Below are 128,350 nucleotides of genomic sequence, written 5' to 3'. Positions count from 1 at the left end.
ACCAGAATTCATACTTCAGCACTGTGCTTGACCAGTATCTAATAAGGTGAATTTAAGTCTGAGATATTCAGGTCTCAGTTTTATAAAACAGTTGTGTGTTTGTCTAATTTCATGTATCTTCAGTGGGACAGAATCGTGTATTTAGTAGAGACTGAGAGACGCCAAGTTGAAAGGCAGCTGGTTTATTGCCATGCAAACAGCAGCCTTTTCATATTGACTGTAACACTCACTTGCATCTGTGGTTTGATCATGTCACTTACTTCTCTACCACAGTTGTTTCATCTGAGAAGTCAGATTGCTAGGGTCCGACTTTTTGACAGGTGGTGTAGGAGGATTAATTAATGAGTGTGCATCCTGGACTTCATAGAAGTCTTTCAGTATGAAAAACTATAATTAAGAATTGTTTGTCCTGCACTTGGAAACATTTAAACAACAGCTTTATCCTCAGCACAGCTGACTGTAGCTGACTCTTTGTCACTACTGCTCAAAGCAGTAAAGGTTGAATGTGCTCAGCAGGATAAGAATCAGACTGAAAATTTAAGACAGCCATCAAAAATCCAGAGTTTTGGAAGAACATAAAGTTTGGGAAGAACAGCAATCTTTTAGAACCAAGGAGGACTCCAAAGGCCAAGTGATAGCTTTCCATCAACTCCAGAAGGCTTTGCACCAAGCTTGTATCTCCCCCAACTGTCTCTGATAGTTATAACTTCATCTCAATGTATATGTCTTCATCTGATTCTTTCAGAAAACAGGAATTCAGCAAGCTCTTCAAGCCAGGAGGCAAATCTTTCTGACATCAAGGAAAGGGAAGAAAAACAGCATGTTACTTTTGCAACAGCTGTCAAAAATCTAGCATCTTAATTTGAAAATATAAATGAAAAAGAATTGTGAAGGATTGGAACGCATACTTGTGGGAGGGAGTGGATTTTTCCCTTGGCCTAAATTTGGACTTGGATTTGACCTTGAGATAGCAATGAAGTTGTAAAGCTGGTTTGATGGAGTTGTAAAAAGTCAGTATGATGCTGAAGGGGAAAAAAAATCAAGCTTTCAAAAACAAAATAGAAGGATTTTTGGATTTGAGGGAGAAAGGAGCAGAACTACTTTTCACCTGTAGATGTTGGATCTGTATGGAGATGGTCCACCAGTGCCCTCATTTTTTCAGATAAAACCTGCTGTGCAGGTGGTTGGATCTCCATGTTGGAGCATTGTATTATTTATTTCATGCCTCCTCCATTCCTGGTGAGGATTTCTGGGAAGTAAGGGGAAGAAAAGAGGCAGCTGCTGTACAGCCTGCTATCTTAGCTTTTAGTACCGTTCTCTGAATGCAGAGGAAGATGTATGGAAATGGTGAAAACTAATGCTGAGGGCTATATCACAGAAGTAGGGAGGAGACGTTTTATTCATTGCTGATGGAAAAGTAAGGCTGAGGTGAAGGGTGGGGAAACAAAGGTGATAGCAGCAATTCATTTTGGGGATAAAGTGTAGGAAGAAAGCTCATACAGGAGATGATGCTTCTTGGCTAAAGCATTCTGTTTACCCGGGGTGGGCCTGGCTAGATATGGCATTTAGCACAACTTCCAGATGATAGGAAGGAACAAGACGGGAATGGATGGGAACTTCCTACAGCTTTCCTGCTGCTTCAAGTAAAGTTCAATGTCGAGTCTGTGTGCCTATCTGTGTGCCTATGAGGGTAAGGTGGGAATGTACAGTTAGGTGGGGAAAGAGCAGCGATAAGAAGATAAATGATTGCTGAGAAAGTAGGAGATGTATAGCAGTGAGGCTGTGACTCTTCTCTGAGGAGGCAGCAGCAGTATATAGCAGGAGGGCCAGGGGACTGATTGATAGCTCCTGTGTTGAGGTCTGGGTTTGGGTGCTGTAGGTGGCCACGGCTGTAAGGACCAAGAGGCAGGGTTGATTGTGAGGAACTGGGATGGTACACGGGAGGTTAGAAACTTAGAGGATGAATGCTGAGACTGACATTTAAGGAGGGAAAAGAGAGAGAAGAGTTTGAAAGGAGGTCTGGGGTCCTTCTTTGAATAGTGGCAAGAAACTGTAGGAGATTTACACAAAAAGAGAGGACAGGAGTCTTCCCCTGGTTGCCCACTTTCTACCTCAGCTTCAGTGGGTAGTGGCAGGGGAAAAATCCCTGTCACCTAATGCAAAGCTATGCCTCCCTCCTTATTCTGTCCTCGCAGGCATGTCAGGGCTCTTGCTCCTCTAGGGCTTTCCATCTCTTCAACTGACCCTTCAAAGCTGATGTTATACCAGGAACCTGTGCAGCTGCCTTGTGTGGCAGACTACCCCAGGAAACCTGCTACAGAAGGAGGAAATACCATCTACCCTCACACATGGTGGTCCAGCCCTTTGCGCTGCAAGCCATGATTGTTACCATGGTGCTGCACCAGGAGAGTGGCTGTCTCTGGTGTCATGCTCCAGCCAGACACATGATACCTCCAGCTCAAGTGTTTTTTGGCTTTAGCTCCTATTCTCAGCTGTGGGAACGAACGGTGTTCTCCTTTGTTTAGAAAATCTTCCAAGACACCTGCCTGCAGAGACCTTCCACTTGCAACCAAAGTCGGTATTGATCTGTTCACATAGGCTGGGTTTGCTCTGTCCCAGTGCAATTAGCCTAATTGTCATCATTTTACCTTGTACTCATCATTTGTGACTGATGCATAGTCATTGCCTGGGGAGGAACATGGATGTATCTGACTGTTTCCAGCTGTTTGTGGTCAACAACCATTTCAGTTTCGTTTAAGCAGAGGAAGCAGATCTTGTTAGTATTTTTCTTCCCCTTTTGGCTGAAGCATTTCAGGCAGTGTCTGCTGTATGAATGTGCCTGAGTTGCAGGCCATAACGATCTCATTTTGGGGAGGACAGTGGAATGATGTGCCTTACATTTGCCTGAGTTGTTGCATGTCAGTGCAGCCATAATTGTAGCTGCAATTGTCCTCCTTTACCTTGTAAAAAGCTGCTATTTGCCCTAACAAAATAAAAAGCCGTTGAATCAGTCTTCCCTTCCTCCCACCTCTCATGGGTTTCGTTTCTGGTGTGCAGTCTCAGATCAGTCCAAACCATCTATAGCTGGAGAAAGAAGACACATGAAAAGGGGGAAACCATACAGGACTTTACAGAAGGATGCCAGTGTCTAAGGAAGCCAAAACCATAAAGCCACAGTATCTTGGCTTGAAATGTATGTTTCCCTTGATCATAGCATACCATACAGTTGCAGTACTTGGCATCTACTTTTAGAGGCCAGACCAGAATGATTTAGGTAATGCTAGCTAAGGTTTCCCTAGAAAGCATAACAGTCTGTGGAATCACATATGTTACTTAGGAAGGGGAAAGACCACCTGGAGTGTTTGTGTTCTACACAACTACAGCGTGCTTTCCTCACCTGTGTGATTAGTGCACTTTTGAACACTTCTGCTGATGTTCATGCAAAACACTCTTTCTTCTTGTGGTTGTCAGTCTAGAATGGCTTCAAGGCAAGGACAGCAGAGGAGTCACTGACTCTAGGGCAGATGGGGCTCTAAGAGGAAGATTACTAAGAGTAACCATGCTTAGGCAGAAGTTTTGCAGGCTTATTTTGAATGAGCTTTGATTGATCAATCCGATTCATCAAAGCACTGTTGACTTAATGAACATATGGCTGGGTGCTTCAGTCTGAGAGATGATGGTCTTTTCCCTTGTATTATTACTTTGCTTTTCTGCTAGGCACTGTATCCTCTGGCACAGCTGGGGAGCTGTGCATGTTAGATTGACTTGTGGGGCTGGTGATGCATGCTGTGTGCTAGAAGGCAGTGGAAAAGCCCCTTCCCTCATATCCTCCTAAAGATCAAATTCCCTCTTGCCATATGGATGACATTGCAAATAAACCACCCTGTGATTCCCTCCTTTACCCTTTATGTGTCAAGTTGGGGGAAGGGAAGGAATGTTGGTGATTTGATCACTAAAAACCTTCCCCGTTAGCACAGATCTAGCCATAGAAATAACACTGAGTTCCTGGAAAGCTGCTTAAGTTTTATTTTCCCTGTTAGTTTTCCTCTTGCTGGAGCCTACTGGACTCCTAGACCTGGCCTCTTGAATCCATGTCAGAAGCAGGCTTACCCCCACCCAGAAAAGATGGTTGGGTTGCACCCTTAGTGCTGGGGACTAGCAGGAGCAGCACAGTAGTAACCAACTACTTCTCTGTCACTTTTGGAGGTGCTTGGGAAATACATGGCCAACTCAACCTGGCTATGAACCTTTCTTTGGGTTCTTCACTCTGGAGAACTTTTAGTAGGGCCCTTAGGTGACAACCATGAATGCTGCACAGGGCTGCCATTTCTGGAGGTTTTCTGTAAGGAAAAGATTTAGTGACTTGTCCCTGCTGTGGACTCATCAGTCCTGCTCAATCTCCAAGAAGCTGAGTCTGTTTGCTGGTAAGGGGATGGTGCTCTTGGCTGTCACTGGTGGCTTGCTCAGAAGCTGCAGACTTACTGCAGATGGGCATATTTCAGGACCCTTCCAAAGAGAAAGCCAGAAAGAGAGATTTACTAGAGATGAGGAAGGACAAAGGTTAAATTTAAGAAAGAAGGTGACAGCAGAGACCTGGGATGTCAAATGACCATACCAAATCAGGAAAATTTAACAGGGTTTTCTGTGTCCTTCAGTTTTTCTTGGGCTAATAAGGAGATTTCTAGAGACTTGCCCAGCAGAGGAGGTACCTGTTCTGTGAAGTGCCTATGTTTTTTGAGATAAATGTCAAATCGGGGGTCCCTGAAGTCTAATGGGTAGCATAACAGACCTCTGACATTTCCCATCAAATGCTCTTATTTTGGCCAGTTATAGGGCTCCCAAAGCAGGGAATGTTGGTCATTTCCTTTCTTCCAAAGGAACATGTCAGATGGAGGAAGCTGAAGTGAAATCTCTGGAGACAAGAGATGGAGGGTTTGGAAAAATTATGTTTCCTGGAGTCCTGGGCATGGCAAGACTCTAGAGAATGGAGGAGGGAGCAAGACAAGAGTCAGTTAACCCCTACAAGGAGGGAGATTTGGGAGTGAGCCCAATGCAGCCTGACAACCCGTGACGACAGATCTGCATGAAGGACTGTGATACTCGTACAGGTTGCAGCATACCCCTGCTCACAGCAATGCCAGCTAACTAGCCTGTGTGTGTACTAACCCATTCCCTGCCATGGCTGTCACACTGGGCATTATTATAATGATTTATTATCTGACTCTTCCTAAGAAATAACAGAAAGGTTAACCTGCACCTTACTGCTAAATCTACTGTCCCCCTTGTGCAGTTGCAACTACTTTTCCACCCTTAATTCAGAAAGGGTTGTGATGGTGACTCTGTTTTTCTGAGTAAAATTAGAAATAAAGTGTCTTCCCAGCTGTGTCCAGGAAAATCCAGATGCACAGAGGAAAATCTAATAAGTTATTAACTCAGTCTTTCCATCTGCAGATAATGGTGTTTCTAGTTGGGTTTTTTTATTATTTATTTTTTATTGCTAGCCTTCCTCTCCCTCATGGAAAGAAAGATTCTCTATTTGATTTGAAATGCAATGTCCTGAGCAATTTAATGGTGAGTACCTGGGTGATGGCTTACATCTGGTTCTCTGCCTTTTGAACGAGGAGAAATAATTTGGGAGTGAGCTTCCTGTACGCTTCTCATCTGCCTGTGAAAGGAGAATAATGAGAAAGAAAGCACCTTTATGGGGAAAAGATTACAGAGTTTATGCACTGATTATTCTTTACAGACCACTGATTGAAATATACCTTTTTTTTTTTTTCCCTGAGGGTGTGAGAGAAAGTATTTTCAGCCGTGAATTTTTGACTCAGTTGATTAATGTTTGTCTTAGGGAGTGCTGCGAAGAGGCTGGTGCCAGCTGCCTGGAAGAGGCACTGACCCAGCAATGCTGCAATGCTCTATCCAGGTGCTGCCCTGCTGGTGCTGGAAAGCACCCTGTGGCCCCACGTTGTAACCAGAGGCAGGTTTGATCCATGTGGTATGGTCAGAAAGATGTGTTTGTTTTCCTGCCCTGCTTACACTTTGATGATCAAGTGTGGGGCTGTTTGACTGCTACTCCTCCGCAGCCCCTTGACATTGCACAACTTACCCATTTTCTGATTTTATGGCCTCCTGTTTTCCACACAAGATTCCTTGCAAAGAAGTGATGTACCATAACTACATTTTTGCCTTGGGTCCCAGTTATGCTACATGGCTTACCCAAACCTTTTATTTGCAATACCATTACCTAGACAACCTCAGCAGAGAGGATTACCAGAGCACACAAGGCTCTGCTCCCCAACATATCCTGAGCAACTGCCTGTGCAGTCTGGCCACTTCTCACACAACTCCCCCTTAACCAAGCTGTGAGATCCATACATCCCTTGTGGTGTTTTCACACTGCCATCTGCTGCAGCCAGCAGTTTCTGATGCTGCCTCTGGTTTCCCCATGCCCTGTTTACCTAGCTGAACCACAGCCCAGACCACAGCCCAGCTGCCTGCCTGGTATTGGCTCCCTGCTTCCCATCACTGGCCTTGGCTGGGGGATCTGCAGCAGCTTAGCCACTGAACCAGGGTGGACATTCCTGCGGAGCTGACTGTTTGCCATCTTCACAGAGGTTGACCAATGGGTGTCCGCCTCTGTCTTCTTTTTTTTTTTGGCTCTGCATTAGGCTGTGTCAAAATACATGCCATATGCTAAAAATTACATCCTTAAGCAATTCGTAGCACTCTGTAGATGCAACAAGCCCTCATAACTACTTAGCAAACTGCCAGTTTTTGTGGCAGCTTTTGCTGCAATCATTTGTTTGATATAAGTAACCAGAAACTTAAATCACACCTTTGGACAAAAAATACGAATTTCCTTCATAAATGCAATAAAACCACTCCATTTCCCTGCCGATTGCCTGTTCATGGTAATGTTTTGGGATTTAATATGGCCCTTGAGCAGAAAGCAATGATCCATGGTGTAAGAAAGACTGCCTTTCCTTGTGAAAATCTCAGGACAAGTGGTGCCAAACCCCATCACCCTCCATAGCAATGAAGAAAACCAACAGCTAGATGCCAGTGTGGCAGAGGCTTGCAGGATCATCCTCCCCAGGCTAGCAAATGCTCTTCTTTCCCATTTTGATGGCACAGAGCATATTCCCAGCAGCCTAAATGTCTAGATGACTTAGGCCAGATGCCTGGATCGGAGAGAAATGGTCAAATTTGCCTCAACTGAACACAAACGGGGGAAAAAAAAAACCAACTGGAGCTCAGCGGGCGCAGGTACCTCCTAGGTGCCCAAGGCCTTGCAAGCCCTCATCTCAAACCCATCTTTTGTGCCCAGCTGCCTCCTGGTTTGCAGCAGCATTACCTCAGCCCTACCAGGGAGGAGGGAGGCAAAGCACATCAACTCCTCAGAGACCCAGGCGCTGGGTGGTTTCTTTTTCCACTGCGTTAGCCAGCTCAGATGTGGCACAGATGGGGAAATTGCAGCTTGTGTCGCTGCACTGGCTCCCAGGGCCTCAGAGGTGCTTGAAACAGATGGGACAAAGCCCTAATGGGGCCAAAACACGCTTGGCATCTCAGCAGTATGAAGCTTTCCAGCACATCACCCTTCCCTGCTCGGGCACTGGAAACCAAGGCATGTGTTGGGTCCATGGGCTGCACCACAGAGACATGTTGCTGCTGTGGGTGCCAGCACCAGCCCTGGCACATGGGGCAGAGATGGACAAGATGGTGCCTGTGGACCTGTGCAGGGACCTCTGTGAGGCCCGTGGCAGATATTTTGGGTGATGGAAAGTCAGATTTTCATTCATTTGTTCCTGGAGGACAGAAAAGACTGGAATAGAGGGTTGCTGAGCATGGCAGGAGGCAAATCCTGTGCTGCTCCTGGGATGCATGGTTAAGCATGGTGCCGGGCAGCTGGCAGGAGGTTGGAATGGGCAGAGGGCAAGCTGTAGAGAAGCAGAATGCCTTCTGAGAGCCAGGGTACACCTGGCCTGAGGCACACAGGTGATGGAGACAGTGCAGTCTTCTGCAGGGAGGCACTGGCAGAAAGCAGGAGCAGTACTGCTACAGTATAGAGCTGTAGGTGGTGAGAAGGGGGGAGTTCAGGTTAGGAGGAGCAGCATGAGCTCTGCATGATACGGCCTCTTAGGAGGAGCACGGGGAGCTGGATGGAGCCTCCAGATGAGCTGGAAAAGTGGAAGGATGGTGCTGCCAACCCATCTCACAGCTAAACAGGTAAAGCCCCAGGTAAAGGTGCATTGTGCCTTACCTTTACCCTGTCAGAAATGGATAATTTTTTAATTTTTTTTTTTATTCTTTTTGGTGCTGGGATTGAAAGGCTGAGGTCACTCTGTGCGGAGAGGGAGCGCGGCTCTTGCAGCGAGCTGGGAGGCAGATGGGGAACAAGACAGGGCTGTTCTTTCTCCTCAGGGTGTGTCACGCTCACCGCAGTCAGTGACTTCACGGTGATGCACGGCTACCACCAGCACTGCCCAAAGCCTTCCCTAACAGGACAACTGCTGGAACAACCTCGCCTTCCACATAACACACAGCTTTGTTTTCCAGAGGAAGGAGGAGAGGTCTTCTTCCAAGCTCCACATTACTCCAGAAAGCTCGTCCTCATTTAGAGGAGTTAAAAACCCCCAAACCTCTTTGCTATTGAACAAAATGCAAATACGCTGAAACTGCAGAAACGAACACCCTTCTTTCTCCAGCCTGTCAGGTACTCGTGCAGCCAACTCTTGCAGCCGGGGCACGAGATTTGGGGGTATTTTCTAAAGCAAAAGCTCCGCTTTCACCGAAAAGGACAATTCGTAGAGTTCTCAGTTAGAGAAAGTAGGATGTTGTGCCTGCACGTCCGGGAGCCTGAGGATGCGGGAGAGCTTCCAGCGAACGGTGAAAAGCATAAAAACGAAAAATCGGCTCCGGACGCTCGGTTTGAAGCCGGGCAGGGCAGCGGAGCCCCGGCGCTGGAAAAGGGGCCGCTGCTTCCCCCCCATCCCTCGCGATCCGAGCTGCGGGCAGGCAGCCCGGCCCGTGTTTTTCACTCCGCCGCTTTCGCTAATCCTGAAATAATTATTCCCTCTCTGGTTTTTTTTTTTTTCCTCCCCGATCTGTTTGAGGAGCACGTGGCGCCCCCGTTCGCCTTCGCCCCGCCCCGCGCCGGGGCCGCCGCTGCCCGGCTCGGCCGCGCTGGGACCGGCGGGAGCGCGGCCATGGGCGATGGACGGCGCTGGGGTAAGGCGGGCGCCCCTACCCCCTGCTGCCCTTCGCCCCCCTGCTGCCCTTCGCCCCCCTCTTCTCTTTTCCCCCTTCCCCCACTTTTCCTTCTCCCCCTTTTCTCCCTCTCCCCCTTTTGCCCCTATTCCCCTTCTTTTCCCCTTCCCCCTTCTTTTCCCCTTCTCCCCTTTTCCCCTTCCCCCCTTTTTTCCCTTCTGCTTTCCTTTTCCCTTTCAATTTATTTTTTCTTATCTCGTTTTTTTTATTTTTGTTTTTCCATATTTTTTATTTCCATTTTCTTTTGGGGGTTCTTTTTTTTTGTTTTCTGTCTCCTCTTTTCCCTCTTCCTTCTCCTCTCTTTTCCCTCTTCCTTCTCCTCTCTTTTCCCTCTTCCTCCTCCTCTCTTTCCTCTCTTCCTTTTTCTGTATTTCTGCTCTTCCTGCTCCTCTTTCCCTTCTTCCAGCTCCTCTTTTCCCTCTTCCTTCTTCCCTTTTTACTCTTTTTTTTTTCTCCATTTTTTTCCTCCTTCCTTTTTTTTCCTCCTTCTTTTCAGACTTTTCACACAGGGAAAAAATCCCACTGATGTGCTCATTACTGCTGGATCCCCAGGGACACCAGCTGCACCAAGGAGGCTGCATTGGGACACCCCCATCCCAGCGCTGGGACTCCCAGCGTGCATCCTGTATGGTTGGTTTTCTGTCTCCATGTAAACTTGTCTGTGTAACAAATCAGCACTGTTGCTGCACTGACAAGCTTGCTTAATTCTCTCTACCAAACTCTTGAACTGAGATATGAAAAACCTAGTGGCTGAGTAGTAGTGTTGTGCTTTCTGAGGAGGAGTGGGGTTGAGATGAATTCTTCAAAGGTGTCGTTTTAGAACATTAAACATAGACAGGGATGGTTCTGTGCAACTGTGATGCTAGCTTCATGCTTGCTACAAGGGATTGGAGCTGCACTTCTCGGTGGGAACATAAACATGGAATTGTAAATAAGCCTGAACTTCACATAAACTCATTGAAGATGCTAACTTCCCATACAGATGCAGTATTTCCGTGCCATAACCAACAATTACCTGGCTTGCACACGGTGCCAGTAAGTACTTTGTCAGGCAGAGCAACTGCAATTACTGGTGCTTTTGCAGCTTCAGTCACAGTTTAATTCAGTCTGTGCGTAGGGCCATTAGAACAGAAAGTCAAATGCAAGATCTCTAATGAAACTGGTGCGTGTGTACACAGTGTTTGAAGCAATTGTAATAGGCTGTTGAGAACCATCTAAGCCTTTCTGGTTTAGCTAATAGAAAGAAACCTTTTTCTACTCCAAATGCATTCTCATCAGTAATATCCTTAGTTGATGTGTTTCTGCCGATGTTACCAGTTTAACACTAGCAATGAGTGACCTAATGTCAGATTCGTACTGACTGAGAGTTTGGCTATAGAGACATTGGGTTTGGGGTATGCCTTTCGTGGGAGGGAAGGTGAGGTTAAACCACGTAGGAGTCCCTGTGCAAATGATTCCCTTCAGTCACAGCCTTGGTTCATGGCAGAAAAAGAATATAAGAAAATCCTTTGTGGTAGTGGTGATGTTAAAACAATTCTGGTAAACTAATGCGCTGTGCTCTTCAAAACTTGATACAACAAGAGCTAGAACTTCTAGGTACCTAAAAAAAATTCTTATCCAACTTACCTGTGTGAGAAGGGTCCTCTTGTGCTGTTAGGGCTTGAGCAGTTTATCTGATTTACTATTGCCATTTCCATGCCATCAAACTGAGAAGGAAAAGAGCAGTATGAATCCTAATGAACTTGGTAGTGTTCTGTTTGTTTTGTGAGAATTTCTTCACTGTTGTCAGGCTCATAGCTGAAAGACTTGGATGCCATTTCAAGTATTTCCCCTCTTTGCCTCTCCTGCAAAATGGTCCTTGCCCATCTTACCAGGAAAGTTTGGCATTTGGTTTGGTACCTTTGATTTAAAGAGGTGGTTTCGGGTTTGATTCCTGTGAAAAAAAAAGAGGCAGCTTGTCCGTGAGAGCCAGGGACCAGTGCTACAGAGCATCTCTGCAGACAACTTGCTGTTTCCATGAGCATGCTCTGAGCCAAGTGCTGGGAGCTTCAAAATTGGGTCTGGCGGTCAAGGCAGCACAATGCACACCCTGCACACGGCCATCAGTGCGTAGGAAAGATGCTTTAGTCATGGCTGATAAAGTGTCCTTGTGCATGCAGCACAGCGCATTGCTTGAAACAATTCATGCTCCTTGGAGAGATGGGCTGGCAGATCTTGGAGCCGAGGTGATTTTTTCTGAGGCATTGCATATGATACTTTGTGGAGTTCCTCTGTTTGGTTGCAAGGGTCTTGAGAGACAGCAAGAGCCTGAGATAGTGCTGGTTGAAAGATAAAGTAGAGGTAGCACTGTGTAGTGGCTTAGGGAAGGGAGCACAAGGAAGGGAGGGAGGGAATAGCATCTGGAGAGTAAGATTAAGCAGGTCCCCAGAGTACCAGAGAGCCATCTGCCAAGCTGCTGTGCTTCAGCTGAGGTTGGGCAAATGTGTGAACTGCTGCCAAAAGTCAAAGGTCAGGGCAGTCAGCATCAGCCAGTGTATCCCGCTCTGTGTCAGCTCTGCAGTGCAAGCACTGGGCATCCCCGTGGTGTGGCAACTGGTAGAGCTGATCAGTCTAAGGTTTGTAGGCTTGGCAAGAAGACGTGGGAGTGACATTCCTGGGCTCATCAATGTGCGCCACCCCTTCTCATGAAGGGGTGTTTCCTTGCAGCTGGGTCCTCATGGAAAGCAGCATCTGGCTTCTAACAGAGTGAAGATTTAATAGTCTGGCTCTCCCACCCAGACACGCTCCATGGCCCAGCAGCGTGGTCGCATCCCTGTGGGCTGTAAAACTTCAGCCTTCAGTGTGGGTCCTTCGCTTTGGAATTTTGGCTGAGAGGGGAGATGTGTAATAAAGGGCTCCTCCAGATTGTTGCCATGTGGAACAGTGGGGCCACAGATGGATGAATTTAAGTCTTGAGCAATTTGTATCTTAAACGTAAATATCTGAATCACTTTCTGAAGGGATTCCTGCCCTCTGGCACCCATGTTAACAGAGGCTGTTCCAGGACCTTTTTTGCCTGTTTGCACTGAGAGGAGGGGTGTAGGGGCACAAGTGGTACGCTTCCATGGGATGAAAAAGCTATTTGAGGTCAGCTCTAAGTGTCTGCCTGGCATTTTCAGTCTGGCTGTAAGTGTTCTGTCCCCTTCAGGAATGGCACTGTTTGAAGCACACTTCTTCAGTGTATCTCTATGTGCTTTTTCTGAGCACAGCCCCTTCTTGCTCTGAGATGCCTCATGCTGTTTTCCCAACTCCTGTCTGAGGCTACAGGCTCCTGGGATGCTAACGCACCTAAGCATTTATTCTCTGCATTACAGAGGTGAGCAATATGGGTTGTGGATGAGGCTTACAAGCAGCGTAGGGTGAGGGCTAGCCCTCCAGGTGCAGTCTAGGTTGCTACAGGGTTGAATCAGGAGTCAGAGGAGTACTTGAAGCTCGAATTGCTCCTGAATTGACTTCCTGGATGCTGTAAGCAAACAAACCTGTCAGGACACGGGATGAAGTTGTTCTTAAGGCATCAAGCTGTCCATCAGAATGAAAGCTCTGCATTTCCACCTCTGCTGAGCATCTCAGCTGCCAGCTCTGGCTGCGGAAAGTGCATGGCAGTTGCTGTGGCTTGCTTTGTTAAATGTACAAAAAGATTTCCAGTGCTGCGACTGCTAGGCTAAGCCAGCTAGGCAGGAGCTGGCCTGTGAGAGTGGGCTTCCGAGGTGGAAGCACACTGGTTACTTGCCGAGGGCTTCACATCGCAGCCTCAGCAATTTTTTTGACACCTGGTAAAAGGACTGAACAAGAGGACATCGTCTTGAGTCTTTGTGCAGTAGTTCAGGAGCAGCAAGAAAACAACTCTAATGGCATAGACTGCAGTGAAAGCCGCCTTTTTTTTTCAGGAGTGATGAATGGGACTTGCTGCTCAGTGCGAAATGGCCCAGTGGAAAAGATGGCTTATTTCCAAAGTGTACTCATTATTTTTCTACAACAGTTTTCAAACAGGCAGTGTCATTGGGGTAATAACCACATCTTCCAGGCTGAACAAATGCCAAGTGTGATGGCAGAATGCACTAAAGCCTGGGATATGGCTGCATTTCAACTGGAGAACAACCCTTACCAGGAAAGCTCTTTTCTCAACACCCCTCATGCCCTGCCCCAATTCTAGTACCAGTGAATTCTGGTTTTCATCAGCTTTCTTGTCTGTAGACTTGCTGTGGCCTGATGAGGAAAAAAAGTAGAAGTATTAACTTACTTACCAGTGGGATGGTAGTGCCAGCTGGCCTCCTTTGTGCTTCTTGTGGGGTGTGTATTGCCTTTGATGTCTTCTGCCTTCTTGCCACAGCTGAAACTGCCTGGCGGTTCCTGACTGTGTGGGGCACAGCTGCCCGAGGATGCTGGTGCTATCACTCCTCAACTCACATTTTCTTACCAAGCAAACAGTCTGCTCTTTCAACAGCATTTTTCCAGTCCCCCAGCACTCGCACAGCAGGAGGCTTATGTGACATTTGTTGGTGTGATTTCTAGCTTCTGCCTCATTTCTGCTAGGAAGAAGATGGCTCAGGTCAAACTTTAGTCAAATTTCTGATCTGAAAAACTTCTGTTAAATCCAATTAAGACTTGGAAAGAACAATTTAAGTGAAAGCTGTAGAATTACCTTAAATACTTGATAAAAAAGAGCCATGAAGGGTCGATGAGCTATGTCTAGGTTAGAGTGAGACATGTCTTTTTTGTGTGCTCTGTTGCTGTGTTGTAGCAAAGCAGTTTGCCCTTGCCACAGAGGAAATGCAGGTTTTTACACCTTTGCAAATGTAAATTCTTCAATTGCTTTTTTGTAGAGTGGTTTGGGGGTTTGAGTGTGTTAGGTTTTTTTGGCGTTTTTTTTTTTTTTTCCCCCTGTTCACTGAAATTGAGGTGTGAATAATATTTTAATCCCTTTGGGATAGTATATTAAACCATGTTTGTGATATTGATTTGAAAAAGGAATATGAGCACTCCCGATGCCTTGTTCTTCTTTACTTCCATCCACAGAAGTGGCGCTTATTTAGCCAGTCGTAGAGGATATATGGCACATGGGAAAGGGTGTGCCCTGCAAGTTCTCAGGGCCCAGCAGATGTTGGCTTGGATTTTTGAAAAAATTTAGTTTCTTAAAGATACAGGGGTAACTTCTGGAAGGTTTATGAGACACTCAGGGCACATCCAAATTTTAGCTTCCATGGAGTTGAAATCCATGTGAGGCAGCCTGTCTAAACATTATTGTGCCATCTTAGGTACCTAAAGATGATGGAAGTACACTACCTGCTGAAAAGAAGCAGCCTGTCACTTGGCTAAGTATACTTGGAACAAATTGAAGAAGAAAATTGAATGCAAGATGTCTACTACTATTTCTGCACCATTGAATTATCTGAATAGAAGATACTGTCTTTGTGCAATTTTTTTTAAATAAAGCCACCATCCCAATGCTGTTTGACATAACTCAGGAAAAATACTACCACTGTGGCTTTTATTTAAAGTTTTGGATCTTTTTTAACTATCTTTACATTTTATATCTAAGAACATGATTCATGTAGTGAGCAAAAGCCTGCCTCTCGATGGGCCTGCTTTAATTCTTGCGTGTATCTTAGAAATAATGCATAGACATCCAGAGGTCTGTGCAGCACAGATCAAAAATCAGTGACTTGGCAAATAGAAAATGCTGAGTGACCCTTAGTGGTAAAGTGTAATCTTTGAATTAATTTGCTGATCACATTCATGCATTTGCAGAAATGACAATGTCAGCCTTTGCATAATAAAAAGCATTTAGTTCAGTATAACAGCTGACTGCTTCCTAACAACTTCAGCTGAACAACAAAGCAAACATTTCTTTAAGGGGAGAAAAACTCAAGTGCAGGTGTAAAATAAGACTAGCAGGTTGAAAACAAATTTTACCTGCAGCTGCTTGATACTTATACCAAGGTATATGGGGAATATGTGTGTGAGGAAAGTAAAAGCATAGTATATGAGGTCACATGGAAGTAGAAACTACAAAACTTGCTAGTGGTCTTTTCGTGAGCACCAGTACTCTGTCTGCTCTTTCTGTGCTGTCGATACACTAGCTTTCACCAGCTAGGAAATTTCTTTCCAGCTTTCTGCATTTCATCCTGTTACTTAGGAAAGTAACTTAAGAAAAGCACAACAGAAATAGTCTTTTCAGAACAATTAGTACGACCTGTCAAAAGCAGTGAGGCTTGCTAAGCTCACGCCCACAAAGGAATGATAACTGTGCTTAAAAACAAGGACTGGCCACTAGTTATGCCAGGCTGTTGGGGAATTAGTCCATCCATGAAAGCAGGGGCAGAGCTCGCAATGCATGACTTGGTAAAGACTTGACCATGGCATTGCAGCTTTAGTCACGTGGTCTTTTTGCTCTCCTGGGAACTTGCTGGAGGATGTTGTAAATCTATGGAAACCTTCTATCCATCATTCCCCTCTTTCTTTTATTTTTTTTTTTTTTTTGGTAGTGGCTCTATTACCAGTTACTGTATTTCTGTTAGTCTGAGAGAACTGGGGCACAAAAAACAAGAGGAAGGTACCAGTTTAAACTCCTCATGAGAGCATCAGGGTATGAGATAGGCTGCTGAGAGGCATTTGGCTTTTTTTGCTGCTAGAGGTGTTGGTGAAGCAATGAGAATGGAACAAGCACAGTCTGGTATTAGAAATGGTCCAGGTGTGGCTGTTTTCCTCCATAGTTGGCTGTGCTTTACAGGCATCCTGCAGAGGCTTTTTCTTGCTTCCTTGCAGCAGCACTGACTGCTCTGTGGTGGCCACTGCAGCATCTCCTCACTACCCTCTCTGAAACCACCACAAAGTGCTGCGCCACAGATGCAAGGGCCATTTTTCAGTAGCAGGGAGCTGGCACACATTAGTTGTGTATTGAAGGAGGAAGGTGGTCAGCTCTGGGAAAAGGAGCTCTGCACATGCAAAACTGGGGCTCCCCTGAGATTGCCTCGTGGTATCGCTTAGCTGTGGAGAGCCCACCCCAGCCCCAGTTCCCCCAAGCTTTCCAGTAAGCCTAGAAGAACTGCAGTAACATTACTTTTCGGGGGTAGAGTGGCTGAGTTTTATTAAGAAAGCTTACAAGGGTCTGCCTGAGGTTGCTTTGACCTCTCTGTCACAGCTCGCAGCCTTTCATGAAAGGTCCTTAGACCCCTTCCTAATTATGTTTTTCCTTTAGCATGGCTGATCTCCTGTGTCCAACATTTCGGCTGACTCTTGCTCCCTGAAGGCTCAAGCTTGGGCACCCATCCCATTTTGTTTTTTCCCAAGCACCATTTTCCCAGGCCTCCTTTGAGGAGTTAGTCTGTCTAACAGTATCTGTCCTCTCATGGGGTCTGAGAAATTCCAGACTGACATTTGCCAGTTAATTATCTTTGAAAACTTCCTCCTTATTAGACCTTCTCAAAGAAAACACATGACCTTAAGTGTGAATGCTTCGGGATGCATGGGTTTACACTGGCTGTTTGTGCTCATACTGGCCCATTCGTTGTTGCAGCAGCTGTGGATAATGTCATCTGCTTCCACTGAGACCTACAGAGATGAAGCCCAGCTCTGCTGTTGGCTCATCTGTAAATGGTGGTGAGAGAACAAGACTTGGATATTCCTCAATTAATATTCTCTGGGATGTAGGTATTTAAAAAAAAAAACCCAACCAAAACAGCTAAACAACAAACATCAAAAAGAAAAGAGTCTGTCCTAGAAAAGGTCACAACCAGAACCTCAGTTAAATTCGAAAGAGGATGTTTCAGTACTTTCCTTTCATGGAGAAAGGAGAAGCATTTTCTTCGGGCTTGGATGACTCACCATGCCTGTCTAAAAACCACTGTGATTTTTGAGGGGCAGTTTGAGGGGGACTCATGACTGGAGTCAAAATCAAATTAATCCAGAGAGAGACATCGTGCTCTGGGATAGGCAGCAGCCAACTTTTGTCATGGGCCTGCCTAATGCCACCTCTTGGGTGAATTGTGACAATGGTTTCTTCTAGCAGCTACTGACCCTCTGCTCAGGTTTAAATGTTCAGACAGCAGAGCCGAGTGGAGGCAATGTGAGTGCTTCATGCTGGGCTGACTTATCTGTCCTTGGCAGCTTCTGCTGGAGAAGCAGGATCCCTGAAGCCTTACCATCCTAAGGCTGTTCAGTTCAGTGCTAAGACATGGATTCAGCAGTTTCACTTTCCATGCCAGCCTGAAACCACCATGGGCACATCCCAAACAATCTCTGGTCCCTCAGCAAGTGACTCAAGCCCAGTGAGGTGGGACCTCTTGGCCTGTGCCAATGCCTTGTGCAAGGTCAACAGAAACTGGTCCAGTGTGTTGGCAGGAGGTCTGAGGGATGAGGACTGCCACGTCCAAGCTAATGCTACTTCATGAATGTTATAGGAAATTCACTCAAGAGACGAATGCAGCCTCCCCAGTTCGCAACCAAGAACCATGACCCAGAGAAACAGACTTGATCAAACATGTTCAAAGAGGCAGATAACACTGCAAGAGTGGTGAATGAAAGGGCAAGAGCTCACCACCACTCTGTCTGGCATGTAATCAGACTGAAAAAACAGTGTGTGTGTGGCTCATGAGAAACGTATGTACAGCTGGACTGATTTAAGATGATTGGTGCTCTCAGCAAGTGTCACCCTCTCCAGCAGTGACAAACACCAGAGTATCAAAAGCCCTCTGAGGGAAGCACTTATGAAATGAGTTGACCCGGAAGCAGATTTCTTTGCCTTTGGACTGAGGGAGAAGGCTTAAGCAGGAGTTTTACATCCCTTCCAATCTTGCATGTATTTAATCCTTGCTAATACTGCTTAGAAAGTGCTGTGAATGTTTGTCTGGCCCTTCTCTGGGCTCTGAGTTTTGGGGCGTGATAACTTCTGCAAGGCTTGAGTGAGTGGCAGTTTGAAAGAAGAAAAGGATGTTCTGTGTTTGAGGTTTTTTTAGTTTTTATTTTCTCTTGTTCTGTGTCTAAGGAAGGACAACAGTAAAGCAATAGTTTTAAAAGCAGGCTCTGACTGCATAGCATCTTCATTCTCTCCCTCTCTTGCTTTCCATTTTCATATCCATTGTTTGGATAACGTATCATAAACTTACCCTTAAGCCTGGATCTGGAGGCTCTGAACTGCTCTACCTTTACACATCCTAATAGTGCTCTAACAGCCTCAATAGATGTTAGGTTCAGCTGTTCCCAAGCACAAGCCAGTACCTGCAATTCTTGTCAATGGTGCTGAGCACTTCTGAAAATCAAGTTATCCCTTTCGATGCCAAGACAAAGGTCTTGCCGTCTCCATTTAGACACCAAACTGATAAACGCTGCCCTGTACACTGAACCAATATTAATTTAACCATTAATTTCTGCTTGCCATTGGGTGATACAGAGGGTGCTGTGAACTGGACTCTTTCATTGCTTTACAGTAAGAAACGAGGAAATATAGACCCTTGGAGAATGTGTTTGCTCAGAGTAGCAGATGTCTATGAAGCCTTGAAGAGCCAGTCTGAGGGATGGACATGCTGTATCGCAGAGGTGTGTAGATCAGAAATACCTGACTGTTCAAGAACGGGATTGCTCTGTCCACTTCATTTTTCATTTCATTCATCTGTGAGTGCAATGTGGCACCAGCTGATTATTCAGCTGTCCCATGCCTTCAGATCCATCTGGGTAGGCTGAATTTTTGTCTGACTCTGTAAGCTGCTCCTGTTCAGGCTGTTGCTGACTGAGAGCCTCCTCCTGTGTGCGCTGGGTCCTGCAGTTCTTTTTCTAGCCCTTCCTGTGGATGCAGCTGTGTGAAAGCAGGGGGAAACATGAAGGCTTCTTCCAATCTTGTTTTATCATGCTTGAGATAGTCATCTTTGTGCTAGAAAGCCCTTCATCTGTTTCATCATATTTTTCCCTAAGTATTTGTTAAGCTAGTGTTAGCAGGTCCATCAAAGTACCCGTTGAACTGCAGGTGGTGAATAGTGGGGCCAGTGAGTGATAAATAAATATATCCAAGACCCCTGCATAAGATCTACTGCCCACTTATTACAGAGGTGTGCTGGACTATATCCTGCAGAACCTGTGCGATTCAGAAGGGTGGGAGAAGAAATGGGTATAAAAAGCCAGAAAAACCTGGAGCAAAACAGTTCTAGAGCATGGGGCAAGATAGTGATTTGTAAATATTTTCTTGGAAGAAAATGTAGTTGTTGGAGAGCTGGCCTTGGAGGAAATGTATGTATTTGTGACACTGTCCATCTCTGATCAAAGAGCCTTGGCCATGTGTTAATATGAATGATGTGTCACCTGTACTTTGATTTGCTTGTAGCTGACGCTTATCCTAAGGTATGTGGTGGATGCATATAAAAGTTATTGTCCTGGGGGGCAGAATGTTCCATCTGGCTTCTTTTTCTTTGGAGTGTTCTTGCAAGCTAAGGCCTTTGCAAATGTGAACCATGGGATGACTTGCTATACTGTAACAATTGGATGCCTCAAACATAATGTATGAATATAAAGGTCACTGCAGAATTTAAAGAGTCAATGTTTTATTTCATCTGTCACTTTAGACAGAATAATTACAGGCTTCATCTTGCCCAGCCTGGAAGAAACTTAATGCCGACTGCAGACAGGTTTTGCACTACAGTTTAGTGCTGGCGTGTGCTTTATCTTGGACATACAATTTGTCCACATCTGTTTAGAAAACTAATTTTAATCTTAGTCTTGCAACCTTTCTCTCTGAGAAACTGGACTTCTAGTGTGTTAAACTGCTTCTTGTGAGTAGGAAGCAGTGGGAAAGTGCTGTGGCACCAGGTCTGGGTGGCACTGGGATGGTTGATCCATCCATCCATCCATCCATCCATCCGCCCGCCCACCTGTCCCCCAGTGTTTCTCCTGCTAGCTGGGAAGACCGCTCTGTGCCCCTTCTCTGCTTCCTGACCATGGAAGCAGGTTTGATTTGTGTGGTATCATCATGAAAACCAGGTTAAGCGCTTGTCCTGATCAAGATGGTGGTGGTTAGGTGTGGGCTGCCCAACAGAGACCCTCTGAGAGCACCTGCCATACCTTAGTATCCTTTTCCCCATTTTTGTAGGGGAATCAACAATAATGCTTGTTGCAGCCCTTGCTCCTCCCTTTCTGTGCCCCAGCCTCCTCCCAAACAGCCTCCCCCGTTTATAGTTTTCCCATAGGTCTCAGTTTTGTTACATCCATACTCAATTTTGCTATATTTGATACTATTCTCTAGCCATTTTTAACCCTAACTGGTATTACTGAGATGATTGTCCAGTGCTGCTGGCCTTTCAGTGTGTAAGCCAGCTAAAGATCTGGGGGGATTGGGTGCTGTAACATCACTGCTTAATACTGAAATGCTTGGGTTTGAAAACAGAGGGGCGAGCTCTTCAGAAGCACCCTGAGTTTACCCATGTCAGCTCCAGTTGATCTTGGTGGTGATAGAGTTAAACAAAACACTTTGAAAATCCTACCTGACAGCCCACCTAAAGGGATTTCATGTTCCTGCTGCTGTTTTTTCACTAGAAGATAGATAAGCTTTGTTTATTTTGACTTTACAGGCAGAAGCACTTGTGTGGGATAATGATGTGTTGTCTCATGCCCAGACTGTTGCTAAGGCCAAGTATGAATTTTTATTTGGCTTAGAAGAAGAGAAACCTTCAGAACTAGGTAAGTGTTGTTTATTACTATTGTGTGAAAAAAAAATAAAAAAAAAAATCTCTTAAGCTAGTCAGGAAAGTTTTGCAGGAGCTGCTCCCTAATGAACCCATGAAGTCTCACTCACTGTACCTTGCTGCCCCTTCTCGGACCACAGTGCAAGTACCAGAACAAAGGAGCCTGCTGGTTTGGCCCCAGAAAATGACAGTGGTTTTCTGTCTTACATCCCCAACTTTCTCTTTGGCTCACCTGGGCTACCTTGATGTGACAGCGGGGACTTGTGTGCCAGAGACACGTTGGCAGAGGGAGTCCCAACACTTCTCTACAGCAGAGTTGTTTCAACCACACGTTCTTCAATTACACATGTCGAAACACAGCCATCTCTGCCTGAAGGTCCTTCGAGGAATGCCCTTCATTGTCTGCATGCTGCTTTTCTTACAGCTAGAGGTAGATAAGATTTTAATTTAGATACTTACGGTGGTACCTGAACTGCTTCATCCTCTGTAGTTAGTAATTCCAGAAATCCAGGTGCAGTATTTAATATTACGCCTAAGGATCAGCCTTGTTTCTGTTCTTTTCCTGTAAATACATGGCGTTTTCTATCTTTTTGCAGGCCAAGCTTAGAAGGAAAGATGTAGTTACTCGACCTATTTCTCTTACCTCATTGTAATTATCAACAATCCCTGCCCTCTTTGCAAAAGCAGTTCCTCAGGCTATTCTCTTTGCATCTTGATCCTTTCTAATTGCAAACTTTCTGGAATGTCACTTTTAATTAAACAAGACTCCCTTCTTGCCAGAGAAGGGCAGCACCCCCAGAACTGGTGTCTGGAAAGTGACTAAACTGTTCCTCCCTGGATTTTCTAAAGGTTGGTGTTCCATGTGGAAGGTCTTCATTGCAGAGTGGAGGGGAAAAAAACCCTAAATCAACCAAAATGTCCTCATTTAGGAATTTCAGAAACATGTATTGGATTATTACATGAATCATGATGACTTCATTTCTTGTTTGGAGAGACACTGTGTGAGAGCACTGTCAGCAGGCGTTAGTACATTTCCTGAGACTGGCATTAAATAAAGTATGCTGTGTCTAACAAATCCAAGTGAATCTATTATTGTTACTAACCAAAACAACTATCAGATGTTATGGGTATTCTGAACTGGGTGAATACTGAGCCCTACAATAAAGGCTGGCAAAGAATAAGGCAGATATATTGTCATATGTGTGTGCTTTTCTCTATTTTTCCTGTGCTGCTTCTTGCCTTGTTTCTGAATCTCCTTCTGTTCCTTTATCACTCAGAAACTACCATTAGTGGCTAACAATTAGTGAAATGGAATTTACTTCAAGGAGAGTTTCCAAATATTTAATGATACTTAACTATTACATTTGTGAGTTGTGCCCAGAGACTGGGTGACATTGTCCCTGCCCAGAGTGGCTTCATGCTGTCACAGACAAATGCATCTGCATCCTCCTCCTGTTCTTCCAGGAAGGTGTTTGAACACAGTGGATAAGTGAGGGTGGTGCTGCCTCTTCCACTTTTTTTTTGTTAAAGCAAGCAGGTCTTAACTGCTTATTAGCTGGAGATAATGAGGATAGGGCAACCGAGGGCACCGTAGCACACACTGTGCACCTAATCCTGGCTTCCTTTGATTTGGCATATGTTTAGTATATCATTACATGTATGTTTTGGAAGGAAGCAGGTGTGCCTGAAAGTCTTTCTGTCCTTCTCTCAATTACACAGGGAGGTAAAAAACACCACCAAAGGTCCAAACAAACCTGATACTAAGAAGACATGGGTTTTGTGGGTCCAGGTATGAAAAATTTCAAGCAAATGAGTGATACGTGTAGGGCCGGGAGAATTACTGATGTTTAAACTTAATTAAGAGAACACCGTGAATAGTAAAACTGAACTTTAGTTTATCTAACCCAAAGCAGTTCACCCGTGCTTTGACTGGCTTCAGAAACCAAGAATGTAATGTGTAAGCTCCTGAATGGCTTAATTACTTCCGCCTCCCAGTTTATCCTTTCCCTTTTGGCCAGAACCATATTACCGAAGCCCTGCTGGATGTTGTTGTGGATATAAATTTTTAATTTATACTTTTTAATTAAGTACTAAAATACTTGCTTTGATCAAGCCGATTCACAAAGAAGCAACAATAATTGGGGTGACTGAGGCAAATTTCTGTTTGCCTAAACAGGGAACAGCAGACTTTGCTAAGAAGCTGCTTGCTGAGTTTGAAGCTTGTGGTCATTTCATGTGTGAGAGGAGGGTGGGGAAAAAAGGTAAATGTCTGTAGAAGAGGTGCTTTGTTGATGATATTCTAACGTTAATAAAGCTGCCACATTAAAAACAATTCCTCCTTATTTCTTACCTTTGTTGCCTTTGTCTGGTTTTATCTGGAATATTTGAGATCTCTGATGTACTCATGTCTTCTTGTCTGTAGTGCGTGGTGCCTCTTGCCTGGCTTCTCTCCTCTCTTCTCTGTTGCCTATCCTCCTGGCCTGTATGCGTCACTTGGAGCAGCAGCAGGGCCAGGTCCTCGGGACCCTCATTGTATCGTGGGAGTGCTTGGGGCCACAGATTCTCCCTGCAGACCCTTGTTCATGAGGCTGCTCTTCGCCGCTGCGGGAGTGGGGAGGATGCACCATGCACAGCCACACACCCCTGCACTGACTGCTTTCCCTGGGGAAACTCCAGACTTCTGCCTTCCAGCAAATGAAAATGTTTTTTAAAAAGTGAATTTGGCTGATTGGACAATACATCTCAGCCTTGTTGACATAAAGGGTGCTTGTGTTATATGGAAACATACCCTCCTCTGGAACCGGCTAGAAACAGCAATCTCTATTGAGCAGCCTTATCTTTTGAATTCGACCAGCTACAGATTACTGATTTTCATGACTTAGCAGTGAATGCATTTTAATACCAAAAAGAAAAAAGTCCTGACAACATGACTTAGTCCTAAAAAATGCTTCCTTGGGGAAAGAAGAAGGGGACAGTACAATATAAATGATTAAGTAAACATGAAAGCCAAGTACCCTCTAATTCCTGTTATATGTGAAAAAAATTCCAGGACAGTTGTTAGGAAGAAAGTAGCATCTTAAGACTTATAACAGTCTTTTTTTTTTTTTTTCTAATGCTTTTAGGAGAAAGCTTTTAACCCTCCTGTGTGACAGAGGGTTTAATCTCATCCTTTGCAAAAAAACTCTGTACAAATAGTCTCCGGGTTGCTATGCAAGTCTTTCCCAACAGCTGCTGGAAGAAACTTGTTTTTGAATTCCTAGTGAAACAAATAGCTTTTTGGAAAGCCTGTCACTTGCTGTTTTGTGTGCAGTGAAGTGTCATGAGGCGACTGAGCTCATTTAACAGCTTGCTTCTGCCAAAAGAGATGGTCCCAGCCACACGCTGCTGGAAATTACCTCATGCTTGTTATTGTGCTCATCTGTTTTCTTAGCAAGCTCAAGCCAGCAAAAACTAAGTAATGAAAACCCCCCAAACAATGCCAAAACCCGAATTCTAATAAAAAGGTTTACTTTCTCCTGGCAATGTGTGCTGACTCACCTCTGCAAGGAGTAAAACAGTGCCAGAGCTGACACATGAAAGAAAATTAAATGCATACTTTTAACTCATGCAACATACCTATTCCTGAACTTCAATCATGAAAATTATTGCTTTTGCTGTAGAATTCAGGAGGAAAGGAAGCACCCAGTGGGTGCTTTTTTTTTGTACAAGCAAAGCATTTTCACGGTACTATGACGCTGATTTAAATAGCCTTAAGAAAATTACCCTGGTAACTTTCTGTAAAATGAGTATGGCCAGCTTACGAGGTTGTCCTTTGCATCTCTGCCTCGCTTGCTTTCTCTGTGGCACTTAAATTCATGTGTCTGTCACACATACTGTGTCTAGTTCTGGGCTCCCCAGTTCAAAAAAGAAAAGGAACTACTGGAGAGCGAGTCCAGTGGAGGGCCACAAAGATGATCAGGGAACTGGAGCATTGCTCATACAAGGAGAGGCTGAGAGAACTGGGTCTGTTTAGCCTGGAGAAGAGAAGACTGAGAGGGGACCTTATCGACATTTATAAATATCTAAAGGATGAGTGTCAAGAGGATCAGGGAAAACTCTTTCCAGTGGTGCCCAGCAACAGGACAATGGGCAACAGGCACAAATGGGAACACAGGAAATTCCATCGGAACAAAAGGAAGAACTTCTTTGCTATGAGGGAGATGGAGCACTGGAACAGGCTGCCCAAAGAGGCTGTTGAACCTCCTTTTCTGAAGATATTCAAAACTTGACTGGACGTGTTCCTGTGCAACCTGCTCTAGGTGAACCTGCTTTAGGAGGAGGTTGTCCAAGATGATCTACAAAGGTCCCTTCCACTCCTACCGTTCTGAGATTCTGTATGATTCTGTGTCCAGCTCTGCTGCATCCTCCTTGGACAGGTGTGGCATCTTCCTGATCCTCACTCTAAAAACTGCCTTTAGATCACACATTGAATCTTTCTCATGTTGTCTTGCATTGCTGACTGTAGTCTTGCCCTGTGCTTCAACCGTATTGCTTTCCATATCAATGCACCAGTCTTACTCATGTTTTCATCTCTTGCTCTTTCCTTCTCTAGGCAATCCTGAAAGTCTAGGCTTCCTGGTCTTCCTTTGCAGCTCTGCTTTCCTGGAAGGGTACAAAACTGCATTTTCTGAGGGTTGAAGGACTGCCTGATTTTCACATTCTTGTTGCTTAATTATGGTGAACAGAGCTTGTGAGGATAGGAATGTCAGCTGTGTATTTAAAAGTATGTCCTGCAACTTTTACCAGGGACATATGCGAGGCTGGAATCCAGAAAGGTCAGACCTGTGGTGCCCGCCTTGCCCGCTTAATTAAAATTCCATTACCCTGTTGTGCATCTTTGACTCTGAGCAGCTTTTTTGTTGCTGGTTCTAATATCTCCATATCTCCCTACATTTTCTGACACACTGAAGACCAACAGGAGTTTTTAAATAGTAGTGTGTAATCGGTACGTTTTCTCATAGATATCCCTGATGTTTGGTGTTGCTGGTTGGCAGTGATACAAAGAGAAGGTTAACCTTCTCTTTGTAGAAGTCCAGAGGTACTGCATTAAAAGGTAGTTTTCTAGTGGAGTTTGTGTACTCCAAGAAGTGATTACCTCTCTGGCACCAGCACATTCACTGGTCATGCTGAGTGCTCCTCTTTCACTCCAATGCAGAGTAAAACAGGTGAGCTTGGATGCTCTGAGGAACAGCAAGTTCAGAAGAGTGCCGTCAGAAGACGACGTCTGACTGTGCATATGAAAAAATTAATGCTGGTAAAGGAGAACAGGTTGCAGTGTGCTGTGCATCTCAGCTGTGTGAAGGGGAGCCATCTTGCTGTCTCTCCATTAGAATTTCTGAGTCCTGCTTCCCAGAGCTGGGTGAAGCTGGGACGCACTCCAGAGCTGTCAGGTGTGGTGTGATGAATGTCTGGATTTCCAGTCTCAGGGAAAGGAAAATTCGAGGGGTGTAAGGCATTATGCTAAATCCCTTGCTCTGCAGGAGGAAATTGGATGTCTTGTGACCTGCACTTGAAAGCTGGATAGTTCAAGTTATCATAACCTACAGCTGCAGGGAGGAGATTACCACATCTTTGACTTGGGAAACAACAGAGTTGTTTGAAGGCCAAGGATTTAGTACAAATAATTGTTAAAACGCGAGCAGTTTGTTTATTGTTTTCTGAAGGTGCAGAATTAAGCACTCAGAAGTTAGGAAATGCCCAAGTTAAAGCAATAATTGCCTCCCTGTCTGTGGGCTGTCGGGCTGAAGCTGAGAGCTGTGCTGATGTGAGTGCACAAGTATTTGGGGGCCTGGTGATGCTGGCGGCCCTTTGGTGGTGTCTGGCTGCTTCAGATGCTCTGCACACATGGCACAGGCTGAGCCCGGCTGAAGCTGGCAGGGCTCAGAAACGCTTGCCTGGAGGTGGTCAAACCCTTACCTTCTGTCAGGCAGATGGAAAATGATGCATCCAGGTCAGTGGGCACAACAGGAGAAGCTCAGCCAGCTGACTTCACTGGCTGTAGGTGGGTAAAGTGGGGCACAGCTGCATTTTTGCTTATTGCACTGAAGGCTTCTCTTCTTGGCTTCAGCTAATGAGATAGGCAGCACACCAAGAGAAGCACTCCACTGGGCTGTAGCCTCCATTCATCTCTGAAGCTTTCTGAAGGAACAGATACATATTACCCTGTTACTGGAGACGCCTGATAATGAACATGGAGAAAGAAGGTGTTTAATTAAAATTATGTGGGTAGGTGCAGTGCTGGCCTGGTACCATGCTGAACAAGCATAACACAGGGTACAGCAAGTATTTTTCCTTTTTGCATTTCACCACTTATGCAACTGCCTTCTGCTTGTGAACCCCAGAGTTGCTTATTTAACTCTGTCCAGCTTCCTGGGGCACAGAATCTCATTCACTGGGTGAGCCTGCTGAAAAGTTACCATGCAACGTCCAGCTTTACCTTTAGCTGCAGATACTTAGTGCCTGAGAGACACGCATGTCCCTCTGTGCCCTATTTTTGTTATTGCTGGGTGTGTAACTCAATATCCAGCTCCTTGGGTGCTTTGAGGACTGCTTAGCAAGTTTTCTCTTAGCCTGGCTAATTGGTCCTGAATTCCGAAGTGCAGTAAAGGACATCCTTTTTCTGCAGATGTGCCTAGTTTCTGCGGCAGCTGCTGCAAAGATTTCTGAGTTTCTAAGATGTATAACTAGTAGTGTCATTTTTTTTTAAGCCATTATTGCTTGCTCGAAGTCTGACAATGTATTTTTTATCTGAAGATATCTTTCTGTTTGGATTTTTTGAGGGTTTTAAGAGGATTTTAGAAAGACAATATTTTAAACATGTAACATTAAGTACAAGTGAATTCAGAGAGGCTGTAAAGTCTTTGTTGATGCTGCAAGTGTCAAAGCAGCTGTGAATTGTCACTGCTCCAGAAGTTTGCTCTTTCAGCTGAAGGCTCTTAGGGAACTCTTGAAGTACTTTTTGCTATCACTATGTGTGTGTACACTTAGCTGCTTCCTTTCTAAATCACAGCAATGGAAAAATTGGAAAATTTCAGATTCTTTTCGGATCTGTCTTTTGATTTTGAGTTTAAGACTTCTCCAAACGTAAGCCGTAAACCAAAACTTGAGATTCTCACAACCACATCACTCCAGGGGTTGGGTCTTTAAAGAAGAAAAGTGCGTTAAATGTAAGATTAACCTGCACTTTTAAATCAGGATAAGGAGCCCAGATACTCCTTTTGTATTCTCTCCTGTCTCCAGTCATGCTAGCAGCTGTTTTGCTCTCCCTTTTACTTTCCAGGGTAATGACTCTTGGGACCGAGTTATCTCACTGACCATCTGTGGCCCATGCAGCAATTTGTAGTGGATAATCCCTCACACTAAACCCTCCCAGCACGTGCTGCATGTTAGTTTTGGACTTTGTCCTGCACTGAGCTCACTGTAGGCCTGTGAGCTGCTGTGGCAAGTTGCCATCCTTCCTGCAGCAAGGGGACAGGTGCAGGACTCCCTGGAAGACTCTTGGTCCGGTGTGGTTGGGGTTATGCGTGTGCTCCAAAACCCTGTGTGTCACTGGGGACGGGGGGAAGCAACCGAGTCACAGCATTGCTTTCCATCAGAAACTGGGTTAGAAGGTTTGTAATTGCTGATTCGACCCTCCACCCCCGCAAACTGACTCACAGTGACCTGGATATTTTGCTGGCTGTTTTGAGCGTTGCTTTGTTAATGGACACGATTTACATTCTTAGCCTAGGAAATTTTCTCACTGTCTGTTCTTCAAGCTGTGACAACTGGGGCATCGTATCACCGCCCAACTCTGTGTGCTGGGACATGGCTGGCTCAGAGATTCCTGATGAATTTACATGTTGTGAGCATGATTGTCCTGCGGGAGACTGAAGGTTTGCCTAACACAGCCTCTGGGGTTGCTCAGCCCCCCCCAGAATTTAGGGAACTGTGAAGAGCAGCAGCAAGCAGTACTTCACTGATTACCCTTCCATTGTTCACCAGGCCTTGGGTGCAGGATTTCCTGAGCGACATGGTGCCCTTGAGGTCCTTGCTGGGACATTATTTGCTTCCCTGAACTGGTCAGGTTAATTTCTGTGTCACTCTGAGCCCCCTGCTGCCACGCTGCTGCCAGCTCTTAAAGCACAGCGAGTGCACGGTGCACGCTGCCTGTGCAAGCTATTGGGTTTGTGTCAAACCCCCCACTGACAGGAGCAGGGCCCTGTCCAGTCATCTCTTTTTGGGGTGAGGGATGTCAGCCAATATGGTCACTTTTGCTGCATAGGCTCTGCCGTATCTCTGGTCCACTCCAGCTTTCCCTGCGTGTTTGCTAAGGCAGCAGAGGCATTTAACCAGGGCTTATTTTCTAGGCAACTCTCCCCTCTCTCTTCCCTTTGCTCTCCCTCCCACAGCCTTCACTCAGCTTCCCTGTTTCCACCAACTTCTTATTTTTACATAATGCTGTAATTTTGCACGGATGAAGGCCTGGCTCCACTTCCCTGCGCAAGCAAAATGCCTAAAAGCCTGAAGTGACTGCTAGCTGTAGAACACCCTGCATCCGGTCTGATGTGGATGTTTGCAGTCCAGTTACAAAAGCATAGAGCTTGCATTATGCTAATCCCTCAGCTTTGGCTAACGAAGGACCTCCACTGGCCAGGCAGGACCTATTACGGCCTCGGGAATGACATCATTTGGAAAACGGGCTGCTGTGCAAAGCTGCCAGTGATTGTGCAGCATCCCTCCCTTCTGACGGGGGGAGGATGCTCTTATATCAGGCACTGCATTTATAAATCAGAATGGTTTCAGTTACCACAGAAGCAGTAAATGGAGGGAATGCAGGACAGGGAGACATGTGTGACACTCCACCCCACCCCCCGGCAAGCTGCTATAGTGATATAATGCCATAAATACTTCGATCTGTCACCTAGAGATTCATTCCTTCTTAACGCATGCATTGTTTTTACTTGCTCTAATTTGCCTTTTACAAATAATGGCAAGAAATGCCAGTACCAAGAAAGCATAACTGGTGTGATGCTGCATGCAGGCTCACCCATTTGCTGCTTGTGCTCGGCGCAAGATGCTGCAGAGAAATAAAATGCAAGATTACTGGGATGATTTGTGAAACCTTCCAGCTCAGTAATGCTAAAACGTCATCAGGCGCCCCACGCTCTGAAACCAGCACACGACTCTCAGCCTTGCCATTCTGCCCATTTCTTTCCTTATGGACGTGGTTATAATAAACGGCAGCTAAGTACAGACGTCTCCCTGGCATACCGTCAGGCAGTCTTGTTGGAGGAATTCCCCCCCCGCTGCAAGCTGCCAAGGTGGACTCCTTAGCTCCTGCGATAGACTGAATGAGACTGCAGTTCCCCCATCAGTTTCATAATACTCAGAAAGCATCCATTTACATCATTGTGTGCACTGCAGGGCAGCAGCTGCCAGGAAATTTGAAACTATTTTGATTCCAGTTGACTAGAACAGCAGCAATTGAATTAGCTGATATCGCTGTAGATAAATTGATGATCTGTGCATTTTATTTCTTTGACCAATGGGTAACTGCTGGAGCTACAGTAACCTCTGTGAGTAAGGAGACTGTTGAAGCAAATATATCTACTTTCTCGAGCTAGCTTATATATATGTATACTGAATAGACAGAGACACTCACACCATTCTTTTGTAAAATGTATCTGTAAACGAAATGTCTGTCTATGCTTGTAATTTGTGTTTTGCTTCCTAGAATTTCCTTTTATTATGCTGTAGACAAGCTTGCTTGACATGGAATGGTTATTTACCTATGAAATATCATATCTATGTCTGATTTAAGTAATGAATTCTTTCAATGTCTAATCATCAGAAAGGCTGCCAACTGCTTTTAGGTTATATTTGCCCGGTCTCAATTTTCTAGCCACTCACCCCCTTTCTATTTTCCTTTTTCTCTCTCCATTTAATTATTTTTATTTCCTTTTTTTTGCTTTATTGAAAGAAGCCACCTTCAATGCAAAGTAGAAATTGGTGTTACCTGAGAGTGTGTCCCCTTTCTTTGTTTGTTTGGTGATGGGTAATTTTTTGTCCTGCTCATCTTCAGTGCGGTCCTTAAATTTTGTTGTTGCCTTTCTAGCCTTGTTTGTAATGCAGTCATATTGGGGGATGGGGTTGGACAGGATATGCCAGTAGATGCAGCAAGACATGATGCTGTAGTGGTGGATGGGAATAAGGGAGGAGTTTCCCTTAAAGAGCTCAAACTCCTGTAAGCTCTGTATACTGAAATAACTCTGAGCAAAGGGGAAAGCTTTCCATCTTTTTGGGTGCAGGGTGGGGCGGATGGCAACTGATGGTTGTTTACCACAAGGAGTGGAGACCTCGGCAGTCATGTGCATGGTGATACCTAACGTAATGAGGACAGACTGCTGCTTTGGTGCCATATGTGAACTTTTCTTAATCAAGCAGTCAGTTAGGCAGCGTTCCTGCAGGATGCCATGGAGGCAAGGATCCCGTTGACTTGTGCTCGCATATGACAGCAGCATCAGCAGGCCTTCCAGAACAGGGCTTCTGGCACCTCGCTGTAGAAAAGGCCTTAAGTTTAAACTGTGACGGTGCTCCTCTCTTGCCCTGTTGAAACGTGACTTGCAAGCTTGGCAGAGTACCTGTTTGCATGCCACCTCCCTCTGGATGTTTCTCTGTGCCCGTACATATGTGTATGTCTGCTGTATATCTACGTTTTCTGGAGTCTGCTGGGCTTACCAGAGGGTGAGGTTTGCATGGAATGAAGTTCAGGAGGAGAAGTAAATCAGAAACTTGCTTGAAATGGTTTACGACTGTCAGCAGTGGCTGTTGATGGCAGATGGGGATGAGCAGCAGTGCATTTAGCATTCACTAGCAGAAATAAGGCCGTCTCTGTTTCCTTCATGTCGGTTCAGAAGCTAAAATAGCAATTAGTAGAGAAGAGCATGGCCCCTTGGCAGGGTCTGTTTGTGGTGTGTTGTCAGGGCTTGGCATCCAGGCGGTGATCCAGGCTTCCTTCCAACAAGGCGGGGTGCATCAGTTGCAGGGAGGTATGGGGGGGTCGCAGCTCCTGGGGCACTATATATTACCTTCCTTCAAGATGCAGCCAGTGTGCAGCCCAGGTAGTGGCATGGCCAAGCACAGCCCTGCAGCATTGGGGAGCATGAGGTGATCCCAGCTGGGGCACCTCCTGCTTGCAGGTCTGCAAGCTGAGAGTTGCTGTAGGTGGAACTGTGTCCACTGAGAAGGGTTTACGTTAGAATCTGTAGTGATGGGCTCCCTGTTGGCATGTCTTCTCTCTTAATCTCATCTTAAAAAACGTTCTGAGAAAGCAGCAAGCACTAATGCGACTGCATTAAAGCAGGCCAGAGCTGCAAGCTGAGGAGCCAGGGTCTTTTGATGTCTCTGGCTGGTCCCAGTGCAGGTAGGGAAGTCACAGCCACACTGTTCTCATCTGTGAGTTTGTCCTGGTGGGAGTGTGTCCTAAAGGCAGCGTGGCACCCATGTCATGAAGTGGGTGGCCTTGGGACGCACCCAAGCCCTGTGTGGCTGAGTTGTATGCAAAGCAGGCTGTTTATCTTGGTCTGTGGACACTTAGAAGAAGCACTGTGCCTGGAAATGCTCTCATGGGAAGAAGGACCTCACTCTCTTCTTGAGACTCTGCCAGTGCATCCATGCCTTTGTGTTGGAAACCCTGCCATGAAGGCAGACTGCTGATGCCGAAGTGGACAAGGCATCCCATGCTCCTCACAGGTCCCTGGGACCTTGCAGCAGAGAAAAGATCCCTCCTTTGTCTAGGTGTTATCCTCAACAGCAACCGAGTCATCTATGTGAACCGTGACCCACTGAAGTTTTATTATGGAGTGATTAAATCAACAGCATAGACATATATGGAGAACCCAGTGGGGAAGAGACTGTGGCTTTGCACGATCTGAGCCTGTCACTTTGATCAGACTGTCATTAACCACAGGTTCATGGCTTCCTTCTTAGAAATGGCTTGTGGTCAGCCTGCTTGTAGCAGAGGTGGATACTGGTTTGCAACACTTGCACCTCGAGTGGTGCAAAGCATCCAAATGCAAATTGGTGTCCAGATTCAGAGCTGTCACCTCCTGACATTTGTCAGAGTAGGTGTTTGGATCTGACACCCATTGTTTGTTTTAAAGCACTTTTATACTCCAGGCCATTTTTTTTTTTTTTTCAGAAGGATGCAGTGAATGCAGCTGTTGCTGCTTGGTTTTTTTTGGGGTTTTTTTTTTTTTTTCAAAAGCTCAAATAGTGGCCAAATATGTGAAATTGTGTCATCCTTGAGGTTCCTCTGAGGACAACTGGTTCTCTGTTACCCCACAACAATGGGAGCCACTGGGTGCTCGGTGCTTGGAAAATGGGACCATCCATTTTTGCTTCTGCTTTGTTTACATCAGTTGGGAAAGCAGCGTGTGAAGGGGAGGGGTAGTAGTGGTGAATTTGCTGCAGCAGAAAATGTGAACTGCTCGATATGTGAACATCACTGCAACCTTCAGTTACCTGAGTCGTTAATGGAAGAGGGTAGTGCTGGCACAAAGTTGAATTGCTCATTAATTGCTTTGTAATTTTGCTAATTGGTTTTGTCAAGGCTGTGGAATAGATGGGGTGTGGCTGATTATCTTCCCAATGTTTCATCATTACAAGTGAAAATGACCTAAAAACATTTTTCTTAAACAGAACCAAAATGTATGGCTTACGCTGTGGATGGATGTCAGACTTCTGAATATCTGCTTTCTTCAGGTGCTGCGCCTAACCTGTGGCCTCAGACTGTTCATGGGCCATTGGGACCCTTTCTGAAGTGAAGCAGACATTTCTGGCATTCCTTCCTCAGCAGTGCACACTCCCAACATAGTGCTGCCCCAAAACTCCTCTGTAGAAGGACTAGCTCTGGAAAACTGCAGTGTGAGAGTGTGCAGAAATGAGTTAAACCAAACAGTGTTTTCCCTGCAGGGAAGAGCATAGTTACTGTGTTAGGAGAGAGCTAGGAAGGGAGGTCAGGCTTTCTGCTTATGCACACATTAGATAAACCCACACTGTCTTTTTTTTTGCTTTGCAGGTAGTGGCCATGGAAGCAGCACTTTACTCCCTCATACCATCATCAATGAATTTCCAGAGTATGGCACTGTAGAACCAACTGGAGATGCACCGAAGGCTTCATTGTCACACCAGGCAGAGCCTGTGACATGCAGTCCGGAAGGATGGGACGGTCACCACCGGGTACCTAGCAGGCCCCTTCCTCAGCATGCGGCTCCTGCATGCAATTCAAGACTTGATGCTGGGGCAGTGCAGCTGTGCACCCCTGAAGAAGGTTTGCAACCTGCGGGTAACCTGCCAGAGATCAGGCAAATCTCTCGACAGCTGGAAGCACTAAAGGTGCAAGAGAGTGCAAGTACACTTCTGGATTCAGAAATGCAAATGGATAAAAAGAGTGTTACTGGCAGCCAAAATGTGCAGGCAGCCGGAGAACCAGTTCCAGCAGGCCAAGAAAAACCCCAAGACATGCCTCTTCCACCTGAACGAACAGCTGAGGAAAAAATGCATTTGATTGTAGAAAAAGATCTGGCTGCAGTATGGACTGGGGAAAAGCAGTCCGAGTCCTTGCAAGCCATCAGTAGTAAAGCCGAGGAGGTCCATGCAGTGCGGGAGACAAGCTGTCATAGACCATCTGTGACAAACCTGGAAGCAGACAGCAGAGTGGAGGGGTGGGCGCGTTTTGAGAAGTCTTCAGCACACAATCAAGGCAAAATGCAAATGGGTCCTGAGAGGAGGCTGTCTAAAGAGGCAGCTGTGAGCAAACATGTAGAATTTCAAGGGCTGGAGATTTTATGGCTGGAAAAATCTGAGGAGCAGAGAAGAAAGAAGCACTTGCTGCTGGAGACTGTGTCTGTGGAGAGAAAGATGTTCCCCAAAATGTCTAGCCACCCTGAGCCACCGAATGTCTCCTCGGGTTTGGCCTCCTCACCAGACAGCGCTTGGAGTGAGGTCTGTGAGAACCCGAGGCTAGGACCTGCTGCCTCTGGAGCCACTCCTCCAGTGCAACTCGTTGAAAGTAGGGAGGATGAAGATTTTGTGAAGGACAAGAAGAATCACAGCAAGGAGGAGGTGTCTGTTCTAGAGAAAGACCAGAGCAGGTGAGATGGGGCCTGGGGGTGCACAGCAGGCAGGCAGTGTTACTGTCATGCCAAGCACATGGCTTGTGCCTACCCCTTTAAAAGGATTAATGACAACAGTGAATGCTTGGTGCCTGCGGTGTGGTGGTGGTGGTAGCAGTTTGTGCCCGGTGGTGGCTAGTGCATGTAATTGGGGCTGAACCATGTCCACACCACCATGCTGATGTTTGAAGTCCATGTTAGGTTTGAAAACCTCAAGATGTCTCTTGCTTTTTGCACAATAATGACTGCGAGATGAAGCATCTTTAGCAGGTGTAGTTGGGATCTGGACATGGCATATAATCAAATATAGGCAGGATGCAGGCCTGGCTGTATGTGCCTGGCCATTTTTTCTGGTTTGGGGCAGAGCTTGTGCAAGAATGGATCAAAAACCTCTGAGAGCTCACATAATAAGGATGTTTTACTCAGGGTCTTGTATGCTATAAGAGGGTGAATGTTGTCACATACTTGCTCTATTATTCATCTGTCTCTGTTCTTTGTATAATTTTAGCAAAATTTACATTGCAGAAATTACATTGCACTGCTTTTTACAAGAACATCCCAATTTTCTCACTTTTCTCTCCTGATGCACAGCTGTAGCAAAGCAAAGGGTCCCATTGATGTGCTCTCAGCAAACCACACCTGCTCTGACCTCAGCATCCACAGAGTTTTGCCTTGGCAAATGTGTGAAGTTGCTTGGGCAGACAGCCCTGGTGCCTGGCAAGTGCTGTCAGAAGCCCTGCGGCATTTAGTGCAGCAGAGAAGAAAACTCTCCGCAAGTGAATTTTACACCATTCTCTGTGCATCCCACAAGCAGACCAAATCTTCTTCCTGTAAATATGGTTCTCTCAGCTCCAGGCTTCTAATTGCATTTACTTCCCTTTGCATTTTGGAGATATTTCCTCCAAACTTTTGCCAAAGACCCCAGCCCTATGACTGCAGAACCAGCAAACCGTCCCTAGGGGCAAAGGTCCTATCTGGGCGCACTTCTCCAACCTGTGCAGCCTCTGGCATGACAGTGATGCTCACAGAGACCTTATGCATTTGTGAGTGCAGTTCTCCTTTGCACATAAGCGGCTGATGTTACTTGTTAGGCAACATTAGGCTTTTGCTGGCTCCTCTCTTTACACAGAAGATTGTTTCGTGTCCCCAGAGAGTGAGATGGTGCCAGTCATGAGCAGGGGTCATGCAAGGGGAAACTAGCATTTTACCTGCAGTGTCCTCTCCTGCATGAAGCCACATTCACCTTTCTATTTCCAAAGGTGGAAGGTGAGGTGGTTTGCCCAGAGGACTAAACCTTGCCCCCAGACTGAAATGAGCTGTTTTTGATTAATTTCCAGGATGATGAAAGAGGGGGAAGCTGCCATAGGAGGATATGAAGATGTCCTTGGTCAGAGGCACTCTGACATCTCCACTGATCTGTACAGCTCACAGTTCGAAAACATCCTAGACAATGCATCTTTATACTACAGTGCGGAGTCACTGGAGACATTGTACTCGGAGCCTGATAGCTACTTCAGCTTTGAGATGCCACTCACTCCCATGATCCAGCAGCGCATGAAGGAGGGTGGCCAGTTTTTAGATCGGACTTCAGCCTCTGGACAGCCGGATGTCCTGCAGCTTTCTGCTGATGAAGAGGTGAAGGGCTGTAGTGAAGGCGTCACCAATGGCTTAAGGAGTGTAAGTGAAACGCTCTTCAGGGGAGACATCACGGAAGTCCCTCGTTTGGAAAGGTAAAAGCAGTGGGTGAGCTTTCTGTGTGCCTGCTGATTTTTCCCTGATGTCTGTTTACTTCAGTGAACTGTCACAGAATGTATTTTTGCCTCTTTCAACACTGCATGTTTTCTACACAGGATGATATCCAGTGTAACATAGTGAGCTGTAGGGGAGAAGTGAGCCATGCAAACCTGCCATTCATTAGGAAAGTGCAACTTTACTTCACAAGGGTTTTGTAGGTGATACTTAGGTTGATAAAAGTTTGGATGGTACTGTTGCATCTCTGGGACCTGTCTGTGGAGGATTTACTTACTAGTTACAGATGAACCTTGGTCAGCATCAGTTATACCTGAATTTGTCAGCAGCAATTTTAGGAACAATAACACCCTGTGCACACAGATGAGTTGCCCAAGTGCCATTTGTGATTCGGATGTTAGAGGTGTGTCTCTGGGCATAGCTTTTCCTCACTTGAGTTCAGCAGGACTTTTGCTGGTTACTTCAGCTGGGACAAGGTTTTGCTCCCACCACATTCATAGGTTTAGAGACTTTTGTCTGCTTCTTTCGTTTGTGTACTAGTTACTGATTGAGAGAAGAGAGTGTTCTAAAGATGTTAATAATTTCTGTTTAGGCAGAGGGAGAGAGAAGATAACGTATTAAGAGAAGAGTCATGTGAGAAGCAAAACCCAAGCTATGTGGTCAGAAAATACGGTTTCCTTTAAGAAACTCACTCTGTGAGCAAACTTTCCTCATCGTGTGTTGTCAAGGAATGAAAAGCAGCTACAGGCAAGGTCGGGCGGTTAAGCCAGAAGCAGTAATCATCAGAAGGGTGATGGACCTTGTGAGTGATAAAGATGCCTCAGGTCTCTATCCTTCAGGGACAGGACATTATTTAAGAGTCCTTGGACTCTTCCTTTGGATGGGACTAGTCTACTTACTCTGAACTTTCCTGTGAGTCAGTGATGGCAGGTCTTCCAACTGGTTTATTTCTTTTGTGCTTTGAGCATAAATAGTTTTGCTAACCTTATAGATTAAGGTACAGTTCGGCCTTAAAGGAAAAGGCAGAAGGACTTAGCAGTCTAGAATGTTTTTTCTGTCAGTCCTACTGGAATAAAGGTATGTAAATCTTGTACCCTGAGCTTCTTGGTGCCAGTAGGCAACAAGTGACTGCTAATCTACCTGACAAGAGTACAGAGCCAGCAACTGAGGTCAGTCATGACACTGGCAGCTCCTTAGGTGTACTGAGATCAAAGATTACCTTAAGACTGGGCAGTGAAGGACAAGCAGCACACACAGACCTTGATTGCATTACTCGGTAGCTGCAGTATCTAGTATCTAAAAAGTTTTGTCAAATAAGGCCCACATCGGCTCATCAAGACAGAAGTAGTCATGAAGACAAAGTGGGCTATAATAATGTTTAGAGACACATTAAGTGCCTGCTTAGTGCGGATTTCATTAGGAATTAAGTTCATTTTTAGTTTAGTTTTTCAGCCAAAGTGATAAAGCAGCAGAGAATTTTTAAATTCTTTTTTTCCCCTTAATAAAAAAAGAAGGAAGAAGTGTCCCAAATAACAAGTTTGCTGAGAAGACTACACTGCTGTTATTATCTGCAGGGCTCTGTTAGGGACAAGCTCTAAGGGCTCACTCTTTTAAGGTAGAGGTTGATAAGAGGGTAGCTGCAGTACTACAGCTAGTCACAGACATGTTCAACAGGGCAATCATCTGGCCAGTAACCTTATTAACTAGTCCCCCACCATGATATTCTGATATCATTTTGTATTGCAGCAGGGTACAGGTGACTGACAGACCGCATGTGCGTTTAAGCCAGTGATGAATCATGGTGTTACAGTGAGTGGGTGAGGAGCAGTGTGTGCATGCTGGAGCTGCATGGGATTTATCGCAGAGGGGTCACGATAGCGTGTCACTGATGCTCAGGTGAAACAGAAATGATGGTGTGAGCCTTAAGTACTACTCTAAGAGCTTGCAGACATGGTTGTGTTGTCTGAAGCAATCCCAGACTTGTTTTTTCAACTGAAAGTCTACATACATGATGCATGTGGGGTAAGCCACTGCAGCACCTTTGTGCTTTCTGCCGCATGTTGCTGTGAACCTGCATTGCCTTAAGGCTGGGGTTCTGATGTTGTGTAGCGCCTGCCTGGTACTGCAGAGCATCAAGAGACACTCTCTGAAGGGGTCCAGCTCTCCCGGAGCTGGAGGTGGGGAAGGCAGATCCAGGCAGCGCTCCGCAGCCCTGCATCCCACAGCCACCGGTAGGAGTTCGCAGGCAGCAGCTTGCGATGTACGGCAGAGCCACCGGAGGTCTCTGTGCCTTCTTGTGGAGCTGCTGGCTTTCCCTGGATCCAGGAGCTCATGGAGCTGTGGTGTGGAGTCACTGGAGTTGGTGCAGGCAGGGGGGCGGCTGGAGGAGCCCTTCCTGTACGGGTGGTGGCAGGTGTGGGATCCCAGCGGGAGTAGTGGCAAGTTCAAAGTGAAGTGAGGGAATTCTGGATGAGGGGGGCTTGGGAGCAAAGCAGTGCAGCATTTCAGTGCAGCACAAGAAGAAGCATTGCCCCACACTCCCACCCCTTTTCCACAAACTACACTAGCAAACAAAAACTGAAACCAAAACCACAGCAGCTCCCTGTGCTCTGGTATTTCATGACATACAAAAATTCATGGGAAAGTGCATGGTGAGACAGTACACTTCTAAGTACCAGCACTAATTTATAGGGGAATGGAGTGTTAAATACTGGCAGTTCTTCACAGTCAGTACAGAACAGGGAGGGTGGATGTGAGACCAAAGAGTTAATGGTTTACACCTGGAAACTGAAGTGTGCCAATTAGGAAAGGAGCAGGTGCTCCCTCTCTTAGGGCCATGCCCTCCTGATAGCAGGTAGCTGAGCATCTCTAAAGGGGATAAGCGTAGCTGACATGCGGACCCTAGATGGCGTGAGGTTTTAATGCATAACGGCAAAGAAACCTAGTCTTGTAATGAATAAGCGGGCGGGTAACATCCTTCTCTGCTCTTAGGAAATCGCTGGCTCTGGGAGGGGTCAGCTCTGGTATGTGAAGGCCGGTCACATGTTTTCAGATCTGAAAAAAAAAAAAAGGAGGGGGAAAGAAATGATTAGAGGCTTGTGGGCTGTGAGTTTCTGTGGGCTCCTGAGTGTCTGGATGTTTCGTCCCTGCTGTCCTCCCCATCAGCTGCTGGCCGTGGTTAAACACAGTAAGTTCTGGTGAGAGCTGTATGATGTGCCTGTGCTGACGGCCACCTGCCATGCTTCCGTAGGACGGGGTGATATCAGCTGGCCCCTGAGTTTTCCTGCAGGACATGTCGGATTGGTTTTGCAAGTAGTTCTTTCCTGGCTCAGCTTAGGTGCCCTTTGTGTCTCACCAGTGAAGGAGGAATGCTTCTGGAGAAGGGCGTGCAGCTTGCCTTCCTTTGGGAATGGTTCCAGCCTCTGGTGTCTTTTGGGGAGTTTATTTTGTTTCCTGCTTACGTTATAATCATCCCTCTGGGGGAGAAACAAGTTTCTGCGGCTGAAGTAGCCTTAAGTTTCCCCAGGTGTGGGTTGGAGAACTTGGGAAGGTGTGTGCAAGGTTTCGGCGGTGAGGGACAGTCTCTGTGTATATCAGGCAGCCTTGGGGTCCACATGAAACAGGTTGCCAGTGTAATGAAGCTTTGCAATACCAATAAAGATAGTGCCTTTGGGCTGTGTTTGGTCCCTTTCTTTCTATATTATCCTGCAGAGGTGTGCAGTGCCCACTGTTGCACCTGCTCCCCGGGTACTGCACTGGTCCCTTCTTATGCCAGTAAGACAGAGTGAGGCACAGCCTTGGTATGTGAGACTTCTTATTCACAGAGGTAATAGGGAAGGCTGATTGCAAAGTGCTACCCAGACATTTGAACCTAGGCTTGCATCACCTGAACTAGGTGTAATGATTTTCACCAAATCAGAGTGGAAGGGATGCATTTCCAAAGCAGTAAGATAGACTTGAGGTAAAAGTGAGTTATATTTGTTATGTATACAGTGAGCAAGAGACCATTGGCGTGTCTAAAAGTAAAGTATAAAGTTCTCTTAGTGATGATCCCTATCTTTCTTTTCTACTTTCAGACTTTAGAGACAGAGTTTCTTTTAATCTTTGTTTATTCTGCATTCTTCATAGCAGATTTCCTATTCCCTCTTTCCTTGTATGCTACAGTCAGAACAGAAAGTTAAAAAACAAACATACAAAAATCTTCTGTGATTTCTTTTCCTGAATTGTTTTGGAAGGTGTGGCCTCTGGTAGGATGTCACCCAAGATTTTGCAAATCTGGAGAGAAAAGAAAAAAAGCTGTGTTGCAGCTTCTGATTCTCAAAAAGGCTAAATATTTACCACATGCTGTCATCTTCAATGAATTGCTAATGCTCAGCAAATTCTGCAAATCTTATTTTATTTTGGTTTTCTTACAGATGCAAACACAAATTTAGTCACGCGTATTCTTCTGTAATTTAAGGGGGGAAGGAAAAATACCTCCCTAAAACAGTCTAGTGGTTCTTGTAATAAATGCACAAGAACATAGACTGTAGCTTCCAATGGCTGCCAGATATTCTTAATAGTTTGGGCCTCAAATAGTAGTTCCCATAGTTTCCTTCTGTGTATAAGCCATTACCAGCATTTTCTTTCAGTTGATGCTCTGCTTATTCTTTCTTTGAGACAATAAACTTTGCTGACAGATAAACCCAGTTTTGATACATTTCTCCAAGTCTCTTAAGAGTTTCCTCCCAGTTTCGGTACGCTGTATGCCAGTTATACCTCTGGTTTTCAGTTCATGCTCAGATATTTTTGTCCAAGGTAGCTTGTATTTGATTTTCAGTGTAGATATGAGACTTAGCACTTGTATATCTAATACATAACCTTTATTAATTCATTTTATTAGTCTGTAAAACAGCAGTCTGGTAGAACTTTTCCCGTTTGAAGGCTCACCTTGTGACTTTGTTGATTTTTTTTTTGTTTAGTGTGAAATCTGCAAAGATCCATGTGTTCCTAAGCGGACGTTTCTTGGCTTTTGGAAATGCCTCAGCTCATGAAAAACTGTGGGACCTAGGAGAGCCAGCAGAAGGTGGCACTTCATACTTGCTGCCCTCTGTACACCTAGGATAAGGAAAGTTGTTTAGAGGAATGCCACTGGTTGTTGTCCTAGAAGACTGAATGCATCGAATGCGTCTGCAGCCAGTGAGCAAGCAAACTGCATCTGTCATTTGTTGAGCTAGCAATAAGCACAATATGCTGGCACGGGTATGTTAAGTCTAGGTAAAGATCAAGTGGCACAATCTGCAGAAATAAATTTCTGAAACCAGTGGCATTTTGGCAGCTGAGGATTTGCCCGTTTAGCACACAGGTTTCTTCAAAAATGTTAAACCACGTTGATAACCTTGGTATTCTCTGCAGGAAGACATCACTTCATCAAGTCTGTGAAAATACAGCGTGCAAGTTTGCCTTTGCCCTGGCTAATGTGGTGCTTGCAACATTAGTTTAGTGAGAGTTTGTAAAACTGCTTTTAGTGCCTAAATAAACTATTGTTTTAAAGAAAAAGGGGCTGCTGACTTTTCGCCTCTTCAGTTCCCAGACTCCTCTGAAAATAAAACAAACAAAACAAAAATGCAGGAGCTGACAGAGACAGAAAAGAAAACAAAAAAAAAAATAAAGAAAGAAAAAGTGGAGCAGCTGATCAGTTTGCTGCACAAGCGCCTCAGTATAAAGCTGTCAGCAGCTGGGCTTCTAAGCTGGCATCTGTTGGTGTATCTTCATTAAAGTTTGAGCCATGTAGGTTCATCCACTGAAACCGAGGCATCTCTGCCAGCTCCAAGGCAGTCAAAAAGTACAGCCTTCCATTGCATCTTTTAACCACGACTGGCTGGCAGTGAAGTCCCAGCCATGTCCTTGCTAGTAAAAATCTCTTCTTCTTCCCTCTCTTTGTCTGTTCTGATATAGAGAGGCAGAGCCTGATGGCTGACAGAGTGGTGTAGAGGCACGTATTTGTTTGGATGTGATGCGGAAGCTACAGTGGAGAAGAAAGAACAGGGCACATGGTGTGCAGACTCCTTGCTAGCACAGCTGGGTGAGCTGTGGGTTGATTGGTAGTTGTTCTTCCTTTATTGTGGAGATCTATCTTTTACTATTATTATTAATGATTCTTTTTTGAGGACAGGCAATTCATTTCACTGCATGGTTGCAATGTAAAGCTCCCGAGTGATACTGCTGTTAGCACTGAAATGCTCCATCCGCATATCTGCAGGGGAGTCTCAACCAAAAGGTGTAAACACCCATGTTATTATGCACGTGGTTTGCTCCTTGCCAGGGAGGACCAGCTGGACCAGCTGTCCTGTTGATGTACACTCCGCGGGCCAGTGTGCAAGCAGTTAAACTAAGCCTGACTGAGGGGGAAGTACTCAACTGGCTTCCCGGTTTTGCTTCTGTCCCAGAGGACCCTGCAGGAAACTCGTGGGGAAATGTCATGGTGGTGCTGAGCTCTGGCACAGCTCTTGGCACCTGCAGCGGGTGGGGGTGAGGCCTCAGGGGAGAGACCCTGAAGCCTCACAAAATGCTCAAGACCCAAGTATTTTCTAAGCAAGGTTATGTGTGTGCAGTGCATTCTTTGGGGCTGTTTTTTGCTCATGACTTGAGGCAGATGGGCCAGATCCTGGGTGTGGGACTATCCTGATATATCCAATTGACTGGTCTACATGGCAGTGCATCTGCCACGTGGCAGTCAAAAATATCAATTGTAAGGGGAGGCCTTGGACACCCTCTGTGGCGGCGGCCGGGTTTTCATTTTCTAGGCATGGGGGCATTGATGTGGCAAGAGTCCCTTTGCGATGGATAACCCCTGCCACAGCAGTGCAAGAGGCCTGCGGTCAAAGAGGATCAAACCTGAAATATTTTTAGTAAAACATTTGTACTTCAGGTGGCAGTGGGCCAGTGTGTCTCTGTAATAAAGGACATGCTGTCTCTTGGAAGGACTGCAATCCTGTCCCTGCATGTGGCAAGACTTCTTGTCCTAATGCTGTGATTCTGTAATGATAGTATTTGAATTTGCTGTAATGCAAGCCTTCCAGAAATGGCATTTTCTGAGTGCTTTAGCTGTTAGCTCCCTACTTACAATTGGTGGGAATTCTTTTAATCAAAGAAAAAGGCAGATGATTACAGGGAGCAAGAGGTTATTTTTAAGCACCAGCGTGAATTTCAGCCTCTGAAATTGACTTTGCATATCTTATTGATAACCAATCGAATATTACAGGACTTATTTGTTTATTTTTTTTTTACTTTACTCCTCTTTGTGTGACCTGACAAGGCTGAGGTACTTTTTAAAGTATCTTCTGTTGGTACTCTGGGTTGTAGAAGCCATCCTCCTTTCTTGTGTGGTGGCTGATGCTGTGCTCTTGAGACATCCACTGAATTGAATTGCAGTAAAGTGCAGCTGTGTCAGTTCTCAAAGAGGGATTTACTTCAAAGCATGTCTTTGAAGACAGTGCATACATAGGACTTCAAAGCTGATTAAACCATTTGGAGTAAAATAGCACAGTGAGTCATCTGCTAGGAGACGGTATTTTTTATTTTTATTTTTATTTTTATTTTTATTTTTATTTTTATTTTTATTTTTATTTTTATTTTTATTTTTATTTTTATTATTTTTCTCCCCTTCCTACAGTTGTATCTTGGAAGAGCCATGGAGCTGAAGGTAACTGGCAAGGTAAATCATTGCTTAATCTGATTTTGTGCTCACTCTCTCCTGACTCTGAAGAAGCCAGTTCAGAGCTGCAGCAAAGCTGCAGCAGAGCCATTCCCCGCCCTTCCTTGTGGTTGGTCATTTGTAGCTGGAACTAACTCATCACGTCCCGCTGCTGCCAGCATTTCTTGGCTTTCTCCATTGAGGCTACTCTTTTCAGAGCTAGACTGTTCAAACACAGCTTTTCAGCTCCCTTGAAACAAAATTCATCCTGTGCCACGTATTGTGTCTGGTCAGCTCTGAAATGCAATAGGGTATCGCTACCTGAGCATCCACATCTCTCTGAAGGGTTGTAGGGCAGGACTTTCCCAGAGGGAAGTCTACTTCCCCACATGGTCCAAGGTGGTGTTAGGGTTAAACAGTTGCTTCTGCCTTTCTGATGTCCCTGCCACACAAATGGGAAATAGAGCACCTTATTCACAGCCGGAGTTGATGGTTATGGTTGAGGGGATGGTGTCCTTCATTTCAGAACCAGGGGGAGAAGGCTTGGAGTGAAGGCATTTAAAACAACAGGGCCAGCGCTGTGCTGCTGAGGGTGATCAACAGCCCCACTGTGGCTCACTGGTGATGCTGTACCCCTGCTGAAAACAACATTTGTTTTGGCCCTGGCTTCAGTGTGCCAGAATGTCTTTCCACCCTTCCTTGTTTTTAATTATTCCTGTGTTTTGCTCTGATGGAGTTTACTGGCAAATGCCTGACTTGGCTCTCTTGAAGTAGAGTTGATGTTAAAGGCTTGCAGATTTACTTGAGAGAAAAAGTTGGTTTTCCTCCTGTTTCGTCCTCTCTTTCCAAAAAGACTTGGGAAGGTCCCAGCCCTGTCTTATCCAAGCTCCCCCCCCCGAAACTGGTGCATCCAGTGCACTAGTCCAGATGTGCACACCAGATGGATTAGCATTCCTTGGGGAAGGGGCCCCTGTGCATCCAGGAGAGACTGTGTGCTGTGGAACGTATGCTATGCTTTGATCCAGGAAGAGCTGCAGGCAGTGGCAAGCTGCAATCGCTCTCGTGGCTAGGCTGAGGACAGCTTTTTGGTTGAGTTGTCACACCCTGCAACTTAGTGTGAACTCCAAACATCATCTCCTTGTTAGTGGCTGGGGCAGTTGCTCTGGACTGGATCTGAGCTCTTCTAAAAGCAAAACGCTAACATGCTTTTCTTCGTTAAGACAAAACAGATTTTTTTTTTCGCATGGATGTATTAAAATGTGAAGAGCACGCCAAGGTTTAAGGCACCTGACCCTACAGGTATACATGCTAAGATTTCCAGTTGCAGACTAGTAGACTGAAAGAGTGGATGAACAAGATACGAGATGCCTGTGTCCTTACCACTATGTTAATGGTCTTGCTCTGGTTTTGTCTGGAAATTGCAGCTATTCGCCAACCGTATATTGCTGTGGAGGGTTTCAATTTTGGTGAAACCCAGGATGGCAGAGGTGGGGCAGTAAGTGAAATTAGAATATTGTTTAACAGATCAAGTGTGCTAAGTGCTGAGCAGGACCTTGGCACTGGGAGTTAAGTCACTGTAAGGTAATTGATAATGGAATAGCTGAAGAAAACAGTATAAAATATTTCAGACTCTGAGCTTTTATGGAGTGTTATGGGGAAAACAGCTTTAGAGATGTTATAGTCTCCCTGTGTTTCATCTGTGAAGATGGAAAGGTGGCTGCTGCTGTTGGAAGGTATTGAATTTACCATAGTAGCTTTTTATTGAATTGGTGTAATTTCTGCTGGATATGTTCGTCACAGCTTCTGTATTTAGGGATACTTTGACAGACGGTGGGAAGATTGTGTCAGGGGTGTGTTGCTGGGGACAGAAATAAAGACTGAGGACCTGATCACTGGCCACAGGCCATGCACTGTGAGACTAAAGGGGTCTGGATTTTTGTTGCTTCCATTTTCTGATAGCAGAAATTAATGTTAGAGTCTCTGGATGAAAATCAGCAGCTGTTGCTGTATGGACAATTACCAGTACTATCATTACAGTCCCATTTGGCCTTGAATCCAGGATTAAGGGGAATATAATCTGTTACATTTTCAGCATAGTCTTGTCAGTGGAGGTTTCTCTTTTTTGTGTGATAAAGATTAAAACTGTCAGAGAAATCCCTGTCTAGCCTTGCTCTGCATCACAAAACCTTTTAATGGTTCTGTTTAGCTGGTAATGCTGCTGTGGACTCTTTACATGTAGAAACTAGAGGGCAGAAGACAGGCCTGTTTGCAGCCTTGGTAGCTCCTAGCCCTTGATTAGAGTCCATTACAAGCACTTCACAGGGAAGCAAGTATTACTATCTGTGTTCAGCAGCTGTGGAAACTGAGGGATGGAAGGAAAATGGTGCACCCTGAGACACTTGCAGGTAAGAAAAGACATCAGCCTCTCCTCTCAGTAATACTCTGGACCCTGCTAAAATGACATGTCCGGAAGGCAGTTTGGTTGTGCACAGGGTATCTTTTTCCTAAGCTTTCAGTGATGTAGGCGCTGTGTCTTCTCACCACCTAAAAAAACATGAGAACTGAAATCTCACATTAATGTTAACAATCTGGCATTTTCGTTGAACAAGAGGCTTAAGTTACAACTTATATTGTTGATTTGATTACCTTCTTCTACTTACTACTTAATCAGCTAATTGACTGTCAGAATAACTGAAGGAAGCATCCTTATACTTTGACTCGATATATGTACAGGGACCCCTTGTCAGGATGAAGTTTTAAATCAGGGAGACTGGAAGATAAAGTTTCTTATGCAGTCCTGTTGGCTAGTTTTGGTGAGCAGGGGAAAGAGCACACTCTCCTCCTTGCTGGGTGTTCCTCCTTCACATCCCAGCTGCTACTCCAAGAGGCAAAACAGAAGCTGGGAGCTGCCATAATGTTTATTTCACTAAGTGGCAGATGCCGGCACTTCCTTTCTCTATAAACTTATGGTGGTTTGCGGTAACATTGACTCTTGTAGTGCACTGGTTTCTTGCAGGGTGCAGATGTTTCTTGTCAGCTTTGGCCATCTTTCAGGGCTATAAATACTGCCTTTAATAAAGAGCAGTGGTGAAACTGGGCTGTGATATATGAGCGGGGCTCTGCAAGTTGGCATGGCTTTTGAAGCAGCGTTTTTATGTGGAAGGCTCCATAGATGTGTTATCTCACCTGGTTAGCCTTTACTCTTGTCAATTGTTAAAGCTGGCAGTTTGAAACCAGTTGTGCCTGATTTGAATGGTCCGGAGGTTTCTTGACGCAAATGTCGGAGGACTCTGGAATTTGCTTTCTTCACACATTTGGAGCAAACCAAATTTAGAGAATTTTGGACATTGGCTAGTGCTTTTGGAAAGGGCTGAGGAGGCATTTCCCGCAACAGTGGTATCAGGAGGGGCTTTTTTGTTTTCTAGAACTGCAGGTAGTCAGTGACATTAATGCTGTAAGAATTTACGGTATTAATTCCGTACAAGAGCAGTGAGACTGGACCTCTTTTGTTATAGCACCTTATTATTTATACAGAAATAAATGCAGAATCAAATCCCCAATATTTGGAGGAACAAATTAGATGTCTGTTTTCTCCAGATACTTGATAAAAAAAGTTGGACCCGCAGTGCGGATGTGTGATACTTTTGATGTCCTAGCAGTGCTGGGAGGATGGAAACAGGTGAAATGGGCAACGCTCCTTCCTGTGGGAGCACCGCACACCTTCTGTTAAACTATTCCTGGGAAGAGAGAAAGGGCACAGGTGATGATTTGTGTGGAATGAGGCATGTATAATAGCAAAGATTTTTATTTTAAGTTCATATTATATGAAAATGTCATCTTTAAAGGGTTAATAAGTGGCTAGCAGACTTTTCAGTAAATGGCAAGATAATTGTTACTGGAGTGCAGCAGTCGGTTGTTCTAACCATAGCTTGTCAAGCCCAAAGATTACAGTAGTGTATGAAACTCTAGTATGTTGAAGTGTTGTGTTTAAAGTTATCTTTAACTCATTCCACTCATAACTGCCCTGCACATGACCTCTGCTGATCGTTTATTAGCCCTGTGTAAACAAGGATTTGATGGAAAGAATTTCTGTATAGGTTTTATTTTAAATAGAAATACTGTCACACACACATGCGCACACACACACAGAGCTGTGATTTTGTTAGATTTTTTTATACCAGTGTCAGAGAAAAGCTTTTCCAAAGTTAAAAGCCTGCCTGTGTGCAGGGATGTATATCTGGGGGTGTGCTTTATGGATCTTGCTTCTTTGAGAGGAGAAGCAAAGCAGGCATAAAACTCAGCCAGAGCTTCCTACTGTAGTAGCAGTGGGAGGAATCTATAAATGCATGATTTATGTAAAGTACCCTGAGATTGCCATGCTGAACATCCTGACTTTGAGCAGCCAGTGAAGGGAATGATTGCTGCCACGAGGGAGCCCAAGGGAAGCGAGCGATTTTCCAGGCTGGCCTGGATGACTAGTGTCTCTCTCCCATTTCCCCAAACCGGGTTCCTTGCTCTGAGTCTTGCTTTCTCTAGCATTCCCTCCCCATGGGATGCCTGCTGTTTGTGGGTGGCATGGAAGCCATTGAGACTTCTGCAGATGTTATTTTAGATTTAGGGAGTTGTATTGTTTCCAGGACAACTAGGGAAGAAAGAGGAAGGGACTTGTGCCGAGTCAGCTTACAGCTACTGAACACCCTGGCTTGCGTGATGCATTTTCCTCTGGAACATGGCTAATGGCCTATTTTTACAGGGATCCCTTCAAGTGAAGCAAGCAACTGAGTTAAAAAATAGTAGTGCAAGAAGCAAATGAAGAGGCAGTGTTGTCAGGTGCAATTGTAGACTGATAATAGCAAGCAGCTCTCTGTGAAGTGAGCGTAAGTTGTGGACACTCGGCATGCTTAGAAAGTGAGTGCAGAGCAGAGTGTGTTTCTGGCCTGGAAAGCCCGTATTTGGGTCTCCATGTTTAAGTCTCTTAACCTCTGATGACTGCTAAATAAACATCCCTGTTCTACACAGCTCCTTCAATTAAGTGGAATTTGCTGTATTGTGTAATCTTGCCTCTGTACCATTAATTGTCTTCTATTCTAAGAAGAATTAAATCCTTCTTGCAACTGTAATGTCATCTTATTTTTCTTCTTTCCATATTCTTTCTGTCTCATAGCAATGCTGAACTGCAGAATATGGTGTTAGACTCCAGTGCTGCCATGGGGAACAATGAACTTCAGGAGAAAGATGCCACTGGGGCTTTTGGCCATGAACTCAGCAATGGCAGCAGCAGCAATTTGGAAGCAGCCAGGCGCCTGGCTAAGCGCCTCTACCATCTGGACAGATTCAAACGCTCTGATGTGGCAAAGCATTTGGGTAAAAAGTATGTGACCATATGAGGTCTTTGCCCACATTGTTCTTCTTGCTGGTTCTGGAGGGATTTACTGTCAAATCCTAACCTTTATTTATTTATTTGTTTGTTTAAAGCAATGAATTCAGCAAGCTTGTGGCCGAAGAATATCTTAAGTTTTTTGACTTCACAGGCATGACACTGGACTGCTCGCTCAGGTACATACGCATTTGCAGACCTTATGTTCATGTTTTAGAACTGATGCTCTTTGCTGTGTTGTCCTGATTGAAGCAGTTGCCCTGTGAGAACTTCAAAGGATGAAGAAAGGGATGTGATGCGTTTTTGGGATGGAGCTTTTCTCTTCTGTTTGGCTTGGCATGCTGTTGTACTCTAGAGTGCTATTGGATTAGTGGTGTTTCCTGGAGAGGGAAGTCTTTTTGGGTGGACCTGCTTAGAGATGCTCCTTGTTGTGGAGAAGGTGAAGAAAAACAGTCACTCACTAAACAAGGGACTTGTAGTATGCCAGGTGCTGCTAGGAATGAAGATGTTGCTCACAGTGAAGCTGCACAGAATTTTTGGCTGATGCCTTTTGAAGCTTGCTCTTCTCAGCTGCAGTGCACAAAGCCAGGGCCAGGGTTTGATGTGGTTCAGCAGCCTCCCTCACTGTGTCCTTCTGAGGGACCCAAAAATGTACAGAACCGCAAAAGCTTCCGTATGGAAAATGCCATTGAGAGTCTGGTAGCTGCCAGCATCTGTGTTTGGAAACTCAGCCCTTGAATTTTGCTTCAGTCCCTGGAATCAGGCCTCAACAAAGTTTGTTTTCAGTGTATTTTTTCCTAGGACGCAAAACACCATATTTCTGTAGCGGTGGCCTGTTAGTATAGTTACAGGTGTTCTGGTATTTAAAGGGATTTAAGGTGAATTTAAATTATCTAGCTGAGGTTACTCAAGTGGGTTGTTGCTTTATTTTGATGATGCAAAACCAGGAGGTCCACAGGCACTTGATTGCAAGTGCATTTCCAGAGGGCTTACTCCAGGAGACTGTGACCGGCCAGAGTCCTACCTGATGAAGGTGCTGGAAAGGAAACATGCCTGTGAAGAGTGAACCGCTTTTTTCCTTGGCAGGGAGACTGGAGTTGAGCTGGAGTGCCCGCTCAGCACAGAGTGGGAGCAGCTGGGGCCGTGGGAGGTCTGGAGCTCATTCTGGGTTTTAGCAGCCCTGAAGTACGATGCTAAATATACACATCTTTTAAATTGTGAAATCCAACACCTAATTGCTTTGTGCACATATTTAGGAGGTCTCTGCTCCCAGTAGGTCTCCCATTAATATTAATAGTCGTGACCTTCTCTAAAATATGCCCTGACTCATGTGGGACTTAGACACTCCAGGATTGTGCTGAGGTTTCAGAAGTAGCCGCAGTGACTGCCGGCTGCATGCCCTGAGTGTGTGGCAGAGGCTGGGGACAGAGCATCATCCTGAAGCCTGGCAGAGCTGAGGCAAGCTGCCTCATGCTTGCAAAGAGTGAGACGTAACCGCCCTGTTGCTTTTGGCTCAGTGACAAGCTGTGGTTTGTTAAGCATTTTGGAGCCTGTGGCAGGAGCCCAGACCCATCCTACTCCCAGGCTCTGGGAGGCCATTGTGCAGTTTATACCACTGTTGGTGGCAAGTCTGGAACATGGGGAAGGTTGTTCCTTCATTGTCCTGCTGTGCTTCCACACCCTGGACCCATGTTGACCAGGTATCTCCTGAGTGCATCTCACTTGTGAGCTCTGCAGGACTGCAGGAAGGAAGAGGAAATGGGACCACTGCTCCAGCCCCTCTCAGAGTCCATCCTGGTCTTCCTGGTGGGCAGAAACTTGCCACCCATGACCCTCAGCCACAGCGTTGTGCACTGAGAGCAAGGAATCAGCCTTACTTTTTTACCAAATGGTGTTTCATCAGTTGCCTTTCGGAGGTGGCTTCCAGGAGAGTAAAGGTGCTGAAGATGAGCTGAGAGTGTTAGGTCAGTGGTGCCTGCTGCAGGCAGGGGGTGTCGCTGGAAGAGGAGCTGGAGCTGGAAGAGGAGAAAAATTGGCTACTTGTCTAAATGTCCTATAGGAAAATAAGGTAGGGAGGGAAGGTAAACCCTACAAAGAGCTGCATCTGCTTGCAAATTGGGTTAGTTGCAATACATTATATGTGAAATTAAGTTATTACTAGGCAGATCACACTCTGTATGAGTACAAGATTGTTGCCAATACAGCCTGCCTCTGACCTGACCTCAAAGAGAAGAAATTAACATTTATTCTTCCTGGCTAGGTAGATGTTAATGTTCCAGCAACATAGTCCACACCTCTCAGATCTGGTGTTAAGTTTCAGTCTCATGGGGTGCTTAAAAATTGTCTGTTAGGCAGTCATTGCTTTGAACTCAGGTTTGCTTTCAGGCTTTTCTTAGAAGCATCCTAACAAATGAGCATATATTGATACCGCTGAGGTCATCTCTTCGCCTCAGGATGTGGGGATTTTGGAAAGTGCAGAAGTTCTTTGGCTTCAACGCAAGTTGTTCTAGCCGAAAGAAGAGCAGAGTGGCTAAGAGGAGGGATGGTTGTGTCAGATGAAGAGTGGTAGATTTGTGTCCCACCTTTTTGCATAAGCTTGCTGACTGTCTCTGAGAAGTGTGCCCAGCCATGCACCCTGGACTGTCCTGAGCAGGAACTCAAGAGGGTTAGGTTGCTCCTTCCACTTTTGAAGCTCAGCTGGGCGATGTTGCAACTCTTCTGTTGCCATCCCCAGATGTTTTCTGCAGAACAGGTAGTCACGCTGTCCTCTGCAAGGCAGCTAATGTGGTCCTGGCTGTTCTGATAGCTGACGCTCCAGACACAGGATGGCACATTTGGCACATAGGCTCTTGAGTCTGCAGTGCACTTCCTTGGCCTCACTGCCTGGAATTGCTCCTCTGATTTGGATGGGAATACTAATGAGTCTAAAGTTAAAAGATGCAGAGGTGATGGACAGTTAGAATAGGACAGAGAACACCCTGGATGCCTGTCATGCATGAAAAACACCTGCTGCATTTCTTTCCTCAAAGAAAAGAAAAGAAAAATACTAAAAATAAGAAAAATATTAAAAATAAGAACAGCAAATATACCTGATGAATTTGGTGGCCTCCTATGATGGGACTGCAGCATTTCTAGATCAGGGAAGAGTAACTGACATCATCTACCTGAACTTATCCGAAGCATTCAACATTGACCCACACAACATTCTTGTCTCTGAATTGGAGAGACATGGATTTGACGGATGGACCTGTTGGTAGATAAGAAATTGCCTGGAGGGTTGTGCGGAAAGAGTTGTGGTCAATGTGTCAGTGTCCAAGTGGAGATCAGTGATGAGTGGCATTCATTAAGGATTGGTATTGAGACCTGTGTTGTTTTACGTCTTTGTCAGAGACACGGATAGTGGAATTGAGTACACCCTCAGCAAGTTTGCTGACAATACCAAGCTGTGTGGCATTGTCAACACACTGGAGGGAGGGACCTTTACAGGCTTGAGAGGTGGGCCTGTGCAAGCCTCATGAAGTTCAGCAAGGCCAAGTGCAGGGTTCTGCACCTGGGTCAGGGAACAAATATAGGCTGGATGGAGAGCAGATTGAGAGTAGCCCTGCAGAGAAGGACTTAGGAGTGCTGGTGGATGAGAAGCTCAACATGAGCTGGTACTGTGTGCTTGCAGCCCAGAAGCCAACTGTATCCTGGGCTGCATCAGAAGAAGGATGACGACCAGGTCGAGGAAGGTGATTCTACCCCCTGCTCTGCTCTCATGAGACCTCACCTGGAGTACTGCATTCAGTTCTGGAGTCCAGCACAGGAAGAATGTGGATCTGTTAGAGCAAGTCCACAGGAGGGCCACAAAAATGATCAGAAGGCTGGAGCACCTCCTGTATGAGGACAGGCTGGGAGAGTTGGGATTGTTCAGCTTAGAGAAGAGAAGGCTCTGTGGAGACCTACAGCAGCCTTCCGGTACTTAAAGGACGTCTGCAAAACAGATGAGGAGGGACTCTTTATCAGAGAATGTAGTGAGAAGATGAATGTTAACAGTTTTAAGGTGAAGGAGAGTAGATTTAGGTTAGATATTAGAAAGAAAGTTTTTAATGTGAGGATAGTGAGGCACTGGCACAGGTTACCCAGAGAAGTTGTGGATGCCCCATCCCTTGAGGTGTTCAAGGCCAGGCTGGTTGAGGCTTTGAGCAACCTTTCGTAGTGGAAGGTGTCCGTGCCCATCGCCAGGGCTTGGAATTGGATGATCTTTCAGGTCGCTTTTGACTCAAACCATTCTATGATTCTATGGTTCTTTCAAATGATGTAATTGCTTATTAGTGTGTATGTTCTGTGGCTGAGACTGGTGGTAATTTAACTTCTCCTTCATTTACTGTACTGCTGGGATTAACTATAGATGGAATAATAGCCCATTTTCCTAGAAAGGCTTCTTGGAACCAAATGATGGTGTACACATAGATACGTATTGCTGTGATTTGTGCTTTGCTGTGTGCACTCTGTAAGGCAAAAAGAGATTTAGTACTTTACTTTCATTTTTTTCTTCTTTTGTTTTAGAAATTTCTTTAAAGCTTTTTCACTTATCGGAGAAACTCAGGAACGAGAGAGAGTTTTAATCCACTTCTCCTGCAGATATTACCAGTGCAACCCAAACACCATTTCTTCTCAAGGTAACTTTGTCTGATACAAAGGTCTTTTATTGTTGCCCTCTTAATTCTCACCTTCCATAGCTTGTATGGTCCGTGCCTGTGAACTGAAGGTGTGTAGATGCTGTGCCATGCTTTTAGAGACTGCCTGTGGTAAGCATTGAAACCCTCCACGTTCTCTACACATAAATGTAGTAAGGCGGTGAAAAATCTGTATTTATTCCCAGTCAGGAAAGGTATTTAGGCTTGCTTAGTTGTAGCTTCTCCAGATTTAAATATCTTCTGTTGTAATTTCTGATCTTACTGACTTCCAGTGTCTGTGGGTACATGCATGTGGACAAGAATAGGTCCCATCTCAGGTGGAAGAGAAGCTATTTGCTTTCAGTGCTCCATTCAATGCTAGCATCTCTGCATGCACTGGCAGAAAGCATGCCAATTCTGCCAATTGAGGGGGTGAATTTCATGTGCTGTATCCAGTCCCTGGCATGGTTTCATCTTGACTAGCTAACGTCAGTCAAAGTGCTGCCTTCTTGCCAATGTTTTCAGTCATTTTTGGAAATGGATGGAGAAAACAGACAATCACATGGATAAAACCTGAGAAAGTTGGCACTGGAGATGGGGACTAACTGTCCGCTGGCATAGCTGCAGCCTTCAGCTAGCAATGCTTGCAGAAATATGTGGCCCTGTGCTTCCAGCACTGGTCATACACTGAGAAAGGGAGAAAGGAGAAAAAGAAAATAAGCGTGGACTAAGCTGTGCCTTTAGTCTCATGTGTAAGTGAGAAAGAGCTGCTACTCTTGGAGGTACTGCCATACTTCCTTACTTCTTCCTTTGTTACCTGCTCCTATTGCAGTGAGGTGATGTTTGTCCACTTTGCGCCTGTTGACTTTACTGGCTGGTGTGCTGCGGAAGGTAGTAGGTAGCAATACGACTGGATCTGCTGCCATGCTCTCACCATCTTCTTCCTAATGCTTTTCTTGTTTTAAGACACTGCTGGCAGTCATGTAGAATAGGTGTGTCATGTTCATACTGAAATAATGGCTTCCTCACTGATGTGGCAACCAGGGTGCAGGAAGGACATTGCCACTTTGAGTCTGAGTAAGCGTTCAGATTAAAGTGAGTCCTGCAGACTTTGCCCAGAATTCTACATAATTTTGATGCTGTATTATATACTGCCAGTAGTTGAGTGCTACCCTATGAAAATATGGTGGTAGTTCTTTTTCATGCAAGTCCAGGCTTGCATTTGCCTTTCTCTTTGCCCCTTTTCCATTCTCTGGTTGCGTTTGCAGTTTTGAAATGAGAGGCTCTGGATAAATGCATAGACATAAACTGGAGCACCACAGCCCCAAGTTCAAGCTGCTTTAGACTTAGTACTGCTAGTGATACTGGTTCTTCTCTCATTTCATGCTCTGCTACAGTTCAGCCTCATTGCTTGAGTGCTGCAGCCTGAAAAAAACAGGTATGAAAACATGGTCTTTACCTTGATGAACATCTTTTTGTGATAGCTTCATCTTGCACAGCTTTAAGCCTGTAATAGTCACACTGAGTGAGAGACACATCCATCATCATCCTCTGTTCCTCTTCCTTCACAGCACAGCGGGACCAGTGCATGGTCCATTATCTAGACTCAGTTATGAAGGTTTTTCTTTGCGTTTCCCTGCAGCATGTGCATGTCTAAAAAATGATTCTGTGTCTTTATGACATCCCTGTGAGAGAAGAGAAGGTGGCACCATGTGTTTATGAACAAAAGAATGGAGAAAATCTTTTTCTTAATGTGTTCCTAATGTTTGGAAACTGGTTAGATACATTTGAGTTTTCAGAGTCGATAAATGGCACCATGGGCACTGTCACCTTTGTCTGGATTTGTGCACAGCCAATACATTTTTCATTTTGAAAGGGGTGCCTGGAAAATGAAGAATATAGAATTGGTGTCCAGTTCTGCAAATACCAGTCCACACTCACTTTCCCACGTTGCCACAGTGACTTCAGAGATGGAGCCAGGGATACAGTCTGTTTCTTCTGGCTCATTGTTGAGGGCCTTTGCTGCAGGACCACCTTAGAAATTGCTTGAGCACTGTCTATGCAATATGGAGCCAAGGCAGCGTAAATAGCTGACTGAATTTCTCCAAAATTCAGCCTAATTGAGCTGTGAATGGGAAGGGTACCAGAGAGGGAGGAGCACAGGATACTGTGTTGTATCCACTCTGCAAGAATGAGTGTGTTTTACTCTTCCCTTTTTGCCCTGAAATAAATTAAGAAAAGGGAGCTGATTCAGGCTGTGTTATTGGTATTAGCAAGGAAAGGGTGACAGCATGGTTTCCTGTCCAGTTCGCCTCATCCATGGGAGCTGCAAGACAGTTTTGACAGTCATTAAAAGATGAAAGAAAGGCTCTTCTGGCTTGCAGCTGCAGGGTGACCTCACTGTTAAATTATTTTATTATGTGATTTTCTTGATAAAAAGATTCTTATTAAGGAAACGGACTCAATTAGGCTATAAGGTTCAATTTTAGCTGTTGTTAAAGTTACAGTTGTGGGTTTGAATGTGATTCTGGTTATGTCTCCTGTAGATGGAGTTCACTGTCTCACGTGTGCTATGATGCTGCTGAACACAGACCTGCATGGACATGTGAGTATGCACAGCTTTGTGTAGACTGTTCCCATGGACACGGTACTTGGCGGGGGTGGACTTCTGGCAGCAGAGTTGCCTGGCTGCTGACCTGCTCCTAAAGCACCACTCAGACAGCAGACTGAGAAGGCTGCACTCACAGGCTGTTGTCCCAGGCAGGGCTTTCCAGTGTGCCCAGATCAGTCATATGTGAGCCTGGTATTGTGCCTGGTTTTGCCATAATGTGTGAGAATGCTCCTTGTCCTCAGGCCTATGTCTTTCATGTGTGTCTCCCCTCCTCCCCTCTTTAGAATTGCAGGCCCTGGCCAGGAAGTGTGGTTGGATTTGGCTTCCCCTTTCCAGTATGTAAAAACATTTGGGAAGGCAGAAGAAAGAAGGGAGGTTAAGAGGTGCTAGGAAGGTTAAAAGAGGAGAGTGATGTTTGCAGGCACCCAATTGCCAGGGGTAGATCTGGTGGAACCAGGGTAGTGACAGGTGAGCTCAGAGCAAAGAAAGCATAGGGGATGCATGGGCATCCTGAGTTGGGAGCACTGTGTTCTCCCACTGCACATCTCTCCCCACTTACTGCCTAGGTGAAATAGTATTCCAGTTTGAGTCCTGTTAGTGACACTGGTGTAGGGTGCCAGGAGCTCCAGGACATGCATTTCAGCACCCATGGTGCAATACAACTGCTATGCATGGTATTCCCATGCTGATAGGACACTTCCTCCCTCCTAGAGTCAGGATGGAGATAGAAAAAGACTGGGAGTGTGTCGTGACATCAGGCAGGAATTGTGACTTCAACTACATGGCTCTGGGGCTTCTTTCTGGCTCAGACCCTTCACTGCACCATTAAGGGCTCTCCCAGGAGGGCCTCACTTGGAACCTCTTATGCAGCAAGGGTTGTAGGTTGGGCAGCGGGAGATGGAGACACCCTGCTCAACACTTGTGGGTGCCACTGTGTGGTGGGTGCAGGTAATGAAGGCTTGTGTGTGCATGCCCAAGGTTCTTGACACCCACCTCCGATTAACTGAATGCCTTTATCTGAAAATTGTAGAAGTGGGAGTGAGTTGTGAAGAATTTCTTTTCTCTGAAGGCTGAGCCTTCCCTAACTCAGGAGTGCATCAGTCACACAGAAGGGTGAGCAAAGTCCAGGAACATGCCCCAGTGTGCCTCTTAGCATATACCACTTCTTTTGAGCTCACCTAAGTCTGCCTGCACAGCTATCCCGCTCCTCAGACTGATGAGCTGCCTGGCCTTGTAGTCCAGTGAGGGAGACTAAATGGTTGTGTGACAGCCTGTTGGCATTTCCTGTTTGCTCCCTGTGATACTTCAGTGGGCTCTACTGTCTTCATTAGGTACTGGAGTAAATGGTCTGCCTCTGATCCATTATTGCTGTTGATGATTTGCAGCTGGAGCTAGAATGACTCTGGCTGTTGCAGCATGCAGCTTTGGAGGCTTATCCTACTGGCAGTCTTTAGTGTGTTGTTTCGCGTACACGGTTGTAATGTTTGCCAGACTCCTGCATGTCTCCCCTCTCCCCTTTCTCTGATTTCCTGTATTTTTATTCTTCCTCTTATTACTTTGCGTTTTTTCCGCATAGGTGGTAAGTTTGGTATTTTTTAATTGGAATGCAACCCCTTGCAGATATGCACTGATTGTCTTTTTACTAACAAAAATAATGCTCTAATGCATCTTTACCATGATTCTGCTAGAGCAGAAAGCAAATGAGCCATAGAGCTTGTCTACGATGAGCTCCATTTGTTGCTGACCTACTGATTGTAAGTGCAGACACTTTTAATAATAAGCTCGACCGCTTGTAAGCCTGTAGTGCAGTTTCTCTGCGTTTGGCTCACATTTTCTTTTAACTCTTGTAGACAAACTCTTACTTATGCCTTTATTTATCCCTGTCTTGCCGCATTTCATTCTTTTTGTAACTAAATCATTTTTGATAGCTGTATCTTGGAGGTGCATGCTTTCTTCTCTGCAGGGAGGTCATCACCTAGGCTGTGATGCTAGAAACTTCTAAAGTATCTCTAAGACTGCCAGGCATGTCTTCTGGAACCTGTGTGGCATTGTGTAGAGATGTTAGCTTTGGTCTTGGAGCAAAACAGCCATTTCCCTGCAATGCCATTTATCTTTCTGGATGAAATGAGCCATGCTGCTATTGGTTTTCGTCGGTGTGGGGAAGCTGCAAACTGCCACATGGAGGAAACAAACAGAAGCAGTTTGAAGTCTGTTGCAGGGAGGAAGGAGAGCATTTGCAAGTCTACTAGAGCAGCTTCAGCCTGCACCCAAAGACTGCACTCAAATACCCAAAGTATGAGCTGTGTTCTGCAAGCTTAGCAACAAGAGAGCCAGGGTAACAGCTAGACTGTGTTGTCAGGAGCATTCCTATTGTGGGAAGCAGTGCACTGTTCCAGTGTTCCTGCCTTCCTTCTTTCTGCTGGTCCGTGCTGGTCACAGGCTGTGAGACCTTCCTTAGTGACTGATGGCCAAGGTTTGCTGTCTTTCCATCTTCCCCTGATCATTCATTATGGAAGGGAAGTAGAGAGTGTACAATCCAAGCTGTCAAGTAACTGTAACGTTCAATGACCTGTGTTACTGACTGGTGCCCTTCTATGGGCACCATTCCTGTGTTAATCTGGGCTCTTGCTCCTAACCCAAGTCACTGTCTACACACAAAGCTCTTCCGCTGAATTTCTACAGCCAAAGCCTACTCTGACCATGGAGAAGTCATCTTCACCCCCTTCTCCTGAGTGGCAGCAGTGACATTGCCAAAGATACTGCGATCGTCACAGAGTCCTGTTTTTCCTCAGCCTTTACCATGTTTCACAGCTCATCCCAGGATGCTTCCCTTTTCTCAGATCTCTCTGGGTTCCTTTTTCACCAAGTCAGTCTTGTCACTGCTGCTTGCTCACAAAGCTCCCCACATGCCAAGCATGGGACTTCTAGCACTGAGGGGACTGAGTATGGACACCTTCTATGAGAGATGAAGGAGACTGAGATCCAAGAGCAGTCTAGGGCAACCTCAGACTTCCAAATGGAGAAGTTTGGGTCCTACATAAATGTAGCTGTTCCTTTCCTGTTTGTGTCTCAGTTGGGGAACTTTCAGCCTGAGAATTAGACAGAAAGAGAGAAAAGAGAGCAATTCTATGGAAATATCAAGACAGCCTCAGCCTGTTAATCAGAAAAGGTAACAGCTGCTTCTGGGAATCTTATTCCAACTCAGGGCAGTTCCTATTGGAAAGGAGAATTAGAAACGTTAAGAGAAAGGTCTGGAATGGGCCTCAGTTGTCTGTTTCCTTATGATCAAGTAGAGTTTTTCCGTCAGAGGCTGGTAGAGTCTCTGGAGGCATGGAGGTGTAAGGCACCATGCAGATACCAGACAGCTTCATCATCAGCCTCTTCATTACAGTCCAGTATTTAGCTGGTGGTTTTTTTTTTTTTTTCAAATGGGTCTGTGGGACTTGTGGCTGAAATGCATCTTCTCTTTTCCAACAATACTGGCACAAGGATGCTTGACTGTGAGTGATCTTGGGAATGCTTTCTTAGTGCTGCCTGCCTTGGGCTTAAATGAGAGCAGGGAGGTGAAATTCACCTGGTGTTGCTTATTTACATCATTTTGGAAAGCAGCATGCATATGATGCTGTGTCTTTCTGCCATCCCTTCCAGAACATTGGGAAAAAGATGACCTGCCAAGAGTTCATTGCTAACCTCCAGGGGATGGATGATGGCAAAGACTTCCCAAAAGGGCTGTTGAAGGTAAGGAATGAACAGACCATTGGTTTTATTTTTAGTGAGAGATGGTTCAAACTGGAATGCCCTGCTTGCATTATCTGAATCCTAATAGTCAAATGGGACAAGTGATGGAAAGATTTCTGCTCCCAGACTGTATATAATATATACTGTGTTTATTCTGTTGTTGTCCGTCTTTCACTGACTTGATTGTGATTGTGACTGTGTGCAGTGTGGAGAGAGGAGACTGAACTTCAGTAGTGCTAGCTTCTGTGTGTCTTGTAAGCTCATGCTGTCTCAGAGTGCTGTCTCCTAATTAATGCGGACAGAAGCAGAACGTTGGTTCTGACTATTGAATACTTAAGGGCTAATCCTGAGTTCTGTGTATCTGGAAGGTGTGTGTGTTATTTCATCAAAGGGTGCTTTGAGGTTTTTGCATTAGAGCAGGAGATGTAATTTCAGATTAGAATGTGTTGTCACATTCAGATTAGAATGTGCTGCTTTGCTTCAGGTTTTGTTCATTAAGTTTGTGCCAGGAGTTAAATTGGAAGAACAGGGAAAGGGGCTAAGCAGGACGACTCTTGTTTCATTGTCAACAATAATAAGAATGTTTCGCTTCTCTATTTGTCTTATGAAAAAGCAGCCTGTTTGACTCAAGAAAGGAGTGCATACATTAGAGTTCATAACTTTTTTTTAGTAATAGAAATAAAAATGCGTTTGAGAGCGCCTACCAAAAGCCTACCAAAGAAATTCAAAAGAATTGCCATCTCCTCTGTGGATTTTGTGTCAGGCCCATTGTGAAATGCAGATGACCTTGCATACAAGGTCTGACACAAATAAAATGAGACTGTGCCTCTCTTTATTTAACAAATTAAGAAAATAAACTATGATCAACTTTGAAATAGTTCCCTTATGAGATGACACACAACTATACATAATGGGCCAATGTTCAAAGCAATTCTGCAGATAATTTTCTGAGAGGCTGTTGAAGATCAGAAACGGTGTGGCCCCCAAGGCCAGGGAAGTGATTCTGCCCCTGTACTCCGCACTGATATGGCTGTACCTCGAATACTGTGTTCAGTTTTAGGCTCCTCACTATAAGAAAGACATTGAGCTCCTGAAGTGCATCCAGAGAAGAGCCCTGAAAGCATTAGAATCATAGAATCATAGAATCACTAGGTTGGAAGGGACCCACTGGGTCATCGAGTCCAACCATTCCTAACAATCCCTAAATCATGCCCCTCAGTACCTCATCCACCCGTCCCTAAAACACTTTTAGGGAAGGTGATTCAACCACCTCCCTGGGCAGCCTATTCCAGTGCTCAGTGACCCTCTCCGTGAAAATTTTTTTCCCTGATGTCCAGCCCGAACCTCCCCTGGCGGAACTTGAGGCCATTCCCTCTTGTCTTGTCCCCTGTCACTTGGGAGGAGAGGCCAGCTCCCTCCTCTCTACAACCTCCTTTTAGGTAGTTGTAGAGAGCAATAAGGTCTCCCTTCAGCCTCCTCTTTTCCAGGCTAAACAACCCCAGCTCTCTCAGCCACTCCTCGTAAGACTTGTTCTTCATCCCCCTCACCAGCTTTGTTGCTCTTCTCTGGACACGCTCCAGAGCCTCAACATCCTTCTTGTGGTGAGGGGCCCAGAACTGAACACAGTACTCAAGGTGTGGTCTCACCAATGCCAAGTACAGAGGGAGAATAACCTTTGTGGTTAGTGTGTTGTCTTAATGTTAACTTGCTGTTCACTCTTGCACACCAATGTTTTTCCAGCCAAGGATACAAAAAGTCTGTATTTGGTCACACGTCCACTTGTACTGAGTGAAGCGATTGAGTTGAGCCTTATCTCATTGTGACAGGTTAGAACATGTTCTATAACTGTCATCTCTTCATCTGTCCCCTCCCACTCTTGGTTCCCAATCTATAAGCTTAGTCTTGGGGTATTTTTGTGTCAGACCTCATAGTTAGACGTGGCGGACTTTGTTTTCCAGTATTAGTAGTTTCTTCAGTTCATCTGGCCTCTTTGGGGAGATTTTTGTTGGGCCCTTCTGCCTCAGTTCTTACCAAGGAGTTGGGAATATAAAACCAGTCCTCTTGATTTTAGATTTAATATCATTATTTTTTAAATCTGGATACAGAGTATTCATCTGTCAACAGCAACACTAACATCTCTTTTTCCAAGGAATCTCATTTCTTAGTCTGCTATAAAGAGATGTGTTGAGATTAATTTGCAGGCTAATTACAGCCTTATTGAATAAATAGGTCTCTAGACTGTGTTTAAATAACCTTCTGAGTGTACTGAGGAGACTTCCCCTAGTGCTTACCTGCTGTTTATTTTCCTGCTGACAGAATTACACAGTTAGGGCTGTATCTTGGTGTTTTGCACTGACCTGCTAATGCTAAGACTGCCTGGCTCTTCGCCAGCCCACCCAAAGCAAGCTTCAGGGCTTGAGATTTTTGGGGTGTTGCAGGATCAAAGAAACACGGTGTCAGTGTTCTGCCTCGCTTGAGGCTTTCTGCCCTTTTCTGCATGCTGCAATAATGTCTTGGTGACAGAGGTGGCACCCACCCTCAGTCTTCCACCTGGCTTGTCTGAAAATTTGCTGATTATCTGCCCCTTGTTGGCTTAATTGATTGGTGGAGGGTAGTGGAGTGGAGTGAGTGGCAGTAATTGTGCATTTCAGTAGCTGCTTCATTGTCTCCACAGCTGCCACCCTGCCACTAGATATTTGATTACTAAGACTTAGCAGAAATTAAATTTGCATTAGTCTCAATAAATTAAATTCAGAGTCCTGCTTCAGCACAGTGCCAAAGTGCGTGCGGCTTGACTGTGCATTAGCAGTGAGGCTGATGAGAATTGTGAGGCTGCGAGCCATCTCCCAGCATCCTTCCGCCCCTGCCTGGGAGAGGAAAGACAGTTTCCACAGGGTGGCAGTGTGCCCCTGTGGGAGTGAGGTCCTCAGCACCCACTGGTGAGCCTCGGAGACCCATGGGGAAGTAAGTGGGCTTTCCTGCCTCGCCGGCCTTTCTGTATTTCCCTCGTGGCTCTGCTGTACTCCTGTATGAAGCTCCCCAGAGTTAAGCTGAGTGGAGCTGGAGGGCAAAGATGAAGGGAGAGATGTTAGCAAGTGCTTACTTACATCTTTGCAGGTAGCATTCACCTATGGCTTGAGAAAGCTCTCTGCAGTGTTTTCTGTGGACCCAGTTCACAGAGTCAGGGGTGCAAATGCTTGGTGTGCTATCCAGAGCGATCAGCTGACAGGCAGAAATCAAAGGCTGCCTTCAATCAATCCCATTACCCTTAGTGCTGCTGAGCACAGAGTGTAGCCCTGAGCATTTGTTTTGTCTGGGCAGGAAAATAGCTCTTCAAGGGGCAGACGTCAACAGGTGAGGAGGGATATTTCTGTCTTACGTATGATCTGCCTCAGAAAACTTCTTATGTACTATCTGATTGCTTCTTCCCACTCCCATGAGGAACCCATGTCTTAATTTTATTAAGTTTTTTCCCCAGCAATAGGGGTGCTTTTGTAAACACTGTAAGGGCTTCAGAATGTATTTCCAAAGTGTTACTGATACTGATTTGAAAACAGAGATTTTGCTTTAGCTAGGCATGGAAATGGGAAATGCTATTATGATATTGTTCACCTTGTGTCTTTCTGTCCATTCATTAACATTGTAAGAAGTTTCACTATTGTACACCCATCTGCACAAAGACTTATCTCTTCTTTTTCTTCCTCATTCCTTTTGTCACATCTGAGGTTGCTTTTTAAGTTGAGACCCATAAAGGCAAATATGCCAAACTGTGGTTAAAAGCATGGTTCTTCCCACACAATCTGCTTTCAGTGTTCGTATTTCAGTACTTTGCCAGGCAGGCAGATATAAGTACCTTCATTTTCATTCCATCTTAGCTCCAGTTTGACTGTCTGTCTCACATCCTATTAATCTGCTGTTGGCTGCTAGAAAAGGCTAGTCATGGAGACAGTAGCCTGATTTTCAGTTAAGTACTACTGTCAGTGCTTGCTGACCTGAGAGTGAAATTTATGCTTACTGCAGGGTTCCTGCATGCTTTAAAACTGGGGCAAAGTCCTTGTGTGTGAGAATCAGTGTACCGGGCTGTGGTCCTTTTCTCTGGTGTAAATTAGAAGTATCTATCCCTGTGGGTCTGGCTGATGTAGAAGGTAAGCTAGGTCTGTTAAAACCAGGCAGATTAGGGTTGTTGAAAGTGAAATTTTCCAAAAGCAAGAAAACTTCTTGAAACTCTCGTCCTTTGATTCTGAGCTGTCACATTTCAAGCAGACAAATAATTTTGTATTGTATCAAGCAAGCTGTGATCAGTCAGGAAAGGTGATTCTGAATTTCAGCCTTAAATCCTTTCCTATAGCAAAAGATCCTTTGCCCTCGTGACTTGAAGCCCTGGAAGTAGTGCTGAATAGCAAGAGTTGTGACACCTATGTTCTAGTTAGTGCAGCAGTACTCTGCTGAGGGTGGGCTCAGTGCTCCCTCCTAAGGCTAATGATGAATCACACAGTTACCAGCAGTTACAAGTGGGGACAAGTGACAAAGGGACACAGCTGCTGCACTCATGTCCTCAGAGCAGGTGTACCTGACATCCTGGATTAGATTCATAGGTGCTCCTGGGGATGGTAAGGGAAGCAAGAGGAGAGATGCAGCGCCACCATGAGTGAGAAAGCGCAGAACACAACAGAAACAGTTAAAACAGCTAAGTCTAATATGTGGGTTGTTAACCTAAGAGGATCATGACCAGACCATTATTCATTTATTCCTGTAGAAAGGGAGGCCAAGGCTAGGGTCTCCCTACTTGGAAGGAAACCGATATCAGTCTGGGGCAATTTCAGGAACCTCATGACTACAGCGTAGTAGTTCTGGTTCCTTCCTCCTGTGCTTACACCAGCTTTCATCTGGTGCAGTAATGCCATCTTCATTGTTGATGATCTGGGTTTGCATAATGTGATCATAGTCTTCCTCAGAGCTAGGCTTCATGAGATTTTTCTGGGATGAGAAGAGGAAAAGACTGGCTTGGAAAGAGCCAGATTTTGGCCATGCATACTTGCTTCATTTCCTGCAGGCAGGGCAGTCCCCAGGAGTGAAGTGCTGCTGGTGCAGTGCTGACAACTGTATCTCCCTTGTCATGTGGTGGCAAGGTGTGTGAGACTTCACTCCAGCGAGACGGCAGTGACAAGGCCTTTCTCATGCAAGGAGAGAAAATATCTGGCCCACAGAGAGCCTGCCAGGAGTTACCTCTGAGGAAATGGATCCCTGCTTTTGTTAGGCAGCACCCTGGGAAGGGTACTCTGTCTTTAAGCTGTGCACTAAGTACCACCTGCCCATATAAATAAATATCCTCTGCATCTGCAGTGTCCGGGTAACCTTATCTGTGGAGTCAAGGGCATCACCCAACCCCTGGTGTGGGTTGACTCTGGTTGATGGGCTGCACCATGACATCAACACTGGATGTGAGGGGCTCGCAACTAGCTGTGCATCTCCTAGTGGGAGGTAGTAGCTCTTAATTGACCCATTGTACTGTCATGGTCTCTCTCCATCCTGCTAAGGGACCGGGGATGTGCTGTAGGGACTTGGTTAGAGCTACCCTAGCAGGGCTGCTGATCGAGTTAAGACACCTGTCCTGTGTAAAAGATCTGCTTTTTCTCAAATCTTTTTTTTTTGGGGGGGGCTAAGCCTTGTCTCCTGAAGAAGCACTGTAAAAAAGTGAACAAATTAAGTGTGAGTTGTTGGTGCTGAACTCTTCTGAAGAACCAGTCTTTCTTAATTTCCTAAATGATCTGAATTTTTGATCAGGATTGCTGGGGTACACAATTTCCTTTAGAAGCTGCAAGGTAGGGTTTATCTCATTTTGCTGTCAGTTCCCTGCACTTTAATTAAATACTTGATTTTTTTTTTGCAACTGTCTTTCTGCCTCCTTTCTCTGGTTTTTTTTTTTCTTTCTTCTTTCTTTCATATAAAAGCTCTCCAAAGCAAACACTCAATTTAAAGAGAATTACTTGGATCTTGCTTCATCCATTCCAATAATTTTAGGTGTTTAGCAGAAAAAAGGAAGTAAGCATCAGATGGCTGACTCCCCTGCTCCCTAGTTTATGCAGAGGAAATCACTCTGATCAGACTGCTGTGTACACCCTAATTTCTCTCATCTGCAGTCTCTGCACTTCTTCCATTTCATGGTTGAAACTCCTTGGTGAGGAGTTCCCACTTTCCTGCTCCTGCTGAATGGAAATGGGAGCATGAAACAGTGTGCCAGAAGGGCCCTGCGAGGACAGCGGTAACTGCTGGAATACCCTGGAGTGGACCAGAGGTGACCAAGTGTCTCTGCTCCACTGAAGAATCTGAAGTTCAGTTAGAGAGCTTGCCTCCTTCTTTCTCCCCTAAAATGAAGTTTTTCCTGTTAAAAATATTTCTGTTGGGATAATGTTTTTGGGGCAGCCATTTCTTATCTGTTTGAAATGAAAGATCTGTTGCTAAAGGCTGCTTTCAGCTGCTAGGAGACAAGAGAGTCTAATCTGGCAGTATGAAAGTCAGGGAATGCAGGATAAAACCATTAATCCTTGTCTTAAGCAATTGTTTGTGAAGGCATACTTTTCTTTCACTCTCTAAAGAGCCACAGAGCCCTAGTGACTGAAAAGGGCTGTCTTTGCTTCCCTCCGTCCTCAGGTGAAGACCTTCCTGCTGTGATAACCTTTGTTCCCTTGGCTTGCAATTTTTCAGGTCATGTTGTTTGTCCTGTCTAAAAGTAATAAGCAGTGAAAAAAAACCCCATGTAATGATGGTGGTGTGCATTACTTTGGGTCTCATGAATAACAGAGATCCCAACACCCCTCTTGCCCTGTTGAAATGCAAATGTATTTTCTTTTTGCGTTCCAGGAATTGCTTCAATGCATATGAAGAGAAAAATATGACATCCATGCTCTTCTCTCAAGACAAATAAGCCCAGGTGTGGTGTTGAGGAAAGCAGCATAAGATAATAGCAAAAGCCTAATGCTTTATACCAGCTCGCTTTTCCTGAGCAGGGAAGCAGGACTTTTAAAACACAAGTTTGTAATAGTAGTATTAGGGATTGCTTATCTTGCTAAGAAGCAGGGATTTCAGGATGGGCTTGTTTTTGCTTTCATCATGTGCATTTCTCTGAATTGTTTTTGCTCCTCCAACATTCCATCTCTTTATTTTCCGATTGTCATTCAAAAGATCTTATCTACTCCACCAGCTTTCATGCCAGCAAGGACTGAAACCCAAGCAGAGTCAGCTAAGAATTTCCATTACTACTGGCTGCAATTACATGGTTCAATACTAGGCTACTAATGAATGTTTGGGAGGTTAATTTTCATCTGTGGAGGCAAGGTCTTCATAGTGTCTTGTCCAGAATGATCAGGCAAGTGAGTCATTTGATGTTTAGCTTCTCCAGTCTGTCAGGTAGCCAAGGCTGTCGCTTGTCCCCAGTTGAACTGAAATGCTTAGCAGCTCCCAAGGCTGAATGTCACTGTTCACAGCTTTCCATTTCTTGTGCTGCCAGTGTGGAGTGTACAGACTGGTAATCTCCAGAAATGAATGATGTGCTCTGCCACTTTAAAGGAGGAATTTTGGGCTCTTTTTGAACTGGGAAATCTCTAATACAATGTCACACATACATTTTGGTCCCTATGACATATTACTCCCACCTCCATGTAGGTAGAAAACAAATTCTGAAAAACATTCTTTGATCTTCCACCCACTGATCTGCTTGAAATTTAAGTTCTGTGCTGCAACTCGAGGGAAGGAGGAGTGGGAATATAATTTATACCATATTTAAAAAAAAAAAAGAGAGAAAGCGAAAAGGAGAAAACATTACTTCTACCAGTTTTAGAATTATTGCTGTATAAATCTTTGGTATTCCTACCTTCTATTAGTCACCATACTTTTCAAATGACATTGGAATATTCTCTCTGACCCAGTTACACTGTTTCCTTTCAAGCAGGAGAGCTAGGTTGCTCTTTCCATTTATAAAGGCTTATCCCCCATCCTTTCTTGTGGTGTTAAATGGAACATTTAGTTTCCTTCTGAGGTCATGCATCCTTGGGTGATGAAGTGTTCTTATTATTCTGATATAAACATGGGGCATATCCAAGCCACCCATTTTCTGCCTTGCTGAGAGATTGTAGTATCATGGTATCGTAGTATCATAGTATCGTTAGGATTGGAAGGGACCTAAAAGATAATCTAGTTCCAACCCCCTTGCCATAAGCAGGGACATCCCACTAAATCAAGCTGCCCAAGGCCCCATCCAACCTGGCCTTGAACACCTCCAGGTACGGGGCATCCACAACCTCCCTGGGTAACCTGTGCCAGTGCCTCACCACTCCCATGGAGATGGGTTCTGGCAGGAGTCGTGAAGGTTAGGAAGGATTTCTCCTGCTTTTGGGGCAAGATAGCTGGACAGCACTCCATAGGTACCTGCATTTGTGGAGATGTCAAAGCTTAAGACTGTTTTCCCTGCTGGAGCTGCTTCTTCCCTTTTGTAATGCCTGTGGTTCTTAGAGTATGTGGTTCTTAGAGTGGCCTTGATCTTCCTCCTCCACCCTTTTCCTTTTCGCTGTTGTGTTTGCTGTCTGTATCGGAGGGAAGCATTGAACGATGGTTGTTTTTCTTTTTTCATGTGAATCTTTAGGGCAGTGCTTCGTAGTTTATTTTGGTGGTGCTTACTGCAGGGACAGCGGGCACTTTTTGCATGCACCTAATCTGAGAGAGTTGATAGGCTTTGCACTAGTGCTTGGTTCATCTCCAAGTTTTTGTCACAGCTGTGGAGAATTTCAGGTTTTCGGTGCTCTTATTGATTTGTTCAAGGTGCTGCGTTTTTACGCTTGGCAGCTTTAACTGAAGGAATTTGGTGGTCTGTGTTAGTTGGTGCCAGCTTGCTTAATTTCTGTCAGCTCTGTTGACAGCGGATGATATTTCCTAACAGGATGAATGCAAGAGGTGAAACTTTTTCCCGTGGAGACGATAGTGCTTTGTCAGGAAACACAACAGCTAGTCTGTGACACAGAACTGTTTTCAGATACGGTACAAGGAGATTGAAGATGGTTAATGGCATCTCTTCACTTGCAGTGCTAGTCAGAATAAAGGAGGAATGATTTCTTTGCATCCCTGTCATTATCAAAGAGCATGTTTTCATTAAACCTGTAGTCTCAGTAGGGCACTTGATCTTAGGAGTGACTTCTTTTGGCTCTAGATGCAGCATGGATCTCAGAGAGGTATAGTGATAGCAGAGTTGATGTGGTCTTCCACTAGCCACTATGATGTCATTCTGCTCACTTTTAACAGCTTACCAAGGTAAAAAGGCAGTAATAAAGCAAAACTTGTGTCTGTGACCACAAGGCAGCTGGTTTGAATGTACTTTCAGCCTGCTTCACTTGTTAAGTAAAATGTATAGACTTGGGTTGCCCTTGTGGGGTCATAGGAACACTGTTTGTGTTTTCTGGGTGCTATAAGTTGGTTTGCTTTGCTTCATGATTGAGGTTATCTAAAAGCACATGTGTGTGCAGGTGTGATAGCCTAGTTGACATGGAATAGCTCTTTGGGCTGTAGTAGTTTGACTGCTTACCGTTGTAAGGATTACTTTCCATGTTGTAAGAGAAATCAGAGCTGTCCCCAGTGATTCCTTCAGAGCTTATAGCACATGGTTATACCATAAGAAAATGAAAGATTCTTTCTTGAGGACATCATCAGATGTTTTTTGCTAATAAATTTGGAATGGGATAAAACCTGGCATCTCTGTAAATGTCTAGTAATAACCTACTGTTGTTGGTGGAGAGTAGGAGTCTCTCACTGGATATCTAGGTGGATAATTTTTGGTTAATAACTTTGAAATTTTATGTCAAAATTTTCATTCTTCCACCATGCCTACTGTTACCCTGTTAGGGTTCCTGTTGACTTGGTTGCTAATGTGTGTGGAAATGAAATGGCCGCTCTAGTATTTCTGTTGTTTTCAGGGGTAGCAGTTGGAGGCATTTAGATTTAATCTTGATTGTCAGCTCCTTTTGGTCAGCAGACCTCAGAAATCATTACTTAATATCACAAGTATGTCAGTTTAATACTTACTGTTGATCAGTTGTTGAGCTCTAGTTCTACAGCCATCATGTATGTGTAGGTTATCCAACAGAATGAACTTTCCCCACCCTGTCTCTTTCGTGGAGAAGAAAAAAACAAGGATGAAGGAAGAAGGAAAACAATCTTACAAAATATTGAATGTTGTGTTTTTAACAAAGAGTATTTAATACTGCTGCTTTTCTGTGCTACACAAATATGTTACTGGCTCTTGAGAGTATATTTTAGGTAATTAAAATGTGCATGTTTATGTGTTTTGTTGGCTTTTATTGTCGGTATTTTTGTCACTGGATCAGACCTAATTGGTGCTAATGGATTCTTGTGGGTTTATGTGAGGGCCTTAAGAGTTCTTCAGACACAGTAATGGGGTTCTTGGGTTTGGTCCCTAAAAGCTAGTATTGAATTTCACTTCGAATTCCACAGCTTTTCTTCTTGTGTTGTTGATTAACTGAATGACATTGGAAGGACCAAGCAAGGGCTGGATAAATTTGGCCTCCCAGGGAAATTTGGCTGGTAGGAGGCAGAGAAGGGGCTTATTGTGCAGTAAGGAGCTTATTGTGCAGTAAGTTGGAATAGCTGTCTGTTTCCTTGATGGCTTATGTAGTCTGCTGTAGTGCCTGTGGCAGGTGAAAAGCTTTTGGGTGGGCTTAGAAGGGTGAGATGGAAGGAACAGTAGAGACGCTAGTTTCTCCTGCTGCATTATGGTTTAGTCCTTATAGATGCTGGTACAGAAGGTCCTTAAATACTGTCACCATCCTGTCAGTCACTTCAGTGGTGTCACTGGACTGTTCAGACTAAATACTGACTGAATATGTACATTCTCCACCTCTTTCGCTGGCCTCTGAGCAAGGAGAAGAACATGGCTTCTCAGAACACCTGGAGAGTCCTGTGGGCATGGTCGACTTTGATTTTTTTGGTATTGCACAGCCATATCAGCCTCTCTTTAGAAAAATTCCTTCTATCCCTCTGTTTATAACAATCTACTTCTCCCTCAGAAATCCCTGTTGCTCAGTTACAGACAGAAAACAATCCTGTGTGCATGCTAATTTCTAAAATGGTGGGGCTTGGCTAATATTGAAGAATAGTCTTTTCCCAGAAGCAGACATTTGCTGTGTACACAGGACTGCTGGCTCAGTCAGGAGTACAAGATTGTATTATCACTTGCAGATGAAAATCAGGGGCACTGATGAAAACTGAGCTGAGCCCCTGAGCTGAAGACATTTAATGCTTCAGTAGCGTGATCTCAGGAGGCTTTCTGTTTCAGAGAGTGTGAGCTGAGCAGTGTTTTCCATACTCCATTAGAGAGGAAAAAAAAATATGGAACAAAATGCAGCCTGTCGCCCTTGGTGTTTTGGACTACTGCTTGGCTACAGCTGAACCAGACATGTTCCCTTGTGAAGTAGGATTCCTGTCCTGCCTGAGAATCTGCTAACCTCAGCTCAGAGGATCCTAGGTGGAGAACTGCTGCACTTAGGCAGTGGCAGTGATGCTGTGCTGTGGGCAATAGAAGAGAAATGTTGCTGTGATTCAGTCTAGCTTGTGTTTAATAATGAAATTGCTCTCTGTAATTCACATTGGCCTAGGTCTGCGCGTGATATGTAGGGAATATAATTATTTCAGATGTGTTGAGTGTGCTTGGAGGGGCAGCCTTATAAATCCAAGAGCAGGAATAATCTGCTAGGCAGGGTGCTGCTAGGATAGGGAGTTATTTGTGGCCATTTACGTAGCACCTGTTGGGACCTGCTGCTTAGCTCATCTGGAGCTATTTGATTGTGGTGAAAATTTCCTCTAAGAAGAGATTTTCTTTGAAAGGCCTTTCCATGAGCAGCAGATAATTTCAGACAGGTTAAGTAATGCAAAACCGTTTCTGGGAAGTGGCACAAGTGACTTAGAGCATGGAGTTACTTGTTGCCAGAGAAAATGGGTCCTCTCTTCCTTCATGTACCCCCTAGCATTGACAAGTTTGTGGGAATAAGGCTGAAACGCATCTAGGATTTGATCTTAATACATGAGGTGGTGTTGGGCTTGCTAGACCTGACTCCCGTAGAAATGAAAAAGCATTTTTCTTGTTTGCTAGGTGGGAAGAGGTCCATATCTCAGGCAGGACAGAGGCAGGATCTGTGGGGAACCAGAAGTTTCTCACCCCATGGACAGTTTTCATATTGATATTTAGGTTCCCCTTCCACTGACCATTGTCCTTCAGCATGGTCCACACCTATTGTGACCTGTAGGAAGGATTTGCACCTGTAGCATCCTTTATGGTAACATAAGTAAATAAAGGGCTGCTGTGTACTGGGGAGGCAGCAGTGTCTTTTATGAGCAGACTGTACCTACGACCATAATGTGGCTGTCTAGCCATTTGTCCACTAGGGGAGTAAATCCCTGAGTGCAAGAGACTGGGAAGATGTAATCAAGGAAAAAGCCTACTTAATTAAACTGCCTCTTGTCTGCTCCTGGGTGCTGTTGTGCATGTAACATAGGGTGAGTGAACTCTTGCTCTGCCTTAATGTGGCTCGACTGACACAATGCAGTGAGGGCATGTATAGGGGCTGGAGCCTTTTCACCCAGCTTTTGGCTGCTTGATGTGTTTCACTGCAGGATGTTCACATTGGTGTGTGAGGGCAGTGAACCCTTGCACTGACTGTATGTTCACACTTGCAGTTCCCTGTGTGCCATGATGGGAGTGGGCCAAGAGGCTCTGATGTCCTTGCAGACTGGAGCCACACTGCTGCTGCCCTTGCTCTATCTGGTGGGCTAGTGGCCCACTTGATGTTGCTGAACTTGATGTTAGCCTGTGGTGAGGTCCCCATGCGGTGCAGTCTTCCAGCTCCTCATACTCCCTTTGCACTAACTACCTCTTCCGAGTTTGGGATGATGTCCCCATTGTCCACTTCTGCCTTGGGTCTTGCACAAGCTGCTCCACCTGCCCCAGTATGTGCTGGCAGCTGCCATGACCCTATGCTGAGAGATCTCTCCCTTATTGGAGCAGGTTGCCATGGCAATGCACAGTCTGCTGTGCTCTGGGTCTCTAGGAGCCTGAAATTATGGTGCTTTTGCAACACTGAGGCAAACATCTCTGTGTTCCTTTATACAGAGGATCCAGTGCTGGTAAGAGCGTCATCTGCCATTGGCACCATACTCCCTTTTCCCCCTGTGTGGGAGAGCGGCTCCAGGTGCCAGCAGCGTACCTGACCCATGGAGCTGGGCTCCTGTGGGTTGGAGAAGTGTCTTCATTGTGTGTTGCTTGTGGTAGAGGCCCTCCTGTTGCTAGTGGTGTGGGTTTCCTGCAGGGCCCACTCGTGAATCGTGGGTTTCCTGCAGTGGCACCCGTGAATAGGGTGCCACTCACGAGTAACATTGCTTGTGGGGTCAGCTTCCAAAGAGTGTGGTTTGCTCACAGAGGTGTACGGCGACGGCTCTCCTGGATGCTGTGGGGGAAGATATGTCTCCAGTTGCCTGCTAATGGCTCTGCCACTGGTTTGCACTGGTCACCTTGGTAAAGTCATCTCTTTTCCCCTAAGGCCCTCTGAAGTGTGAAAGTGGTCTTAGTCTCCTCTGCCCCTTGGGAAGGCACCCTAAAGACTCTGACTAACTAGTGCAAATGCTCAGAGTTTGGAAATTTGCTGGGGCATCTGCCTGGGGCTTGTCAGAACTTTAATGGTGCTTTCACTTGTTTCTGCAGTGCTTTGGGAATCCGTCAGTATATCTCACATCCAGAAGCCTGTAGCTGGCAGGTGACTGAAGATTCTTTTTACAGTGTCACTTGTTATTGCAGGCAGCATTGAGCATGTCAGGCTGTTGCAGGCAGGGAAGTGTGGCCGTGTGAACTGAAAATGACTCTCTTGCTTGATCTGCTGGCATTTGTTCCAGCATCTTTCTCTCCACCTCTCTCCCTCTTGCTGTTGGTATGTGTATGAAGGGGGAGTTGATGCTGGAGAGGGGAGTGGAGCATGGGAGGAGTTTCTATCAGCCTCTTCGTTTTATTTTTTTTTCCCTGTCCAGTGACGTGAGCAATGCCTGGAACAATCAGGCTGGCTCCAAACAGTGTGCCTGAAGATGCTGGAGAAAACAGCCTAGTGCGGTTTAAGCAAACACTGATTGCTTGAGCCTGGGCTCTCCAGACATAACCTTTTCCAATTCCTCTGCAGAGGATTGGGAAGTGCCATTGGCTTTCTTCTTCCCCATCCCGTACTCTCACTTTTGGAAATGATTGGAGTTAATAGTGTTCAGAGCACCAGCAAAGTCCGGGTGAGAGCCACAGGTTCGGTGAAATACTCCCGAGAAGAATCTCTCTGGCGGCAGTCCCATCGGTCGAAATCTATGAAAATCTCCAACTCCTCTGAGTTTTCTACTAAAGAAAGCAAGGTAAATAGCTAAATATGCATAGTGTCTCTCTTTGCTAGGAGAGCAGGTGGTGGTGTTGAAAAGGTTACGCTCTGCAGGAGTTAAGGGCTCTGAATGATCTGCAGTGATCACTGTGTTGCTGTTAAGTCAGAAAAAAAAAGCCTCTGGGTTTGAGAAGAGACTTGAAGGTAAAAAACGTCTGGTGCGTGCTAATGATCGGGTCACAGAGGAATGCTGTGTCCCTGAGCTTGGTGCAATAGTAAACAGTGAAAACTTGCTAGTGAGAATGCTTATCAGACCGCTGCTCTCAGAAAAGCTGCTGGAGTTGGTAAGTGGTGTCCTTGGGATTATCTGTGTAATGGGAGTGGTCGTTTTCTATAGAAAAATAGTTTTTGCTCCTTCTCTACAGCTCTGTGGTTTAGTATGTATGAGTACTGGGCAAAACTATCATCTCACTTGCATACATGATTAACTATTGCCATCAAGTATTGAATAGGAAAGCTTCCCTTGTGCGTTTATAGGAATATATTAGTATATTGTAGTGGTTGGTAACACAGTCTGTGCCCAGCTGCTACGATGGCTGTTCCCAGCCCAGCCCAGTTGTTCAGTTCCTAGGCAAACAACCTCCACTCCATGCAGTATCTCTTCTTTCCTTATTCCTTGCTCCTGCTCAATAACTGAGAGGCAACAAGGAACCCCTAGCAAGACCCTCCCAAAAGTGTTCTGTGTCTCCAGGGGTTGGATAAACTTTATGCAGTGACTTAATATGCCTCTAGTTTTGTTCTTGCTACAGACTTATTTTGCCTTGAGGTTAGAAGATATAACCATTTGCAAAGGTGTGTTGAATAAGGCTGAAATATTTCAGAGCATCAGCCAAAGGCATTTAACCATGTCTTGTGTCTGTGTGCATGCAAACAAGCAGGTATACGCATGGATCTTCCTGTACAATCTCTTCCCTAAAACCTGTATCTGCCCTGGGAGAAGCTTCCTCTCTTATGGTGAAAAGATCCCAGTGATGCATAGTAGTTCCTAGCAGATCACTCTGTGCTGGCTTGTATGGTATTTCAGATCCTCAGCAGTAGAGCTTTAATCACAGAGTAGCGTAAATAGAAATAAATGAAGTATTTTATTCAATCTGATTCCAGGAACCTCTGTTTTGGGGTCTTCATTAATCATAACTAAGAAACAGTGTACTGCTAAGGTTGTACAGAGAAATAGCATGGCCATCATTTTCAGGCTGATCCTGATGCAGTATTTGCTAATCCAGCAAATGCCAAAGTAAAGTCTGCATCTTGCAGGTGTTCAGGGACCGTGCTTGTGATCACTTTCACTCTGGGCATTGGAATGATAGTATTCAGTGGGAGGATTTATGTACAAAAAGTCTCTGCCTATGGTGGAGACTCTGCTCTTTTGACACTGGGTGAATCATTTAGTCTTTTTACCTCTCTTCCCTCTTCCAGGCTTTGTGTCCACTGTGTATATATGGTCTGATGTCCTCAGGGCAGGGACTGTCTCCCAAGGATGGTGTCTGACACAGTTAGCTACTGCAGTAATCAATGCTCTGTGTTCATCCCTCCTAGGGATTCACATTTCTGCCTCCTGAATGCTGTAGGTGGTTATGTGAGAAATATCCACTTCTTCTCCTGCCTAGCTCAGTAAGTTGAGAAGCATACTGCAGCTTTGTATTTGTTTGTAGTGCTGTTTTCTTATTTCATAAAAAGGTATTTGTATCTGTGGAGCAAATAAGACCTGTAAAAACTATGTTACAGAGGGCTGAGAAGATCCCTGCATGCCCATCAGTGATGCCTGCCCAGTTCACAAGATGACAGGCAGCTCTGCCAGTGATTGAGCTTGTGATTTTGGGCAGCCCTGTTCTTTCCATATCGCCCTTTTTGTTCTTTGGCTGCCCATCTGTTTTGCTGAGATGTCACTGATGTAGAGAACTGATTCATATTTGAGCTTTGCCTCTTCTGTACTGTTGTGTTAGTGGTAGAGACGTGAAGTTGTTGCCAATGCAACATGTCAAAGAAGGTCTTTTTATCAGTGTAAGTCTGTGTGTGTGTACTTGTACATCACCTCCATGAAACGTATTCAGTTCTAGGCTGGTCTTTCTGGACAGTTTTTCCATGTAAATCCCCTCAGTCTCCAGCAGGACCTGATTTGTGGACTTGTCCTCTTCCATATTTCTGTGGGTGTGTTTCCCCCTTTGTATCTGGACTGCTTTGTATTTTATCTGCTCCCCATACAAAGTAATTACGATGCTCAAGACCTGTTTCTGTGACTGGTTCAACTGACTTAGGGCAGGAGACAGGCGCGTTTGTGCCTAAGAAACATACCTCTCTGATCCTTTGCACTTACATGGCTCAGTCTGTTTTGCTGAGCTAGGAAGTATTATATATCCTTATGCTCTAGGCAATATGAACAAAGCACCGACATGGTGCCTGCATATGAAGTCTGCCTGCCGCCAGTGTTAGAGAAGCTTGGTAGCCCAAGGACCTATCATCTACTTGAAAAACATCAGGTAGTGCTTCTGTGCACACATATGTACCCACATGCATCTGTACCTATACAGGCTCCACTACGTGATGCATGTGGCTGTGTATTATATGCAGGTATAACACCCGCAGGCCAGCAGGGGAACCTGCGAAAAGGATACTGTGAATTCATGTACCGTGGCTCTCTGGAGAATAGACTCAAACCCAGGCTGCATGCAAAGTGAGTTAGAGAACCTTAGGACTGTCTGTCTGACCCAGCGTGCTCAGCAGTCTCTCCTCCTGATGACTCTTTTTTTCCCTCAGCTATGGACTAAATTGCAGAGTGTTTATACCCGTCCTGCCTTCGAAGGCACAGGGCCAATAAAACGATTCCTGAAACAGGCTGTGTAGGTGCTCCACTATCAAGAAACACTTCTCTAGCCTTTTCTCTGTTCACCCTTAATGATACGGTATGCTGCTTTTACCAGTAACACTGATGAAACACTCCAGCAAATACAGAACAAATCTTTCCTAGCACCCCCCTTTGTATCAACTCTACAGAGGACGCATTTCTTGTGTGGCATTAATTTCTTGGCTCTTAGGAGCTGCCGCTAACCATCCTTTTCTGGTTTATGATGGTACATCTGGCACAATCTTTCTTTTTCTCTTTTCTTTCTCTCCCTCACCCTGCTTCTTCATACAAACCAGATTTTTAACAGAGGAGTTTCTCTTAGAAATGCTGTCCTCCAGTTGGTGACGCACTTGAAATTCCCTGGGTGAAATGATCTCCTTTCCTTCCCCCTAAAACATTCCATCAACCCTATCTCCACCCACACTAAACAACATTCATCGGTTCCATATGCTGCTGAACAGCTCTGTGCTGTTTTATGAATAATGTATGCTGGCTTGTTGGAAGAATGTTTGTTATACAGACCAGTGGAATTTGAAATTGAGGGCGATATCAGCAGCAGACATGCCATGCCGTGCAGTAACCCATGGGCTTCTTGCTGCATCCTCGTCAAAAGGGGAAAATGCGTGAGACCTGAGGACATGTAGGCTTTGAGCCTGGTGAGGAGCTACAGTCATTCAGTGATCAGAGGGTTGTGCTACTTTTGGGGTTTTTTTCCTCCCTCCAGTAAACTCCATATGGTGGGAATCAGGTCTAGAGCCTGTCTGACTACTGTGGTCCCAGGGGCAAAGCCAATGGAGAAGCACTGAGTGACTGGGGGAGATGCTGAACTTCTGACTGAGCACTTCTGACTGCAAAGACTCAGCATATCATTGCTCGGAGGTGTCACTGGGCCTTCCTTGGCTGCCTGGGATCAACTGTGCTGCTGCCAGCTGGAAGCAAAGAAGAAATGTCCCTAGGTAGGGCTTCTTCTGACAGTGGCTGCAAGGGAGGGTGTCAGAGGCCTGAGTTAAAGAGCACAAGTGCATCCCTGTCCTTGGGCCTGCAAAAGACACCTAGGGTATCCTGTAATGGTCAGGTGGTCATTCGCCTAACAACAACTCCACAAATCAGGGTGAAACTGCGTTCTCAGCGATCCTGAGAAACAAAAACTGGAGAAGACAATCTGGGTCATCCCTGCTGGCTTTCTCAACTCTTCTTCGATTTTGCATGTTTACCTGCTCATGGCAGGCATTTCTGGCTCCTTCTCATTTGTGTACAGAGAGGTATAAGAAATACGTGTGTTGAATTCCTTTCCCTTTTGGCAGCCTTTTCCAGATGTGCTAATGTGTACAGAAAGTCAGTACTCTGCTTCAAGAACCAGCCCTATATTGCCTTTCAAGGGCAGGGCTTGCATAGTGCCCCAGGACCTCTTCAACATTTCATACCCTGCTGGCCAGGCTTAGGGGTCACTGTGCCTGCTTGTTACTGAAATGCTTTACTGAGATGAGTATTTGGGTAATTCGTTACTGCTTTGTCCTGGTGTGCACACCTGCTTGTTCCTTTATTTTGTTCACTGCTTCTGCATGCAGAGGCTGACTCACAGCGTAGCTCGCAGTTGGCAGGTGCCGAGAGCAGCGTGTTTAAATGGGTCCCCAGTGGTTCCTGCATGTGAGTGGTATTGAGGGAGGTGAGGATGGCCAGTGACCTTTTTTTCTTGGCAGCTTTGTAAAATAAACATGAGTTTTCAGAAGCACTCCCTGCATGGTTTTTCCTCTCTTTCCAACTACAATGAAAGTACCAACTGGTGAGAGCTGTGAAAATCTGGATTTTCAGTTGACCAACCTGCTTCCCAAAGGGAGAATGGGAGTGGAATTCAGTAGCTTCTTTACAGAGTTACAGTCTTGCACTAAAAAAGGAAGTGTAAGTTTCTTGCCTATTTTATAAACAAATACAAACAAATCCCACAAACACAGAACAAATCCCTTTGGTTTTTTTGCGCTGCAGTCTACTGAGAGTCAAATTGGAGCTACAGGGAACAGCATTTGGAGTTAATTTCTTTTATTCTCCCTTCAAAACTGCATTTGCTTTTTCAGGGAGCTTAAAGCAGTGTTGGGCCTCAGGTGTGGTGGACCCAAAGATCAGCAGTTCTCAGAAAGGAGAAAGCAGTAAAGAGTAGGGTTTTGCAATCTGGATAGTAAAGCCTAAGAGTTGAAACAGGGAAGTCAGATACTACTGAGTAGTCAGTAGCTAGGGGTTTGGATCCTGCCTACAGTAGCCTTGGGTGCCAAAAGAGATGGAATGTCTCTCATCTTTCCAAGTGGTATCAGTCCAGCTTGATGGAGAGGCCTGTGCAGTATTTGTTCTGGCATTCCCTGCTGTGGTCCAACCTCCGGTTTTCTGGCTTAGATAGCAAATTTGCCAAACACTTCCAAGGCTATCAGGTAAGAAGCTGTGATTGTTGTCAAACTGTGAGTGCTTTAAATCAAGGGGTTTTTTTTTTTTTTTTTTCATTACCTAGAAAGAAAACTTGAGCTAATAAAATCTGTCCTGGAAGCTAGTTAAGTGTGGTCAAAGTCATGTCCCTGTCATAATCTCTGATCAGCTTTGTTGCAATTTGATGAAGCATTTAAGTGCTTGTCTGCAGGTTTGTTTGATTTTATCATACTCTGGAGAAACATCTGCTGAAAAAGAGCTGCTGTCTGAATCAGGGCCTTGGGAAACAGCCATGAAATAAATGATGAAGCAGGTGCTGGGCTGTCCACGTCTGCTACTGGTTGCAAAACATGGGAGAAGGAAAGTTTTCTTCTCCAGATCATATGAGAGCCCAGCAGACACCAGGAAGATGCTAAAGCTTAAATTGCTTTGGAGAAGGAATGTAAAGCAGCTCTAAAAGGCTGGTGAGTCTGGCGAAAAACGCAACCTGGCAGCAGTCTTTGCCAGAGAGGTGGGTTGTGGGGCAGGCATGAGGACTCATCCCTTGACAGGTCTACTCAGTGAGGACTCGCTGAACATACTTGGTAGACACACTGAACATGCCCTACATACAGCTCCTTGGGCTGTGGAAAACCCTGTTGCTAGGGTTTTCTTTCATTTTTTTAAATAGCAGAGACTTTCTGAGAGGCTGTATTTGATACTCTATGGGGGACAGTGTGTCCTTCATCAGATGTGTGCCATATGACTGGGCTGGTGTCTGTTACTTCCTAAAGAAGGAGGATAGAGTCTGGCTTATTAGTCAAGATCAGGACAAACACATGTCACTTTCCACAAAGCAAAAGCCTGGGGCATTTGTTGTTCCCACACCAATCTGGAGTGCTGCTTTTGTGTGTCCTGCTCTTTGGCTGTAGTGATCCCTGGAGTCAATCTTAGCAGCAAAATACCATAAAAAGCAGTGCTGCACAGGGCAGGTGTTCATTTTCAGAGGTCATGACCTAATCTTGTAGGCATTTGGGCCACAGAGTGTTGCTGATATGCCATGCCAGGTTATTGCATGAGCTTTTGAAACATAGCAATCAACGGGGAAAAATAAAGCTGCTTTTGAAAAATGGGGAGGCAGCTGTGGAAAAATGCAGCCTCTTTGTCTTGTGTTTGAAGTAGTTTTCTGGCTGAAATGTAAGGCAATATTTTAATCATAGGAGGATGAAAAGGACAAGACAAACGCTAAGAGGGGGGCTTTGGCCAAATCATTAGAAACATAGTGGCTTCCAATACCAAATGTTCAATAACCCTAGGGAGTCAGTGTCAGCGTCAGTCTGTGCAGAAAAAAGGAGGTGTCTAATTCTGCTGGACTGCTGGCTGTGTAGTAGGAAAGTATGTCCTTTTTTTTCTTTCTTCCTTCAGGGTGGTCTTAAAAATCTCTTGATAGCTCTCACTTGAAAATTAAACAAAGTGCCTACAAATTGCCATCAGTGACCTTTCCTTTACCTTTGGCTGTTTGCCTTTGGATCAGAGCTTCTTATATGGTAGGATATGTAGAAATAGACAGTGAAATCTCCAAAGTTGGAAATATTTCATCATATTGCTGTGAGGAGCACAGCAAAGCCATGTTAGCCCTGAGGACCTCTCTCTGCTAGCTCAAGTGTAAGTAGCATATGGGATGATTCTTTTGGTGGTCGTATCTGTTCTGTTGCTTTGACATACCTAGTGTTGTGGTACACTGTGACTAAAAGTTGCTGCGTGTGTAGCATCATTGTGAGGCAAGTTCTACCAGTATGTTTGATCTGCTTGTGTATGTATAGTTAAATCAATGTGGAGTTTCACAGAGCTGAATATTAAGGATCTTCAAATAGACTGTGCAAGATTCAGAAAGGCGCCCGTGAATCACAGAATGAGCAGTGGAGTATGGTCATGAGATTCTCGTTGCAATTTCTGCTGTGGCATATGCACATAGCTAGTTTTGGTTTTCCAAATTATTTTTATTTTGGGTCAGAGTTAAGGCTATTTAAAGGCTCATGTTTCTGTTAAGCGTGTCATAGCTGTAATAGTATGTGATTTTCAGGCTTGTTCATACTTGATGTGCTACTTTTTGGTAGTCATGTGCATCAGCAGTTCTTCTACACGTTAACATATTTTGAGGCTGTGTAGGAGTTATGTGCCAAAGGGAGTAAATCTAGCTATGTATATAAGGTAAATTACAAATGTGGATTATAAGTGTGAGAATCAGAGACATTCCATACCAAAATAATTCACTTGAGTCAAGTGGCCTATTTGAAGAATTCCATTAGCTTGTAGTAATAGCAGGCATTTATTCTTTGTATGCATCATCTGCTGAAGGGCTAAAATCAGACACACTTAGCCAAGTGCTTACTCCATTTCAAAAGAAATCCATCCCAACTGTCTGATATCCACCCAGGCTTAAGTCAGCCTTCAGACCCTTTTCTTTGCAGGCTGGTGTCAACAGCAGAATTGTGATCTTCGGTGTCAAATCTGCTGGCATCTTTCCTATGGATTGGAAGAGTAACAATGCTATCAGGCAGCAGTCCAAGACATTGATCTTCAAGCATGAAAGCTGCTTGTAGTTCCTTTTCTGGTTTGCAATTAGAAAGGAAACTTGTTTGTGTTTGGGTGTGTGACTAGGAAAGCATTCAGGTGTCTGTGAGGCTCAGGGGCTTTATCATAGTTTTTACAGGAAAGCCCATATGGTAAAATCTTGGCCCCATTAAAGTCGGTGATAAGAAGATCTCACTGACTATCAGGAATTAAATTGGACCTTGAATTTTAAGGCTGTAGTCTTGGTGGTTTCACAAATTTAACAGGGTTATTAAAAAAAAACCAAAAATACAAATCACAAAACTCAAAAGCCTGCTTGAGAAAATGGCTGCAATCTCAAACCCCTCATTCTGATATTTTTGCCTTAGATGAGGTTTCTGCTCAAGACTTTTGTGTTGCCATGAGCAGATATGGTACTTCCTTCATCGGAATCAGCTTGCTTTTTGCTATTAGTGAGGTATTTTTCCTCAGCATGTTATTGTGTGTGTAGCAAGGGTCAAACAATAATCCCATCTCATTTATCTTCCCTTGCAGGCCCTCTACAATTCAATCAAGAATGAGAAGCTGGAATGGGCAGTGTAAGTATGCTGCATAGAAATTAGAAGTTTAAAAATAGTACCTGTGTAGTAATCTTTTTTATACATCCAGAGTCACCATCTGAGTGGGCTTCAAAGCCTGTAGAAGATAGCCAGTGTACATAATGAGTTTGCTTTTCTGTTAATGAGTGACCTGGTAATAATGTCTCATCTGTTTCTCCAGCAAGGGGAGTTGTTAATGATAGAGGCCACCTGCATTTCTAAGGAAAGAGGACGTTTCGTTTAGTTGGAAACTTCAGCCTCAAAAGAGAGAAATTTAATCCTCTATTGTTCTATGACTGCATAAATAAAACAGAAGTTGACTTCTCCCTTTATCTTTTGGTACATTGTGTCAGAACCAATGAATAGAAATGAAAGTTTTGGATTGAGTTTCCTGCTGTTGGGTTATTGTCTTGGTTTGTCTCCTGATTAACTATGGATAACTAGACAACAGCCTAATGTGAAAGATGATAAATTGGACAAAGTTTGATATCCCCTCATCCTTAGTTGCTTTTGACAGGCTAACACTTCTTAATTATGGAAATACTGCAGATAAGAAAGAACGTCGTTTTCTGATTGTGTTGAAGTGACATTCCTCTGTGCTTAGGTATCATGTGGTCTAGATATGCCAGCAAAGGGTAGAAGAGTCTGCTTTAGGTTTTCCTTCTTGCAGAACAGTGGGTTTGGGTGTACACTTAAAGAATGATGCCTTTTATCTATTTTGGCTGTACAGGATGTTACCTGTGTGGATTTACATATCTGAAACCTCACCTTCTCGAGAACAATGTCTTTCTGGGGTGCGTGCTCCTGCACCTTGTCTGCTAGGTGTTCCAACAACTGCCATGGGTCTTGCAGTCCCATTGGCTTCTGATCTTCCTTTGTTTAAGTTCATCCTCTGCAAATGAATTTCTTGTCAGGGTGTGCAGCTTCACTTCACTGCGATTGCCGCTGCTGTTCAGAAGTGTGTTAGATAATGTCACAGTAGTGAGGAAGGTGTGCTGCTAAGGGGAGTCACCAAGATATGCCGTTTCTGATGAGCTTCATAAAAAGCATGGTGAGAGACACTTGCCCAGACTGTGTCTTGGACCTGAAACACGCTGTGTGAATCTTACATGTCACAACACCAGAGCTGTTTGCAAGATGCTCTCTCACAAAAACTTTAGACCCAGTAGAATCCATTATATAACTTTCTTGATGTCAAGATTTTCCTGCAGTTCTTGCCAAGAGACAGTACTGCGTCTAATAAACTTGGGCAGCCTTCAGGTGGGAACTGGCTCATGCCTGGCTCTGTTCCTGTGAGCTTCAGTCAAGGTGATGTATGAGATAGTATAGGTAGTGACTGTTTCAGCATTTACATAGTCCAGTCCATGTCCCTTGATAATGAATTGTTAGGGAAAAAGTTGTAAGCGGGCTGGAAGAAGGAGAAATCTGATTCCTTCTTTCATGAGGCTTTGGTGTGTGGGTGTGTAACCACCTCCTCCCAGCAGGATGGTCAAAGTGGCCAACTGTCCATTCCAATCTGAAACTCAGACAGATAACTGGGACTGATGCGACAGTTACTTTCCATGCTGAGAAGCAGCTCATACTGGAGGAGTCAAAGAAGTTGTGCCTTTACCTTTAGGGTTGAGAGTGCTGGCTGGAAAGAAGGGGTGTGGATATGTCTCTCCTCTTTTATAGAGATGTGTGATTTGTATAATCACCCCAAGGAGGCTTGGGACTGCCTGAGTTAGCCAGGGAGACACATTGCTCTGTTGCTCTGCTTTTGTGGTCTGCAGAGAGGAGTGGATAGGAAGGTGATGTGGTTGATTTTGCTGTGATGGGCCTGAGGGAAATACTCTCTCCTTTTCAAAGAGTATCTTCTTGTTTCCCTGATGCAGTTGGCAGGCAAAGATGGGGATGGTAAGGGAAAGGTAGAAATAGGGCTGCAAAAACCCACATAAGCTCCCTTGTGGTGTTGCCATATTGAAGTAATGCTTTTCCTCCAGGAACTGAGATTTTCTCATAGGCTACACAGCTTTTTAAGAGCTGCTTTGGCAGTATGTTCTTTGGTGGGTTAATCACTGGCAATAAGTTTGTAGGCAGGGGAGGGTAACTACAATCCATTAGATTGTAGGGGGAAGACTATTAAATGATCCTTATCTTACTGTTTGTGAGCTAAATGTGTCATCATACTGAATGATTTGCTCTCCATTTCCAGTGGAATGATGCTGTGATCCAAAGCCTACAGAAAGAAAAAGCTATCATTGACTCTGGTTTTGTAGTCTAGAGAAGTGGCACCTTCCTCAGCAGATGTGCTTTGGAGTCTTTCAATAAGCATATTTAGTTTATCCTGAAAAGAGAGTTCTTTTTTTGCATTAGATACAGATTCAAGTTCTCCAAAAGGTGAAAAGTGAATCACGTACCATGATCTGTAAAATAAACAGATGTGACCTGGAATTTACCCTGAGCTGGTGAATATGGGATCCTGAATGCACACTTCTACTCTGTACTGCACCTACAAATTTCTTGGTTAATTTTCACAATGGAACTGCCAGAAAACATTCTGCCGTTTACTTGGCTTGCCATTTCCTCTTGCCTGCCTTTTTGTTTAGTATCCAGGGAGAAAAGCAGTATGGGAAAACTAACCATCAGAAATGTGGTTATTCTGTCTTTTGTCCCATTCCGTATTTCCTTTCTACTGCTTACGGTTGGGCTGTGGCTCATTTCTTTGAATAGCAAGTGAAGCACTAAGCAGCAATCGGACCTCACTGCAGTCATTGGCAGAATTTCTTACTGACTGCAGTGGAGCCTGTACTGCTTCATCCAGTTAGTCCAACACATCCTGGTTTTGGTGTGCTGAGGTCACTGGAACTACACCAGGAGTGCATGCAGTCCCAACTGTTGTGATTTCTCATGCTTCTGAAATTTCCCGGAGGGATTTTTTTCTGCACTTGAATGCTAAACTCTTGGTTCTGACATAACCCGTAAGATTAAATTAATTCAAGATCCTGTGAACATGAACGATGAGATTAAAAGAGCTGTGTTTGTTTAGTTGAAAAAAGGGAGCACTGAGGAGAGGGATCTGAGTGTAATTTTTCAGTTATAAAGGCTGTAGCAGAGGAGAAGGACGTGAATTATTCTTCACATCTGTTGTGGATGGTCTTAAATGCGAAACAAGGGAAGTCTGAGTCCAACACTTAAAAAAGCTTTCTAGCTATAAGCCTTTTGAACCAAAGCATAAGCCTGTCTGGACAAGCTGTGGAAGGGCTTTCACTGGATGTCTTTGTGAACTAGTTATTCTGTCCTTTTGGGTTAGGAAGTATGGATCCAGCTTTAGAGGCAAAGAGATAGATTATCTGACCTCTTAGCATCCCTTCAGTCCTATTGTCTATCATATGGGTTTTGTAGATGTTTCTCATCCTTTGGCTTTTACTCCAATCATTGTCAGCTTTAAGTTGAAGAAGAAAAAATAATTTAATTTCAAAGACACTGGAGCTGAATATGCTTTGTTTGCATAATGTCTACATGGAAATGTGGTGGTGAATATTATTGTTCTCCTTTTGTTATAGCAGTATGTCTACTTTCCGACGAAGGTGATAGGAATAATAAAATAATCGTCTTTAAACGGGCTGAACGGTGATCTAGAATTAACATATGAAATCCCAAAGTTCTGCTTACAAATTTGCAAAAAACGAATGGTTCCATTTTTGAGCCAGTTATGTCCTGAAAGCTTTCTCTCAGCAGGTCAGTGTAGTTTCAGGAGAATTGCTTATGTTTTGACTATTCAACAGTACAGTTTTCGTTCCAGACAAGTTTACATATCGTAATGATGCATTCTTTTTTTATTTTTCTGGACTGCACTGTAAAATCATCTCCGTCTCTCTGAACCAAAATAGGTCTTTAAGACAGTGATGATGGGAAAGAGCCACTGCAAAATCCTTTGTGTGTTTCCTGCAGCAAACTGATGCTGAGACTGGAGTGGTTATAAAGACATTTGTGCTGAAGCTCACCTTCTTCTAGGTCATACTGAGAATTCTCTCCCTATTACAATTAACTGTTCATCTCCCAAGTTCTAGCATGTTTCCTGCTTGCAACTTCATGATTGGTTTTAAAGAGGGGTCAGGTGGCAATTAACCTGGTTCTCCTTTCTTCCATCCTCCCTAGAAAAGATGTCAAAACTTCTCTGCCCTGGTTTCTCAAGTCAATTTTCTAATACAGATGCTATCAGTTGCACAGATTCCTATTGTTGAGTGTTAGAAATCTGATTTTTTTAATGCCATTTTTTAATGGATAAACCCAGCCTTTTGCCATGTCATATAAGTTTTCTATTTGAACAAATGCAGAGATGAAGGAGACTTTAAAAAATGAAGGGCTTGACCCTGTCTTTCAGCTTAGTGACGTGAAAGTTTTCCAAGGCAGTCTCACATCAGACCATAGAGCATGCAGAAATGTTTTCATTACTGACAGAACCGGATGGTGGTTTTCTGCCAGAGGACAAAAATGGGACTTTATTGTATAGGGTGTTTTGGAGGAGGGACAAAAATATATTTTTGCGCCAAAATGGCAACATCTGCATTTTTGCATGTTTTTCAAATATGTGTGTTTAAGAATTAGAGGCAAACTCTAGTTGTTGGAGATCTTGTGTTTGCAGAGGAAAACGTTGCTGTTTCCATGCTGTGTCTTCAGGTGATACAGCAAGCAGACCCTGGCTTTGGTGTGCTGGTTCTCATGGCTAGCCAGTGCCCTGGTTACTGCTCTGTCTGCAGATCTGTTTTCAAAGAGGCAAGTAAGGGCAGGTGGAATTAAATCTCGTCGTTTTGGGAAGCCTTGCATGTATCGTATGCTACAGACAAAGTCTTGGAGAAACTCTACAGATGGTAGCCCTTTCCTGTCACCAGCACCTTGTAGAGCAGAGACACTATGTATGTCTCAGTTTCCGTGGAAGGAAAGTGGGACCCACAAGACGGTTCATAGCCACTAGCCTCTCTCAGCTGTCGAGAGGGGACATCAGAGGAATCACTTCCAGGCTCAGAACCAGGAATGATCTCCCTTTTGCTTATCAAAGACATAAAATCTCTTCAGACTTCTGCAAACCTACGTGGACTCACTATGGTGTTTTGCTACTGAAAGGTGTGTTGGAACCAATATAGGGGTTTTTACCCTAAAGGCATAGGGATTACTATTTCTGGTACCAAATGGAAAGGGGGTGCACCTAGCCTGTCGCTGACAAGGAGCTGGACTCTGCCTGTGTAACACTAGATCCGTGAGTGAATATGCTTGCACAGAGAGACTGCCCGTTGACTTACTGCATCACTGGAGGTCACCACGCTGGGGTGTTACAGAACTTGAATCATCTGTGAGAGCCATCTGAAGATAAGGAGTTGCATCCCCCACAGGCAAGGGTTTTAAACAAAGATCAGTTTTCAGGTTTAGATATCCAGAGGCCAGCTGAATTTTCTACAGCTCTTCATTTTTGCAGCTGTACCCTAAAGGCTGGTGACGAGTAAGCTCAAATTGTTACATCCTTGATAAAACCTATCCTGGACCTATCTATTAGGCCATCTTTGTACGGTATGTAGGCAAAGGCTATCACCTGAACTGTATTGCTGCTTTGAAACTCCTCACAATCATCCTGCTTGGCCACTGAGGCAATATGGAGCATTTGAAGAAGTGAGTCCCAGATCCTCTTGTTTTATTTCCACCAGTGTTTCATATTCAAGATCAGAGGGAGGCACAGGCTCCTTTTAGTTCTGTTTTCTCAGCTGTTCATCCATTGCTCGTTCTCTGTAATAAGTCCTCTTGCCTTTCTGGTTACCTTCATTGTGTCTTATGCACTGGCTGGTGCATCTTGACCTCGTGCATCTTGTCAGAGCGCTCAGTTCTCACAAGTGAGTGAGGCTTCTGAATCTCAAGGACATCCCATTTTCAATGTTAGATTAAAGGATCAATTAAAGGTTTGTTCAATACTACCAGCAATTGTGACAGCAGATGCCATTTTGTCCTTGTCTGCCCTGTCTGCTTGTCTTTTGAAGAATTCCTGTTTAATAGCTGTCCCAAAGATGTCAAGTTTGAGAACGCTGCCCCCAGCAGTCTTGCTGTCCGGATCTCCAGGACTGCTCGTCATAGCACCTGTGGCTGCTTGGATTAAGGGCACACAACAAATAAGATAATTCACTCCCATAGCTCAAAAGGAGATCGCTTATTCCAAAAAAATGCTAAGCCATTTACTGCAGTATGTCTCTTCTGACAAGGAGAAATCCACTGTGTCCTTGGCTGAGATCCCAGAATTCACAAGGCACTTTTATGCGACCAATCAGCTTGAGTGCTTGTGCCCTTTGAGAGATTTTAGGATTAGGTATGACAGACTTCATTGGGAGAATTAGCTCCTGGAATGGACACATATCTAAGAAACATTTGACACACAACAGTCCAGCCTTGTCAGAAGCTAGTAAGTTTCTAGCTTCTGTCTAGCTTTCCACTCAGAAAGGGTGGGGACAATCAAAATTGTCAGAAATTTCTACACTTTTCAGTTGGGAGAGGGTTTCAGCCAAAGTGTGCATGAAGAAATCTTTATTGGTTTAACGAACAAAAAGTTTTTTGTAGATATCTCAGTTCTGGAGTGGAAAAACACCTGTTGATAGGCTGAAAGATGCAAGAACTGCTCCCATCTCACAAGGAGATGCTTGCCTCTGTACTGCCTGTTGGGGTGGTCCCTGACTATGCTGACTCATGAACAGTGTCTGGAAATTTTTTGGGAATGTGTTGGACTGAGACTATGCCAAGCACAAAGTAATATGAGGTGATCAAAGTCAAATGCCTGAGAATGTTCCCTGGCACTGCTGAGTTCGCTAATATAGCCTCTCTATCTCTGGGTTTGATTTCCTTGTTGTCAAACAAGTCTATTTTACCTGTATCTCCTCCTACTAATTTATTCCCCAGAAGACCATTTCAGCAGAGATCAGGGTGACACAGATTGTCACTCTAGCCTACAATTCCTGGAGGATGTTTCCTTGGATCATCGTTTCCATAAGCAGAGATGGTTGCAGTATGCCCCAAAAGGAGCTTTTGGACTAACATATATGCTTTGCTAATCCTCATCTTATACGTGCCTTTGAATACATGCATGTGACTGGAAGGTCTGCCTGAGATTGCTCTCTGATCTTCTGGGTCCAGTGAGATGCAGCAGCTTGTAGCCCATCCCCTCTATTAGCCATCATTACACTCAAATAATGATGAGTTTTTTTTAATCAGGCGCTGGCCTTAGGAGAAGCATTGCTACCATGACTTTCCAATGACAGCCTTCCTCCTCACTGACACTCCTTTCCCAGTGACCTGGAGAGGAATGTGTGGGGACTTCAAAGAACACAGGGCTGGTCTGTAGTCTGACACTAACTGTGGCTCCCCCACATGCACCATCCACACAGATTTAGTGGCCTGTTGCTCTTTGAAAACCATCATCCTACTCTTGTGATGGACACTTTGTTTTCTAGGTTGCCTGGTCATTTTTGCCTTTGGCTCTGACAAGCAAAAAGGCATTTATTAGTTAGGCGATGCTTTTGACTTGCTGGAATGTGTGCTGTTGTTGTTCCCAAGAGCTGCATTGAATATATTGCCCTAATAAGTAACATTTTGAGCAGCATTTTGTCTCTAAAATACAGATAACATAATTCACCTAGTTTAGTTTTTATTTTTAAATTACTGCTTGTTTGCTAGTCTGAGGAGGTTGAGTCTGTGTTTCATATGCTAAGTTAAAGGGCTAGCCACAGTGATCTGTAGTAGATTAGTTCTTTTTGTCTACATGTGAACTCATGAAGAAATTGGAGATTTTTCAGGAGAGCCTGTCAGGCAAATGTTTCCCATGTTAGGACTCAAATAAGTGGCATTAAAAATAGGTGAACTTGGAGGACACAGAACACTCTTGAAACCTTGCCTTTTAAGACTGTAAAAGGGGAACTTGGGCTTATTTGAAAGCTGGTCCTGTGCTGGTGAAGTAGGTGAACTGAAGCTTTGCTATAATCTGCCTATGTTTTGGTATATATGTAAGTTTCTGTCTAAGTAGGACCCCCTAGAAAGAGAGAGGTATGTTTTGACAAGGAGGATGCAAGAATTACTGAAATGAAGTTTTATTGGCCAGTCCCTCATTCATTCTTGGTTTTCACTGCTTTTGAAGGGATGAAGAAGAGAAAAAAAAGTTTCACTCAGATGGTACAGATGAAAAGGATAATGGGAGTCAGACAAAGGCTGTCAGTCGAATTGGCAACTCAAATAACCCATTCCTGGACATCCCTCATGATCCCAATGCTGCTGTCTATAAAACTGGATTTCTGGCTCGGAAAATCCATGCGGATATGGACGGAAAGAAAAGTGAGTATCTTTCACTCGTAAGATCTCATTTTCTTGTTATCTCTGCACAATGCCACTTACAATGAGCCCATGTGCTTCTTAAGGCAAATAGTGTTACTTCATTAGGGGAAATTGCAGCAATGCCAAACAATGTGGCAATTGGGTTATCACACTGTCACTATTAGGCCAGGATTTACAATGTTCGTTCCCATTTGCAGCAGCTCTAATGCATGAGTGTACAGAATAATGTGATACAGCAAAGCAATGTGAATCTTTGTGCTAAAAGAAAATGAATCTCATAGTTTACAGAGAGAAAACAATTTCAACTGAATTACAGTCACTGTTCTGTAGTAGTTTGATAATTATTCTTTTCATTTTGTGACACCAGATTGGTTCAAATGTCTCCTCCCCTCTGGGTCTATTTTTAAAGAAAGGCTGTTCTTTATTTTTACTTGGAAGATGCTGTAACCATTTCCTTCGTGACTACTGCACCTTAGGTCCCACACCCAATGAATGTCAGCAGCTTTTGGTAACAGCCAAATTTATGCCATGCAGTTTTCTTCCTGCCACTTTTTTTTCTGTAATATTCCTGCGGAGCCTCTTACTTTAATTATCCTCTTTTCTTCTTGTTCTACTTCTGTCTGTGGGGCATTAATTATCAAAGGCCTCTCATTTGCCTGTGTGTGTTTTATTGTTTCGATATCTTCCTTTGTTTGTTTTCTATTGATCTTGGAAGCAGTAGAGGCTACTCAGAGCATCTGCGTTTTTCCTGATCATTGTTGATCACTTACTCATGCTTCACACTCTTGAGGGAAATCCTGAAGACAAAGTCTGACTTTGTGATGGATTTCCAGGAACTGCATCTGTTTCCTAACTGGGCTAAGCTCTTTGGTGTTTGCATGTCTCACTAGTATATTTTAGAAGGTACATTTGGGGGTTGCTGTTTTCAAGCTGGAGGCTGACAGCTGGAGAACTAAATCTGAACAGAGATGTTGAAATCAAACTGACCTCATTCTTTGTGATGACTGGATGCTCTGAGTAGGTTACTCTTTCTTAAACTTCTGTTTATTTAACCAAAATAAGTAATTGTATCTAGTTACCTTTATTAAATGATTTCTTTTATTATAAATAATCAGTATTGCTTGTTTTTCAGCACACTGGGTGGTGGCATTTTGGGGATAATCCTTTTATGAGTAATGTTGTTAGGGCCATGTTTACAGAAATTCCTGTGTATCTTACAGGACTGTGTCTTATTGTCATGTAGCTCTTGAAAAAGTTACATTCTGAATTTCCAATTGCAAATAAAACGAAACTACATTTTTAAAGTTAGTTAGACCTTTTCTTATTTAATTTCCTAATGGAATTGTTGCAATGCAGAGATCAGCTTGTGTGGGATTGCAAAGGAATTTTTGTACTAGCATGTTGCTTATATTTTCACGGGAGAGGAGTACTGATGGCTAAAGCATTTAGGCAGTCTAGAGGAGAAGGAAGCAACAGGGGCCACTGGCTGAAAGCTGAACAGTGATGAGTGCCACTTAGAAATAAGTCCTGTTAAGTGACAAGAGAATGATTAACCTCTGGAGCAAGGAACTAATAACTCCCCACTATCACTTGCCGTCTTCAGATCAGAATGGGATTCCTTTCTGAGAGTGGTGCTTTAGTCATGCACGGGTTATTAATTTCAGTATAGATGCAAGTGAACGCTAGTCTGTGGTGCGTGCTTGTTGGAGAGTGAGCTGAGATGCAGGCTTCTAGTCTCTGGCACTGACTGTACAGCCTGTGCCGTCCCTCCCTTTATTGCAGCGGAACTGCAAACTGGAGCCTTGATACTGAATCCCTTTTTTTTTTTGCTTTTCTTCCTTTTCCCATCTCCCGTCCCTGACCTTCAGCTTGTTTCTAGGAATTTGTGGGCTGGATTTGTTGTCTGTGTTACATTCTTGAACCTCTAACTGACCTTAGGTTTCTTGAGAAGTGATTTATTTTTTTCCTCAGGATTTTGTTTGGCTCCTCTCTCCTTTCTCTTCTTTGGCTTTCCCTGCACCTGCAGAAAGAGAGGAAGGGACCAAGAAGCCATCCAACCACTCGGTGCCACTCGTGTGTGCAGCAGTGGTGAGGGGAAGGGTGCCCTTGAGAGGCACTGCTTTCTAACCAGTGTACTGTTGCTCCTGAGCAGTGCTTGCTAGCCTGTTGTGGCATGGAGAATGGGTGTATGCTTCTGAAAACTGACACGGTGCAGAGCTCAGACCTAGCTGTGCAGGGGCAGTGTTTGCCTACCTGCAAGAGTGCAAAGACTATCTCTCTGGCCTGCTTTCTGCATTGCTGCTGTTCTCTTCAGATCCAGTACAGGGCTGTTGTCAGGGTTGTTTTATTACTGTCTCACACAGCAAGTACGTGCAGGCACTGTGCTGAGTTGCCTTGCATTGTCCTTTGAAAAAGAGAGTACAAAGGAGGCTTAACACAGGACTAATGTAGCTCTCCTGTTGCCTAGACAAAGTGTAAAAATGGATCTGAGTTAAATGGGTTTTCATTTGTTTTCTTTGCAGCTCCCCGGGGAAAGCGAGGCTGGAAAACCTTTTATGCTGTGCTGAAGGGAACGGTCCTGTACTTGCAGAAGGTAGGGGAAATCACTGTCTTTTGGAAACTAATTAAAGAGGGATAAAGCAGCAGGCATCCTCTCCATTCTTACAGTCCACCCCCAAGTTCCTTTACATCCGACACACAGTGTAGCTGCTCTTGCTGCCCTTTACCCTGTTTACACACAGTCAGGCATGAATCCTTTCATTGACACTCTCTCCTTTTTCACACCTTCAAGTTCACCTCCATTGTCCACATCCACTTCTGCACCTTATCAGTTCCAGTTTATACTATTGCTGTCACTCATGGCTGAAAAAATCGTCAGCTTCACCAGCAAAGAAAGCATCATCTCTCTATGTCTTGCACACATTGCTCTAGGCTGCTTTTAACATTGCATTTCATACGTATGACTTCTCTCCTGTAAGACTGTCCTCCTTTCCCATCTTTTCATAGTATACTGCAGTGCCTGCAAGACTGATTGTAAAAGAATTGAACAGCAGTTTGGCTTTGGTAGGAATCTGCAGCTTCTGCTCCACAGCAAAACAGAAGGGTAAAATGATACTCCCTCTGTCCCTCCTCCCAGGAAAGATGAGACACTAGTATCTAACAATCTTTGCTCCTGACAGCAGGGAGTCTAAAAAAACAGTCAAAAGCCTTCAAGTCTTTAGGCACAAGTGTAAATATATTGTAGTACATTTTTAACTATATTCTTGGAACTTGAAATGCAGCTTGTGAGTGAGAACATCACAATCAAATAAATGGCAGCAGCTAAGTAGATTGTTAAGCCTTTTTGTCCCCACTTTGATGAAATGGAATAGGTGGTGTTTGTCCAGGCTGCCCTGCACTCTAAGAGTATCAGGAGTGTAAGTTCAGGTGCATACTGCTGTTTCCTCCTCCGCTGCTGTGGAATGCTGAAATTGTTGGTTTCATCGGAACCAGCATGGATAGTCTCTGAAGAGAGAGTTATTTGGATCAAATTCTTCCAGAATGAGGTTTACAAGATGCATGCTGTGGGTGCAGTACCTTTTTGAGAGAGCTGAAATCCGGAAACAGATAAAAAACAATCTGCAGTTAGGATGGAAAGATTTGGGCTGAAAGTTGGATGTGACATGCGCAAAGCCAGTGCAAGAGACTAGAACCATGTCTGTTGTATCGCAGCTGAGCTTTCCCTCTGGTCCTTTTGCAGGCAGCAGGTTCAGACTTTATGAAGTGTCCTTCATGCATGTTTGTGCTTGCCCTTTCCTTGGTGAAATGGAGTCAACTGCTTTGATTTCTGAAATAATCTTTAGTGTTCACCTGAAAAAACTGTGTGGTTCCCTAAGAAGTAAGAAGGCTTATTGTCCACAACACATTAATTAGATTGTTATTTCGTCACTGAGGGGACATTAATAAACTTTCAAAAGGAAGAAAAGAAATGGAGATGCTGTCTATCTCAGAATGTTAATTAAATACTTTTATAAGTATCACTGGCATATTGGTATAAATCGCTTTCTGTTTGACAAAATGTAGAGTTGCTGATATAGCACACACGTTTTCTACTGAATAGTGCTCTCCCCACTCTCACCCTTGATCCTTTGGGGAGTGATTTCATATCTGACTGTATCTCTGCAGAGTGAGATGCATTGCTGGAGTTCTAATTGGTTTGTTATTTCTGTGTCTTGCGCTTGTCACAGCACTTCAGTTCAGTCATTACAGGCTGGTTACTCTGCAAAGCTGCAGTCTCCTACCTGGTCCTGAAGACACTTGCACTGAAGCCATCTTGCTGTGGTACAATGACAAGCAAGGTTTTACATTAGTGCCATAAAAAGTTGACAGAGGGGCCTGATGGGAAGTGACTTATTCTCAGAGCGATGGGGCATCTGTGAGCCTCCCCAGGGTGCCTCCAGTGCCTGCTCAGCCACGGTGCTTTCTGCTGCAGCTCTGAAACATCTTCTGATTTCTCTTAAGCTCCAGAGGGTCCAACAGGTCTTTGCTTCATCCCTGAAATAAACTTTGCTTTGTTAGGGATGTGGTATTACAGAAATTGAGGGTGCCAGGGTTTTAAAATACACAGTTTGACGAAGTTGTTATAGTAAAAGTTGCTGAGCTGATGTTTCCTCTTGCAGTATACCAGGAGACTGAATTACCCTATATTTCAGAAAGTCCAGGACCTTCTTAGGACAGTGTGATTTCTTTGTAGAAATGCATAGCCCTGGCAGTAGTTATGGGCAAAGGATTTCTTTGCCTCTGTTTGCCTTCTCTCCTGATTATGGAGTGTTATAGGGCAGGGTTCATTCACATACCCACACATTTTCCCTCTTTCCCTCATCATCTGTGTATTACCTGTATGTCAATGGAGATAACACCTGTGATGATGGTTTTGTTGCACCGAGTACTATTCAAGCAGGGAAGAGAGAAATGTCATTGTTGTAGGTGCTGTATACACACAGACATATGTACAAACCTCTGCAATATTACTTTCTGTGTTTATCCATAACTCAGCTGTTCCCCAAAGGCACTACAGTAATATAAAAATTAATTATTTGTAGCAGCTGTGATTCCCCTGGTGGGCAGTCTGATTCCAATTCTGCTGTCATTCTGTTTGCGTACCAATGTGGTTCTCCTTATTTTGCTGTCAAAGCCCATGTATGACAGTGGAATGGTGGTCACTTGAGATTTACTGGGGAGCTTATCTGGGCAGTTTTGGCTACATGCCCACACTTTATTTTTGGGTTTTTTTATCATTGGAAATGTTTCAGTGCTAATTCCTCTGCTGCATATTGTTTGATTTTTAAGTGAGTGATTTAAGAACATGCTTTCTCAATTAGTAAGCACAAAGGGCACTGAAGGGGCTCAGTGGAAGCATTCACAGTTAGCCAACTAAATATGCCTGCACAGTGTTATATAAAATTAGAGGTTTGACATGTTTGGGATGTTGGCCCTGTCTCTGGGCATCCTCAGGCCAAGGTTAATTTCCTGCCCTCTGTTCATGGCAAGAGGAAATTGCAAAGTAGGAGCTTGACAGAATGTCTGTTCACTAGACTGACATGGGATGTGATGTGCGTAGAGAAAAGTTTATAAGAGGAGGACATAAGGCTGACCTCATTTCCTTGCTAGAAATTGCTTCTGGGCAAGCAGTGCAGGACATGGACTTTTGTGTTTTGTTTGGACTCTGCTTCAAGGTTTGCAGTGTCTTCGCTCTTTCATGTGGCATTTTATGATCTTGCAGGCTTTCAGGTATTTTTGCATAACTTTTATTGAATGTGTTTTCTATATTGAAATTTTAAAAAAAAAAGAAAGAAATGCCAGAATGATGTAAAGTATTCAATGATGAGACTTCCTGTATGAGAATTTTGCAGCCATTACCTGCAACTGAGAGGAGATACCCACCCCAAGTCCACTGACTGATAAAAAGCCGAATGTCATTCTCTGGTCTATCAAAACCAGATTTAGAAATATGTTGTCTCTGAGTCAGCAGGATATGGGAAAATCATTCTCCAGGAGTCTGGGAAAGATGAATTCAGCATGTCATTGCGTTGTATGCAGCGCTCACATCAGCCTTCAGCTCACAGAGAGGTCACGGTTCTTTTCTGGCTCCTTGTATATTTCTTGCTGCTGTCTTCTATCTTTAGTGAGCTGCCTTCCATTTCAGCTCAACTCCATGCCAACACCAGCGCATCAGAGCACGTGCTGTCCTTGGTGGCACAGGAGATATGGATCTTCCTGCTCCCGTAGCATTCCCTGCCAGCTGAAGAGAGCTGAGGGCCTTAGAGGAATAATTTTGATGTACATTCACATCCTTCCAGCTTTTTCTGAGGCTGGTCAACTATGTGGAGACATTTCCAGTATGCTGATCAGTGCCTTTGGAGAAGGTAACAGAGTCCCAGCTGTCAAGGTAGACTGCAGCCAGCTAATGCGGTGGGATTAGCAAGGATTATTATGAACAGTCTTTGTCAGTAAGGAGGGATTTTCAGCCAAGACTGCTTCTGGAACTGCACAAGTGTGGATTTCTCCTGGAACAGATCTAGTTATCAGAGCAGGTTGTGGAAATTAGATGCATCTCACCAAGGAAGCTAGGAGGCAACAAACAAGGTGATAGCTGACACTGTGTCTAGGGAACTTGAGGAAAGCAAGAATACCATGTTTCTGATGTCTGTCTGACTTCATTTCCTGGCCCTGAAGTTTTCTCACTCTCCCTGGACACTGGTGCCAGTCATTTCCCCCAGAATTACCACTAAATAAATCTGGTTTTGAACCCATGAAGGATGGATTTAGAGCTGGGGTCTTGCTTCCTCCATCTTCAGGATGAGTCTGGGCTAGATATTGAACAGCCGTCTCCAGTTCTTGTCCTTTGACTTGGGACTTTCTCAAATCTTCCTTGAGGAAGTTTGGAGTGCCCTAAGTGAGAACAGGCAAAATCCATCTCATCTTCTATGAGAGAAGGATGTTAGTCTTCAGTCACTACCAGACCTTGAAAACCCCTTATGTTGTAAATGTTTAGGTTGAAAACTACCCTTCAGTCATCTGTGCAGCAGTGCTTTGCCTTTCTGCTATGACTGCCAGAGCTGTTGTGGGTTGTGCCCTTGTCTCAGCCCAAGTGGAGGTAGTGCTGCGACAGTTTGCTGGTTAGCTACGTCTTTTCTGGTGAAGTGTCTGAGTAACAGCAGGTTCTGGGCCTGCACTAGCAGGAGCCCTGTGAGGAAGGATGAGACATGACAGAGGAACTGGATGCTTTGTCCTGCTTCTGGGGAGGTGGTCACCACAGCAGGTGACTCCCTATCCATTGAAACTCATCCTGGAGAGCCCTGATGAAACCCAGCCTAGCTGAGAGCACAGATGCCTTCAGTAGCGGTGTCGTTGCCTCTGGCTGCAACCTTGCTCTGTACACTGCCTGATAAGACTGGTAAACCAATTCATGCACGTTAAACAGCTCTTCACCAGGGCTGGTGGCTCTCTAGGTGTTCAAATTAGCGTTGTCCCTGCACGTGCTCTACATTGTGCACTCCGTTGCCTGCTAAACCCCATCTCGTAACTCTTGTGCTCAAGTGAAGGGATCAATAGTTACCACACCTGCAGGGAATTATTCCTCTGTTTTGCGGCTGTCACCCTTGGTGACTGTTTCAGATGAGATTGATTTCTGTGATGTACTGAGAGGGAGAGATGGAGTTAGTTGCAGACTGCTTTGGCCTCTTCTTCAGAAACTTTGCATGTACAGCATTTCTGGCAAATGAGTTTTGCTTGGAAAAGCTCCTGGCTTTCCCAAGCCATTTGTAGTTTAGTGGGCTTTAAACTGAACTTACGGCTGTACCATGATTGTGTCATCATTCAGCTTCTGTCACTTAGGGGATTAAAGACTGACACTTGCAACAGAGAGGAGTCTAGGAATAGTACTCTTGTGTCAGAAACCCGGATGGTGCTCCACTTGCCATTTGCAGACCCTGAACAGACAGATTTAAAGGACATTGCTAGTATTTGCTTTGTGGATACTGATAAGGAGGCTTCTCCACTGTGAGGATCTGCCTAGGAGGATGTACAAAGGCAGTTATTTGAGAAAAAAAAGGAACCGTGGAGGCTGAGAACCCAAGGAGAAAACAGCATCTGAGCAGTGGAGGCAAGGAGCTGGTGATGAAGGATTCCTGAAATGAAGACAAATAGTTCACAGCTGCTGTGATAGTCAGACAGGTAGTGAAACTACTCTCCCTTGCAAAGAGATCAGGAAAGAAAGAGAAAGGAAAGGATGTTAAAGGTAGTGGGAACCACAAGTGCTCTTGTCAGGTAGTATTCAGTTCATATAGTTTAATGGACCAAGGTTTTTGCCTAGATTTAAGGCAAAGGAGTAGCACACAGAGAAATAACATACCATTTCTCACCTATTAACTCCTGCAGGATGAATATAAGCCAGAAAAGGCTTTGTCAGAGGAAGATCTGAAGAATGCAGTTAGTGTGCATCATGCTCTGGCATCCAAGGCAACGGACTATGAGAAGAAACCCAATGTCCTCAAGCTTAAAACAGCAGATTGGAGGGTCCTGCTTTTCCAAGCCCAGTAAGTGCTCTTTTCTGATTTGTGCAGTTGTTGAGGAAAGAAAGCAGTGCTGGAGGAGGGGTAAATTCATGCCTGAACAGGTTAAAGCAGAGGCTTAAGAGGGTCATCTGTTTATTTTATCAGAAATAAGATTAAGAAGTGATTTGATTAGAGTGCACAAGTAGTTCCTGAGAAAGAAACATCAAGTTTTAAGAGGCTTTTCAATCTAGCTGAGAAGGGCATAACCAGATGCAGCAGCTGGAAGCTGAAGCCACACAAAATTCAGTTTGGAAACAAGGTGCAAACTTTTTAACAGTTAGGGTGATTAATCATTGAAACAAATGACCAAAGGCAATCTTGGATTGTCTGTCTCCTGATGTTGTCAGGTCCTAGCCAGATGTCTTTCTAGAAGATATGCTTTGGTCAGAAACAAAGTTACTACTTAATATAACAATAATTTGATTAAGTTTTTCAGGCTGTGATGTCCAAACAGAACAGATGACCTGCATTTTACTTCTGACATTAAAAACCTGTGGACAACTCTTGTGTACGAGCCCATTTCTACTGTGATTCATGTGAAAACTCCTAAGGATCTGTGGTGTCCAGCACAGCCTGGACCTTAGGAGTTATATATGAATCAGGGCATTGGTTGGCTCTGTTGCCTGTGTTGTTTTGATTGGATTAGGAAAAGATGCATGCTAGAGTGACTTATGGGCCTAATCACGAGCTACCCTGTGACTGAGATATCTGACATTAACTGCTTGCAAAGGTAGAACAGAAGTCTGAGCAGACTCTAAGACTTGTCTAGTTCTGGTTGTTATTGCTTTTAAAATACCATTGAATGAGTGGGAAAGAGGTAGAGGATGCTGAATTAACAAGTGCTTATTTATGTTTCTTCCTCAGGAGCCAAGAGGAAATGCAGACCTGGATCAACAAGATTAACTGTGTGGCTGCTGTCTTCTCTGCACCACCATTTCCTGCAGCAATTGGCTCTCAGAAGAAGTTTAGTCGCCCACTTCTGCCAGCCACCACAACAAAGCTATCTCAGGTGGGCTATTTTATGAAGGGTAGGTGATGACAATTTCTCTGTCTGGCTGGAGATTGAACAGTGGTCCTTGACATTACTTTATGGCTGTTGCCACCCGCATGCCTAGGAGAATGAGGTTACTGTGGCAAATCTTGATGCAAGAGTTGAAGTGGGGGAAGAAAAGGAGCATATATATTGAATATAATTTTTTTATGCTGTCGAAGGAAAAGGAAATAATCACTAGTGTTTCTAGTACCAGATACAGAATTTTCATCCTTCCGTTATGGCTCTGCAGAGGATGTTTCAAATACTATTTGAGTATTTATTGCCACTCATTTCCGAAGAAATGGACATACTCCTGGTGTCTGGCTTATTGAGGTGATAAAAGGTGAAAGCTGATGTACCAGGCAAGCATCAATTATATTTCTTCCACACTACTTTTCCAGGCTCCAACCCTTATCAGCTCAGGGATTTCCTGTTTAATGTATATTTATAAACTGTCTCTTACATGAATGTCTTTGGTCTCCCTTGTGATCACATAAGCTTTTGGCTTCCACAGCATCCTGTGACAGGGCATTTCACAGCTCTGTAACTTCTTGCAAGAAAAAAACCCCTATTTCTACTTACTTCAGACTGGGTGTGTTTGATGCTTGCACTGGGTCTGGGTACTTTGGGAGCTGTGATGCATGCCTGCAATTCCTCCTGCATTGGCAGGAACATGATACTGATTGCGTTGACAGTGTGGCAGAGGTCATAGATCCGAATCCAAGGTGTATACTTTAAGAGTAAAGTGGTGTTAGCTTTTAACGTGCTCTACCCATGCTGGCTTGCTTCTTAAATTCTCTTTTTGCCATCTTAATAGCTTAGCAACACTGCTTAGAAACCAGTATCTCACAATCTGCATTTCTCTAAGGGAATGTGGTTTTCATGTCTCCCATGCTTTTTACCTCTCTATGGCAGTAGCCTTTCTTCTTACAGTGTGGTGACCGACTTTCCATCTTCTATTTTAGGTGAATGTTTAAAACTTGTCTCACGCAGAATAATACTAACTTGTCTCATCCTTGTAGTTTTACTCTTTGCTCACGCATATCTTCTTTAAAATACTGTATGGGACTCCAGTAATTCACCCAAATTCACCAAAAAAAGCCTGTCTACTCACTGTTATTCTGTGTGATTGTTCCATTTAGCACATTGTTTCCTAGTCTCATTGTTTCTGTTTAATCTGGAAAGGGAAAAAAATAGAACACAGCCCTGTGGTTTTTGTCTCAAAGAAGGGGAGACACGAAAAGTGGAATAAAATGAGCTGTTTTAGCTAAAGGCAGAAGAATGTTAGGTGTTCAAAGCAGATAAATTCAAAGGCAAGCAGAAACACATCTGCTTTTATCTGTCAGTGTAGAAAAGCTGCCAGCAGGCTGCTTCTCATTTGACAGATGAAAAAATATAAATTGTCAAATCCCTGTGGTTGCTGTTTAGAATTTTGTGGGCTGAATCATGATGGACAGTACTTCTTCAAAGGCCTTGTTTCTGGTCAGGCAGAAGTCAGGATGCAGTGAGAACCTAACTTAGACAAGGGAGAGAGGTTGGACATGACAGGTTGTTCGAGAGGATTGTACCAAGTTTGCTTTCAGAAGCAGATCAGTGTCTAATCTTGGGTAGTCCAACCAAAGAGGGATGTGACAAAGCTATATATAAAGGAACTAGGTTGTTTCTCTTTTTCATATCTTTTTTTTTTTTTTTTTTTTCTTTCCTGAGAATATGCATGCACACACAAAAGCTCCAAAGGGTTGCGGCCCTTTGGAAATTACAAGTGCCAAATGAATAGCTGCTCAAAGACCTCCTGTCATGAGGCTATAGAACTTGCTGCAACAGAATGTCACTGGGATCAGGGATTCAGCACAATGTAAAGAGTGACCGGACACTAATACAACAAGCAGACCCAGGGTAGTTACTAGAAGCAACAAGAATTTTTGGCAGACATTGGTTAGTAGTTTGAGCCCTACCATGTATAGGCGGAGGCAAATTATCCCACGTGTTTCTTTCTTCAGTTCTCTTCCAAAAGAGTTGAAACACAAGATTAGATGGGGCTCAAATATCATCCTCTGTAGGAGTTTTTCTCCCTTCTGCTCTTTGCAGCAGCTCCAGCTCAGTGAACTTGAAGGCTCAGTCCCTGGTGTGACTCACAGTGCAGTGCAGGCATATCTGAGCTAGGCTTGAGGCTGCAAGCTGGGCAGCCAGACTACTGGGGACAACTACTGTAGCAGCTATCTCTTCCTGTGAAGCTAAGTACATACAGAGGAGCTGAGCTGGGTACTACCTGGCTAAGTCACTGAGATCTGCGTGATCATATTTATATTTTGGACTTACCTAGTTCAAACATAATTTCAACCCAGAGACCAGAAATGGCCAGAAGGCCATGCTGCAGGAGCTGGAAACCTTCTGAGCTGAGGGAAGGTTAGCTAACAGATGGACTGGAGGAAGTGAGTGGGCCTAGCATTTTGATAAAGGAAGTTGCCTAGAAAGGGGGAGTAGCAGCTCCTCACGTTTTTCAGTTGCGCAGTGGGATAAAAGCTGGTAGCAGCTTAGCAAAGTGAAATACCTTTCGGAACCGGACAGCCTTTCCTCTCCTGGATGCATTATATTGTTCTGAACAAATGGAAACTGCAGAACAAAGAGGATTTAGTAGTGCAGAAATGAAAATAAAGGGCCCTGACTCCATGTCCTTTCTGTCATGGAAGGAGCTACTTTTACATAGCAAAGACCTGAGGCAGGGTCTTTGCCTGTCTCATTCTGCCCTTGATCTGGCTACATACACATCAGCCTTAATTAATATGCCAAATGATGTATTAGAACAGAAGTGTCATGTTGTCAGTAATTCTCTGCAGCAAGCTGCTTCTGTTGCTCTCAGCAAGGCAAGGGATGACAGGTTTGCTATCCTTCCTGGTGGCATCTGCTAGCTGCTGAGTTTTTCTGCAAACTTGGCCAGCTTTGCTTGGATGCCTTTGAGAGAGCTGTTGGGGACGGGGCTCTGGGATAACACATTATTATTCGAATTAAAGTTAGTTAAATGAAAGAAGAGAAAAAAAAGAAAGAAAGAATGAGAAACTACTTGGTACTACTGTCCAGGGATCTCTTTGTTTCCCTTTGTTTATTGAATATTTTAGATTCTGTCACTTAAGTGCCTAATGTGTTTCTGAAGGATGAACAGCTGAAGTCCCATGAAGCTAAGCTGAAGCAGATCTCCACTGAGCTCGCTGAACATCGCTCCTATCCTCCTGACAAGAAGCTTAAAGGAAAGGAAGTAGATGATTACAAACTGAAGGACCACTATCTGGAGTTTGAGGTATGTATGGAAAACATTATTTCATTTGCGTTTTGATGTGGATGGGAAAACGGGTCTAATACTTTGGGTAAAGTCCTAAAGTTCTGTGCTTTTCACCTTACTTCACCAAGGAGATGTTCTTGTTAGACAGACATGTCACAGCAGTCCCAGAAGCTTAGATGTGCCTCCTCTTTCTGATAAGGACCTCCGATGACCTTAGCAATGAATTTAGCTCCTTGTCTGTAAAATGCAGAATAAAAATGTGACCCTCTGTCCTTGCCAGATGTATCTATTTGAAGAAATGATAAAGTCTTCAGGCAGGAACTGTCTTATGTTAAGACTGTGTGCTGCCTAGTCTGTTTACTTCTCAGTCTTTATGGAATGACTATGTTCTGCAGTAATGCAAATCATGATAGTTGTCCTCCATTGGTATGTTTTGAACTGCTATTATTCTCATAGGGATGCTTCATCTGAGCCATTTTTGTTGTTTGCCAGTGAGCTGGGTGTCAGGACAGTCAGGAAAAGGGTAGAATTATTGATCACAGGACTGAGTCATGCAACTTAGGCAACTGCAGTAGGAGATTGTTTTGAGTATCTGATACCAGCTTTTTTATCTATCATGGTGTCTGCCATGTTGTAGGTCTATGCAAGAGGGGCTTGTCAACCCAGCAAGTGCCTGTCTTTTTTCATGGCTGCACCTTTGAGCTTTTCCCCCAGAACTCCTGAATCAGTGTTACCTTGCGTCTGAAAGCATCCTACTCTAGCTAGGCACTTCCTGGCAAGGAAAATTCATAGTCTGAAGAAGAGAAAGAGCAGATAAGACAGAAGACAGAAGGACCACCAGGGGAGGTGCTGGAGGCAGCATAACCCTCTAGAGTTAAAGTAAGCCTCCTGCTATGTGTTGTATGAGTTTCTTTTGGAGGAGCTTTTTTACTCTTTGGCGGAGGGTTGTAACCACCATTTGTGTTTGACTTTGCTGTAGCTCCAGCGTCCATTGCATACGGTGAGCTTGAGATTTTTTTGTCTAGATGTTTTACTACTGTTTCGTGTAGAGAACACAAGTGGCAAATTTGTTTTTTCCACATCCCATATCCCTGATATGATCTATCTGCTCAACAGTCAAATGAGAAAGTGGTAGACAGGGCTGGCAAGCAAATGGTACACGGTGATGTGAATGGGATAGACTACATAATCCATAAAACAGGGATGAAGTGAGGTGATGGGATACCTCACGTGACTAGAGTGCTGCCATGAATGGATATAGGCTTTTTAGAAAGGAAAGAGAAAGATGGCAGGGAGAGGAAGATGCCCTTTATGTGAGTGAGTGAGTAACAGGCACACATGAAGCTTTGCTTAAGAAAGGGAAACGAGCTAGCTGAGAGCTTGTGATTGGCACATGAAGATGGGTGTCATTGTGGCGGCTGTCTGCTAGGCCTTTTTGAAAATACTGGAAGAAACCTTGTGTTTGCCGGCTCTGATCCTCATGGGAAACTTCACCTCTATATCTGCTGGAGGGACAACACAGAAGGGCAAAGCAACCCAGGACATTTCTAGTGTGCATTGACAACAACTTGCTAACACTGGTGAGTGAGGAGCAAACAAGGAGGGGCACTTTGCTGGGTCCCTCACTTATAAATTGGGAAGAACTGGTTGGAGTTATGAAGATCAGGAGCAACCATGGCAGCAGTGACCACAAGATTTGGGCTCCTGGAGGGCTGAATTTGGCCTATTCAGGGAACTGCTTGGAAGAACCCCATTAGATACAGCCTTGAGGGGAAGAGGGTTTTGGGAAAGCTGGTCACTTTTCAAGGATCTTTTTGTTTAAGCTCTGAAATGGTCTACTCTGACAGACAAGAAAGCAAGCAAAGACAGCTGAAGGCCTTCATGGATGAATAAGTTGCTCCTGGCAAAACTCCGCCATAAAAAAGAAGTGTGCAGGAGGTGGACGCGGTAGCAGGTGGCACAGGAGTAATGGAGATACTGTCCGAGCATGTAGGATTGCATTTAGGAAAGCCAAAACCCACGTAGTGTTAAATTTGGCAAAATATATCAACCCTAAGAAGAAAGGTTTCTACTGGTATGTTAACAGCAGGACATCTAGGAAAAGCATGGGCCCTAGTTAAGGCCCATAATGGAGGAGGGGACCTTGTCACAAAGAATAGGGAAAAGCAAGGGTACTTAGTGTCTCTTTGTCTGGTCTCTTGTGCTAAGACCAGCATGCAGCAGTTATCAATACATGAGCCCAGTGGGAAAATGTAGAGCAAGGACAACTTGCCCTTGGTGAAGGATGATAAGGAGTATTTAAAATGGACATATGCAAGCCCATGGGATCTGAAGGGGTGCAACTGTGAGTGCTGATGGTGCTGATGATGTCATTGCAAGACTACTCTTGATTACCTTTAAAAGGTCATTGTGATCAGGGGAGGGTCCCTGAGGTCTTTTGGGTAGCAAATGTCATTCCTGTCTCCAAGAAGGTCAAGCAGAAAGTTTCAGGGAACTGCAGGCTAGTCAGTTATTTCTCCATCTGTGGAAGGTGATGGAGCAAATTTTCCTGGGAGTCACTTCCAAACATATTAAAGACAAAAGGCAATTGTGAGTAATCAGTGTGGCTTTATGAAGGGGAAATAGTGCCTGACCAACATGATAGTAGCCTTTTACAATGACTGGTGTGATGGATGAGGGAAAGCAGTCGGTGTTGTTTATTCTTGACTTTAACAAGAATTTTGGCTTTGTCTCCTCTCACATCCTTGTGGACAAGCTGATAGAAGTGTGGATTAGGAAAATGACAGAAAGATGGTTTGTAAACTGGCTGAACAACCAAGATCAAATTATTATGATCAATCGCACAATGTCAGTTTTGGACAGGTGACTTGGCTGTACAGGGCAAGCTACATACTTTCACTCTGTAGGGGTTCTTGTGCAAGTTGGAAGAGCAAAGAGTTACTTGGCTTTGGGCCCTTAACGCAAAGTTTATTTTCTATCACTTCCAGAAATGAGATGAGTTAGGATGAAGTGCCGGTTGGAGTCTTAGATGATTTTAGAAAGATTCACGGAGAAGGCAATTGTTCTATTTCTGTTTTCTTTCATTGTTTCTCTCTGATGTTTCTGTTTGCTCTCAATTTTATCATGGTGGTCTTTAGAGAAATATTCCTCAGGTACCCCAGTACAAAACAGAACTAGTACAGCCCAGGAAACAAAAGGTATCTTCTTCCCTAGTGAGAGCCTTCAACTGCAATTGAACTGCACAGTTCAGATATGTGATCAGCACTGCAGGAATTCCTGTCTAGGCAGGCAAGTGGTAGCACTAACTTAAGTTGTGTGTGAGGGAGGGTGATTCAAGGTGCTACTGTGCAATGCTGTGTTCCTTTCACACTTGGCACAGATTTCACAGGCTGTGTTGTGCTATAAATAGACAGTTAAAAAAAAAAAAAAAAAAGGTGAGCTATAGGAAAATCCTGAATGGCAACTTTCACCTGGTTTTGGGGTTTCCTCACCTTCCTTCAGAACCGAGTCCTCTTTCAGTTTCAAGCCAGAGCTGGTGACAGGCCTTACTGCACAAGGTCAAAACAAGAGGAAAAGGGACGCGTGAGGCAGTATTTTGTACTTGGCTCTTTCGTACTGAGCGTGCAGACCAGACTTGCATCTGCATATGAAGGGCCAGGCTGATACACCTCCAGAAGCACACCAAAAGGGTCTGCAAGTCTCAAAGGAAGCAGTGTAGTCCCATTAGGAAGGAAGAAGCCAGATTCCTTTTCTGTAGGCCTTTGTCTGGTCACTGGTGTTCCTTTATTTTTATTCCTTGTGACAAGTGAGATGGTGTTTCATTGTTCGGTGAGAAGTGAGATGGTGGTCCTTGTTCAGGGATGCAGCCAGGAGCATTTTTTTTCTTGCTAGTGTCTGCTTGTAGACACCAAGGAAGGAACATATCTTTTCGCTTTCTGTCTGAGGAAGTAGTGCCCCAAATGATGGTTACTCATTGCAGCAAATTTATGGTTTGAGAGAGATCTTTTGAGTGCTGTCAGGTAAGAGGTGAAGCTAGAAGTTTGGTGGGTGGTTACCTCATCTCCTTTTATTACATTTATTCACTCTTCAAAGATAATGTTGCAGAAGCTTTTGAATGGCTTTAACTTTTGTGGTGTTACTTTCTTGACAGAATTTTCCAGATGAATTTCTTTTAAGGAAAAATTTCCACCAGCTTTAATACCTAGCTTTAAATGCCAGATCACTAAAAGAACAAGTTTGTTGCAGTTGAAATCAAAATAGAAACTTCCAAATGCATTGCTTAATTACTGTAGAAATCATGATCCCAAAAAGTCCAGTGCAAAATGGACATTGGCAGACATGCAGGTCAGAAAGTGATCTTGAATTTCCATTCTGATTGTTGGGTCTTGTGATTCTGTTGGTGTTTACTGGACCCACAAATAAAAGAAGTCCATACAGCAGTAAATTTTCTCTCAATATTATGCTGATCCCAGGCTTAGAGCACTGGCTTGCTTCCTCTTTTGCAGAGGTATCCTGTTCGTTGTGCGATGAATCATTCATCAGTGCAGTCCATCATCATCAGGGTTTTACTTGCTATTTCTCCATTTCCTTTTTTATTGAATGACACATCTTACTTGCTTCATGTGTTTGTCTCTTGCATTGTGGAGCTGGAGCTCCTGATATGGAATTGATAAGAATGGTTTTTATTTAATTTTTAGGTAATTATTTTATGATCTTCCTCTATGAGATTTTGTTTATTTAAAGGATTTTGTGGAAACCCAGTCACATTCCTTTTCTTTTTTCCTTTATATTCCACACTTCTAAGTAGTTACCAAGCTTTTTGAACTCCTGCCCTCTAATGGGTGTTATTACCAGAACTATATTATTTCATTATAAATAGGAAGAATTTTTCTTCAACACTTTTTCCTCTGTCAGAAACATAATAGTTTGACAGCTGTTTTGCCACTTTGACATATAAATTAACAATCAGTACCTATGTTTTATGTCCTCCTTCCCTGGCCCCCAGGGATAACTTTTTTAACAACGCCTGTACCACATCTTTAGAAGATATGTCAGGGGCAGGTTATTAAACAAATCCTGGCAGGTGGGCTGCTCTGTTTTTAGGATCTCCTGCCCCAACTCATGTTTTTGAAGCCCTGCAAACAGGGATTGTACCCTCATTTTGTTGGTACAGAAATGTGTTATTGTGCCACACAGAGTGAAATCTTCCCATTGGGGGGAGAAGCTCTGCTCCATGCAAAGAAAAGAACAATTAGACAAGGGGCACAGTAAAGTGAACTTTGTCCACTTGAAAAGTACAGGTGTCTAGACAGCGAGCAGCCTTCGTCATTCACTGTGAGTGGCCCCGTCAGGGCAACAGGTCATGCTGCTGTCATAGCCCTCTCATATGTCCCTTTTTGTTAAGGTCTGCTCTTCCAGAGCATCCTCTGATGGACTCAGTGGTGGCCAGGCTGGTATGGTCTGAGCTTAGCAGAACACTGCTTTGGTTTCTGCCCTGTGGGCTGATGCTAGGTAAGCAGGACCTGCTAGCAGGAGTGGAGAGTTGCAGAGGAGAGCTGTAGCCAACCAGAACAGGATTTTTGTCATCCTTCAGTTTACTGTATTTTATCTCCCTGCCTGTGTGGGGCACATAAATCTCAATGTGTGTTAGTAGACAAAATGACTCAGCATGACTAAGATCAGGAAGCTCTCACTTGGTGTTACTCGGAAATCACCATGCGCTCCCACTAGCTGGGAGTCACCATTCAGCAGAGCACAGGGGTTTGTTCACTGCGGAACCGAGTGCCTCTAATTGCACAGCACCCCCAGGCTGAGCCTGCCTGAAATCCTTTTTCTACAGTACAATTTGCATTAGCCACCATTGTTCGTGTCCACATCAAGCACCGTTGTTCACATCCGTATTAGGCTTTTGGCTTTCAAGGCTAGCAGAAACCACTAAGTTACCCAGATGGTCTCTAAAGTACTTCTGCAGAATTTCTTCGACTGATTTGTGCCTTTCTTTTCATTTCCCAGAAAAATCGCTATGAGATTTACGTTGGCCTCCTGAAAGAAGGAGTGAAGGAGCTGCTGAGCGGAGGAGAGAATGATGGACCAGGACTGAAGAAATCCCACTCGAGTCCCTCATTAAATCAGGAGTCTCCAGTCAGTGCCAAGGTGAAACGCAATGTCTCGGAGAGGAAGGACTACAGGCCAGAAACACCCAGCATTAAGCAGAAGGTCACTTAGGGTGGAAATAATGAGGGGAACAGCCATGCAGCAAAGTACTGGTGGTCAAATTTTTTTCAAAATAACCTGTCATTCACAAAACAAAAAAGTGCTTCTGCCTGAATGGGGTGTTAGTGACATTTTCTATTGTATATTTTGCTGTTTCTGTGCAGATTGTGGGAGATGTCTTTGCTCCTGCTTTGCTTTGTTAATTTATCATTTAGCAATTGAAGCATCGGAACTTTTTTGTGTCGTTCTGTTTCTAAAGGAGCTGGGGGAGGGGTAGAGTGCTGTGACATATATTCTGTCTCTTCCCCATTTATCTCCTCCCATCGGCACGTGGCTTTCATCTCTCAAGTCACTTGTCACTTTATTTATATGGTGGGTGGGAAAAGTAACTGGACAAATGCTGCGGTGCTGTGAATGTGAGCTGTAGCTGTGAGAAAAGTTGTGCGAACAGGCAGCTGCAGAAGGCTGGCTAGAACCTACGGTCCTGGGAATGCTGGTTTCCTGACAATGCAGAGCATGTTGGTACTGGTACTTAGCAGTGGGTGCTACAGTAAGTAGTCACTGCTGCTTATCGCTATTGCATTGACCCTGGACCCATGAGCATGAAGGAGTGAAACCTAGAAACCTCTGGCAATGCTGGGATGATGGCATTGGAATAAGTTGCTTGCTTCCTTCCAAGCAAAGAATCTTCTCCTGAGGTAGCAGGCTGAGGGGTATTCAAACCCATGCTGTCTCTGCAGACACAGAGATTAGGGATTACCCAGATGGAAGGGCTAACTGGGTTTTAAATTTGTTTTCAGAGGAGGCTGCTGTAGATGTCAGCCATTAGCATTGTATTTTAAAAGCAAAGGGTCTCTGTGTAGTTTTTAACTATACGCTTTCCCTTAGCTGCTATATAGAGCCTTATGATAGATTGTGCCCTGATGCTTCCTCTTCCAGGAGTTTCCTTGTTAGTGTGCACTCATAGGTGTTTGCAATTTCTTTGCTAGTGACAAAGCACTTTGCCTTTTCTTTTCAGGAAGGGATTCTCTTAAGCTCCCCAGTTTCCTTCTTTAGCTCACATATAGGTGGAAGAGACTGGTGCAGAATGGGGAAGGTGACAGACATGTCTTTGTTGTGGGCTAGGATTTCATGCCATTCTGGCTACTACGTGCCTGGAGGCCAGCCCAAGGCAGACTCAGTTCTGGCAGATACAACCGTCCACCCACAGGGAGCCATCCAGCCTTGCAGCTCCTGTGTACCCTGCACCAGGCTTTTGGAGGGGAGTACAGGACAGGGAGAGACCACCATGCATAGAGCTTTCCATACCTGAAAGTCCCCTGTTTGTGACACAGACCTTTGGGGTGTCCAGCAGCCTTGAGGCACAGGGAGTAGCAAGATGATGTAGAAATCATTTTCCTGCTTCTTAAAAGCCCGAGTTTTAATCTCGTATTTGATACTGGCCTGCTGGGTGAGGTTTGCTAGGTCTCTCCTGTTCTGTTTCACCTTTCCTCCTATGCAAAGTGGTGTAACAAAGCTGTCCTTTCCTGCAGAGCAGTGTGATGTTAAGGGCCAGTTGAAAATTGTTTGTTGTTGTTATTTTTGTTGTGCCTGGCACAGGGTGGCCTTCGATGGAGGCATAAAGAAACGTCAAGATGAATGCAAAGACTGTTTAGCAGTAGAATGGTATTTCCAGCCCAAATAGTCTAAGAGCTACATATCAAAAAAAAATGACCACCTGAGGGAATTTGTGGTCTGCCAGACTTCTTGAATGGTCCAAGTCAATTAATCTAGCTTATTGAACTGCCAGTTCAGAAGGCAGGACAGGGAACAATCAAAGACAGAATGACCTTAACAGGCGCTGCATAGCTTGCCTCCCCCACTGAGAACCACTGTGCACAGCTTCCCTGGTGCTGTGCTTCACTATTGGCTGCAACAAAGATGTTGCGCTCTAGGATACCAGGAAGTGTTAGAGCAAATTGATCCTTGCAGTTGCAGCCTGGCAGCAAAACCAGATGGGAGTATTTCCACTTGCCGTGTTAGGGTGCACACACACCTGGCATCTGCCATTGAGACTGGCTCTGTCCTAGAAGTCAGGAGGTTGGCCCATAGCCTGGCAAAGCTGCTAAAAACTGCAGAGGCCTGTGTAGAATCCATCAGCTCTTCTGAAGCACTGGGGCTTTGGAAGTTGTGCATGTTTGCTACAGTGGAGCAAAAGTTCAGTCCTCTTCCTGAAGAAAAGAGATGCCTTCTGCTGCTGAAGCCAAAGTGATGTGGTGCAGCATGCTGTATTAGGAGACTCAGTGTCGACAGGTGCATGATAGTACTCATTGGGAGAGATTGTTTGAATTAATCAAGTGTGACAGATCAACAGCTCATGAAGGGGAAACAAAGCCAGGAGATCCCTGCAGCTGTTCATTATGCTCTGGTGGTTTAAAGCAAACAATCAGAAGAGAGAGAGAAGAAGAAATGCATTTAGAGAATTCCGAATGCGCATCTGAGAAGAAAACGTGTCTTGTCTTAGATAACGGCGTTAGAAAGCGTGCAGCAGAAACAAAAAAAAAGATGTGCAGCTTTGTAAATGGGACCTGCTTGGCTGTCAGGGCGTGGTTGTCTAGATCAGCTTTTTGAAGGCAGGCTGGAACATGCTCAGCAAACCTCCTGTGATTATGAAGTGCAGTGCTTTAAAAGGCAAAGAAGTGACATTTAACTTTTTTCCCCCAGCTTTTAAAATATTCTGGTTGCTGTAGACTGCAGTTAAATTGCTGAGCTCAAAAAGATATTATTCCTGTAAAATGCATTTCACAGCTTTGACACAGAAACTGGATAATTCCTCTTCAAAGTCGTTGCAGAGGAGATGATATGAAGCAATAGAAAAAGTCAAAAAGTGAAATGCTGAAATGATTTTTTTTAATTTATTTTTCATTATTTATTCTCTATTTTCATGTATACTTGTAAATGGATTAGAGTATATTTTTCAAGTCTCACCTGGGCTTAGCATATGCAGTTTTTCTCTGCATTTTTTAGTCATTAAATATTTGTTGAGCTTGGAGCACTCTTGGTGAGACTGCCGAGGCGTGCAGATTAGTTTACTGAGATTTTGTCAGTTTCTGCTCAAGTTTTAATTAATGCCATTTTGCTTCATTGGTTTACAGATTCTAAGCATCACAGGCACCCACGTGAAAATGCACGTATCTGAGGCTGAGCAAAAAAGGTGATCCTTTTGTGAATGCCTAAGGCTCCTGGACTTCCTTGGGAATAGGATTATCTACTAAGCAGTACTGTAATTTGCTCCCTTCTGTGCCCTCGTTCCTTCCCATGCTATTGTAAAGGGTGGGAGCAGGTTCTCAGGAGGTCTCAGTGGTGCATATTCTTGTGTGGTACCACTGAGCGTCTGGCCGGATAGCTCTGCATTATACCCAGTACCCTGCCTTTCTTTACTGAAATGTTTGCCTTCAGCAGAGATCAATGCTTGACCTTAGTGATTCAGGAGCTGCTGTTGCAATATGATAGGATACTCCAGCCTTCCTCTGGGACCCACCATGCACGTGAACTCGATATCAGCAGAGCAACCTGCAGCATTCTGGGTGTGTTCCGTGTGAGCAGGAATTACTGGCAGACCACCGTGAGTGTGTGCGTGTGTGAGCCAGCCTTTGTGGCGGTGGTGCAGAGAGGTGTCATCCTTCCTTGTCATCCTTCCTGCTGCTGTGTGCAACTGTCACTGAAGCAAAGCTTCTGCCTGTTAAGAAGGAGAGTGCTAGGAGGGGAGCCAGATTGGGCCAACAGCTGCTTGCATCCTCCCTCTCAAGATGCCGACAGAGGTCCTGGAGAAACCTATTCTGCTCTGAAGCACTGCTAGTTGCTCAGCCTCCAGGGACTGAAACATCTCCTCTCCAAGCTGCAGGAGGAGAGGCAGGAAATGACATGATATGTATGACATGCACCTGACAGCAGAGAGGAAAGGACAAAATTGCTTTCCCCTCTCTCTACTCAGCAACTAAAGCAGGTGAGATGAAGCCAAAACCGTGCTTTCAGCTGTGAGTCAGCCGGCTGCAAGGGTCCAGTTGAGATGGTTTTCATTCAGCAGTGACTGTAAAAGAGACTCTCTGGACTGGCTGTGTGTTTGTGTGCATCTTGCAGATAAATCATGCATCATGCATGCACCAGTGACCATGACTTCAGCTTTTAAATCCAGTATTTATTTTGTCTTTAATTGACGTAGCAAGTCAGCCAGCAGAGTGATTAGTGCAGTGGAGCTGTGGGGGAATGCGGTTCAGCTGTGATGCCAACTCAGACACCTTTTCATCTATAGCCAGCCACTTGTAAACGGTTACCAGAAGCTTTCTAAGGGCTCGCAACAGCTCATCCCGTAAGTGTTTTCCCTCTGATCATGCCTTGTCCCATGGTGTGGTCTGTCCATTTCTGGGGGCTCTCCTGGAAAGTGGTGCTCAGCACATGCCTGTTTTGAGTAGGAGTTTGAAGACCTAGCAGACCTCTGGAAATCAGAATTATTTGGTGACTTTTCACAGCTCCAGTGCATTCTCATATCAAAGCATGTTGTTTTTCTGGCTTGAAACACACAATATTTTTGCCTTTCCCCAGGACAGGAACGAGGTTCTTCCTACATTAGAGCAGTCCCTTCATTGAGGAGGTGATTGTGGCAGTGCAGAAAGTCAAAGGTGGCAGGGTTATCATTGGGCTTCTAGGGGCATTGCATAGCAATGTATTTGAAAGTAGGGAAGGCTTTTCTCTGCAGAGGGTGTACCACTTACTGTGTCTGCATTCTCCATCTCTGAACCAATTTTGGCCTTATAGCAGTTAGTCTGACAGCTCCTCCTCCTTTTCTGTCAAGCTGCTCCTGTCTGTCATCTTAGCACCTCAGCTGCTTCTGTATAACAGGTCTCTTTCCTTCCACGCGTGCAGAAATCCAGAAAATTTGACTGTCCCATCTTGCCTTGAGAAAACCTGCTCTTAAGCAGTGCTGTGTTGAATGGATAACCGTGTGAATGCCTTTTTCATTCTGCTTGTTGGTAGCCTGTGTTTCCAGCCACAGTTACAGCTGGGAGGTGTGAGGTGGAATTTCAGACAGCCGTGATCCTCTAGCATTATGCTGCAGGGATGCAGGATCCCTCCTCCCATACTCAGACCAGACACTTGTGACATTCCTGGTTTCCTTTCCAAAAGTCTCAGAGGCAGAGGCAGCACGTGCTGTGGGAAAACTTTGAAACACTGTTTTGCAAGGAGTTGAGTACTTCCCAAATCAGCCCATACATTTTGCAGCCTTTTGGGGAGCTGTGTAAAAAAAATAAAAAATAAAATGCCATTTTCAGCCAGTGTCCCTTAAACACAGAGGGTTGCCGGAAACACTAGCTGTTTTTGGAGAAGCAAAGGCAGTGTTGCATACCTAATCCCAAGCAATCTTCCAGTTTGCTGCTTGCTTAAACATTCCCCGGTATTATTCTCCCCAGGCTGTGGGGCATCACATCTGCTCTGAGAGGGCAGTTATGAAGTCCGCATTTCTCCCTTGAGCATGACCAGTGCTCCCCAGCGTGTGTTCCCAGCATCTGATATCTAGGCTGTCTAAAGGGGCAAGTTTAAGAAGCTGTTTCAGGAATTTATTTGAAAGAGCTGGTCTCCAGCTCATGACTTTTAGAGGATAATTTAGTGCATATAGAAGCAGTATGCCCAGCCCATCCTCTCTCTCAGCACCACAGGTGTAATACAGTGAGCTGCTTCACCATGTGGGAACTGAACATTTTGTCCAGCAACTGTTTTTTCGTTGTCAGCCTCCAGAGAAATGATGGCGCCTAAGCTGAGCAGCAGTGCATAAGACAGTGATCCTGGAGGAAGATAGATGGAAAGCCAGTGCTACCTCCATGGCTGGTCACCTGCTGGGGACTGTGTGCTTGAGTATCGCTCTCAGTGCTGAGGGATAATTAGAAATCCTGGCTTTGTTTTCCACCTACACTGTGCTGCTTGAGGCACTGTCCCTACCACCTGCTGCCTTTTTCCCTTTTGACAGCAGCACCCTCATCCAGGCGTGCCACGGTCCCATTGTTAGGAAGCTGGTTTAAATACCAGCAAGAAGGGCAAGAGGAATGTGTCTGGGTGCCATCTGGGAGTATCTGCTCGCCTGCTGGCAACACCCAGTTGAACAGTGAATGGCAGCAGGCTCAGCCCTGCTTACAAGAGGTTACCTTGCTCATCTGTTTTGTTAGATTCATTGGGACTGTATTTTAGTTCTTTATTAGAGCACTTCCCTTATCAAATGCAAGCAACAGCTTCTTGGAAGGCTGCAGCATTGACATGACTTTGCTCCTGTGGTTGGAAGGAGTGAACATAGGCCAGCCCGAAGTGTTCTCTGTCCTTCTCTTTTAACAATGAACTATGTAAAAAATATAATTGTTTAAACAATTAACGACCTCCCATGGCATCTGCTGTTAAATCTGTGCCAGGAATCAGCTTGGATAAAGGCCAGAGGTTTATTTGGACCAAGAAAAAGTATATGACTTATCAATGCAAGGACTGAAAGTGCTACAGACTGAAAGGGCAAGATTTTTCTCTGACATAAACTGTTGTAATTAATAGCCACTCTGTGGCAGTTGTCCTGTATGTAAATCACCTAAATGAAACCAGCATAACAAGACACTTTTTTTCTAAGTAGGCAAGGTTTCAGCTTCACCTTGGGCCAAGTTAATACCCTGGTGTAACCACAGAGCAGCTAGCCAAGCTGCTGTGTAGACTTGTTTCATGCAAAATCCTCTGACTTCGCTGAGCCTCTCACTGGTACAACTGAGATCAATAACATCCAGTCTGTGTCACTGCACAGGGCAAACTCTATCAGTGATATAAGTCTTACATCACTAACATGCTTGTGAAAACCTCATGCCCAGTGCTGTCAAATTCTGAAAGACTGTGGGATGAGAACAGGGGTGGGTTGTATGGGGTGTTTTTTTAATTTGTACATATACATGACAACTGTATCCTCTTACTCGAGGCTAAGATTATAACTTGGCTAAAAGAACAGTTTTTTGGTGATTTGAAAACTTTAAAATTGCTACTCTCTGCGTGAGGTACAATCTGAGGCTTATATTACTTGGTTAACGTGTCTAGGTGATGCCTATAGATCTGTTTATGTATTTCATAGGTGTAGTGTGGCTTCTGTGGCTCAGCACTCCAAAGCCTGCTGTTCTTTTCTGAGGCTTATTTTGGTCAAAGCACTTCAGCAGCTGCAAACTTTGTTAGGATGCTTGTTATTCTAGTTATTCTGAAATTAGGTTAAACAGTCATCAGAGCTTTTGCAGATTTAGAGTATCCCTTGAGCTGCCTTGATCTCCATCTGTTGTCCACCAGGGGCTGCCTGTTGTTCTGCATGTTGAAAGCAAAGGCATATATCTCAGAGTCTAGGCAAGGAAGCTACTGGGTGGGATTTTCTGATAGCTTAACACTGGGTTAACCCTCTCCCTGGTGACGTCAGCCAGTGCCTGCCCTGGGCAGCATCTGTGCTGATGACTTCTTAAAATCACACTCTGGGGATATAACGTGCAGCTTTGCTTCTGAAAATGTTGACCTTGCTCTGTGAAAATTCAGCAAGAGGACATCATGTCCAAAAGAGTTCAAGCAGGACAGGTACCTGTCGTCTCCAGCAGCTACAGCTGTACAGCAGCAGTGAGGGTTTCTTTCTGTACAGATTTCTGGAAGAATGTCTGGCTCGTCAGCAGGGAGAAGAGCAGCAGGCCTGAAGTATCTCTTTTGGGCATCTTGTATGCCTCTCAGAGGTTTCCCCTGGGAGGTTTCAATGACCTTTTAACAAGTTGCTATTCTAAGTAAGAAGACATAAGGTAACCCAGTGGGTATTCCTATTGCACTCTAGTCAGGGCAACACTAATATTATCTGCATTATCCCTGGAAAGGGATAGCAAAGCTTGAGAGTTGATTCTTACCTGGAGTTATAAAACTCTTACCATACAGTTACATTGAAACACTTGAGCAACCTCAGTGAAGCCATGCCTTTGTACTTCACTGGACCATGGCCAGAGTGATTGCTGGACAGAGACACAAGTAGACTGCAGCTCAGGATGAAATGAAGAGGGACATCCACATCAACTTGTTTTGGGCAAGTTGTAATCCTATAATCCTTTTTTAGGCACTGAGCTTCTTTCTTGGGTTACCTTCCTCCCATGGTGATGTAATGGGAAGATGAACGTCAGTACTGTTGCACTCAGAGTCATGGTTAGGAAGTGTCATTTGCCCTCTACCTGAGCTGTTGCAGTGTTGATTCCCCTTAAACTGAGAATTTTCAGTTACTCTTGTGCGGTACCCATATGGGAAGAGTAACTCTTGGTAGCAGTAGTACAGAAAAACATTTTGCACTTGCGTGTACACACACCCTGTGCACCTCTTGTGTGCAGATCTAACTTTACAGCGCCTGACAGCAGTCCTTGCAAGATCTTTCCTCTGGGTGGCCTCCTATCCCTTTTGCCAAGTGTAAAAGCGTTTTTTTGATAACCTTGAACTCAGTTCAGTCTCATCAGTGAATCGCTGCAGTGTTTTTCATGCAACACTAGAGACGCAATCCCAGTCTCACTACTTTGTGGTAATTTCTTGGTCTGCTGTGCAGCAGCATTGAAGTAGTCACTAGATCTTTTCCAGCAGCATGAAACTTGCTGCTCTGACTCCTGGGGCAGTTGTTGTCTCAGACTTGTGGCTATCCTACCAGGCCACCTCGTTTTGTCACTGGGACCATGTGCGGCCAGAAAAGCGTACTCCACAGAAGTTAGAGTCAGAGCTGTGCAGACTTAAGTCAAGCCCTGGTTTATGGGAGATGTTTTCATGTGCTGCTGATGTCCATAAGGACTCAAACATATACTTGCTTACACAGAGATGCTTTCCTGAAGCAGAGTTGTCACTCTTTTCTACAGGTACCACAGGATGTCCTCCCTTATTCTGCTTCATGTAACTGGTACTAGAATGATCATTTCCTGATAAATGAAGGCACTTAATTAGTCCTCTTCGCCTTGGAAGATGGGCTTTTGGGGATATTGTTATATCATTTAAAATAATATTTTGGAATTTAAGTTTACATTGCTTTATTTTTCACTTGAGGTGACTGTATATAAATATTTTCCTCTATTTTATCATTGCTGATAAAGTAAGCCTACAGTATACAGAAAATAATTTGCCTTTGATGTATTGAAACTGTGAGATATAAAGTAGACTTCTCTCTTGTGTCCATGTTCCTGACTATAACTCTGTTCCTCTGTGTTTTTATAAGTTGGAATAAATGTTGCTTACGGGCAACAAAGAGCCTGCAAGCCTCCCAATAATTTTTATGTAATTGAAATCAAGCAACCCTAGTGAAGGATCTCACATATGTATAATGAGACATGTATATGTAAAAACTTTAGAAAGAAATAAACCAAATGTATTTCATCTTGTGCAGTTGGGTGTTTTTTATTAAAGTCCATATTGTTGCTTCCTTCAAGTAAGAATTTGAAGATGGCTTTACCAGTTCTGACTGCCTGCTCAGGGAAGATGCAGACCAATAAGCTAGTGGAACCCTTTTCACAGTGCACCCTTCTGATTTCTGGCAGTCGACAGTCTCAAGGTTTTCTGAGCTGGAGGATGCCTGTACTGTCTGCCTTATGGAAACAGTCTGGACCTGAATAACTCTGCCAGGGCAGAAGCTACTGTGACCCCCACCTCCCCCCCCAAATATATAGCAAATACTCCTTACCAAAGGAAGCACAATGAGGTCGATGGTTGAGGTACTCAATGGCACCAGTCGTTGTATGCATGCATGCTAGCCCTGTGTAAGGGCAGCTGGAACATGTCTTGTTTGCACCACTGCGAAACGTGGCTTCTCTGGGCTGTTACAGACTGTGTAGCCTGCAGAGTTACCACTACTTAGCTTTGAAGAGGTACACAGAACTCACTGATTAAATGTGGACTCACCAGCACATCTGTTGGAAGAAGGAGGTTGCAGCAAACAGATGTTCAGCAGTGACTGCAAGTTGATCTCAAAATTTTTATGAGGTATTTTGTTTGAGAAAACTGTGAGGGCTGGGAATTACTGTTGGCCTGGTGGATGGGAAGCAAGGACTCATGAGAGGCAGAAAAGTCAGAGGTGTGACTGGGTAAGAAACAATTGCTGTCCAGCCTGAGAGGAAACAGGCTGTATAACACACAGAAAGCAAACAGCCTTATGCTTATAATTTTGGGGTCAAACATGACTCAATGTGGGAAGATACGATACTGTGTAGAGAGTGAAGGCAAACGAAGAGGACATGTTCAATACTGGGTGGGGCATAGAGATGCTTTACAACAGTCCTGGGAGATTGTATTTGGAGACAATGGTAGGTAAGATGTTTTTTCTTACCAAGATCTCTGTGAGTGTTTGTCTTGAGATGATTGCTTCTTTGTGTTGTTTTCCTCCTAGAGACTCAGCATGTTGCCTTTTGATGAATGGCAAGACCTCCAGCACTTAAGATAGTTATGCACTTTTTTTATCACACTATGCCATGGGATGTCAGATTTTTCTCATTGCTGTTCAATTCTGGTTACTTCAAAGCACTCAGAGTTTTTGTTTCCAATGCATTCTCCTAGATTAGTATGTATTTAATGAAAAGACTAAACAAAGTGGAGGTGAGAAAGGGTGTGAGTATTTTACAAAGATATGTTAAATGCCTCCTCTAAGCCCAAATTAATGTTTTAACCATGTATCAATGTTAATGTCAGTGCTGTTTACCACATCTTTTCCTATTTTGTCTTCTTAGCTGACAAAGTCAACACTGAGCGTTTTCTGATGATTTTCTGCCTGGAATCATTAGTCACGTCACGTTGCTTGCAATGCATTAAACTAGAAGAAAATGACAGAAAAAATGCAAAGTGAAAGACAGATGCATTTATATTCTCTTCAATGTCCGTTTTCAGTTCCAGTTTACGAGTACAGAATATAATAATTCAAGGAGCCTGAAAGGGCTATGTGTGTATGCAGGTGAAACCCCCACAGTCCACAGAAGCTACACATCTCTTTGGCTAGTTATAAATAATGTAGCATGAGAGAGCCACTTAGCCCAAGACTAAAGTACAACTTGGTAGGAAATTGTCATCAGTATATCTTAGATTAGAAATGGGAAGAAAGTTCTTACACAGGAGTGCACTGATGTACTACACTGTCCTCCCAAATGGCAAGAAAAGGTCAAAAATATGCAGTAGCCTTTAAAGTATAGCTTGAAGGGGAATAATGTGATGATGACCCAGATTTTCATTTGCCAGGCCATTGCATGTTCCAGTTCTTTCTCTCTATTTGCTGCTAAATTGATGTTTCTCAAAAGAAATTGTGCCAGCCACTATACTAGCCCTTTCTCTCAGAAAAAGGGCGATCCTAGAAAACATGAACTACCGCACAACAGCTAGCCACCATGTGGGATTTGCTGTCATGGTCCTGTTCATTTTAGGGGATCTCTTCTTGTCCCATTACACAGGTAGTTTTTGGGTGGATCAGGTACATAGATGATGTGGGTCTTTGTTTTGTTGGTCTGCTCTTAACAACAAGATGAAAAACAAGCTTCACTGGGATGAGATGGAGGAATCAAAGCTGAGTAGACTCATTTGCTTCAAAGAATGCGTAGGGTAATGTATTGCTGTTATGAAATGGAAATTTGCAGGGAGTTTTGGCTCCCTGTACTCAGACAGGATGTATAAGGAGTATTGTATGAAGCTGAGATTGCCCCAGTAACAATTTCAGAAGCTCCAGACTTTGGTACAGATGTTGCTGAATTGGGCCAGTGAAGCAAAAGTAACAAGGAATGTATTGCGTTCTAGGGAGGAGCTTAGGCAGAGAAAGGGGAGGTACAAGGGTGGCAAAAAGGTTGTCCCAGAAATAGAAAAAAATATGTTTAATATCTTTATCAATGATCTGGAAGAGGAGATTGAATGCTCCCTCTGTAAGTTTGCAGATGCCACCAAAGTGGGTGGGAGCGTTGATCTGCTTGAGAGTAGGAAGGCTCTGCAGAGAGACCTGGAAAGGCTGGATCAGTGGGCTGAGGTCAAATTGTATGAGATTCAACAAGACCAAGTGCAGGGTCCTGTCACATCTCCCACAAGGCCTTCTCTGTTCACGAACAACAGGGCCAGTGGGGCGCCTTCCCTAGTCGGTTCACTCACCAGTTGTGTCAGGAGGTTGTGTTCCATGCACTCCAGGAACCTCCTAGACTGTTTCCTCTCTGCTGTGTTATACTTCCAGCAGACATCTGGTGAGTTGAAGTCTTCCACAAGGACAAGGGCTAGCAATCGTGAGACTTGCCCAGGTTGCTTGTAGAATACCTCATCAGTCTCTTGTTCCTGTCTGGGCTGTCTAAGGCAGACTCCCACCACGCTATCTGCTTTATTGGGCATTCCACTGATTTTTAGCCACAGGCACTCAGCTCTATCATCACCATCGTTAAGCTCAGTCACCATCATTGAGCTCAATTATGTGGCACTTTGGGACATGGTTCAATAGGCATGGGGGTATCAGGCTGGTGGCTGGACTTGATGACCTCAGAAGTCTTTTCCAACCTTAATGATTCTATGAATAAGGTAGAAAATCAGGCAAAGAACAAAGGATGGGAGAATCTTCTGAAAGGAGGAGTGCAGGTGTCTACAGATGGCAGTGACGCTGACTTGCAAACCTCAGCCAGTGGGACTCCCTCTTGAGCTTTAGCTGAGGTCTGTATCTGAAGAACTCAGCCTGTGTTTTTTTCTCTCTGCAGAGGGATAGATTTCCACCCTGGTGATAGGTTTTCCTCCCTGGTGTAGGGAGGGAAAGGTGGTGGTTCTGTAAGTGAACAGCAGATGTGCGTGAATCATAAGATTTGAGAGTGTGAGATTAATGGCTTTTTTATTTTGTGTAATAGGGCAGAAAATAGTATAGTTGCAGATTAGTAATAATGATGTGTTTGTTTGATAATCAGTATACTGATTATTTAATAAATTGACCGGTTTCTTAGTAATGTGTTGCTTAATCATTAAACACTGTAGTTTCCTGAGTCAGTTACATCTTGATATTGCAACGCAAATGAAGAGAGTTGCTTCCAAATAACTGTTACATGGAGTGAAAGGTTCCAGGACAGTTCCTACCTAGTCTTCACTTGCTTCAGACACAACAAATTTATTGACTTAGACAACTGCAAGGATGTTTGTAGAAATATTTGAAAATATTTGAAAATATTTGAATTACGCAGGAACTCTGCCAGTGACCACAAGCACCCAGCTAAAAAAAAAAAATAGTTTTGAGAATGCAAAAATAACAGTAAAAAGGGCATATTGGGAAAGAAAAGTCTGTAAATTAAAACCTCAGGGACACATTTTTATAGGCCACAAGAATCGTATTTTCTCAAAGACCAAATATTGCTTGTCTGCACGTGTAAAGGCACTGGTGGGCCTTTATCTATGTAGTCTTGAAATGTAGGTGAAACATACTGTACAGATAGCTGGAAGACTGCAGAAGAAAGCAGAATATAGCAAAGCGGTTTGCAACCTCTGTGGAAAAGAGGATGGCAAGGAGGGTTTGCCCAAGACAAGTGCAACCAGGAACTGTTTGAAAGCCAAAAGCAAGGAGAAAACTGAACAAGGCTGTAAGTAAAAAGCATGGGAGGCAACTGAACAGCACACAGATTTAGTTATCAATTGTAAAAAGCTATCCTTTGATAAGAAAGGAGCAGCCACCTGCAAAAATTTTCTATGCCTCCTTTTGTGCAAGTACTATTTTGGTGAGAAGTTCTTATTCCCCCATTGTTTACAGAGGCACTTTGAACACTTTCAGGGCTGCTGTGGGGTCAGGAGAGCATGCTGTGTGCTGGCCTTCAGGGAAAACTGCTCAGAGTTAGTCAAGATAAATATTCTTTCCCGTGCTTTGTAGCTTGGAAGACAGCAGCATCTCCAGGTCTGTGTGCTGCCTGCTGGATAGAATGGCTTTGCTGGGAAGGGCAGAAAATCCCTCCTTTCCAAATGAAGCTGGAACCCATTTGCCCCTCATCACTACGCAGAAATTGTGCAAAATATGGGGGCTCGAGTGGGTGAGTGTTTTTCTTCTACCCAAAGAAAATGTCTTTGTTCAGCCAGAAATCATCTTTCTGATCTGCCTTGCCTTTTGACGCTGAGCTCAGAAGTGCACAGTAGACATACTCTGTCACCTCTTTGGGAAGGTGAATATTTTTAGTCATCTTGAGCAACTTTCTCCTCTCTGCCTAGGTGTCTAGTGTAAAAAAAGCACACTTTCTCTTTTCAGGGTAATTTTAACCAGGACTTGCTAACCAAGATGTGTGTCTCTGGTCATTTATTGTCAATAGAATCTTTAGTGCAGGCACATGCCCTTTTAAGAAATGAGCTTGGTCAAGGTCATGATGTGAATCCTGCTGTGAGAGTGTATGTGGAGAATGCTCCTGTCAAGTCAGAAGTGCACGTGTGATATCCAGTTGGTAGCTCACACTGCTTCCTTTCCGATCCCATCCCATCCCATCCCATCCCTCCCATCTGGAGCTGAACAGTGCTGGGCACCATGTAAGTACAAATACTGAGAGTGGGGTAGAAGGAGTCAAGGCCATTACCAGCATAATTACCAGAGTAATAAAGACACCACTTACTGCACCTTTGACTTCTTCCAAGAAGATGCTTACCATGGCAAAAACTTACAGTGGGCTGTGTCTGGGGTAAGAACACTCTCCGTGTCTGGGCTAAAACATACTGCTGGATCAGTTTTGTGAGGACCCTGCAGTCAGCCAATGATAGCAAGCACAAGTCCCCATTACCACAGCCATACCCACGCTGCGTTTCTCAGGCAACTGGAGTGTGGGTGGCAGTTAGAGGTTGTAATTGTTTCGGAGGGAAAAAAAAGCCCATATACACATACATACATGAAAAAATCCCACAACCCCCCCCCCAAAAAAAAAAAAAACCTAAACCAAAACCTTACAGCCCCCAGAGATGTGCTGTATCTGTGTAGCTGCAATTTCTGACTGCACTTCAGAGAAATTGTCAGAATCTGCATTCCTGCTGGCAGGGAGCCAGACTCCCTGGCACGCTGATTAAACTGTGTGTGGGCAAAATGTAGGCAGATGATGGGGACTGGTACAGTGAAACCTTGGAGAGCTTTGTTTTCCTTTGCTGCTGCTTTCTTTTTCTCTCCAAACTCCTTGCAGACTAGTTTTCTGACTATCCCTCATTGCACCTTCATTGGCCTGAACCTCTAGTATGAAAAAAAAACCATGAAGCCAGAAAGGCAGCTGCTCGTGGTACATTACCTCAAACGGCTCACTCACCTGCAGGAGCACAAATAACCCTCTGAGTGCAGTGAAGGTACTGAAGAGGCAAAAATGTTTGGTTACAACAATATAAAGGGAAATTTTGCAGGTGAATGAGAAACACTCCCCTGTGAATTGCCCAGATATTTACCAAGGCCCATGCTCCTGATCCAGCTTCAGCCTCCCGAGGAGCTCCATCTGTGATGGAGCATGGCTTTGCTTCAGTGAGCTACACAGCTGTTCTCTAGCCTAGGGTACCGGACTCCCTCTGGCTGACATGAGATGTCTGGCCAGGAAGCACTGGAGCTGGTGAGTTTGAGACATTAGTTTTCTAGTCAATCTGCTGCTTAAATCTTGCAGCCGTAGCTTTTCAAATGCCTTGTGTATGAAGACAGGAGCATTGCATCTGGCTGTCATGGTGAGTACCCTTGGTTTATACTGACTTGCTTGTTCATTACCTTTTCATTTAGTCTCTTGTCGTTTCTTTCAGGGCTTGCCAGCACACAGTTGGGAAGGTAAGATGAGTTGACCAGCCTTTTAGAGACACAGTATTCATTGGGTGGAGATGATTTTCAGGAACATAGTGGCTGAGCTCCACTGTGACTAAAGGTTGCTCTGCTTCCACGTGGGAGCTCATGCCACCAGAAAGGGTTTGACTAGATAGCTAAGCTTCAAGCAACACTACAACTCTACTTTAAAATGGATGAGCTGCACTGCCCTGTGTGTTCATCCTGAATCAAAAGGCAGGGTGGCCTCCATGCAGCCTAGACTCATGTGTGAGGGAAGCTAAATCCCTTTTTTAAATCTGAACATGCAAGCTGAATCCCTTTATTAAATCCCACAGCAATTTGATTCACATCTTTAGCTAATTCCTCTTAAACTTTCTAAGAGATTTGGCACAAACAAGTCCCCAGAGGTATTTTGCAGCCCTCTGGGCTCTTGCTACACTTGTGATTCATCAGATATGTCTTGATGTTTAGCTCAGTGTGCAATATGACTGACACAGCCTCCTTGCCAAGTGTTAGGAGCTGCACAAGTCTTGCAGGGCCATGCACGTGCCAGTTGTGCTGTCTGGGGGTCAGCCTCTCATAACTAGAGACAAGGGTCCAGTCCTCCAGGTAGGAGTTATCTGGAGTCTGGGGTGCCTGCTCCAGCACTCCACTGCTGTGATCTGCCTCTGTGCTTAGGGTCCAGGGAGGTTTCACCCTCAGCTTCCCCAGGAGCAGACTAAGGCCAGAGCTGCTGGTTGGCACTCCAGTTCTGCCTAAACTATTTTAATCACAAACTCTCCAGGGCAGGGACTTCAGCTGTGTACATTCAATAGTGATAAATATTAATCCCTAGCTTTGCAAACTGCTTGGCTTTCAGAGACTGGTATGACTTTAATGCAAAACACAAAAGGCCTGGCATGGTGTTTTATGAGCCCTGGGGAAAGTTTAGCTTGTTCGAATATGTACTTGGGTTTGAGTCACAGATGTGATCAATCAAAGGAGCAGTCTTTTCCCTCTGACTCACCAAGGCTGATTTCTTGAATTGGACTGGTTTAAATATCTAATTGATTCAAGCATTAAGTTCTTGGACTTGAAAAATTCTTGATGCTAAAACCACAGTGGAAGCAATGGACCCCTGCTCCAGGAAAGTCAAGGAAAAAAATCATTCAGAAGTGCTCAAGGCAGAAAAAAATTATTCCTCAGGTGCTAAAGGCAGAGGACATCTACTGGCTTTAATCAGCTAAGAATTAAGCACTGTGGGCAACGAGCTGTAAATTCACTGGCACACCAAACCTAGAAAACATCTCCTGTAAATTT

At 44.5% G+C, this 128,350-nt stretch overlaps 1 protein-coding gene across 9 annotated transcripts; it reads left to right on the top strand.

The window, feature by feature from the left end:
* Nucleotides 1-9,114: 9,114 nt before the first annotated feature.
* PSD3 (pleckstrin and Sec7 domain containing 3) lies at nucleotides 9,115-120,179 on the top strand. Of its 9 annotated transcripts, none has more exons than XM_054053979.1 (17): nucleotides 9,159-9,228; nucleotides 9,777-9,897; nucleotides 20,859-20,967; nucleotides 34,072-35,146; nucleotides 36,505-36,897; nucleotides 49,756-49,962; nucleotides 50,067-50,147; nucleotides 54,517-54,629; nucleotides 57,173-57,231; nucleotides 60,886-60,975; nucleotides 83,779-83,822; nucleotides 91,969-92,162; nucleotides 94,685-94,755; nucleotides 100,581-100,738; nucleotides 101,621-101,765; nucleotides 104,941-105,084; nucleotides 111,079-120,179. In XM_054053979.1, exons 2-17 carry the CDS (start codon nucleotides 9,793-9,795, stop codon nucleotides 111,289-111,291), a joined length of 3,201 nt encoding a protein of 1,066 aa, XP_053909954.1. In that variant the 5' UTR covers nucleotides 9,159-9,228; nucleotides 9,777-9,792; the 3' UTR covers nucleotides 111,292-120,179. The 9 variants fall into 9 exon arrangements, with proteins under 9 accessions (XP_053909956.1, XP_053909954.1, XP_053909955.1 ...); XM_054053980.1 differs by lacking the exon at nucleotides 9,777-9,897 and adding an exon at nucleotides 18,732-18,840 and having other exon boundaries at nucleotides 9,161-9,228; XM_054053978.1 differs by lacking the exons at nucleotides 9,159-9,228; nucleotides 9,777-9,897 and adding an exon at nucleotides 9,967-10,302 and having other exon boundaries at nucleotides 111,079-111,219; nucleotides 114,414-120,179.
* Nucleotides 120,180-128,350: the final 8,171 nt, after the last annotated feature.

The sequence above is a fragment of the Cuculus canorus genome, chromosome Z, assembly GCF_017976375.1.
Source record: "Cuculus canorus isolate bCucCan1 chromosome Z, bCucCan1.pri, whole genome shotgun sequence".
Classification (NCBI taxonomy): domain Eukaryota; kingdom Metazoa; phylum Chordata; class Aves; order Cuculiformes; family Cuculidae; genus Cuculus; species Cuculus canorus.
The sequence above is the reverse complement of the archived record's forward strand: the minus strand, read 5'-3'. Positions and strand labels throughout refer to the sequence as shown.

Bases quoted from the DNA above. Each gene is read 5' to 3' on its own strand.
- PSD3 (XM_054053977.1), top strand. From the start codon at position 10,108: ATGGTTCTGTGCAACTGTGATGCTAGCTTCATGCTTGCTACAAGGGAT. The intron at 57,232-60,885 runs GTGAGTATGCAC...CATCCCTTCCAG, and splicing joins ACACAGACCTGCATGGACAT to AACATTGGGAAAAAGATGAC. The intron at 83,823-91,968 runs GTAAGTATGCTG...CTGCTTTTGAAG, and splicing joins GAGAAGCTGGAATGGGCAGT to GGATGAAGAAGAGAAAAAAA.